The 128,598-nt window shown below is 45.1% G+C and overlaps 1 protein-coding gene and 1 long non-coding RNA gene across 2 annotated transcripts; one reads left to right on the forward strand and one right to left on the reverse strand.

The window, feature by feature from the left end:
- The first annotated feature begins 363 nt into the window (after window positions 1-363).
- On the forward strand, window positions 364-57,517 carry LOC122939470 (solute carrier family 40 member 1-like). The gene is made up of 8 exons (XM_044295542.1): window positions 364-460; window positions 28,014-28,081; window positions 30,891-31,050; window positions 34,335-34,450; window positions 41,772-41,898; window positions 46,661-46,915; window positions 47,442-48,155; window positions 57,246-57,517. The coding sequence occupies exons 1-8, from the start codon at window positions 364-366 to the stop codon at window positions 57,515-57,517; spliced, it is 1,809 nt and encodes a 602-aa protein (XP_044151477.1).
- Window positions 57,518-62,074: 4,557 nt separating this feature from the next.
- On the reverse strand, window positions 62,075-68,209 carry LOC122938236. The gene is made up of 5 exons (XR_006389994.1): window positions 68,150-68,209; window positions 66,179-66,270; window positions 64,215-64,258; window positions 63,085-63,174; window positions 62,075-62,451 (listed from the first exon to the last, which is right to left on the reverse strand). It is a non-coding gene; the product is annotated as an uncharacterized LOC122938236 (long non-coding RNA).
- Window positions 68,210-128,598: the final 60,389 nt, after the last annotated feature.

Here is a 128,598-nt window from a genome sequence, read left to right on the forward strand (position 1 = left end):
ATAGTACAATATTTGAGCACTGGTAATTTGGTACTAATTGCTTGTTTATACCTATCTATAATTTACATTTTTATAGCGCTTAGTATTACTGTTTATAATTGTTTTATCTTTGACTGCCTAGTTTAGATTAAAGATTACACAAGAGGCATAACTGATGATTTTTTAGGTATATATTTTTTTATAAGAATATACTATTTGTCATGTTGCCTTAATGATAACTACTGTGCACAGTCCATCATTTAGTAACAAATCCAGATGCAAGCAATTGTGTTGGTAGTTTTTATGTTTCACGATTTAAAGTTTGCATGGTTGCCAGTGCATGTAAATTGAAATGGCTGCTTCCTTTGTATGTAGTAATCTGCAATGCTGGAAGAATTAGAAGAATTTGAGGGTCCTGGAAATGAAAGGGCAGAAGCACAGCCTCCTAGTACACAAGAGAAGGGCAAGAAGAAATTACTTGGTAAAAATTTTGCTCATATCTGTTTTTCTATTTTGTGGAAAAGCTGGGAAAAAATTGTAGCTTTAAAATACATTTATGCTGTTGTCTTTGAAGTACCACTACTGGCTATATATTTAGAGATGAGTGAATTTCTTCAAAAAAATTCTGTCCGATTAGTCTAATTTTTGAAAAAGTTTAATTCAGGTACCAGTCGATTCTACCCAAATCCCATATGCTCCAATTGCTCTGAAAGTAAGTATAGGACATTCTCTGGTCTCCTAGGATTTATATTTTTTCTGGGACGAAGGGAAGAGCCGACGGTTTCTGGGCAAGATATTCAAATTAGCTTTCCTAATCCTATTTAATGCCAGCAGACGTAAGATAATTTTCATATATACTAGAAACCCAGAGGAGCATTGACTGGCTCACAATGCTACTCATGCATGCTCAGCTTTATTGCTCCATAAGGAGAAATAAAACTCCAACCAAGGCCTATTAGGCAGCCAAGCAAATTTTCTTTGCTCAGCTATGCTAAAAGGTAGTTACCCAGAAAGAGCTGGGTTTCTGGTATGAGACACTCAATTTTCTTTTCCTTTTGGAAAGGAGACTAGCTTACATGTCTTTTTTCCAGAGAAGCATTATGTGGGGACAGAAACACAGTAATAGATAAAAATTATCATTATAAAAATGCACTAACTGAACAGTTTGAGGATATCACTAGGGGAAAATCATAAAATGATAAAGCAGTTTGGGGCTACCACTAAAAACTTGGAAAATAAAATAGGGGAAAATTGACCTATAAAGCACAAGGAGATATGTATAAATATACAAACTAGATAAGAGTCTATCAATTTGAATTAATGCAGAATTTTTTTAAAAAAAATATTGGATTCTAAAAACCAAAATATTTTGCAATTCATTCCACACAATTCAGCTTTTTTTCAAAAAGGATTACACAAGCTGAGTTTTTAACAACTACAGCATTGCCATCATTGCTCTGCCTTTTAAACAGACTTATAAAGCATAACTAGGAGAATAGCTAAGCCCACCTCATATCTACAACTAGCTCTTTCGGGACAAAAGCCCCTTATCAGAGGAAAGCAGATAAAAGTTCTAGTTGAGAGACCTGGGAGGACCTCTGGGTGGATATTATTCCTATTATGGAGACCAGTTAATATACGTGTTGACTATTGTAGGCCAAGCAACACTCCTCTTGGTTTCTAGGAAAATATATGCAAATTATCATATCTGACATCAGCTGGCAGCAGAAATAATTACCATCTCTACCATTTCTTTCCCCAAAAGCCCAAAAATATGCAAATTAGCTTTCCTGATGAAAAAGATAAAGTAATTATTTCTAATGCCAGCTTATGTTAGACATACTACTTTGCATATATTTCCTATAAACCAAGAGGAGCATCACTCCGCTTACAATAGTCATCACATACTAAGTGGACTCCATAATAGAAATGGTATCCATCGCAGAGGTCCCCCAAGGCCTCTCGGCTAGTAAAGCCAATTCTGTTTGCTTTGCTCTGATAAAAGTCTTTTGTTCTGGAGTGGCTATTATCCTAGTTGTGCTAGGAAGTCAGTTTAAATGGGTGAGCAATGATTGGAAGGTTATGCTGTAGTTATGAAAGCTTTTTTTTTTATCCTTTCAGAAAAACTGCGGAATTGCATGTTTTTCCCCATACTGTCTTGGTTTGCCTGAAATGAGTTGCAAAATCTTTGAATTTGTTAGATTTCTTTTCTTTTTTTTTTTTTTATCTCATCCTGAATTCTAAATTGATAAAATTGATTTGCTCATCTCTAGTATGTATTTTTATATATACCTCCTTGTGCTTCAAAGATCAATTTCCCCTTTCGTGTTCCAATAGGTTTTTGGTGATAGCCTTAAACTGTTCAATCAGTGCTTTTTCATAATACGATTTTCCCCCAGTAGTAGCCTCGAACTTTTCAATCAGTGCTTTTTCATAACAAGATTTTTTATCTTTTCCCTGCTTGTGCTTCATAGATCATTAATTTATTTTTTATCCAATAAGTCTTTGGTGGTAGCTTTTCCTGTAGTGATAGACTTTTTTTTAATCTATTGCTGTGCTTGAGTCCCCACTCAATGTTTCTCTGGAAAAGAGGCATGCAAGCTAGTCTCCTTTTAAAAGGAAAGGAAAACTGAGTGTTTCGAACCCAGCCTTTTCTGGGTAACTGCCATTTAATGGAGATGAGCAAAGAAAATTTGGTTGGCTGTCTGAGAGGCCTTGGTTGGGGTACTATTTCTTCTTATGGAGAGCTGAGTATGCATGTGGAGTATCAAATGCCAGTCAACGCTCCTTTGGTTTCTGGGAAAAATATATGAAAATTAGCACATCTTACATCTGCTGGCATCAGATATTTCTTAGGAAAGCTAATTGGATATCTTTCTCAGAAACCCAGAGGGGCGTTACCTGGCCTGCAATACTCCGCACATGTTCTATGCACACTAGGCATTCTCTGTAATGAGGACTACTCCCTAGACAATACATATATTACACAGAAACCCAGAGTAGCATACTAGACTCTCCCTCTCGCACTTTTTCATATTTCAAACCCACCCTGCTGACAATGTCCCCAAGTGTCCAGTGACTGGCCTCAGCTGTCAAGTGTCCCCAAGGGACATGTCAATGCTGAGGATAGTTCCATCCAGAACTCTACAGTGTGGGGACTGGAAGCAGCCAATGACTGGTTTCAGCTGTGAGGTGTCCCCAAGCGGCATGTCATTATTTAGTCATGTGCCATCTGGGGACACTTGACCACAAGGAGGAGTTTTTGGAATCAAATGTGAATGCAGTGATGATATATGTAAGTGATTACAATATCGGAGAGAAAGGATATGTTTATTGGGTAAAGCTGTACAATTAAAAGGAGGCTATAGTACCCTGTCGGACCACTTTTAGCCTGGATCCAAGATGAGATACAGTTGGGCATGGAGGCATACAGGTTCTGTATGGTTCTGCTGCACATTTGCACAAAGATGTCGTAGCTGGGCCTGTAGATTCTGAAAACTTGTAGGTTGCTGAAGATCGAGTCCCAGCTGGTCCCATAAATGCCTGATCGGGAATAAATCTGACAGGGCAAGGAAGTATTGCAATCTGGTGAAGACATTCCTCGATAACCCTTGCTGTTGATAAGGATAACATTATCCTGCTGAAAAATGCCAGTTGGAAGCCCTACCTTGAGAGGCAACACATGGGGCTGCAGAATGTCCTGTACATACACTGACAAGCAAAAGGATAACAATTTTGACTTTCAGGCTCCATATCTCACCATTCACTACAGCTTCGAATGTGAGACTACCATAATTTTATAGACAATCATCATGGCGATCTCAAACATAAATTGGACTTGCAACTATTTAGCATATGATTAGTTATGCAGATTCTTGTCATGTAACTTCTGGGCATACTCTCGATCAGATTAAAGCATATCTCAACCGAAATCTGTTCCCAGGTCTCTTCTACACTATCCCAATGTTAGCGCATACTGGTCGACTCACTTGGGTATGAATACAGCTTTTTCTTCAACTCTACCCACAAGTGTTCGATCGAATTGAGGTCTGGGGAGTGTGGGGGCCAATCCAGCACCTCATCTTCATTGTCATTGAACCATTTCCTTGCCAATATCGACATATGCTTTGGGTCGTTGTCCTACTGGAACACTATGTCGTCCTTTTTATACCCATAGTACTCAAGTGTATGAACTAACTCGTCTTGTAGGATACTCACATATAACTCAGCATTGAGACCACCATTGATCCTGGTAGAGTGTCCAATGCCTTTGACTGTGAAACAACTCCATTTCATCAGACTTTCTCCACCAAACTTGACAGTTCCTTCAATTTCTTGATCCATTAGTCCTTTTCCCTTTGTTTCGTCCAACCTAATAACACACTGAGGTATTAGGGAATATGAGAACAAGTTGTAATTTGTAGTATACCACTAGGAGCAAAACAGTAGCAATGCAGTTACATGACAAGAATCTGCATAACTAATCATATGCTAAATAGTTGCAAGTCAATTTATGTATGAGATAGCCAAGATGAATGTCTATGAAATGATGGTAGTCTCACGATCAAAGCTGTAGTGGATGGTGTAGTGGAAGAGATATATAGCCTGAAATTCAAAAGTTGAAAACATTGTTACCCTTTTGCTCATCAGTGTATCTCTGAGCAGTTCGTGACCAAATGTCGTATGCAATGGCTCCCTAGATCATCATACCAGCAAATGGGGTGTTGTGTTACCCAAAAGCAAAGGCTGAATTGAAGAGCTCACCACAAGGCCTCTATACTGGAACCCAACCATCATCGGATCGCAAACAGAATCTTGACTCAACAGTAAGGCCCCTTTCACACGGGCGAGTTTTCAGAGCGGGTGCAATGCGTGAGGTGAACGCATTGCACCCGCACTGAATCCGGACCCATTCACTTCAATGGGCTGTGCAGATGAGTGGTGATTTTCACGCATCACTTGTGCGTTGCGTGAAAATCGCAGCATGTTCTATATTCTGCGTTTTTCACGCAACGCAGGCCCTATAGAAATTAATGGGGCTGCGTGAAATTCGCAAGCATCCGCAAGCAAGTACGTATGCGGTGCGATTTTTACGCATGGTTGCTAGGAGATGATAGGGATGAGCAACCCCGGACCCCATTAAAGTAAATTCATTGTATTATTTTCCCTTATAACATGGTTACAAGGGAAAATAATAGCATTCTTAATACAGAATGCTTACTAAAATGTCGATTGAGGGGTTAAAAAATATAAAAAATGAACTAACCTTATCCACTTGATCGCGCAGCCGGCACTGTCTTCTTTCTTCTTCTTTCAGGACCTGCAAAAGGACCTTTGATGACATAATCGCGCTCGTGGTGGGCGTGGTGACGTCAGCGCAGGTCCTGCTGAATGAAGATAGAAGGCTCTTCGATCTTAATTCAGCAGGACCTGCGCTGACGTCACTGCCCTCACAACGTGGTGAGCGAGATTACGTCATCAAAGGTCCTTTTGCGGGTCCTGAAAGAAGAAGAAAGAAGACGATACCGGCTGCGACCATGTTATAAGGGAAAATAATAAAATCTACAGAACACCTAACCCAAACCCGAACTTCAGTGGAGAAGTCCGGGTTCGGGTCTGGGTACCACATTCAGTTTTTTATCACGCGCGTGCAAAACGCATTGCACCCACGCGATAAAAACTAAACAACGCAATGCAATCGCAGTCAAAACTGACCGAAATTGCGTGCGCACTCGCAGGGGTTTCCCGCAATGCACACGTGACGCATCTGGAGCACATCTGGGATGCCTGTGTGAAAGAGGCCTAAAGCCTTTTTATAGGGCAGCAGGGGACTACTTTGACCTCTTGTGGTAGGACTCAGTGCCTAATCAGACCACACCTGAATCATTTATATAGCTGCCTGATACATAACTGCATGCTGAGGTTTGCAGCAATCCAACATTTCTATCTGGGTGCGTAATATCAATATATGCTTTTCCTTTATTGTAGGTTATTTCAATGTAATGGCTGTCTCTTCTATTATTTATGGGAATGGCTATTAGTGGCATTTCTACTATAAATATTTCAAACATTCAATAAGTCATGTTCTGTATTTTTCACAGGTCATCATATTTCTATTATACACAGAACAGAAATGGGTCAGTTTATTGTTTATGCTGTTTCTTGGAACTCATGAACACTTTTCACATCTGGCTGTGGGGTTCACATTCGGGGCAGTTTTCTATATTAAGGCAATAAATGCACTGCTGCAAGGCCCAGTTGGCCTACTTACATAGAAGATATTTTTTATTTGAAGGCCTTCATATATTATATAAGGAATATAAAAAGGGTATGAATATGGCATTAATAACTTGAATACATGAATTTGTTATTATTAGTGTCTCCAACCTGTGGCTCTACCAATATTGCAGAATCACAATTTCTGCAGCCTTCAGGGTATGCTACAAGTTGTAGTTCTGAAGTTCTGCATATAGATCCAGATTCTGGGAGTTGCTGGGTATTTTCAGGTTCCCAGTTATTAGGCATATTTGTATTAGTATGTTTATGGTCATTAACTAACAATCTTTTTCTGACCAAGCAGACCTTTAGTGGAAAGGATGCGGGCAAAATCCATTCCAGAGGGTGTCTATTACACTGGTTAGGAAATTACAGTGGTAGAGTTGTCCATTGATTTCCTAAATTATGTAACTGCAAAATCCATTCAGCAGCTTTTAGATATTACCATCACAGGAATTCTAAACAAAAGCCATAGAAATCACTGGATCTCAGCTTAAAAGTGTTGTGTCTGAGATGTACATACACCTGACAAGAAAGAGTAGGTATGGAAATGCCTACGATGGGTAATAATAGATATGACAATACCTATGATAGGTAAGAGTAGGTATGGCACTGCCTATGATAAGTAAGAGTAGATATGACAATGCCTACAATAGGTAAGAGTAGTATGACAATGCCGACCATAGGTAAGAGTAGATATGACAATGTCTATGATAGGTAAGGGTAGGTATGACAATTCCTACGATAGGTAATAATAGGTATGACAAGATCTACGCTAGGTAAGAGTAGATAAGACAATGCCTACAGACGTGGACAAAATTGTTGGTACCCTTTGGTCAATGAAAGAAAAAGTCACAATGGTCACAGAAATAACTTTAATCTGACAAAAGTAATAATAAATTAAAATTCTATAAATGTTAACCAATGAAAGTCAGACATTGTTTTTCAACCATGCTTCAACAGAATTATGTAAAAAAATAAACTCATGAAACAGGCATGGACAAAAATGATGGTACCCCTAGAAAACACAGAACATAATGTGACCAAAGGGACATGTTAATTCAAGGTGTGTCCACTAATTAGCATCACAGGTGTCTACAACCTTGTAATCAGCCATTGGGCCTATATATATGGCTCCAGGTAATCACTGTGTTGTTTGGTGATATGGTGTGTACCACACTCGACATGGACCAGAGGAAGCAAAGGAAAGAGCTGTCTCAAGAGATCAGAAAGAAAATTATAGACAAGCATGTTAAAGGTAAAGGCTATAAGACCATCTCCAAGCAACTAGATGTTCCTGTGAGTACAGTTGCACATATTATTCATAAGTTTAAGATCCATGGGACTGTAGCCAACCTCCCTGGACGTGGCCGCAGGAGGAAAATTGATGACAAATCTAAGAGACGGATAATCCGAATGGTAACAAAAGAGCCTAGAAAGACTTCTAAAGAGATTCAAGGTGAACTTCATGCTCAAGGAACATCAGTGTCAGATCGCACCATCCGTCGTTGTTTGAGCCAAAGTGGACTACATGGGAGACGACCAAGGAGGACACCATTGTTGAAAACGAATCATAAAAAAGCAAGACTGGAATATGCCAAACTACATGTTGACAAGCCACAAAGCTTCTGGGAGAATGTCCTGTGGACAGATGAGACAAAAATCGAAGTTTTTGCCAAGGCACATCAGCTGTATGTTCACAGACGAAAAAATGAAGCATATCAAGAAAAGAACACTGTCCCTACTGTGAAACATGGAGGAGGCTCTGTTATGTTCTGGGGCTGCTTTGCTGCGTCTGGCACAGGGTGTCTTGAATCTGTGCAGGGTACAATGAAATCTCAAGACTATCAAGGAATTCTAGAGAGAAATGTACTAGCCAGTGTCAGAAAGCTTGGTCTCAGTCGCAGGTCATGGGTCTTGCAACAGGACAATGACCCAAAACACACCGCTAAAAACACCCAAGAATGGCTAAGAGGAAAAAATTGGACTATTCTAAAGTGGCCTTCTATGAGCCCTGACCTCAATCCTATTGAGCATCTTTGGAAGGAGCTGAAACATGCAGTCTGGAAAAGGCACCCTTCAAACCGGACACAACTGGAGCAGTTTGCTCATGAGGAGTGGGCCAAAATACCTGCTGAGAGGTGCAGATGTCTCATTGACAGTTACAGGAAGCGTTTGATTGCAGTGATTGCCTCAAAAGGTTGCGCAACAAAATATTAAGTTAGGGGTACCATCATTTTTGTCCATGCCTGTTTCATGAGTTTATTTTTTTACATAATTCTGTTGAAGCATGGTTGAAAAACAATGTCTGACTTTCATTGGTTAACATTTATAGAATTTTAATTTATTATTACTTTTGTCAGATTAAAGTTATTTCTGTGACCATTGTGACTTTTTCTTTCATTGACCAAAGGGTACCAACAATTTTGTCCACGTCTGTATGATAGGTAAGAGTAGATAAGACAATGCCTATGATAGGTAAGAGAAGGTATGACAATGCCTACGATAGGTAAGAGTAGATACAACAATGCCTATGATAGGTAAGTGTAGGTATGACGATGACTATGATAGGTAAGAGTAGATATGACAATGTCTTCTCTAGGTAAGAATAGGTAAGACAATACCTACAATAGGTAAGAGTAGGTATGAGAATATCTATGATGGGTAAACCTATGATAGGCTGTGGAGATGAGTGAATTTTTCTAAAATTCAATTTGCCAATCACTGAATTTTTTTGAAAAAACTTGATTCAAACCGAATATATTTGCGCCAAATTTCGTTAAGAAACGGCTATTTCCTGGCTGCAGAGAGCCTTTATGGTGGTGTAGAACACTGTGCCTTGCAGTAACACGCATAGGTAGTCTGCTTTGGTAGTGAAATAATACTGTGAGTCCATATGACTTGCAGATGACAGCTCTTAGAATCACTGCACAATTCACTTATTTGGGCAGTCACGGGGCTAAAACTGACCAAATAACTCAAGTATGAACTCAGCCTTACAGGTCGATTTTAGCTCCAAGAAGAAGCACACGCCTTTTACACTGTCGTCAGCTGATTCCACATAGATGTCTACAGAACCTGTTCCATTAAAAGCTTATTCAAGTAGAGCCCCCGACAGAGTGGAGAGGGTGTCAGCAGAAAGTTTGTATTGATGTCACTGATTATTTTGCCCTTCCTCTGATCCATCAGAACAATAACCCACAAAAAACGGATCCTGTCTGTGGAGCATCCGCCTTCACTCGGACAGCATTGGTCAGTAATCTATCAGTATTGCTAATGCCCCAAAAAACAGGAGTGGATCCAAAACAGAGATGACACGTGAATTGAATATTTGCATGTTTTCTGTGTTTTGTATCCACTCCTGCTTTTGGCTACCAAATCATAAGCCAATTCTAATAGGACCATGCAGGCCTTACAGCTGCTACACAGAGAGGATCCGTTGTGCGTCTCATTTTTCCTTCCTTCTGACAGATCAGAAGAAGGGTCAAATAAATGATGATGTCAGCCAAGCCAAAAAGGTAGAATAGTCATAAAGTGGGGAAGGTGGGAACAGCATGAGAAGTCCACAGAGTGGCCCTATGACATAGTGGTGAGGTGGAAGCAGCATGAGGAGACCACAGAGTGGCCCAATGACAGAGTCTGGAGGTGGTGCCAGCATCAGGAGGCCACAGAGTGGCAAGGTGACATATTGTGGAGGTAACAGCAGTATCTCCTGTCTGCTTGGATCATCAAGAAATCGTTGATGGCCTTTCTCTGTTCGTATAGTCGGTCTAACATATAGAGGGTGGAATTCCAACAGGTGGAAACGTCGCATGTCAGCCTATGTTGTGGGATGCTGTTCTGCTGCTGCAGCTCATGGAGGGGTGTGCCTTGCAGTGTACGAGTGTCTGCAGTGCATGCAAAGTTTCCTGGCCATGGATGTCTTGCAGATGGGTGGAAGACTTCAGGAACCGCTTGACACCCAGATTGAACACGTGTGCCATGCAGGGTGCTTGGCTCAGCCCTCCTTGACGCAGCACCGACACCATGTTCTTCCCGTTGTCGGTCACCATGGTACCGATTTTAAGTTGTTGCGAGAAAGCCAGGATTCGATTTCTTGCCGAAGGACACGGAGCAGTTCCTACCCTGGGTGACTCCGTTCGCCCAGGCAAACCAGGTGCCGAACAGTGTGAGAGTGATGAGAGGGGTCAAACATGGCTTGCATACACTACATGCCTCCAACATAATTCTTGGATCTCTACATGAAAATAATGTATTTGCTGTAAATCGCGAGAGGGGTATAGTTAGAGACATGGACTTCACAAGAGATACAGCGCAGCGGAGTTCCACCACCTCTATTTGCTTCCCGCTGTTTACTGCTCCTGAATTAAAATTGCGGCAACCAGCTTCAGCTTCCTTTGATGTGCATGCCTACGGAGTTATTTTGTTATGGCTTTGCACAGGGAGCAAGAATGTTACGCACAATTCTGATGGAACTCCTGATTCTAAGAAACTGGACGTGGACTCCAAAGCAGAGGCTCTTCCGTCATGTCTTGTGTGCTGTGGAGATTGATGCAGACGGAGCAGATAAAAACACATGAATATTTTCAACTTACTGAAGCTGCTTGATTTAATTGTGGATAGATGGTAAAGACAAAGTCTGCTGGTGTGTTGTCATCAGCATCTTCATTATGTTTACTGCAGGACCCACGACGACATAATTCGGTCCATACAGCAAAAGGAGGTCTACAATCACCAATCAATTTTCCCCAAAAAAGCCTGTTTCACACAAAAAATTTCACCACTACGTAATTCGGTCCATACAGCAAAAGGATGTCTACAATCACCCATCAATTTCCCCCCCCAAAAAGCCTGTTTCACATAAAAAATTTCACCACTACGTAATTCGGTCCATACCGCAAAAAGGGCTTTACCACATATAACTGCACCGCTGAACGGCCCTTATTTTTTTCCACTTTTACACTACACAAGGCTTTTCAACATATAAGTGCAACTCTGAACGGCAAATATATTTTTCTTTTGCCACTTATACAAGGCAAACACGGTTTTAGAATATATAACTGCACCACTGAACGTCAGTTAGGACCTAATTTTTTTCTACTTTTACACTACACAAAAGGCGAATATATTTTTCTTTTGCCACTAATACAGGGCAAAAAGAGCTTTACAACAGATAACTGCACCACTGAGCGGCAAATATATTTTTTATTTTTCCACTAATACACGCAAAAAAATACTTTAGAACAGATAACTGCACCACTGAGCAGCAAATATATTTTTTCATTTTCTACTAGTGCACGCCACAAAAGGCTGTACAACAGATAACTGCACCGCTGAGCGGCAAATATATTTTACTTTTGCCACTAATACACGACAAAAAGGGCAGTAATTTTAGCACTACACACAACAGCGAATAAACCCTTTTTTCCCCACTAATATAAGCCAAAAAATGCTTTAGAACATATAACTGCACCGCTCAAGGGCAAATAAGACATATAAATATTTCCTTGTAATAACCACTGTTAATGGCTGTAACAATCAGCACTTGCACCCTAATAAGAACAGTTTGCTGGAATTACAGAGCTGTATAATGGCAATTTGAATCCACAGTCAGTGCTGCAAGGTGTAATAGGAATGTTCCTATTACCCAGGCTGTACACTTCCCCTACTGAACCCTTTTCAACATAAAAGCTGTGGAATGATTCCTTCCTATCCTTTTCGTACACCTTGAATAATCTTTCCCTGCACTTGTAAATAGTTTTTTTTAGCTCAATAAAGTTTTTTCTAACACTGTCACTAGCACCTGCAGACATCTCTCCCTCCACTAAGTACACTGGTAAATGGCAGAATCCAAGATGGCTGCCGCTATTTATAGGGCTGCGACATCACAGGACTGGCTGGCTGCTGATTGGCTGCATGCATGGCATTATGGGTGATTCCGCCTTCCCAGAGATCCTTTCTCCATGTCCTAACACGTGTAGCAGCCATTTTAGGAAAAAATGTGATTCGTTACAACGAAGCGCGAGTAAATTCGGCTTTAGTGCGAATCAAATTTTTCCTGAAATTCGGATCGAATTCCACATTGTCAGCTTCGATTCGCTCATCTCTAATAGGCTGTTAGATTAAACAGAAGCTTCTGTAACTATGGCGTGGAAATACCAAGGTATACTGAGGCTCTGTTCACATAATTGTAATAGAAGCAGGTACCGTATATCAAACAACCAGTCCTATTGACTTACAGAATAATGGGTTCCATTGTGGTTTTTGTTGCTTTGACCGCAATGATAGCACTACTTGCAATGCTATTCAAAACTACCAGAACTGTCAGTGGAGGTTCTGAACAGAGCCCTTGGCTGATGCAGATGTGAACATAGCCTGAAGGGGTTGTGCAAGAATGAGGGAGTTTTTGGCAACATTTTGTGAATGGGTTGTGTCTAATATAGACTTTTAGTCCCATTCAACTAGATGAGGCTGAACTACGCATTAATAGAGTCACCCATTTAACTCAGTTAATAAGTCCATGTGGTGAATACTCTCTATAACCACCGCATAATGTTTTCTCTTGTGTTTTATTTTTCTCGTTTAGTTTAATGCATGGTCAATGCAGATTTTTGGGGGGCTTTTTTCTAAGGTGGCACATGGACAGTTATGGAAGCCAGTTAGATTGTTTAGATTTTTACACTCATCATCTAGGCCTGTGATGGCTAACCTCCGGCACTCCAGCTGTGGTAAAACTACAACTCCCAAGATGCACACAGGCTTGGCTGTTCTCAGAACACCATAGAAATGAATATAGCATGCTGGGAGTCGTAGTTTCACCACAGCTGGACTGCCAGAGGTTAGCCATCATTGATCTAGCCTTTCACCTCTGATGTAACACAAGTAATTTTATTCCATGCATGTCCCAGATAGCTGTTGAGTAAAGGCTCATGCACACAAAAGTATTTTCTTTCCGCTTCCGCTCCGGGTTTTTTTGGGGACCGTATGCAGAACCATTCACTTTAATGGGTCCGCAAAAACAACGGAAGGTACTCCGTGTGCATTCCGTTTCCGTATTTCCGTTCTGCAAAAAAGTAGTGCATGTCCTATTATTGTCCGCAAATCACAGTCCGAGTCCCCTATCAAGTCAATGGGTCCGCATCCGTATTTTATCCATATATTGTGGATCCATACTGTAGAAATGCTATGCCCAGCCCATATTGCTTATGTCTTTGGTGATTAATAAGTTTCTGTTTCCGTTTCCGATCCACAAAAAACTGATTGCATACGGAAACCATACGGATATTTTTTGTGGAATAACAGAATGGAAGAGAACTTAAATCAGAGAGAAAAAAACTCAGATACGGAACAACGGATCCTTGAAAAATGGACCGCAAAAAAACAACTGTCGTGTGAGTCTTTAGTCTGCAATTAATATTACACACTGGAGCTGACTGGCACACTAGGCAAAGTTCACCAGCCAAGCTTTTATTGTGGGAACAGATCCCAGAGTGCAAAGACAGATAAAGGAAAGCTTTGTCCTTCACACTCACTGGGAAATATTCCCATAAAAAAAAAAAAAAAAAGAAACGTAAGATGGAATTTTGTAAAAAAATGTTAAAAAAGATTGAACAAATAAATAAAATAAAATAAAATAAATTGAACTTATTGTGCCAAATTTCTGTCAACAGTCATTTAAAGACGTCGCTTATACATACTGTCACGGAGAGAGAGTTTTAACCCCCTTCCCCCCACCCTTTGGTGTTTTTCCTGTTTTGTTGCATTACAATCTGGAATTATGTAACGGATGTGACAAAATTAAAAGTTGTGAGTGAATATTTATACACTCCCCTTTGTTATGAAACAACTAAATAAGGCCCGGACTAACTAACTAACTTCAAAAGACACAAACTTAGTGGAGTAAGGTCCCTCTGTGTGCAAAGTGTCACATGACCTGTCACATGATGTGAGTGTAAGTGCACCTGTTCCAAAAGGTCCCTGAGCCTGCAACACTACTCTTCAAGCAACATGGAGACCAAGGAGCTCTCCAAACTGGTCAGAGACAAAGTTGCCTATAAAAAAAAGAAAAAAGATCCCAAACTTTAAACGTTCCACGGAGCGCCACTAAACCCATTGTAACAAAATGGAAAGAACTTGTCAAGAGAGGGCTGGACATCAAAACTGCCAGACAGCAGAGACAATACTGAAGGACCTCCAGAGATTCACAGCAGAGATGGATTATCTGCTGGAGGATGCGCCTAATTTATGATGAGGCCTGCGCCTCGTCATAAATGTGGTGGATCATCCGACAGTGCAGGAGATATAAAGACCAGCAATGAAACTCACCCATAGTTGCTATTTACATAGCATTCACTATGAAGCATATTCTATAAGTACTGTATGGAAGTTTTACATGGGCACTGTAGAGCTGTACATTAAGCAGTATTATGAATAAGTATTAAAGGGGTTGTCCAGGAATTTGATATTTGTGTCCAGGGGTGGATTGGCCAAAGACCTGCAGAAAAATTTTCCGGTGGGCCACTGCCCACCTCACGGCCGGCCAGTGGAAGTTTTTGGGGATGTATTTTGTGCTGCTGGCGGCAGTATTTGGTAATGGACTGTGGCATTTGTCACTCTAGTACTACATAGGAAGCTTGTCAGTGGTCGGACTTGGAATACTTCTGTGTCCATGTGGAAAAAAATAACCACGCCACTCAAATTGTCATGCAATAATTCAGCTTATTTTATTGGTATTTCCAGCAATCACACATGGAGGCCGACACTAGTGTTTTGGTCTATCATAGACCTTGGTCATGGCCTAAATAGACACATGAAAATGATAGTACAGGAAATAAGTAAAGCAAAAATATAACATATATATAACAAAATATATAAAAAAATATAATGATGCTGGAAACACACATACAGTGATATAAAATAAAGAAATAACATTAGAAAGTACAGAAGAATCAAGGAAACATTTTTTCTGTCTGGTATTTCTTTGCTACAGATCCCACTATTGATCTCACAGGAACGAGGTGACTCTATAGGACACCACACTTACAGTTGCAAGAAAAAGTATGTGAACCCTTTGGAATGATATGGATTTCTGCACAAATTGGTCATAAAATGTGATCTGATCGTCATCTAAGTCCCAACAATAGACAATCACAGTCTGCTTAAACTAATAACACACAAATAAATAAATGTTACCATGTTTTTATTGAACACACCATGTAAACATTCACAGTGCAGGTGGAAAAGGTATGTGAACCCTTTGGAATGATATGGATTTCTGCACAAATTGGTCATAAAATATGATCTGATCTTCATCTAAGTCACAACAATAGACAATCGCAGCCTGCTTAAACTAATAACACACAAAGAATTAAATGTTACCATGTTTTTATTGAACACACCATGTAAACATTCACAGTGCAGGTGGAAAAAGTATGTGAACCCCTAGACTAATGACATTTCTAAGAGCTAATTGCAGTGAGGTGTCAGCCAACTGAAGTCCAATCAATGAGATGAGATTGAAGGTGTTGGTTACAACTGCCCTGACCTCTAAAAAACACACACCAGTTCTGGGTTTGTTTTTCACAAGAAGCATTGCCTGATGTGACTGATGCCTCACACAAAAGAGCTCTCAGAAGACCTACGATTAAGAATTGTCGACTTGCATAAAGCTGGAAAGGGTTATAAAAGTATCTCCAAAGGCCTTAGGCCTCTTTCACACGGGCGTCAGTTTTTTTGCCTGGATAAGAGGTGGGTGCGTTGCGGGAAAATGCGCGATTTTTCCGTGCGAGTGCAAAACATTGTCATGCTTTGCACTCGCGTGAGAAAAATCGCGCATGTTTGGTACCCAAACCCGAACTTCTTCACAGAAGTTCGGGCTTGGGATTAATGTTCTGAAGATTGTATTATTTTCCCTTATAACATGGTTATAAGGGAAAATAATAGAATTCTGAATACAGAATGCATAGTAAAACATCGCTAGAGGGGTTAAAACATTTTTTTTAACTCACCTTAGTCCACTTGATCGTGAAGCCCGGCATCTCCTTGTGTCTCCTCTGCTGAACAGGACCTGGGGTGAGCTGCTGCATTAAATAGAGGTTAAGGACCTTTGATGACGTCACTCCGGTCAGCACATGGTACGTCACATGATCTTTTACCATGGTGATTCACCATGGTAAAAGACCATGTGATGACCGGAGTGACGTCATCAAAGGTCCTTAACCCCTATTTAATGCAGCAGCTCACCCCAGGTCCTGTTCAGCAGAGGAGACACAAGGAGATGCCGGGCTTCGCAATCAAGTGGACTAAGGTGAGTTAAATTATTTTTATTTTTTTTAACCCCTCTAGCGCTGTTTTACTATGCATTCTGTATTCAGAATGCTATTATATTCCCTTATAACCATGTTATAAGGGAAAATAATAATGATTGGGTCTCCATCCCGATCGTCTCCTAGCAACCGTGCGTGAAAATTGCACCGCATCCGTACTTGCTTGCGGATGCTATGCGATTTTCACGCTTCCCATTCACTTCTATGGGGACTGCGTCGCGTGAAAATCGGACAATATAGAGCATGCTGCGATTTTCACTCAATGCACAAGTGATGCGTGAAAATCACCGCTCATGTGCACAGCCCCATAGAAATGAATGGGTCAGGATTCAGTGCGGGTGCAATACGTTCACCGCACGCATCGCACCCGCACGGAAAACTCGCCCGTGTGAAAGGGGCCTTACTGTTCATCAGTCCACGGTAAGACAAATTGTCTGGGAATGGAGAAAGTTCAGCACTGCTGCTACTCTCCCTAGGAGTGGCCGTCCTGTAAAGATGACTGCAAGAGCACAGCTCAGATTGCTCAATGAGGTGAAGAAGAATCCTAGAGTTCAGCTAAAGACTTACAAAAGTCTCTGGCATATGCTAACATCCCTGTTAGCGAATCTACGATACGTAAAACACTAAACAAGAATGGATTTCATGGGAGAATACCACAGAGGAAGCCACTGCTGTCCCAAAAAAAATACATTGCTGCACGTTTACAGTTTGCACAAGAGCACCTGGATGTTCCACAGCAGTACTGGCAAAATATTCTGTGGACAGACAAAACCAAAGTCGAGTTGTTTGGAAGAAACACACAACACTATATGTGGAGAAAAAAAGGCACAGCACACCAACATCAAAACCTCATCCTAACTGTGAAGTATGGTGGTGGGGGCATCATGGTTTGGGGCTGCTTTGCTGCGTCAGAGCCTGGACGAATTGCTATCATCAAAGGAAAAATGAATTCCCAAGTTTATCAAGACATTTTCCAGGAGAACTTAAGGCCATCTGTCCACCAGCTGAAGCTTAACAGAAGATGGGTGTTGCAACAGGACAACAACAGAAAAGAATAGAAGTAAATCAACAACAGAATGTCTTAAACAGAAGAAAATACACCTTCTGGAGTGGCCCAGTCAGAGTCCTGACCTCAACCCGATTGAGATGCTGTGGCATGACCTCAAGAAAGCGATTCACACCAGACATCCGAAGAATATTGCTGAACTGAAACAGTTCAAAGAGGTGTAAAGAGGAATGGTCACGAATTACTCCTGACCGTTGTGCATGTCTGATCTGCAACTACAGGAAACGTTTGGTTGAAGTTATTGCTGCCAAAGGAGGTTTAACCAGTTATTAAATCCAAGGGTTCACATACTTTTTCCACCTGCATTGTGAATGTTTACATGGTGTGTTCAATAAAAACATGATAACATTTAATTCTTTGTGTGTTTTTAGTTTAAGCAGACTGTGATTGTCTATTGTTGTGACTTAGATGAAGATCAGATCACATTTTATGATCAATTTGTGCAGAAATTCATATAATTCCAAAGGGTTCACATACGTTTTCTTGCAACTGTATTATTATATGTGGACTTTATCTATGTTTCACTTGTCCCCTTGAGGCTTCTGTACGTAATTTGGTTATTTCTTTATTTTGTTGTCGCATACTTCCCAACAGTCCTGGATCAGGCGGGACAGGCCGAGATTTCTGTGGCCATCCTGCGGTCCTCGGAGGGCAGAGTTATGTCCCGCTCTCATCTTCACAGAGACCGTTGATTGCAATAGTGAAGCAGGGAGCTGTCAGAGACAATGCAGTTACACATCACGCTGCTGGTCTGTGTAGAAGGAAGGAGGAGTGTGCAGGCCCAGGAATCAGCCTGCGTTCCTTTTACACAGAGCAACGTGTCTGTGACCACATCATGCCTGCTGGGAAGCACAGGATGTTCTCAGATCAAGGGAACGCCTAGGTTAATTTTATTAATAGAAGTGGCACTACTGAAATGGCAGCATAACTACTGTGGGGGCACAGTGTGGGCATATCTACAGTAAAAGAGGCACAATGTGGGCATAACTACTGTGAGGGGGCACAATGTAAGTATAACGTCTGTGTGGAGGCAGTAAGGGGACTGGGCACGTTTGGGTGTGTATAAATAGGTATTGGGCAGAGTTAGACCAAAGCCCTGACTACCAGTATGAACAAACCCCAAAGGTAGGTGAGTTCATACACAGGAATATCTAAATTGCTATCTAACCCTAACGGACCCTGGTACTAGTGACAGGAATGAGAGAACCTGTTCCTCCAAAAGGAAGGATGAACAGGAGTTACCCATAGGTCTAATACAAAACAACTAGTGATGAGTGGCAGGGGCAATATTCAAATTCGTGATATTTCGCGAATTCGAGAAATCGTTATATCCAGTCATTCTGTTTTTGATTGCGGAAATCGGCAATTGAAAAATTTGCAATAAAAATTCGCAACCAACACTACTCCTAGTCAAAGATATTGCAGCCTTCTCATTTGCCCACAAGCTAGAAGCAGGGAGGGATCATGTGTACTGATTAAAATAAATCTTAAATAATCGAAATTGCGAATACGTATCACTATATTCTAAATATTCTCAAAATGCCGATATTCGCGATAAAAATTCGAATATTCGTGATCAACGCTAAAAACAACAAGGAAATGCAACACTCAGAAAAGTCCAAATAAAATACAAAAGGGAAAGGTAACACTTAACTTCCAAGAAGCTAGGGCAGCACCAGGAACTCAGCCGAGATCCAAACACTAGCTATCCACAGGTCCAACTGAAGCTATAAACCGCACAGCATTATGGGAGAAACTATAAATAGGGAAAGGTAAATGACCACAAAAGCAACACCTGGAAGTTAAGGGTGTGGTCAGTACCAAAAACAACACAGACGGCTATTGATCCACAAAGTAAACATGTCAAATCAAACCATGTGTTGCCAGTCTCACAGATCTCCTGCCACTCACTGTCGCGGGGACATCCGTATGTCTCGGTACGTCCATGACAGTACCCCCCTTCTACGGGTGACCTCCGGGCACCCAGGACTGACCTTATCTGGGTGAGACCTGTGCAAGGCTTTCACCAAACGACTGGCATTCACGTCAGATGCTGGTACCCACATCCTCTCCTCAGGTCCATAACCCTTCCAGGGAACGATATACTGAAGAGATCTATGGAGAGCTCGAGAGTCAATTATCTTGGCGATCTGGAATTCCAAACTACCGTCCACCATGACAGGAGAGGGTGGCAAGAAAGACGGCTCCAAAGGTTCAACATATATCTTCAACAAAGATTTATGAAACACATTATGTATTTTCAGAACCTACGGAAGTTCAAGATGAAAAGCTACAGGATTAATAATGGCAGTTTATTATGGACCAATAAACCTTGAACCCAACTTCCAAGACGGTACCTTCAACTTAATGTTTCTTGTGGACAACCACACCAAAGCGCCCACTCTTAGGTCCGGACCCTTCATACGTTTCCTGTCAGCCACACGTTTATTCTTGTTGCCCATATTCATCAAGTTATTTACAATTTTCCACCATATAGATGATATTGATGACGAAAAACGTTCCTCCTCAGGAATACCAGAAGTATCTGAACCAGAAAATGTGCCAAACTGCGGATGAAACCCATATGCCCCAAACAACGGCGACTTACCAGTGGACTCCTGTATACGATTATTTATGGCAAACTCTGCCAAAGACAAAAACGAGGACCACTCCTCCTGGTTCTCAGAGACAAAACATCTTAATGGGGTTCTCCGGGAATTAAGAAAATGAAAATACGTAAATATTATTTTATTATAAATATATTCCCAAATACCTTTCATTAGTTATAATAGCTCATTTTGTCTACGGAGCAATGATTAGGAGAAACAAAATGGCCGCCGTCCTATTAGCACACACAAAACCTGTCCTAATCACACAGGAGAACAAGTTAACTTAACAACACTGAGGTAAAAAGCTTCCTCATCCTCCTCTCTTACTTGTCAGGGATTATGATCCTGAATACAGTTTAATATGATATTCAGCTGAATCTTTGTGGGAATGGAGTTCATGAGGAGACATGAAGTACAGAGAGGACGAACAGGACAGACAGTAGTAATGAAGATTTCATACAAGTGCTGCTGCTCATTAGCTACATCTGCTCATGAACTCAATTCCAATAGAGATTCAGCTAAAGATCTTATCTGTATTCAGATCATAATCCCAGACAAGCAGAGAGGGAGGATGAGGCAGGTCTTTATCTCAGTGTTGTGAAGTAACTTGTTCTGCTGTGTGATTAGGAAAGGTTTTGTGTGTACTAATAGGACAGCGGCCATATTGTTTCTCCTAATGATTTCTCCCCTGACAAAATGAGTTATTATAACTGTTAGGTATTTGGGAATATATTTATAATGAAGTAATATTTAAGTATTTTCATTTTCTTAATTCCCGGAGAACCCCTTTAAGTAAGTCTCCAGGCTCTGATTAGTGCCCTCTGTCCGTTCGTCCAGAATCTACGAGAGATGAGGTCAGCAGTAGATCTGCTCCCAGGGTGTCCCGTAAGAACTGTACAATGATTTTCTTCAAACACCTTGTGACGCAATTTCGATGGCACAAACAATTTCCCAGAGGGACAAGAATCCTGTGAGTTTTCCTGGGCCTCTAACACCTTCGCCTCTACGTCAGGGTATAGAGCAGATATCACCACCCCTTCCGACAGAATAGGACTCGGATTTTCAAATTCACCACCTCCAGGAAAACTAAGTGACAAGGCATCTGCCTTGACATTCTTAACCCCAGGACGATAAGTGACAGTGAAATTGAATCTGGTTAAAAACAAAGACCATCTGGCCTGCCTCGGGTTCAGTCGTTTAGCCGACTCCAGGTAAACCAGGTTTTTGTGATCTGTGAACACCGTGATCGGATGAATCGCCCCTTCCAACCGATGACGCCATTCCTCGAAAGCCAACTTAATAGCCAATAACTCTCTATTACCCACATTGTAATTTCTCTCTGCGGAAGAGAGTTTTTTTTAGAGAAAAAGGCACATGGACGCCATTTACCAGGTGACGGGTCCTGCGATAAAACTGCTCCTACTCCCAATGAAAGGTTGTGATAAAAGAGAAGCACTCCTTAACCGCAGAAAAGGCTCGCAACGCCGAATCAGATCACACTGTCAGTTAAGGGTTTCACCACTGTCGAATAGTTCTTAATGCATTTTCGGTAGTAATTGGTGAACCCCAATAACCACATAAGAGTCTTCAGATTTTCAGAACGATTCGAGTCCAATACAGCACAGACTTTCTCCGGATCCATTCGAAAACCCGAAGGCAACAACAGGTATCATAAAAATTGCACCTTGTGTACAGCAAAAACACACTTCTCTAATTTTGCATACAATTTATTATCCCTTAGGATCTGCAACACCTGTCTAACATGATCCTGATGTATCTCAACGTCTGGAGAATAAATAAGTATGTCATCCAAATACGCAGCTACAAACCTCCCTACAAGGTGATGAAAAAAAGTTATTCACAAAATGCTGGAAAACTGCAGGAGCATAGTCAACCTAAAACACAGGAGTTTCATGAAAGGCCAAAGCGTCCTTCAGCCTCCCTGATAACCCCTGACAAAACTGGCTACGGATCTTTCCACTCAGTATCCGAAGCCCACCTCCTAAACTAAGAGCAATAAATCTCAGCAGAATGATCTCCCTGACAAAAGCAAAGCCGCTTGGTTTTGGCCCGGGATGTCCCATCAGGGTCATCATAAATAAGACCCAAAGCTTCGAAAAATTCATCCACCGACCGGAGAGACTGTGATCCGGTCGGCAGAGAAAAAGCCCAATACTGCGCATCCCCCTTAAGCAATGAAATAACCACACAGACTTTCTGTTTCTCATCCCCAGATGAGTGTGGACACACCTTCTCATTCAAAGAGTTTTCTTTATTTTCATGACTATGAAAATTGTAGATTCACACAGAAGGTATCAAAACTATGAATTAACACATGTGGAATTATATACATAACAAAAAAGTGTGAAACAACTGAAAATATGTCATAGTCTAGGTTCTTCAAAGTAGCCAACTTTTGCTTTGATTACTGCTTTGCACACTCTTGGCATTCTCTTGATGAGCTTCAAGAGGTAGTCACCTGAAATGGTCTTCCAACAGTCTTGAAGGAGTTCCCAGAGATGCTTAGCGTTTGTTGGCCCTTTTGCCTTCACTCTGCGGTCCAGCTCACCCCCAAACCATCTCGATTGGGTTCAGGTCCGGTGACTGTGGAGGCCAGGTCATCTAGGGCAGCACCCCATCACTCTCCTTCATGGTCAAATAGACCTTACACAGACTGGAGGTGTGTTTGGGGTCATTGTCCTGTTGAAAAATAAATAATGGTCCAACTAAACGCAAACCGGATGGAATAGCATGCCGCTGCAAGATGCTGTGGTAGCCATGCTGGTTCAGTATGCCTTCAATTTTGAATAAATACCCAACAGTGTCACCAGCAAAGCACCCCCACACCATCACACCTCCTCCTCCATGCTTCACGGTGGGAACCAGGCACGTAGAGTCCATCCGTTCACCTTTTCTGCGTTGCACAAAGACATGGTGGTTGGAACCAAAGATCTCAAATTTGGACTCATCAGACCAAAGCACAGATTTCCACTTGTCTAATGTCCATTCCTTGTGTTCTTTAGCCCAAACAAGTCTCTTCTGCTTGTTGCCTGTCCTTAGCAGTGGTTTCCTAGCAGATAATCTACCATGAAGGCCTGATTCACACAGTCTCCTCTTAACAGTTGTTCTAGAGATGTGTCTGCTGCTTGAACTCTGTGTGGCATTGACCTGGTCTCTAATCTGAGCTGCTGTTAACCTGCGATTTCTGAGGCTGGTGACTCGGATGAACTTATCTTCCGCAGCAGAGGTGACTCTTGGTCTTCCTTTCCTGGGGCGGACCGCATGTGAGCCAGTTTCTTTGTAGTGCTTGATGGTTTTTGTGGCTGCACTTGGGGGCACTTTCAAAGTTTTCCCAATTGTTCGGACTGATTGACCTTCATTTCTTAAAGTAATGATGGCCACTCGTTTTTCTTTACTTAGCTGCTTTTTTCTTGCCATAGTACAAATTCTAACAGTCTATTCAGTAGGACTATCAGCTGTGTATCCACCTGACTTCTCCACAACGCAACTGATGGTCCCAACCCCATTTATAAGGCAAGAAATCCCACTTATTAAACCTGACAGGGCACACCTGTTGTAACGCACCTAGTTGATCAGTTAGGATCTCAAATGCGGAAGCAAGGGACATCCACTATTATCCCACCACCCTTGTGTTTGGCTGTGGGATTCGCGGTTACTCAGTATGTACCCCAGGCGTCACTCTCAGTCTTAGGCGGAGAGTTTGGGGTAACAAAATCATTTACCGCTATCCATCTAATTAGTTTTACTGATGGTAAGGAGGGACTCTCAGAATTACAGGAGTCACGAGTTAGTATAAGCTTGTGCAACGTTCAGAGTTAGCATCTAGTATGCAATAGCTTCAGAGGTAGTATATAGCATGTCCTCAGTTTAGTATATAGTATGCCATAGGTTCAAGGTTAGTATATAGCATGTCCTCAGTTTAGTATATAGTATGCCATAGGTTCAGAGTTTATATAGCATGTCCATAGTTTAGTATACACTATGCAGTAGGTTCAGAGTTAGTATAGCATGTCCACAGTTTGATATATACTATGCAGTAGGTTCAGAGTTTTTATAGCATGTCCACAGTTTGATATATACTATGCAGTAGGTTCAGAGTTAGTATAGCATGTCCACAGTTTGATATATACTATGCAGTAGGTTCAGAGTTAGTATAGCATGTCCACAGTTTGATATATACTATGCAGTAGGTTCAGAGTTTGTATAGCATGTCCACAGTTTGGTATATGCTATGCAGTAGGTTCACTCTGAGTTCCAGGACATTAATCAGAGCAGGTAACAGGCATATACTTGCGGTTAGTTGGTCCTGGCTAGAAAGCCAGTGGCAAGAAGGTAGACAGTCCTTCACGATGTAGTTAGGCATCCAGGTTTGGATATGTGGACAGAGTTTTCAGATACCATGGAGCTAGCAGGGTGCGCACTCCATTAGTGGAACACCCTGCTTAGCACCTGTCTTCAATTTAAGGGCTGAATGGTAAGTGGACGGAGTCACAGAAGGCCCGGCGGCCACTGCATTCCACGCTGGAGCGCAAGCCATCGTAACAACACAGGCGGTCGCTGCGTTCCACGCTGGAACTCAAGCCAGCGTATCATCGCAGACGGCCGGTGCGTTCCACGCTGGAGCGCAAGCCAGCGTATCGTCACAGGGAGCCGCTGCGGTCCAGGCTGTATTGTTACACCTGTGAAGTGAAAACCATTTCAGGTGACTACCTCTTGAAGCTCATCAAGAGAATGCCAAGAGTGTGCAAAGCAGTAATCAAAGCAAAATGTGGCTCCTTTGAAGAACCTAGAATATGACATATTTTCAGTTGTTTCACACTTTTTTGTTATGTATATAATTCCACATGTGCTAATTCATAGTTTTGATGCCTTCATGGTGAATCTACAATTTTCATAGTCATGAAAATAAAGAAAACTCTTTGAATGAGAAGGTGAGTCCAAACTTTTGGTCTGTACTGTAGTCTAAAATACAGTTTGCACACCTCCCTAAACAAAATAAAATTATCATGGCCCCCAGAGAATCTGTCGAGGAGGGCAACTTTAGGCTCCAGATAGGTCTGGTCTCCACCACCACTAGGACCAACAGCCTGTGGTCTCTGAATCTGTGGGATAGTCGTGCGGAGGTCGGCTACTTCTAAAGACGGCCCTTGCTGCCAGTGCAGCAATTGGATCCATGGCTGCACTCAAACAAACAAGAAAAAAATAAAATAATGGTTTTGACGGTTTATAATGTCACGTTCTAATGTGGGAGGGGAATCACACACTAAACATAGGAGGGAAAGGGGAAAGGAAATAAGGCCTGAAAACTAGACAAGGAAGATGGACACCTCCTAGTGAAAACCCTAACCAAAGCCCTAACTGACTACCAGTATGATTAGACCCCAAAGGTAGGTGAGTTCATACACAGGAATACCTAAAGTCCTATTTAACCCTAAAGGACCCTGGTACTAATGACAGGAATGCTCCTCCAAAAGGAAGGATGCATGTGAGTCTCCCATAGGCATAATACAAAAGGGAAAGGTAACACTTAACTTCCAAGAAGCTATGGCAGCACCAGGAACTCAGCCGAGATCCAAATGCAAGCTATCCACAGGTCCAATTGAAGCTATAAGCCGCACAGCATTGTGGGAGAAACAACTATAAATAGGGAAATTTAAATGACCATAATAGCAACACCTGGAAGTTAAGGGTGTGGCCAGTACCAAAAACAACACAGACGCCTATTGATCCACAAGGTAAACATGTCACATCAAACCGCGTGTTGCCAGTCTCACAGATCTCCTGCCACTCACTGTCGTGGGGACGTCCGTATGCCTCGGTACATCCTTGACAGTTGCTCAGTATTAAAAAAGTTGTCCAAGTGTGCATACTCATGGTGATTTTTAAAAAACATCATTGTGTTTTGTAATATATTTTGTTATACCAGAAATCATTATCGAGAAACTGGGCACTCTCAAGATATTAGAACCATACAGAAGTTTATTGATCTTAAAAACACCAATAAAATGGATATAACTCACGTGTTAGAATAACATAATTATACAAAAGTGAATAACTTACAATAAATGGATGAATGGTGGTCTGCAGGTAGGATAGCGTACCAGTGCTAAAACCTAGATGGCATATAAATAACTAAAACCACTAAGTAATTTGCATCGATTAATGATTGAATAAATAATCGCATAAATATTCGAATTGGAATAAATCGTATTGAATCTTCCCAGGGAATACAGTAGCTACAACTGTCCTTTAGCTCTCTCCCTTCTAACACAAATTGGTCCCAGAATAAAATACTGCCAACAATGTTCATACTGTCCTGAAACCAGTAAAATAGTGATTGGGGGCAACGTTGATTATTTCTTGTCCCACCCCAGCAAGGTGTAGCGGCGTCTCGCTATATATTCAAACCAGCGGCGTCCCACTGGGATATTTAGCATAAAAGTTCTAGTGAATATTCTGCTGGTAAAGTTCGAGAATAATTCGAATATAATCTTACCGTATGTCTTTCCTTACCGTTACAAAATCGCTCTGCTGATTCTTTCTTTGTGTTAGTAACCAGTTATTCGAGCGATAGTAGTATTCACCTCCCACGTTGGTAAATGTTTGACACGTGCAGTCCGATCGTTGCTGTAGACTGAGGTCTTTTAGAGATTCTTTCTCCTTTACCCTTTCCGCGGTGATGAAAAAATGTTGTGAGGATTCGGCAATGTCTTTCAATCTCCAGTATTTAGAGGTTCGGGGTCCTGTATAGGCTAGACGGGTTTCGGGGCATTTGATCGCCCCTTCCTCAGTAGGAAGGGGCGATCAAATGCCCCGAAACGCGTCTAGCCTATACAGGACCCCGAACCTCTAAATACTGGAGATTGAAAGACATTGCCGAATCCCCCCAACATTTTTTCATCACAGCGGAAAGGGTAAAGGAGAAAGTGCCCAGTTTCTCTATAACAATTTCTGGTATTAAGTTGAGTGGATAGGGTGAGTCCACTTTTACTGAGTGCACCTCATTTTGGCCAGCGTGGGATTCTGTGCGCCACATTCATATTGCTTAATATTTTGTTATACGTCATATATTTTTTTCCTGTAATTTTTCTACCGTTTTCATGTGTCTATTTAAGCCATGACCAAGGTGCAAGACGGATCGAAACACTAGTGCCTGCATGTGAAATTGCTGGAAATACCAATAATATAGGCTAAAATAAAGCCTGAGAATTTAAGTGCAGCAGTTCCTTGATTTGATATTGATGTCTTATCCCGAGGATCTGCCATCAACATCAAAATCCTGAACAAGCCTTTTAAGATCAAGCACATGAAGGCACGGTATTCTATATTCTCCCCCCAGCAAGCAGTGTTCTGCTATGCTATCTTTCTATATACCTGTAATGGGCAAATACAGTATCACAATACTTTCTAAGTAATACCCGTAGCCTAAAAACCAATGTTCAATCCAATCAAAATCTGAATCCAATCAAAATAAATATTTCTAAACATCTTAAATGAATTATGAGTTGTTTTCTTCAATATTACATTTTTAGCTGTTTTTGATATTTTGCAGCTCTTTGTATTTCCATGAATACATTAATAGGTTTTGCAGATTATCCTGAGAATTTAGAATATTTTGGAAATCCATGAAATAAAATTTATTTTCCATTAGTCATTCACTCTTTTACATTCGTACTTTATTATAGCAAAACATGCTCAGTGTCTTATATACCAAATAACTATATTGTTTTTTATCAGGCCCAGCTGTCAACTACCTCATGGGACCAAGATTTCTTGTCTATGTAAGCTGTGCACTTTCAATATGGGTAAGTTCAGAGTGCATTTTTTGTATAATCCACGGTGTAACCTAGGCAGAAAGCGAATGTCATAATCAGTTTTCATACCTCACAAGTAAAGGTCCGGATATCCAGATTTCTAGACCGCCTCAAACGCTCCCCACCCCACCGCTCTGGACTGAGTTCCAAGTGTGTTTCTGTCGTGGTTAGTTCCTGCATATATGAAAACTATTGTCATAATGCTTTTATGAAGAACTAATCAGCTGGAACCAGTCATATACAGTGGATATAAAAAGTCTACACACCCCTGTTAAAATGTCAGGTTTCTGTGATGTAAAAAAATGAGACAAAGATAAATCATTTCAGAACTTTTCCCACCTTTTAATGTGACCTATAAACTGTACAACGCAATTGAAAAGCAAACAAATATTTTAGGTGGAGGGAAGAGAAAATATAAAAATAAAATAATTTGGTGGAATAAGTGAGCACACCCTTAAACTAATACTTTGTTGAGGCACCTTTTGATTTTATTACAGCACTCAGTCTTTTTGGGTATGAGTCTATCAGCATGGCACATTTTGACTTGGCACTCTTATTTGCAAAAACACTCCAAATCTGTCAGATTGCGAGGGCATCTCCTGTGCACAGCCCTCTTCAGATCACCCCACAGATTTTCAATCGGATTCAGGTCTGGGCTCTGGCTGGGCAATTCCAAAACGTTCATCTTCTTCTGGTGAAGCCAGTCCTTTGTTGATTTGGATGTATGCTTTGGGTCGTTGTCATGCTGAAAGATGAAGTTCCCCTTCATATTCAGCTTTCTAGCAGAAGCCTGAAGGTTTTGTGCCAATATTGACTGGTATTTGGAACTGTTCATAATTCCCTCTAGCTTAACTAAGGCCCCAGTGCCAGCTGAAGAAAAACAGTCCCTTGGCATGATGCTGCCACTACCATGCTTCACTGTGGGTACGGTGTTCTTTTGGTGATGTGCAGTGTTGTTTTTGGGCCAAACATATCTTTTGGAATTATGGCCTCAAAGTTCAACCTTGGTTTCATCAGACCATAACACCTTTTACCACATTCTTTTGGGAGACTTAATTTGTGTTTTTGCTAAATGTAGCCTGGCTTGGATGTTTTTCTTCATAAGAAAGGGCTTTCGTCTTGCCACTCTACCCCATAGCCCAGACATATGAAGAATACGGGAGATTGTTGTCACATGTACCACACAGCCACTACTTGCCAGATATTCCTGCAGCTCCTTTAATGTTGCTGTAGACCTCTTGGTAGCCTCCCAGACCAGTTTTTTCTCGTCTTTTCATCAATTTTGAAGGGACGTCCAGTTCTTGGTAATGTCACTGTTGTGCCATATTTTCTCCACTTGATGATGACTGTCTTCACTGTGTTCCATGGTATATCTAATGCCATGGAAATTCTTTTGTACCCTTCTCCTGACTGATACCTTTTAACAATGAGATCCCTCTGATGCTTTGGAAGCTCTCTGTGGACCATGGATTTTGCTGCATCCCCAGTTATAAGAGGGTGTGCACACTTATGCAACCACATTATTATTATTTTTTCTGTTTTCTTCCCTCCACCTAAAAGATTTCAGTTTGTTTTTCAATTGAGTTCTGAAATGATTTATCTTTGTATATTTTTTTTACATCACAGAAACCTGACATTTTAACAGGGGTGTGTAGACTTTTTATATCCACTGTATATTTATGGATAGCTTGACAGTTGCTTTAACTATTAAAGGAGTTCTGTCATCAGACATATCACAATACAACCATCCCACCTGAGACATGTGCGCTTGACAGTTGAACATCATGGTCTTGGTCCCATCTTTCTAGGTGCCTGTATTCTTGAGAAAATTGATGTTTTATAATATGCAAATTTGCAGTTGCTCTGAGAGGCTCCGCTCACTGCCCTTCATGCAGCACCCCCACCACTGGCTGACAGGGCAGGCAGTGAAGACATACTCATGGCTGACATCGAAGTCTTGCGGGAGCTCATTCAGCACGAGAGCTGTACAAGGAGAGAGGCGCTCTGGTAGCAGCAATATGCACTGGCACCACCCTTGTTGCTCCTAGGTGTTCATTTGCATATAGTAAAACATCTAATTTTTCAAGAATGCAAGAACCTACCATGGTCTAGAGCTCCGTGGTTACAATACGGAAGCATGTCCTATTTTAGTCCGTGTTTATGGATCCATCCCGCTCATTATTGTCTATGGGTCCGTAATAAAACGCGGTCAGATCATGGATCGCACCTGTGTTTCACAGATCATTGCTAGGAGATGCTCTTGAAATTAATTTTCAAAGGAGCAGTGTCCATGGAATACGGATGACACACGGAGGGCAAAAAACACATGGACCGAACACAAATTCTTCACGGACATATTCACGGATGAACCAAGGACCATCTTGTCTCAAGAGTCTCAAGAATGTGCTGAATTTATTAAAGGGCTTGACCAGTTTCCTTTATTGATGGCCTATCCCCAGGATTGGTCATCAATATCAGATCGGCAGGGGTCAGGCACCCGACACTTCCGCGTGCAATGTCATCAGCGAGCAGGAGTAATTGGAGCTCCTCCGTCCCATTCACGTCAATGTGAAGGAGCAGACCGAGTGTTTCTGCCATATATTCTTGTGAATTTGTTGTGTTCTGTGTCCGCCCTTCCTGCCAAGCTCTGCCCTTTTTTTGAAGTGATGAGAAAATTCTCAAATGATAGCGCAAATTGGCTTATGATATATATTTTTATGCCATAAAAATTAAGTAAATTCTTTGATAAATCTGCCTCTATATGTATTATTACTGAATGTGTCCTCATTCTTCTTTTCAGGGGGACCGCATGTGGCATTTTGCCATTTCTGTATTCCTCATTGAACTCTATGGGCACAACCTGCTGCTAACAGCTGTTTTTGGCTTAGTGGTAGCCGGTTCTGTACTGGTGTTCGGAGCCATCATTGGTGACTGGATTGACAGAAAACCCAGAAATAAAGGTGTGATTTATGCTTTTTATTTGATTCCTTATATGAATTTTACATACAAGCAATGAACGCACCCCCAATATGGTCATCGACACTCTGACTACTACGAGAGCTACGAACACCTGTAGCATTCTTTGCACATTTGCATTAATATAAATTGGAAACATTTCAATTACAAAACTGCACGGTGGCTCAGTGGTTAGCACTGGGGTCCTAGGTTCTCATCTATCCAAGGAAAACATTCTTGGATTCATGTCCCCACCTATCCCTTGGTTGAACTTGAGGGACCTATGTCTTTTTTATACCGTATTAACTATGTAACATCTGTATGGAGTTTGTATGTTCTTCCCGTGTTTGCCTGGGTTTCCTCCCACACTCCACAGACATACCGTGCTGATGGGGACCTTAGATGTGAGCCCCATTGGGGACAGCTTGATGCTAATGTCTGTAAAGCGCTGCGGAATATGTCAGCGCTATATAAGTGCGTAAGATAACAGGTACAAAGCTGTGACAGTAAGTTATGATTTTAAGTCGTCCAGCGCCACCTTCAGGCACATTGCTTATGTGTCAAGGGGAATAATCTACAAAATGTGGAGATTCTGGCCTGGGGACATTTTTTATGGTTTAGAAATAGTAATAATATTTTGAAAGGGGAATGACAGTTTAATAGAATTTTTTTTATTTATTCTTTGCATTGCCATAGTCTAACCCCCATAACTTATATTTATAACATACTTATAACATATATGTACGTGTATGGAGCTGTGTGAGGGCACATTTATTTGTGGGGTGATTTGTAGTTTTTATTGATACCATTTTGAAGTGTTATGACTTTTTGATCACTTCTTATTCAAATTTTGAACATTAAATATTTTTTTTTTTCGTTAAAGCGCTCACGGGAAAAATATGTTTATATTTTAATAATTCAAGCATTATTTTTTTATTATTATTGTTTATTTTTATCATGGGAAAATTCAAATTTTAATTCTTTTTAATAATTCTTTATTTTTTTCTAAACCTTTTAGACCTTAGGGGTCTTGAACATGCAATCTTTAGATTGCATTTCTTATATTCTACTGTGATTTTACATGGTAGATTATGATTAATTCAGTCTTCAGCTCTAATACCATTGGTTTCTTCAGAGAGACCCAGGGTATTAGAAATAACGGCATCCCCAATCGCCACATGGGGAAACCTTTCTGTAACCCGCCTGAGATGCCATGGTCACAGTTGGGGTTAAATGTTTGTGATTGGCATTAACGTCGATCACAGATATTATCCCTGGGTGTCTTCTGTGTGAAATAGCAGGCACCCAGCGGCTATGGTGCCTGCTCTGCCCCCAGAGCAGGCACCATTTTTAAAGATCCGACATCTGGCATACATATACAGTGGATGTTGGGAAGGAGTTAACAACAGGAACCACTCATACACTTTATCATTTTAAGAAATCAATGAATTTGTCCTCAGCAAAACTGTGCATAGAACCATGTGCAAGTGTAAATGGGAATAAAAGAAACATGTAAACAATGCAGCTGCTATATTCTGCCATAAAAAGTTTGTCGGGGAATAATTTTCACAGGTGCTGCCATGAAATATTCATAATTACCTGCTATCCACAGCTCCGGTCCTGCTCGCTGGCTCCCGTGTGTCTACCGTAATTAATTTACTCCCTCTCCGGAATGGGAATGACCATCTGCTTCACAGCAGCCAATAAATGGATTCAGTGGTGACGTGTCTACAAGAAACACATCTCCGCTGAAGCCAGTTATTAGCTGCAGAGGAGCAGATGATCATGCCTGTGCTGGGGACAAGTTAGACAAGCAACGGACTGATAGATGGACACATGGGAGCTAGCATGCAGGACCAGAGCAGAGGGAGTGGGTAAATATGATTCTTTACATAGCAGAGGCAGGCTGTGGGTACTTTCGAAAAGTTACTTATTCCCAAACAACCCCTTTAATGCTGTCTTCTGAGATGGCTGCAAGCATGACCAGTAGTGAGCTTTCTCCTCTGGTCTTCACCACTGAGCATGTGCAGCACAGATTCAGGCATTGTAACTAAGGGACTTGGAGCAGCATGAAGATACCTAGTATAAGGGATAGGAGAGGTGAGAACTGATTCTCTATCACCACTAGAACCCCCTTCTTATTACTGTTTATAGTATAAGGACAGGAGAGGTGAGAACTGATTTTCTATCACCACTAGAACCCCCTGCTTATCACTGGTTATAGTATAAGGACAGGAGAGGTGAGAACTGATTGTCTATCACCACTAGAACACTCTGCTTATCACTGTTTATAGTATTAGGACAGGAGAGGTGAGAACTGATTGTCTATCACCACTAGAACCCCCTGCTTATCAGTGTGTCTACTATAATAAGAAATGGCCAAAAGAAGAGAAAGGCGCCCACAGGGTGAGTGTGTAGGAGCAAAACAGTGTCCTCCAAATAAAGGTGGGTAAATTATGCTTACCTGTTTCGGTTGCACCGGATAGGGTGCAACCGCAATGAAGGCAAACTGGGGAAACAGCAAGTTTCTGGTTGGTTCCGCCGAGTGTGTCCGAGACAACACCTTAGGCGGGGGCCAAGCCGCCGTTCAGGTGAACACAGGAACTAGTATTGGGGCTCCTCTGGACTTTAGCGGTCTAATGAGTGTGTGGACACGAGGCGCATATCACAACCAGATGTTTAGTACAATCAGATTTATTGTAGGACAACGCGTTTCGGGGTTCAAAGGACCCCTTTTTCAAGTCTAAAGCGCTGCAGCAGGAGAATAAGCTGGACCACACCACACCGCCAATCGTATGCGCCACGTGCAGGGACCAGGCGGCAGCGCTCCAGCTTATTCTCCTGCTGCAGCGCTTCAGACTTGAAAAAGGGGTCCTTTGAACCCGAAACGCGTTGTCCTACAATAAATCTGATTGTACTAAACATCTGGTTGTGATATGCGCCTCGTGTCCACAAGCTTACTAGATCGCTAAAGTCCAGAGGAGCCCCAATACTAGTTTATACTATAATGACAGGAAAGGTGAGGACTGATTATATATCTACTTTCTCAAATGAACAATTTGCAATGGTTAAAAGCTACTTGTAAAAATAACTGGTCCTCCCTGTAAGTGTATCAGTGTTGGAGCTCATGCTAGATGTAACCTATAAAGCAACATGACACATCTCTAAAATAAGCTGTACCTCTAATATAATTTCAGCAGGATACTATTTTCTCTTCTGACTATGAAGGTGCACTTGTAAATCCTCTTAGTGCAAGTTTTATGTTAATGACACCTTTTTGCTTTCTCAGTTGCTCATGCATCACTATTCATTCAGAATTCGTCTGTCACCGCTTGCTGTATAGTCCTGATGTTGGTATTCTCCTATAAAAATGAAATAGAACAAATATGGCATGGCTGGCTTACAGTAAGTCTGGATGGTGTGTGATTTTCCAGCCTTAATTTACAGTCTAGGGATACCTGCACACAATGCAGATTAGGTTAGTTTCTTTTCTACACTGAGTTTCATGCAGAAAAACCGCAGCATAATACAGTACCATTAATGAGATCTGCCAAATCTCATGTATATTTTGGGCATTTTTTATGTGTGGAAATTGACTTGCCGTGTAGATTTTAAGGTCTGCAGCATGTCAACTGTTTCTGCGATTATGCACCTTATACCGTATATAGTGATTTTCCACATAGACTTCAATTGGGGTGTAAAAAAAATATGGAAAATCCAAAGCAAATAAAAATGAACAGAAAACACACCAAAACTGTGATAAATAGTGTGGATTTATGTGTGTGTTTTTACATGGTTTTGGTGCGGATTTCATGCAGATTTTCTGCATACAAATATGCAACATGTGCAGGTAGCCTAGAGGGATTTTCAAGATTAGAAAATTACAGCGGCTTTCTTAGTACCACACCTGTCCATAGGTTGGGTCTGCGGCTAAGGGCTCATTCACACGAACGTTTGTATTTTGCGGTCCACAAAACAAGGATGAGGTCAGTGTGACGTCCGTATTGCATCAGTTTTTTTTTTTTTTTTTTGCAGAGCCATTGTAACAATGCCTATCCTTGTGCACAAAATGGATAAGGATAGGACATGTTCTATCTTTTTTTACGGAACGGCCTTGTGGAAATATGGAGAAACGGAATGCACACAGATTCATTCCTGCTTTTTTGTGGACCATGAAAAAAACGGTACGGACACGGAAAATAAAAATACATTTGTGTGCATGCGGGACTATTTATCCCATCAATGAAACTGACGCAATCTGATCATAAGTGATGCTAAAAAAAAGGTGGATCTGTTATTTTAAGTGCAAACTGATGCTAACTGCGCATGTTCAAAATAAAGGATTTTTTTTCAGTTTTTCTGACAGACCAGAAGAACGGAAAGCTAAATGGTAATGTGAACCTGGCCTTAGCTCCAGTGTAGTAAATGGAGCTGAGATGCAGTACCACACACAACCTGTGCATACCTTCCAACCTACCTGGATCTGGCGGCCGTGCCGCAGTCCTGGGACGGTTGTGGCTTGTCCAAATTTCTACTGTATCTGTGTCCTGAGTTGGAAGAATGCCTATGGACAAATGTGGCACTGTTTTTAGAAAAGGGCAGCCAGGATATTCCCTTTAATTTCTGTGAATGTCTACCTTTAAAGTATGTGTCTTTAGGTTCGACATCATTTTTTATATATCCATATAAAAGTTGAAGCCCAGTTTTTGCGATACAGAGCGCTCTACACTCATAGAATTAAAGAATAGAGGAGGAAGTGCTAGGAGTAGCTCAATGCATTCATTTTTTACTTCAATTTATAAATTGTATTTATTGATTCTTGATCAATGACTGCAGGATTAAATCCTATGATTTTTTTAAAGGCTCCCCGCTGTGTCAAATAATAAAATGAAGCCAATACTTACCAATCACTCTCTGCTCCTGTTCCATTGCTTCCTGGTCTCCTGCCAGTTTTTCCTCCTGATCCCCATTGATACAAAGGAAATGATTGCTCATCAGATCACTGACCCCAGTTTTGGTTATTTCCAGAGTGTTGATAATAACTAGGAAGAAGAGAGAATAAAAAATAAATGGTCGCATACCCCTTTATTGCCATGGCTAGGCTGACACCTTTGCTTTGCAGAAAACTCATAGCATTACTCAGTGGCGTATCTAGAAATGACTGGGCCCCACAGCAAATTTTTTAATGCCCCCCCAGAAACTTATTTGCACCCCCTCTTTCCATGCAACCCCAATTCCCGTCACTATTCAAGATCGCTCTCTCAGGCCTGGCAGCTGCTCCGTCCGTTTCCTACACATACAGGGAGTGCAGAATTATTAGGCAAGTTGTATTTTTGAGGATTAATTTTATTATTGAACAACAACCATGTTCTCAATGAACCCAAAAAACTCATTAATATCAAAGCTGAATATTTTTGGAAGTAGTTTTTAGTTTGTTTTTAGTTTTAGCTATTTTAGGGGGATATCTGTGTGTGCAGGTGACTATTACTGTACATAATTATTAGGCAACTTAACAAAAAACAAATATATACCCATTTCAATTATTTATTTTTACCAGTGAAACCAATATAACATCTCAACATTCACAAATATACATTTCTGACATTCAAAAACAAAACAAAAACAAATCAGTGACCAATATAGCCACCTTTCTTTGCAAGGACACTCAAAAGCCTGCCATCCATGGATTCTGTCAGTGTTTTGATCTGTTCACCATCAACATTGCGTGCAGCAGCAACCACAGCCTCCCAGACACTGTTCAGAGAGGTGTACTGTTTTCCCTCCTTGTAAATCTCACATTTGATGATGGACCACAGGTTCTCAATGGGGTTCAGATCAGGTGAACAAGGAGGCCATGTCATTAGATTTTCTTCTTTTATACCCTTTCTTGCCAGCCACGTTGTGGAGTACTTGGACGCGTGTGATGGAGCATTGTCCTGCATGAAAATCATGTTTTTCTTACCTTGCAGACTTCTTCCTGTACCACTGCTTGAAGAAGGTGTCTTCCAGAAACTGGCAGTAGGACTGGGAGTTGAGCTTGACTCCATCCTCAACCCAAAAAGGCCCCACAAGCTCATCTTTGATGATACCAGCCCAAACCAGAACTCCACCTCCACCTTGCTGGCGTCTGAGTCGGACTGGAGCTCTCTGCCCTTTACCAATCCAGCCATCTGGCCCATCAAGACTCACTCTCATTTCATCAGTCCATAAAACCTTAGAAAAATCAGTCTTGAGATATTTCTTGGCCCAGTCTTGACGTTTCAGCTTGTGTGTCTTGTTCAGTGGTGGTCGTCTTTCAGCCTTTCTTACCTTGGCCATGTCTCTGAGTATTGCACACCTTGTGCTTTTGGGCACTCCAGTGATGTTGCAGCTCTAAAATATGGCCAAACTGGTGGCAAGTGGCATCTTGGCAGCTGCACGCTTGACTTTTCTCAGTTCATGGGCAGTTATTTTGCGCCTTGGTTTTTCCACACGCTTCTTGCGACCCTGTTGACTATTTTGAATGAAACGCTTGATTGTTCGATGATCACGCTTCAGAAGCTTTGCAATTTTAAGAGTGCTGCATCCCTCTGCAAGATATCTCACTATTTTTGACTTTTCTGAGCCTGTCAAGTCCTTCTTTTGACCCATTTTGCCAAAGGAAAGGAAGTTGCCTAATAATTATGCACACCTGATATAGGGTGTTGATGTCATTAGACCACACCCCTTCTCATTACAGAGATGCACATCACCTAATATGCTTAATTGGTAGTAGGCTTTCGAGCCTATACAGCTTGGAGTAAGACAACATGCATAAAGAGGATGATGTGGTCAAAATACTCATTTGCCTAATAATTCTGCACGTAGTGTATATACTTTGTCATTTCACTGTATATACGGTTACTGTATATAATGTCATTGTACAATACTGTTGAGGGGCCCTGACAATGAAATCCTTTAGTCCTCCTCCTGGGTGGGCCCCTTCTGAGGTCGGCCCCAAAGCAGCTGCTTCCTCTGCTACCCCTATAGCTACGCCCCTGGCATTACTTTGCTTCAGTGTTTCCCTGTGGGAATGGGTTTTGATGACTAAAAGGGAATGTGTTATCAGAAAATGGTCTATTGTTTAAATCACATTTTTATTTTAAATATATTTTGAAAGAATTTTTGGCAAGGTTTTGTTTTTCAAATTCCCGTGTCATTATCTATATTTTAAAAAATGGTATATAATCCTGCAATTTTCACACTGGCCACTAGATCTAATAATAGGTCATGATTTCCTATTCTGTACAGGTAAATTTTCATTAGCCATTATGATTAACACCACAAGCAGAATTACAACACAAGCAGAATTACAATGACAAGTAACACCTCTGTACAGATAAGACTACGTTCAAACAGTTGTCAAAGAAATCCAGAGTCCTCCTTCCAGAGTCCTCCTTATCCGATGTACCTGGATAGTGTTGTGTGCCCGCTGGACCCCATTGACTATGATAGGATGTGGCGGGGATCCAGCTGTTCCCCAGTATATCACCTGGGGTTCAGCCAGCCAAAAATTGCTGCATGCAGTGGTTTTTGTCTGGTCGAATCCTGGCATATATACTAGGGAGTGGCCGTATCCCCGCCACATCCTATCATAGTCAATGGGGTCCAGCAGGCATGCAGCACTATCTGGCTATGCTGAATCAAAAGAACCCTGGAAGGCTGTCCTCTGCCGGATTCCTTTGATGCATGTGTGAATCTAGCCTAAGACAGAATCCATTCACAATAGGCAATATCACAGCTTATCTGCTCCCTCCTGACCTTTGTACAGGTCACAGAGCATGCCTGGAAAGCTCTCCTGTATAAGTCAATAGGGTCCCTCCTGTCCATTGTGTCTATGGCTCATGTAGCTTCTCTCAAAGTGCAGGAAGTCTTGACAAGAGTGTGCAAAGCAGTAATCAAAGCAAAAGGTGGCTACTTTGAAGAACCTAGAATATGACATATTTTCAGTTGTTTCACACTTTTTTGTTATGTATATAATTCCACATGTGTTAATTCATAGTGTTGATGCCTTCAGTGTGATTCTACAATTTTCATAGTCATGAAAATAAAGAAAACTCTTTGAATGAGAAGGTGTGTCCAAACTTTTGGTCTGTACTGTAGATACTGACATGGAAAAATGTAAAATAAATCACGAAAAATTATAACCCTCCCCCCCCCCCAAAAAAAACATGCCTAACATAAAACCATGATCTAAACTAGAGGTGAGTGAATTTTAAAAAAATTTGATTCGTCCGGTTCGCGATAAAAACGGCTATTTCCGGGCTGCATAGAGCCTTTATATGGGTGTAGAACACTGAGCCTTGCAGTAACACGCATAGGGAGTCTGCTGGGGTAGTGAAATAATACTGTGAGTCCGTATGACATACAGATAACAGGTGTCACTATTAGAATCACTGCACACTTCACTTATTTGGGCAGTCACAGGGCCAAAGTATTAACTCAGCCTTACAGGTCCATGTTAGCACCAAGAAGAAGCGCACTCCTTTTAAACTGTCGCCAGCTGATTCCACATAGATGTCTACAGAACCTGTTTTATTAAACGCCTATAGAATTAGAGCCCCCCGACAGAGTCCTTCCTCTGATCCGTCAGTAACCCACAAAAAAACTGATCCTCTCTGTGGAGAATACGCCTTCACTCAGTCAGCATTTGCTCAATAATCCATGAGTATTCGTAATGCCAAAAAAAACAGAGGTGGATCTAAAACAGAGATGACACGTGAAGGTAATATTTGCATGTCTTCTGTGTTTTGTACCCACTGCTGCTTTTAGCTACCAAATCATAAGCCAATTCTGATGCGACCATACAGGCCTTACAGCTGCTACACAGAGGATCCGTTGTGCGTCTCATTTTTCCATTCTTCTGACCGATCAGAAGAAAGTTCTAATAAATGGTGATTTCAAGAAGGCCAAACAAGGACAATAATGACCCCGTCATAGAGTGGGGAGGTTGGTAACAGCATGAGAAGTCTACAGAGTGGCCCTATGACATAGTGGTAAGGTGGAAGCAGCATGAGAAGACCACCAAGTGGCACAATGACAGAGTCTGGAGGTGGCGGCAGCATCAGGAGGCCACAGAGTGGCACAATGACAAAGTGTGGAGGTGACAGCAGCAGTATGATTAGGCCACAAAGTGGCACAGTGACATAGTGTGGAGATGGCAGCAACAGCAGCAGCATGATACCACAGAGTGGCATGGTGACATAGTGTGGACATGGCTGCATCAGGAGGCCACAGAGTGGCAAGGTGACATAGTGTGGAGATGGCAGCAACAGCAGCATGATACCACAGAGTGGCAAGGTGACATAGTGTGGACATAGCAGCATCAGGAGGTCACAAAGTGACACAGTGACATTGTGTGGAGATGGCAGCATCAGGAGGCCACAGAGTGGCATGGTGACATAGTGTGGACATGGCAGAAACAGCAGCATGATACCACAGAGTGGCACGGTGACATAGTGTGGAGATGGATGATCTAATCTGATGCATCAGGCATTGGTGGGTGGAAATCCTGGCTGATCCACGCCTGATTCATCTTGACAGAAGTAAGTCTCTACACATTTTGGGTGGACAGGCGAGTTCTTCTTGGGGTAAATATGGCCCCCACCGCACTAAACACCCGCTCTGATGCCACTCTTCTGGCCGGGCAGGACAGCTTTTCCAGGGCAAACTCGGCCAGTTGCGACCACAAATCCAGTTTGGCTGTCCAGTACTCCGGCGGATCTTCAATGACGGCGTGCAGGGTGCTGTCAAGGTATGCCACCACCTGCTGCTTCAGGTCCTGCTCCAGGTCTACCTGCTGCTGCTGGTGAAGAAAGCTGTTCATCAGCGACTCTAGACTCAGGCTGCTGGTGCTGCTGTCACTTGCGACGAAGTTGAAGATCCAGTCAACCAATTATGAACCACTGGGTTGCTGGTCAAGACACGACCGCTTGCTGACATGTGGACCTGAGGCCTCAGGAAGAAACCCCTGCTGCCACACCCCCTTACTCTGCTGCGACCTGTGCCTGCGCCAGAATGATTTACCCCTGTGCAGGGCCTGCCACTTCTCTGTCTGACATACTTTTAGCTGAACTAAATAAATTAAAAGCAAATTAAAACACCCCTAAAAGCGCCAAATATATTAAAAAAATTTTTTTGAAATTGTCAACGAAACGATTTCAGCGTAAATAACAGCAAAAGTGAACTGCATATATATTTCTCGTATTCGAATAAAATAGGCCGCTAAACAATTTCTAAGTAAATAACAGAAAAAGTGAACTGCGAATATTTTTCTCTTTTTCTCTAGAAATATGACAATAAACGCTTTTAACGCAAATGACACCAAATGTGAACTGTGTCTATTTTTCTCGTATTGTAGTGAAATATGACAAGAAACGCTTTTAGCGCAAATAACAGCAAATATGAACTTAGTCTATGGATATGCTATAAATCTCCAGATAGGACAGCCTCCCGAAACAAGACGGAGTTCAAAGGTAGACATTCACTTTAATTAGCACGTGGCTTTCTGGTTGCCAGAACAAATCCAACCAAACCTTGGATTTTAAGATTTCATAAGACAGCAAAATATAAGGGTGCAGAAAGGACCGATTTCTCAAATCTTTAGCGTTGGCTACTTCATTGTGTGTGGTGCTGTGATTTAGGGGTCCTGTGTGAGCAATGCAATTTAAACATTTCTGTAATCCTACTGTTAATTTTCTCTTCACAGATATTCTGCTATGGAGTGGTTATTATTTTAGCAGATCTGGCAAATCTTGCAAGCACTGCGCTAACCATAACCATTCAGAAAGATTGGATCGTAGTTATTACAGGAGATAACAGAAGCCAACTGGCTGGTGAGACTTGTATTATACAGCATTCAAGAATTCAGTGTTTCTTCATGACTGTAACATTGAGGGGGAAAAAATTCCGCCTTCTCTACCGTGTACACCGTAGTTTTATGTTTTTATGGTGCTGCTGCAAAAAAGCCTCTTAATAAAGCTGCAGCAAAAAGCACATATAGGTGTTCATTAAGGGGTTAAAGAGGTTTTTCAGAACGTAAAGGGGTTCTCCAGGAATGGTTTGAAATGGCCGCCAGCAATCTGATTGCCTCCACTTGCAGAGCTGCCTAGAGGGATGGGTCAGGATCTCACTACGCATTATTCTCTGGCTCTTACACATACTAGATATTAGTGAGTTTTCCTGTCAGTCTGCTCAGACATGATGGCATGATGTAGGCAGGATCACATCATGGTAATTATTATCTACTATTGTAGAGCAGTGTAGTGAGGCCACGTCCCTTACCCCTCTAGACAGCTCTGCAAGTGGTGGCAACCAGTCCTCCTCACATTCTAGGACTGGATGCTGACGGCCATTTTAAATAATTCCCAGAGATTCCCTTTAAACATTGATGGTCTATCCTCAGTATAGTACCTCAATGTTTGGTCGGAGGGGTCAAATCTCTGGGACCGCTGTTGATCAATACAATGATAAGATTGTGGCCCTCCTGGTAGAGCTGCATCCCCTTCCTTGTTTGCCCAGGCACATTGGCTCATCTGTATAGATAACTGTGCCTGCTATTGCAGCTCTTCCCATTACTTGTAGCACCAGGCACAACCACCAGAATGGACAAGTCATTAGGTCTGTGAAAATGATGCAAGCAACATGGCAAGACTGCCGTTATTGTGCAGATTGTTGGAGGACCCAGAGGTTAGAAGCCCACTGTCCTTACGATAGGCCAAGGATGGCCAACCTGTGGCTCTCCAGCTGTTAAAAAACTACAATTCCCACCATGCCCTGCTGTAGGCTGATAGCTGTAGTTGTAGTTTTGCAACAGCTGGAGAGCCACAGGTTGGCCATCCCGGCGATAGGCTATCATCAAGTCTTAGCAAACCCCTTTAATTGTGATACGCTATGGAAGATACATGTTACTGGCTGATCAGAAAGTGAGGGCCACTATGCATCAACTTTACCGTGTCATAGGAGAAGAAGAATGAAAATTACAGGAGTTCTGGATCCATCATATGAGGCACGGACAGCGCTCAATGGCCCAAACTGAGTATATATTGATGCTGCATAAACCATCACACAGTAGCAACACAAATGTTAAATAGCAGTGTTCAGATCCATTGTAAGGGCTCATGCACACGCAAATCGCAGATCCGCAAAATACGGACACGTCAGTGTTGCATGCATCTGCATTTTTTACAGACACAAGGGGGGAGATTAATCAAAACTGGTGTACAGGCAAACTGGCTCAGTTGCCCATGGCAACCAATCAGATTCCACTTTTCATTTTCAAAAGGAGCGTTTACTTACCATGTAATAACTCTGCAATTCCACTTTGTCCACTGAGAACTGTCAAACTGTCAATAAAAAAAGATTTGTTATAAAAAAATAAAAAATGAAACGTGGACTCTAATTGGTGGCTATGGGCAACAAATTTAGTTTTCCTGTACACCAGTTTTGATAAATCTCCCCCATTGACTTGGGCTTGCATTTTTGGGTTCTTCAGAAAATGCGGATGCAACACGGACGGAATCCGTATTTTGTGGATCCACGATTTGCAGACCACCAAAATACATACGGTTATGCGCATAAGCCCTAAATGGTATAGGATAGAAACGGTTGTAGTTTAAAACCACTGGAGAGCCACCCGTCTGCTGTCCCCCGCACTACAGTGACAACTGGAGAAAACTCGTGTGCGGAGCATCGATGTCCTCTAAATGTCCTGGGAAAGAATGTCACATTTATTACTAAATCACTGAAACAGCATTATTCATTTGTTCTTGCTTTTGTTACGTTCGCTTTGATGCATCGGCCATGCTGCAGGACGTATGAATGTGGATGATTTTGTTTCCTTTGAGCTTTTTTAATTAGTATAGCCTTAGATGTGAGTTTTCTTGGTCTTTTAGTAATTGCCATTTAATAGTTCTTTGTACAGACACCAAGTATATGAAAAATAATTCACTGCATACAAAGCTTTAATAACCGCATAATGCATGGCAGTGGAAAGTTTCTATTAATGATCATGCAGTTGCAAGAAAAAAGTAAGTGAACCCTTTGGAATTGCCAGAATTTTTACTTTTTTTTATATATTCATAAATTGTGGTCTGAAGACTTATTTCCTGATTTTATCCCTATTGGATTGTCCAAAAACATTTGGTTTCCTCAACATTTTGTAAATCTTCTTTGCAGATACAGGAAATGTTTGGTGGAGGTGATTGCTGCTAACATTTATAGTGTCATGGCTTCACTTATTTTTCCCCCCTGTACTGTGGATATTTACGTATGTATGTATCTGTATTATCACTACCTTCTGACATTAGAACATATACAATATACAATGTACTGCTGCCAGAACAATCACTTGGATATTTTTGGCCACCTGCGCTTTTTGCCATTTTCTGTGACATTTCTGGGTGTATTTTTGCCCACTAGGGTTTTCTTCATGGCACTTTTCTCCTATAGAGAAGGTGATCTGAAAATCCTTGGAAAACTGGCAAAAGCTACAGCAGGCTGTGTTTTTTAAAAGAATCCATAAAGACTAAAAACGCCACCTATTTAACAAAAACACCAGTACAAAAAAGTGCTTATACGTCATTTCATATTTCCCATGGATCTTCAGCGACCATCTGGCGGAACCCGCAGAAAAAGTATAATGGAAAGGATTGCACCTCTTCTGTGTTTTTACCCACTGGTTTTGACTTACAAAGGCCTCATGCACACGACCGTTATTAGTGTCCGCATCCGAGCCACTGTTTTTGCGGCTCGGATGCGGACCCATTCACTTCAATGGGGCCGCAAAAGATGCGAACAGCACTCTGTGTGAATTGGCATTTCTACAATGGGCTGCCCGTTCCGTAAATTGCAGAAGACACACAGGTGGCTTCTGTTTTTTGCGGATCCGCGGTTTGCGGACCCCAAAAAAACGGAACGGTCGTGTGCATGAGGCCAAATACTGATGAAAAATACTGACCAAATACTGACCATGTGAAAGTAGCCTTAGGCTCCAGTCACACGTCCGTGGTGTGTTGTGTACCCGCAAATTGCGGATCCGCAACACACCCGCCCGGCACCCCTATAGAAATTGCCTATTTTTGTCCACAGCTGCGGACAAGAATAGGACATGTTCTATCTTTTGCGGAGCTGTGGACCCGAAGATTGGGTGTGCTGTCTGCAAAATTGCGGAACGGATGCGGACCCATTTGCAGACGTGTGAATAGACCCTTACTGTTTTATGTGTGATTGACACAAAACCTCTTCTCTTCTTGAAGCTACATTTACACAACAATATGTAATTTTGTGGGCTGCAATACGCCGATCCGCAAAATATGGATGACATACGTGTGATGCCCATGTTGCATCAGGTGCCACAGGTGCCCTCCTGAATTCAACTGCATTGCCGTCCTGAGGACGATGGTACAGTTTCATACTTTGGCGTGGGTGGCAGTATTTTGTGCTGCACTGTAGCATCTGGTTCTGCTGGGGCAGTATATTGTTCTACACTGTGGTATATAGTTCTGCTGGGGTAGTATATTGTGCTGCACTGTGGTATCTGGTTCTGCTGGGCAGTACATTGTTCTACACTGTGGTACATAGTTCTGCTGGGCAGTACATTGTTCTACACTGTGGTATCTGGTTCTGCTGGGCAGTACATTGTTCTACACTGTGGTACATAGTTCTGCTGGGCAGTACATTGTTCTACACTGTGGTATCTGGTTCTGCTGGGCAGTACATTGTTCTACACTGTGGTATATAGTTCTGCTGGGGTAGTATATTGTGCTGCACTGTGGTATCTGGTTCTGCTGGGCAGTACATTGTTCTACACTGTGGTATATAGTTCTGCTGGGGCAGTATATTGTGCTGCACTGTGGTATCTGGTTCTGCTGGGCAGTACATTGTTCTACACTGTGGTATATAGTTCTGCTGGGCAGTACATTGTGCTGCACTGTGGTATCTGGTTCTGCTGGGCAGTACATTGTTCTACACTGTGGTATATAGTTCTGCTGGGCAGTACATTGTTCTACACTGTGGTATATAGTTCTGCTGGGCAGTACATTGTTCTACACTGTGGTATCTGGTTCTGCTGGGCAGTACATTGTTCTACACTGTGGTACATAGTTCTGCTGGGGCAGTATATTGTGCTGCACTGTGGTATCTGGTTCTGCTGGGCAGTACATTGTTCTACACTGTGGTATATAGTTCTGCTGGGGCAGTATATTGTGTTGCACTGTGGTATATGGTTCTGCTGGGGCAGTATATTGTGCTGCACTGTGGTATTTGGTTCTGCTGGGTAGGTATTTTGTTCTGCACTACAGTATTCCTGGCCACACCCACTTCAGGTAGCCCCGCCTTCTATCCGTTTTGACCCACCAACAACATAGGGCCACTTTTAGTTTTTTTCCAGGGCCACTTTAAGTTCCCAGTCTGACCCTCACCATTGCAAAAAATCCAGCATGATCACTTGTGACTTTTTTTTCCCCATAATAAAACATTGAAGTTGGAATGTGGTCAGCGTGGTCAGTGCCATGTTGCGGTGGAACCCCAACCTTACAATGGTAACTATATGTAAATAATTTCATAATTTTTTATTTATGATCTCTCTCTGAATTCTAGGGATGAATGCGACTGTGAGAAGGATGGATCAAGTAATTAATATCTTTGCCCCATTATCTGTGGGTCAGGTCATGACTTGGGCCTCCAATGTGGTTGGCTGCGGTTTCATTCTTGGTTGGAATCTGGTTTCGCTGCTCGTGGAATTTATTTTCCTCTCCAGAGTTTATAAAATGGTTCCTCAGCTGGCTGTAAAACCACAGCAATCCATCGGAGGGCATTACATCGAGCGCCAGCTGGAGCTTATAAATGTGCAAGGTGCGATATGTTATTGAAACAAGGTTTAACACAGTTTTATAATAACTTGTATGACATAAAAAAAAGGGTGGAGAATTATCAATACTAGTGTAAAGGAAAATGGCTTAGTTGCCCATAGCAACCAATCAGATTCCACCTTTCATTCTTCAGAGCGCGGTGGAATCTGATTGGTTGCATTGGAAGGATTTGCTCTAGTATATCTCTGACATAAGGCTGTGACATATACCATATATACAACTGTAGAGTCATAGAATGGCACACATCGGCCATAAAGAAAACCTATACCATGTGGTGTCCACAGGGGCGCACCACAAATTAGGCGGGGTGAGGTGAGGCAAAACCCCGGAGATAAGTGGGGGCAGCAGCAGGGCTGTGGGCAATAAGTGCTTCGTCTCTCTATATTCAACTGTATCACCGACCTCAGAACGCTGCGGTGGGACACGGGAAATTCCGTTCTTATATACATTCTGTCTGCAGCAACTTAACTCACTAACTGTTTACTCATAAGTACCTTCTATTTCCACAGGTGACCTGCCAATCTGCGCAGTCATAAGTGACTTCATTAGTACTCCAACAATTCCTAGTGTATCAGATAAAGAGGAGCCCCGAACTCCAGAGCCCACAGCAGAGGGCACTTCGGCACTTCCAGGTTGCTTCCAAGATGTCCGCAGGATGCTACGCACCTGTACAGACGGATGGAAATCCTACTACAGACAATCTGTCTTTTTAGCAGGTTTAGGATTGGCCTTCTTGTACACCACAGTACTGGGCTTTGATTGTATTACTACAGGTTATGCCTACACTCAGGGGATAAGTGGCTCTCTGCTCAGCATACTTATGGCCGTGTCTGCCATCTCAGGGTTAATGGGCACGTTTCTGTTTACCAAGCTCAGAAGACATTATGGCTTGGTGGTCACAGGAATTATATCCAGCTGCCTCCATGTTAGTTGTTTAATGCTTTGCGTATTTTCAGTCTTCGCCCCTGGAAGCCCATTCGACTTGGGCATTTTCTCTGTCATTATCGGTATGAATTCTTCTTCAAACACCGAGAAACTGCATCAGAACCAACTCCATATTTATCCATCTCAAGGGAATATCAACCAGCCCATCCTCTCCGACCGCTCCTCAATCCACTGGACTAACAATACTGTGTTGTTTGAGAGCGTCCGTGCCGGTGATCTTCCGGACTCCTACATCTCAATCATACTGCTGTTTTCAGGAGTAATATTGGCGAGAGTGGGTAAGTTCACTCTGGCTGGAAGGCCCACAGTTCTTCCCAAATTTACAATAGGGCGCATTTCTGAATAGGGTTCTAAGTAGTGTTGAGCGAACTTGTGTTTTGAAGTTCGGCGTACAAGGTTCGGGTTATCTAAGTCTGTTATGGATTCATAAGGGACTTATTAGATAACCTGGACCTTGTACACCGAACTTCAAAACACAAGTTTGCCCAACACTAATAATAATACATAGACATATACTTCATACACTCGTCCCTAATTATTATGTGTGTGTGTGTGTATATATATATATATATATATATATATATGTATATATATACACACACACATGCTACCAATGACAAAATCTGCATGTACTTTTATGGGGGGGGGGGGGGATTCTGAGTTTTGCTATGGGGCCCCAGGATTTCTATGTACTCCCCTGGTCCCACCACTCAGACCCAGGCCCCTTCTCGCGTCACTGCAATTCACTTCTATGGGACTTCCAAAAATAAGTGAGCACTTTACATGGAGAACAAATCTTACTGCATACAGTACAGACCAAAAGTTTGGACACATCTTCTCATTCAAAGAGTTTTCTTTATTTTCATGACTATGAAAATTGTAGATTCACACTGAAGGCATCAAAACTATGAATTAACACATGTGGAATTATATACATAACAAAAAAGTGTGAAACAACTGAAAATATGTCATATTCTAGGTTCTTCAAAGTAGCCACCTTTTGGTTTGATTACTGCTTTGCACACTCTTGGCATTCTCTTGATGAGCTTCAAGAGGTAGTCACCTGAAATGGTCTTCCAACAGTCTTGAAGGAGTTCCCAGTGATGCTTAGCACTTGTTGGCCCTTTTGCCTTCACTCTGCGGTCCAGCTCACCCCAAACCATCTCGATTGGGTTCAGGTCCGGTGACTGTGGAGGCCAGGTCATCTGGCGCAGCGCCCCATCACTCTCCTTCATGGTCAAATAGCCCTTACACAGCCTGGAGGTGTGTTTGGGGTCATTGCCCTGTTGAAAAATAAATGATGGTCCAACTAAACGCAAACCGGATGGAATATCATGCCGCTGCAAGATGCTGTGGTAGCCATGCTGGTTCAGTATGCCTTCAATTTTGAATAAATCCCCAACAGTGTCACCAGCAAAGCACCCCCACACCATCACACCTCCTCCTCCATGCTTTACGGTGGGAACCAGGCATGTAGAGTCCATCCGTTCACCTTTTCTGCGTTGCACAAAGACACGGTGGTTGGAACCAAAGATCTCAAATTTGGACTCATCAGACCAAAGCACAGATTTCCACTGGTCTAATGTCCATTCCTTGTGTTCTTTAGCCCAAACAAGTCTCTTCTGCTTGTTGCCTGTCCTTAGCAGTGGTTTCCTAGCAGATAATCTACCATGAAGGCCTGATTCACACAGTCTCCTCTTAACAGTTGTTCTAGAGATGTGTCTGCTGCTAGAACTCTGTGTGGCATTGACCTGGTCTCTAATCTGAGCTGCTGTTAACCTGCGATTTCTGAGGCTGGTGACTCGGATGAATTTATCCTCCGCAGCAGAGGTGACTCTTGGTCTTCCTTTCCTGGGGCGGTCCGCATATAAGCCAGTTTCTTTGTAGTGCTTGATGGTTTTTGTGACTGCACTTGGGGACACTTTCAAAGTTTTCCCAATTTTTCGGACTGACTGACCTTCATTTCTTAAAGTAATGAGGGCCACTCGTTTTTCTTTACTTAGCTGCTTTTTTCTTGCCATAATAGTCTATTCAGTAGGACTATCAGCTGTGTATCCACCTGACTTCTCCACAACGCAACTGATGGTCCCAACCCCATTTATATGGCAAGAAATCCCACTTATTAAACCTGACAGGGCACACCTGTGAAGTGAAAACCATTTCAGATGACTACCTCTTGAAGCTCATCAAGAGAATGCCAAGAGTGTGCAAAGCAGTAATCAAAGCAAAAGGTGGCTACTTTGAAGAATCTAGAATATGACATATTTTCAGTTGTTTCACACTTTTTTTGTTATGTATATAATTCCACATGTGTTAATTCATAGTTTTGATGCCTTCAGTGTGAATCTACAATTTTCATAGTTATGAAAATAAAGAAAACTCTTTGAATGAGAATGTGTGTCCAAACTTTTGGTCTGTACTGTACATCTTATCCGTACATCTCGTCTTATCCATGATAAATTTTGCTCAACCACTGTTTACATAGGTTCCTGGCTCTCCTTAAAGGGCTTCTGTCACCCCATTAAACCGTTTTTTTTTTTTTTTCTTTACTAATAATCCCTAAACTGCGATCTCATCATACATAAGCTAATTAATGATTTTCGTTCAGTAGAATTTGTTAAAAATCGATTTTTGAAATATGTAAATTACCTTGCTACCAGCAAGTAGGGCGGCTACTTGCTGGTAGCAGCCGCATCCTCCGATGGTAATGACGCCCCCTCTGCTTGTTGATTGACAGGGCCAGCGGACGGGATCTTTCTCTGCTGGCCCTGCCTGTTTTGATTCAATATCTGGCGCCTGCGCCGCAGCCGTACCTCTCTTCAATCTGCGCAGGCGCACTGAGAGGCGGCCACTCGCTCGGCCGCTCCATCCTCAATGCGCCTGCGCCGATGACGTCACATCTACACCCGGCGCAGGCGCATTGAGGAGCGAGCGGCCAGCAGAGAAAGATCCCGTCCGCTGGCCCTGTCAATCAACAAGCAGAGGGGGCGTCATTACCATCGGAGGATGCGGCTGCTACCAGCAAGTAGCCGCCCTACTTGCTGGTAGCAAGGTAATTTACATATTTCAAAAATCGATTTTTAACAAATTCTACTGAACGAAAATCATTAATTAGCTTATGTATGATGAGATCGCAGTGTAGGGATTATTAGTAAAGAAAGAAAAAAAAACGGTTTAATGGGGTGACAGAAGCCCTTTAAAGAGACCAGCTCTCTATGGAGACTTACTGGAAGTGCTCCATGGTATGGAGATCTATTGGCAGCGCTCCAATGGAAAACAATATGCGAAGAGGTATCTGATGAATATTTGGCTTGGCTATTTTCCCTTGTTATGTCCCAAATTTTGTTAAAAAGTCAGATTTTAACTCATTGATAGCAACTTGCACAAGGTGGCACTAGTGAGATAATGCTGAAGCACTGTGAATTGCTTAAAGATCTGTCACAGAAATAGCAAAACATGGTTGCAAATGGCACGTCTTTCTTGTGACGCACATTGACCCACATTTGCCAATGCAAGTGCATCATAAGTTGTGCCAAAATGTTGTGCAATTTGGCGCATCTAGGTTTACAGAAATGATCTGCGCTTAGTCTGAGAGGGGTTTGGCTTACAAAAAGGGGTGTACAATTCAACATTGTGCACTAAAATTGCACCACAATTCTGGCTTAAATTCTATCTCAAAGTACGCCAACCAATAGCTGGTATAGTGTCTGTCCCTGCCCCAGATTTATCATCCAGCCTGAGCCCCAGTGATAGATATGGTGCAGGTCTAGACGGCCTGTCTAAAGGTCCCTTAATACGGGACGATGATCTAGCACAGGCATCCTCAAACTGCGGCCCTCCAGCTGTTGCAAAACGACAACTCCCAGCATGCCCGAACAGCCTACAGGTATCAGCCTACAGCAGGGCATTGTGGGAGTTGTAGTTTTACAACAGCTGGAGGGACGCAGTTTGAGGATGCCTGATCTTGCAGATTGCCTAGAAGGAACAATCTGCTGATCGCTAGCAGAGGAGACCAGTGCATTTACATGCAGTGATCTCCTCCAGAGTATAGGGAAGAGCGATCATCACTAATGCCATTGCTCGTCCCCATACTGTTTTAAACAGCACAATCTGTCTCTGGGTAACAATTATCTTTTGTGATGCACAAAAGATCCAATTACCCGGGTAATCGGTGGTGCATTTACACCGCAAGATCATCGCTAACGAGCATTACTGATGCATTTTATTTTTATTTATCCCATTTTGTTGGGCTACTGCAATGGAAAAGCAGAGCTGTTCCCATAACAAACAATTAGAGTTCAGCTTTTACTTTTCTAAGGCCCTTTAACAAATTCAAGCAGTGGCCTGCCTGGTGGCTATGGACAACTCTTAGGCCTCTTTCACACGGGTGAGATTTCCGCGCGGGTGCAATGCGTGAGGTGAACTCATTGCACCCGCACTGAATCCAGACCCATTCATTTCTATGGGGCTGTGCACACGAGCTGTGATTTTCACGCATCACTTGTGCGTTGCGTTAAATTGCAGCATGTTCTATATTCTGCGTTTTTCACGCAACGCAGGCCCCATAGAAGTGAATGGGGCTGCACGGTTGCTAGGAGACAATCGGGATGGGGACCCGATCATTATTATTTTCCCTTATAACATGGTTATAAGGGAAAATAATAGCATTCTGAATACAGAATGCTAAGTAAAATAGGGCTGGAGGGGTTAAAAAAAGATAAAAAATAATTTAACTCACCTTAATCCACTTGTTCACGCAGCCGGCATCTCTTCTGTCTTCATCTGTGAGGAATAGGACCTTTGATGACGTCACTATGCTCATCGCATGGTCCATCACATGATCTATTACCATGGTGATGGATCATGTGATAGACCATGTGATGAACGCAGTGACATAATCAAAGGTCCTATTGCTCACAGAAGAGATGCCGGCTGCGCAAACAACGTGATTAAGGTGATTTAAATTATATATTTTTTTTTTAACCCCTCCAGCCCTATTTTACTTAGCATTCTGTATTCAGAATGCTATTATTTCCCCTTATAACCATGTTATAAGGGAAAATAAAACAATCTACACAACCTTGAACCCAAACCTGAATTTCTGTGAAGAAGTTCGGGTCTGGGTACCACAGTCAGTTTTTTATCACGCGCGTGCAAAACGCATTGCACCCGCGCGATAAAAACTGAACAACGGAACACAATCGCAGTCAAAACTGACTGCAATTGGGTACCTACTCGCGCGGGTTTGCCGCAACGCATCCAGACTTTATCCGGACACGCTCGTGTGAAAGAGGCCTTACACTTTTCCTTTGCAATGGGGTTTATCATAACATTACCTATTTTTTTATTTATTTTTTTTACGTTGAACAGATTTTTTTTAGGATTTTTGGTGATGTTTTCCATCTCACTAGCTATAGTTAAAAAAAAAAAAAAGTGAGGTTTTCGCACTGATCACTAGGCCTAATAATGGCTGATGATTTCTTGTCCTGTACAGATCACTTTTTAAGCAGTCATGTCATTATCCTTATAGGCAGAATTACAATGAAAGATATCACCTAAATATACTACTACTCACATGAGCGTATTTGCAATCCAGATTTTATGTCCTGGAATCCGCTGCTAATGTTAATGAATAGGTCTATTCACATGGGCATTTAATTTCCGTCAATATTTGAAATCTGCAGAATGTCTGAGTTTTGTGAGTACGTGTTTACAAATATGTCTGTGAAGGTTCTCATCTATCCAGGTCATGGTATATCTGTAAAGAATAAATCAAGGCAACTGGACTTACTGTAGATTTCTTGAAAACGTTTCACTCGTTCCTCCAACGAGCTTTCTCAATTCTGAGAATTGAGAAAGCTCGTTGGAAGAACGAGTGAAACGTTTTCAAGAAATCTACAGTACGTCCAGTTGCCCTGATTTATTCTTTACAGATATGTGTTTACAAATACACCCATTACAGTCTATGGGAGTGCATCAAGAATGCAGGGAGGAAGGAAGATTAATGTAAACCCTGATGAAATACTGAAGCCATACTGATGACAATACTGATGGAATCCATACCTAATCCGGAGCCAGAATACAGACGGATTTCAATACGCTCATGTAAAAGCGGTCTTTGTGGAGTTTTTATCATCAGGAGTAGTGAGAATATGAACTTTTATTCTCCCTGATTCTTAAAGGAGTTGGCCTATATTGGTGACCGATCCTTAGGATAGGTCATCAATATTAGATTGGCAGGGGTCCAACTCCCAGCAACCCCACCCATCAGCTGTTGGAAGAGAACCCAGCGCTGTATTCTCTTAACTGTTTACCTGTTCACCATCTACATTGCAGTGGCGAGCAGGTGTAGTCACAGCTCCTCCGTCCCCATTCACTTCAATGGGAAGGTACAATCCGGTTGTAACTGCACCTTCCCATTGAAGTGAATGAGACAGAGAGCTGCAATTACACCTGCTCGTCGCTGTGTCTATGGCGAGCAGGTAAACAGTATAGAGAATACAGCGCTCAGACGACAGATGATTGGTGGGGGTACTGGGAGTCGGAATCCCGCCGATCTGATATTGATGACCTATCTTGAGAATAGGGCATCAATATGGGAAACTGGCCAACCCCTTTGAGTGCACTGGAGGTGGAGCATCACTGTAGTGAACTACTTTACAGCCCCCCCCCCCCCCCCCCCCCCCCCCCCCTGCTCTGAGTGACAGTTCTAGTGATCTCCTGGTTGGATGTTACAGCTGTCACTCAGAGCAGAGGGGAGGGGCTGTGAAGTAGTTCACTGCTGAGAGCACTTCAAAGTGAAGCTCCCCCCATTGCACTTGAGGAGCAGAATTGTGCATGTTTGTTCAGCTCTCCCCTGCTTAAAAGTGCTTAAAGGCTCCCTTTAATAAATATTGCATTGGCATATCTTCATATACGCCAGGCCATTAATGTTATTGAAGTGCCCAGTACCTAATACCAATGCAGACTTGGAGGATCTGAGCATGCATTTTCATAGGGATGCTTGTTCGGCCTACAGCTATTGACTATTTGGGCAGCTTTAGGTCATCCTGTACATGGAAAGTGATTTTATTTGTTTCCTGAAACCCTAGGTTTATGATACTATTGCAGTAAATGAAGCTACTGCTCTGCCCTTTCAATGCAGTATCCGACACTCTGCTGTCCAGGCGCGCACTGTGAACTTAGGCTACATGCACACGACAGTGAAAAAAAACGGACATTCTTAACGGACGTTTATTTCACTGATGCCTTTCTGAGAAACGGACCCATTCAATTGTATAGGGGCAGTCTGTCAGTGAAAAACAGACAAGATAGAACATGTTCTGTTTTTTTACGTCCGTTTTTCACTGACAGTCAAAAAAACTGCCATGTGAATAACCCCATAGACTACCATTGGTCTTACAAAAATGTACATCACATGTCGTGTGCATGTACCCTTAAAGTGGCCCTGGAAAAAAACTAAAAGTGGCCCCATGTTAGGCGAGCAACACAAGTAGGTGGGAACACAAAGAGGTAGGCAGGGCCAGCAGTATCTTAGTGCAGCTCAAAATACCGCCCCTTCAGAATCAAATACCACAGTGCAGCACAAAATACTACCGCTCCCGTTGCAGTATTCAACTGTGTCACTGACCTGAAGACCGCCATACAGTGGAAATCAGGAGGGCCGTTGGCCAGGTGCATAAGCCGGCATCCCAAATCCCGCGCAGGCACAGTGCCGTCAGTCGTCTTATCATAGCGCAGGCAATCGCCGGCACTGCGTCTGCGCGGGATTTGGGATGCCGGAGAGAGGAGGATCAGGGTGTTTGCATCAGAGCACTTAGCCGCGCCTCTGGGAGGCGATTTAGATGAACTTGGAGGCGTTATTAGTTTTCAAATTTAGGCGGGCACGGCACTTCAGAGGGGCGTTCCTGGGCACCGTGGAGAAAGAATAACGCCCCTCTGGGCTCCTTACAGCGTCATTTGCATATCATAAGAATCGAGTTTTTGAAGAAATTACAAGTCTCACAATAAAAAGAACAAGACAGATGGAAAAAAGGTACTTTATTAAACATGGATTCATGAAAAAAAAAATGGGGTAAATTGCTAGTGACAGATTCCCTTTAAATAATAATGAGATCATCAGATGGTTATGTACCTGTCCGACAGACGTGAGAAGGGCTCAGGAGGCCCCTCTGAGCATCAGCCCACTGAAAAATTTCCCTGTAGGGTCTATGACCAGTCCACCCCTGCTGCTGTCGTTATCCATACCGCCAGGCCTGGCATTGCAGAGTTGTCAGTAGTCGTATGTTTTCCTGTGAGAGAGCAACATAGGGCTGAGGGCTCTAAATATACAGGGTGGGCCATTTATATGGATACACCTTGATAAAATGGGAATGGTTGGTGATATTAACTTCCTGTTTGTGGCACATTAGTATATGTGAGGGGGGAAACTTTTCAAGATGGGTGGTGATCATGGCGGCCATTTTGAAGTCGGCCATTTTGAATCCAACTTTTGTTTTTTTCAATAGGAAGAGGGTCATGTGACACATCAAACTTATTGGGAGTTTCACAAGAAAAACAATGGTGTGCTTGGTTTTAACGTAACTTTATTAATAAAGGGGGGCCCAAGATGAACTCTTGCACCAGGGCCTGTGAGCCTTTAGCTATGCCCCTGGATATATAATTCCAATGGAAAGACCAGCGTTGCTATAATGCAGTGTAAATTCAGCCTGAGGTATCATGCACACTACCGTATCCGCAGATTGCTGATCTGCAAAACACAGATACCAGCCGTGTGCATTCCGCACGTCCCGCTCCATGTTAAAAATACCCCAAAATGGACATGTTCTATTTTGTTTGCAGGACGGCCGAATGGACATCCATAGGCAGATAGCACATGGTGTGCTGTTCACACTTTTTGCGGCCCCCATTCAAATGAACGGGTTTGCACCCAATGTTCAAAAAATGGGTTTCAAATGCAGACCAAAAATACGGTCGTGTGTATGGGTGTCAGGCTGCTCCCGTCAGTGTTCACTGCCCATTCTGAGATCGTATAGCACCCAGACTAGACCCAGAAATGAGTATATTCACATGAATGTTTTTTCTGCAATCAGTCCCTGCAGAAAAATATCACAGCATGTTCTATCTTTCTCCGATTTTCCCACAAGACTTAATACAATCAATGGATCAAATAAATGGGTCTGCAGGACAAACAGACCGCCTACAGACTCCATCCATGCGTGGTCTATTAAAAACTGAGCTATTTTTCCGACTGGAACATGGTCTAGTTTCCTATCGCTCGTCTGACACTGGTCTAAGCCGTTTACAGTGACCTTATTTTACTTTTTTCACTTATGTTGACCGTAATAATATATTTGTATCTCCTGTAGGTCTCTGGTCCTTTGATTTAACTGTGACTCAGCTTCTCCAGGAGAACATCCCGGAATCAGAACGTGGAGTAGTCAATGGAGTGCAAAGCTCGATGAATTACCTGATGGATCTGGTACATTTCATCATGGTCATTCTTGCTCCGCAGCCTCAACAGTTTGGGCTCCTGGTTATCATCTCGATTCTGTTTGTGATCGCTGGACACACCATGTATTTTTTTTATACCAAAAAATATAAAAGCAAAGAGAGGGAATCACCAAATACTCCTGCCTGATAGTCTTGTGAGGAACCATTTTTAAATAGCTAGTGCTCTTTGTAGTATGAGTTTTACCATGAAGTGTTGGATAACTCTAGCAGACCTGTCCAATGTTCACCTAATCTGTTCCATTTCTTTTTATATTTTTATTTTGTACATGAACCACCATATTCCATATATAAATTCTATTCACTTCACTGGAAATAAACAAAATACACTACTAATACAATCTATGCTCATGTCTATGATGATTGTTGTAATCCTATCTGAACATATGGTTGGTCTGTTGAGGTGGACCATGATAGTTAGATCTGCCAAACTACAATTATAGACAGTTTTTTTTTTTTTTTCTTTATTTCAGAAAGGCTTTTGGCCTAGGCAGCTATAACTCCCACCATCACTTGTGGCAGAAATAACCCCATTAAAAGGGTTGTCCGGGCTCATAGCTGAACCCAGACATATTCCCCTCCCTCCCCCCACTCACCTCTGACATGAGTATTGAAGCATGTCATGCTCCGATGCTCTACCATGCCCTGCGCTAAATCGCACTGGCAAGAGCTTTTTATGGAGATCCGGTGATTTACCGGGCTGTCCATGGGTAAGCTAGGCAGAGGCTTCCACCTAACAGTGAGCCCAGTGACATAACCACCACTAATGGGCAGGCTTTAGCGCTGCCCTAGCCGGTAAAACTGCAAGAGCAGAGCTAAAGCCCGCCCATCAGTGCCAGTGACGTCACTGGGAACACTGCTAGGCGAAAGCCTCCTCCTAGCGGTGTAAATATATAAACAAAAAAACTGATGCTCAGGTTAGAGGGGCTGAGTGGGGGAAGAAGGGGATATGTCCGGGTTCAGCTTTGAACAAGGACAACCCCTTTAAGTCATCAGCCTCACCACTTCTGTATTTCGGATCAATATTAGTACCTCAAAACACAGATGTTGTTAGCGGCCTTTTTGTGCAGTTTTAGTGGTGTTTTCTGCACCTACAGTGTTGGGTACATTTTTTGTGACAAAAAACGTAATTAGAAATTACCAGTAATTCAGTTTCCTTGAATCCATCATGACAGCCACAATGAGAGATGACCCTTGAACTCTGTAGGGGCAGGAATATACAGAAAGAGTTCAAATTGCCCCCACCCCTCCTCCCTCTGTGCTTTAACAAATTACCAAGGAAGGTGAGCAATTGTGTGTGTCCCTTGAGTATTACCTCTTACCCAACTAGAAGATAGAGTATACTAATTTAAGTATATATATTGTGCTGGTTGGCTCTTATCCGGGGGTCTCACACAGATTTTGCTACGGACACCAGATTGAAGTCCAAACAATGCTTTATTTTTCAAGCACAAAACAGCAACCAAAACAAATCAAAAACATAAATCTTCAGCCGCCTGGCCACTGACTAAACAGTCTTTCCCTCTCTATCGGGATCTGGGTCTACCACCCAGCTCCCCAAAACGCATTACCAGTGCTTACCCCACACAGGGTTAGAGGGTCCCGGCTCCCACAGGCCTCGACACAGCCTGCTCCTTTCCCAGACTGGGAGCCACACCCAAGTCCAGCAACAGGATTAAAAGGGAACCTGTCACCGGGATTTTGTGTCTAGAGCTGAGGACATGGGTTGCTAGATGGCCGCTAGCACATCTGCAATACCCAGTCCCTATAGCTCGGTGTGCTTTTATTGTGTAAAACAAACAATTTAATACATATGCAAATTAACCTGAGATGAGTCCTGTCCCTGACTCATCTCACATACAGGACTCATCTCAGGTTAATTTGTATATGTATCAAATTGTTTCTTTTTTACACAATAAAAGCACACAGAGCTATGGGGACTGGGTATTGCGGATGTGCTAGCAGCCATCTAGCAACCCATGTCCTCCGCTCTATACACAACATCCCGGTGACAGGTTCCCTTTAAGGCTGAATGCACACGGCCGTGTTCCGCGGCCGAGAGCGGTCCGTGGTATGCCGCGCTGGATTCCTGTTCAGAGCAGGAGCGCTTGGCGTCATTGGTTGCTATGACACCGTGTGCTTCATGTCGCCACTGCACTACAGTAATACACTATACGATTGTATTACTGTAGTGCAGCGGCGGCATGAAGCGCACGGCGTCATAGCAACCAATGACGCCGTACGCTCCTGCTCTGAACAGGAATCCAGCCCAGCATACCACGGACCGCTCTCGGCCACAGAACACGGCCATGTGCATTCGGCCTAAATAGCATCCCTGGACATATTCCAAAATCCGGGACTGGAGCATGGGGAACAGGCACCCACCCAACACATTGCCTGTTCCTAGTAAAAGCCCGCCATAGACTAGCTGGAGCCAGCTAAGCTAACTATCTTGGTGTCCACCTATATCTAGTGCCTATACTTCACCAAGGCCGGGCCCCTTGGTGACACGCTCCTGGTGCAAACGACCCTTTTTCACCAAATTTCCTATCTAAAAAAATTAGCATATTTCATCCAACCAATAAAAGTAGTGTTTAATACAAAAAAAGTCAACCTTCAAATAATTATGTTCAGTTATGCACTCAATATTTGGTCAGGAATCCTTTTGCAGAAATGACTGCTTCAATGCGGTGTGGCATGGAGGCAATCAGCCTGTGGCACTGCTGAGGTGTTATGGAGGCCCAGGATGCTTTGATAGCGGCCTTAAGCTCATCCAGAGTGTTGGTTCTTGCGTCTCTCAACTTTCTCTTCCCAATATCCCACAGATTCTCTATGGGGTTCAGGTCAGGAGAGTTGGCAGGCCAATTGAGCACAGTAATACCATGGTCAGTAAACCATTTACCAGTGGTTTTGGCACTGTGAGCAGGTGCCAGGTCGTGCTGAAAAATGAAATCTTCATCTCCATAAAGCTTTTCAGCAGATGGAAGCATGAAGTGCTCCAAAATCTCCTGATAGCTAGCTGCATTGACCCTGCCCTTGATAAAACACAGTGGACCAACACCAGCAGCTGACATGGCAGCCCAGACCATCACTGACTGTGGGGACTTGACACTGGACTTCAGGCATTTTGGCATTTCCCTCTCCCCAGTCTTCCTCCAGACTCTGGCACCTTGATTTCCAAATGACATGCAAAATTTGCATTCATCCAAAAAAAGTACTTTGGACCACTGAGTAACAGTCCAGTGCTGCTTCTCTGTAGCCCAGGTCAGGTAAGTGCTGCTGTCTGAGTGAGCTGTTACAAAGAACATCCCTGTGTCCGTCCAAGTCCTGCACCAGACTGAGGACAGGCAGTCTGAAAGCTGGACTGTCCTGCCTAAAACTGGACCTCTAGCCACCCTAGGGGCAGGCTGCTGTGGAGGTCAGCATTAAGTGGCAGATTGCTGTAGAGGCCACTGTTAAGGGGACGGGTGTTGTGGAAATCACTGTTAAGGAAATTGGGTACTGTGGAGGTCACTGTTATTGTGGACACTGTTGATATCTTAACACAAACATAGGGGAACTCACGGGAGGTGCAGCCGGAGTGGGATCAGAGCCCTCTTGATGGGATGCTGACAGTGAGGAGATGCTATGCCGAGCCACACGAGCGCCACATTTCAAGTTGCTCCTGGAGTCTGACGTCATACAGGAGCGTCTTCCTGATGTGGCGTGGCCCCACTGGCCGGCCCATAGAATCAGAGGCGCTGCGCTACACAGCCATCACGCACATCCCACATGGGTCCGGCTTCAGCAGTCTGCTTCCTACATCCGTGTTAGGAAGACTGCTATAGAAGGAGCACAGGCCCCGGCATGAGCCAGGACGAGCGTCCACGTTGCCCCTGCTGCAGGAAGGCAGCGGGGGATGGTGTAGGTACATTTCTGCTAATCTTCACCTTCCCGCAGGGAGGACTCTGCATGCTAACCCCGTAGGGAAAGGAAAAAAATGGAGGGAGGAGGGGTGAGGGCAATTTAAACTCTGTATATTTCTGAACTTAGAGGTCAAGGGTCATCTCTCATTGTGGCAGTCATGGTGGATGGAATGGAGAGCACTAGTTCCAGATGTTAGCTGAAAGTCTATGGGAAATATGAAACACAGGCTACACACTTTATTATTTCAACTGGTACTCTGGTGGGCCAGTCTTGACACTGGAGATGCATTTGTCTAGAGTTGGCCAGTTTTTTATATTGATGACCTATACTCAGGGTAGGTCATCAACCATCAGATTGGGGCCGATCAGCCTTTTGAAGAATTCAGCGTTTGTGGGAGCACTGCATTCTCTCCACCGTTTACCTTCTCGCCATCAGCAGGTGTAATTATAGGAGCAGATGGAGTGTGGGGACAGAGGGGCTGTAATTACATCTGATTGCCACTGCAATGTTGAGCAGGTAATCCATGAAAAGGATGCTCGCACTGTTTTCTTCAAACAGCTGATGTGATATTGATGACCTATTCTGAGGGTAGGTCATCAATATAGGAAACTGGCCAATACTATTAAGGTAATGTATTTAGGATTTTCCCTTTTTAAAGTCCATAATTGTTCCCAATGATAGATTCGGGTAACATTATGGAAACTCATTACGCACATATGCAATTTTAAATGGTTCTAAAATGAAATACTAATATGGGAAACAAAACAATACTAAATATGGATTTTGTTTTATAATGTTTATTAGAACAGTTATAAAGATCAGTTTTTGCTCCGGCGGCTTGCAATATACAAATCACTGAACAGTCAACTTTGAAATCAACGGTCATCCATCATTTTAGCCGATAACTATTGTCGTCCAGAGCCAAAAGCAGACGTCGTGGTCCTGCACCTGGAGCCATGCCATGTTGGCTGAACATAAAATGCAAGAAATTGTCTAAAGAAGTTTTCTGCTCTTAAATCATTTTTAATAATTCTTGAACAAGGCAAAAAAACAATTGAAACAATTAGAGCTTTGAGTATCATTCTGCTTCAGTACAGGTAGGCGGCTGGCAGACCATTATACTGCGGTCATCCACTTCCTTGACCTCTCCTGGTTACCCTACCAAAAAAATAATTAACCACAGTAAATCGTCTGCTGTATATGGTTAGTTATTATTCCTCTGTGTAATATTAGTTAGGAATAAGACTTGATCTGGTAAAGTCACAGGGTCGTGCCCTTAATGTTCACCTGTGGAGGATAAAGTCACAGGTAACCACAGATTTTTGCATTTGTTGCATGACTTCTCCCCATAAGGAAACACCACAGCAGGGATCGGCAACCTCTGGCACTCAATGTTCTGAATCTACAACTCCCAGAATGCCCCAGTCACTTCTATGGGAGTTGTGAGAACAGCTGAGCATGTTTGCATGCTGGGAGTTGTAGTTTCACAGCAGCTGGAGTGCTGAAGGCTGCCTATCTGTGCACTAGAGCATATATGTAGCCTCAAATAAATCCTTTAACGCAGGGATACTCAACCTGCAGTGCTCCAGCTGTTGTAGAACTACAACTCCCACGATGCCCTTCTGTAGGATGATAGCTGTAGTTTGTCAGGGAATGATGGGAGTTGTAGTTGGAGGGCCGCAGGTTGAGCATGCCTGCTTTAACGCATCAGATTTCCTCCTGTCAGGAGTACAAGCATCAATGGCCATAAGAGTAACAGCATGCACTACACAGCAGACAAAGCAGTCTTACCGGTATTAAACACGTGGACGTATTCATACAGGACGCCAATGTTAAGCCTATGCCAGGTACAGCTCAAACTTTAGCAGTGAACATAATGTGCTAAAAACAAAACACAGAATTAAAACAGATTAAAAAAATAAAAAATAAGACAAATAAGTGCCTCCACCCCCACCCTGAACACCTGGCAACTTTATAAAGACAAAGACTCATGCCCCAGGTATTATTGTTGAGGCATAAGGTCGGGCTGGGGTTCCTTGGGCCACCAGAGGACATTATTCTTGGGGCCCAACCCTATATCAATAAAGTCTAATAGATTTTGAGTTAAAGAAATAGATCGACCCTATTGTAAGTTATTGTCTTGAAAGGCAGCGCCCAATTTTTCTTCTGGACCTATGGGGCCCCCTATAGTATCAGAAACGGAGCTCCCCAGAGGATCCACTGGTACTCTGGTGGGCAAGTCTGATGCTGGGGCGCAGAGTTTCAATTCTAGGGAATGTAACACCCAATTAAAACCAGATGGTGACGCGCATTTCTTTTTTGTAACATGTTTTTATCTTCCGATTGTAAATTTGTTTGCACTTTTTGGTACATAATTATGGGGGCAGCTATTTTGATGTCAAGGTTTAGAGATTTGCTTTACAGCAGACACGTGGAACACAGGCCACAATAGAAAGGATATGACTTCTATGGAAGAGGATTTTGGACCTGCTCTGCAACCTGTGCAGAGGTCATTGTACAGGGATGGGGAGTAGATAAAATGTGAACATCACCTATTGTGAAAGTTGGATCCTGTGTTATCCATACAGAGGCATCATCATTATTGTACCCCGTTTGCGATAATGGAGTTGACTGCTGAGAACTGATCTCTACAGAACAGGAAGTGGCAGCATATGACTAGGTTCGGTGACCAGTGTGAGAACTGCAGAATTTTAGGGTCTTTTTAACTATACATAGGGAAATATGTTTGACTTGATTTTGTGAGGACATTCCCTTTAATGTTATCCTTATCCCTTTATGTAGCCTCAGGTAAATCCTTAAACGCATCAGTTAGAGAATTTCCATTCAGGAGTACAAGGCTCATCATTGGCTACATATTCACTCTGCATAATTAGATTTAAATGGGTGTAGGGGCAACTTACCTTTCTGCATGTGGTCATCGCTTCCCACAATTCCTGATGGGGGACTGGAGTGGTGGAAAAAAAAAAAAAAAAAAACACATGAGCATATTTTCAACGCATTGTCCTTTACCATGTGCTGCAAAAGCTCTAACATCAAGTATAAGATATTACAAGTAGAACGCCATCTGCCCAGTGAACATAAACCATGTTTCTGGGGGTGGTGTTCAGGTGATGTGCATAGTCTCAGGTAAATCCTTTTGAACATCAAGGACAGTATGATCAGGGAGTACAGATCTCATCATCGACTACGCACATCTACAAAGGGCATCCTACAATAATAGTCACTGGACAAAAATTATAGACGACTGTTACACTGGTCTAAAGGGAACATCATTCAGCTATTTCTTAAAGGGATTGTCCCATGACAAAAAACATATCCCCTACCCAGTGTGATTTGCGGGGCCCCCCGTCGATCACTAGAATGGAGGCTTGTGTTCCCCCGCATGTCCACTGCTCCATTCAACTGTATTGGACTCATACTCTCCCATCTCTGGTGGCCCCATAGAGTTGAGTAGAGCATTGAACACGTGCATCTGCCGGAGCGGTTCAACCAGGGGAACACAAGCCCCCATTGTAGTGATCAGACACCTCTGCTGTGGATAAGGAACAAGTAGGTTGTCATGGGGCAACCCCTTTAAGAAGGAAGTCCACCCTAAGTCTGATAGTTCTATTTACACATATATTGGATTTTGTTCTGTTATATTGTAAAGGGACACCAAGAAATGCAACCACTTCCAACAGGGCTGCTCCCGCTACAAAACTGAAAAAGCCCTACATCTGTGGGTAGGTGAAACATAACTGGAAACAAAGGGATTTTCTTGGAGTGAAATACTGATGGCCTGTTCAGGATAGGCCAATATAAGGCATTCGGAAAGTCTTCAGACCCTTTCACTTTGTCATGTTGCTCAGTCTGCACTCAATACCCCATAATGAGAAAGTGAAAGAAAGTTTCAGAAATTTTTGCTAATTTATACCAAAAGCGCAGTGCCCGCCACAATTCTTAAATGGAAGAACTTTTTCTTAGAGCTGGCCACCCCACCAAGAAACCTTTTCCCGAAGTCTGTTTTGGTCCCAGGAAAAGGTTTTTAACAGTAGAAATAAATTTTTTAAGTTACCTGAAGTCTCATGAGACTTCACGAAGAAATAACTTCGGCTCACCTGAGCCAATACATTCTAATACTGTACGGCGTGCTCACTTCGTACAGTATTCAAAATGAAGTTTTATGCAAATCAACTTTGGATCGAAGTCGATTCACTCATCCCTACAGCGAAGCATGCTGGTGACTAGGACAGGGATACTGGTCATGGTTGAAGGAAAGCCAAATCGAGCAAGGTACAGAGATATTCTTAATGAAAACCTGCTCCAGAATGCTCTGGACCTCAGACTAGGCTGAAGGTGTACCTTCCAACAAGACAATGACCCCAAGTACACAGCCAAGACAACTCAGGAGTGGCTTAGGGACAACTCTGAATGACCTTGAGTGGCCCAGCTAGGCCCTGACTTGAACCACACTGAAAATATCTGGAGAAACCTGAAAATTGTTGTCCACCAAGAGTCCCCATCGAACTTGACAGAGCTTCAGAAGATCTACAGGGAAGAATGGCAGAAAATCCCCAAATTCTGAACATTATTTTCACTTTGTCATTACGGCGTGTTGATCTGTAATAATGGACAAAATAGAGTGCTTCCGCGTGGTCACTATAGACCCATGGTCCATAGAAGACCACTGATGCGTGAATACACACAATGCCAATGGGTACATGTGCTGTCCATGGAGTCCAGACAGCACATGTCAGCGATTCATTGGGGTATGAAAGAGGCCTTACTAATATATGGGCAGTCTGTATGTGGTGCCAATGCGATTCAAGATTTCATAATTTTTGGTCAAACTGCATTTACATTTGCACTTGATAGATTATTTTACCTCCACATCAGGTACCTTCAGGAGGTAACCAGAGTGTCCGTGTACCAGCTTGCAGCACTGAGAATGGGTGAGAAACGGGCATGTTTGGGAAGCTGAAAGAATAAATGAAGCAAAAAAAATATACAGAATGAGACATTGATGCTGATCTGGAAACCTAATACAAGTCATGAAAATTATGCAGGGTATGAAAATCTGTGAATACGTCCTAGCAATACATCACGCTCTATGTCAGGTTATGAAATACTGCCACTGTAATCAATAGAAGGTGAATACAGAACAGCCCCCTCTAGTGGCAGCCATCAGCCACTCCGATCTTTGCATTGCTGCACTTAGGGCAACATGGGACCAGAGCTTCATAAAAGAAAACCACTGTTTGCTGAAAGCAAGTTGGACATTACATTAAAAAGTAAAGCCGCCTCTTTGGAGGGCGCCCACAAATGCTGGGGCCTAACTGCGATAATTGCACACGGACCAGCACTAATTCCCTGCACTTGCTGTGCTTTCACCTAATTATCAATTAAAGGAAACCCACATGTGGTTACCTCGGCCATGATGGATATGGTCACCTTTAGCGACTGGTGGGGATCCCAGCAGGTCAGTGGTTACGGAGTATACTACTGGTATGCAGTAGAAAAGCAACATTTATCTTATAAAACCCAGGAATCTTCTATCCTGTGTAGGAAAAACTGTCTGATCAGTACTTAGCATATCTGTCTGCAGGCACTTCCACAAGTCTTCCTTATGCAGGATAGAAGATGCTGGGATTTTATGAAAATCCTGGAAAACCCCTTTAAGGGTCCAGCCACACGTGGTGGGTCAGCTGCAGGTTTATCCGCAGCCGACAGATGAGATTTCTGAAATCTCCTCCACTTCACTGAGGCAATATTTTAGCATAAGGGTGCAATTTAAAAAAACACACACACACGGCTACTTTCACACTGGCGTTTCAAGGTCCGCTTGTGAGATCTGTTTCAGGGCTCTCACAAGCGGCCCAAAACAGATCAGTTTAGCCCCAATGCATTAATGCATTCTGAATGGCTAAGGATCCGTTCAGAAGGCATCAGTTTACCTCCGTTCAGCCTCCATTCCGCTCTGGAGGGGGACACCATAACGCCACTTGCAGCATTTTGATGTCCACCTGACGATGCGGAGCCAAACAGATCAGTCCTGACTTACAATGCAAGTCAATAGGGACGGATCCGTTTTCACTGACATGATATGGTGCAATTGAAAATGGATCCACCTCCCGTTGACTTTCAGTGCAAGTCAAAACAGATCAGTTTGCTTTATCATGAACAAAATTTTTTGGGGTTCATGGTAATGCAAACGGATCCGTTCTGAACAGATACAAGCACTTGCATATCCATCTGTGCAGATACCAGACGGATCCGCACGTAACGCAGGTGGGAAAGTAGCCTCACACAGGATTCTGCCAAAGGAATTCATTTCAACGGTTTAAAGCCATTCTTGGTGCGGTGCCCAGACAGACGCCATTGGTAGCCGCAGACGATTTGTTCACAGTTTACGCCATTCAATGCAGCTAAACTAGGAGCAGGACTGAGGCAAAGTGAAACCCACATCAGAAACCGTGAAGGCTTCAGCTACAGAATGTGGCGGATGTGAACATACCCTTATGCTGTTTATTACAGAAAATATATTATAGCATTTGATCTGTGAATTTTTTTTAAATAAAATATACATCATAGCAATCTATCCCCCCCTCCCCAATATCATTCAATCTAAACGTACTGTATATTATAGCATTACATCTACTCCCCTACCCCCTTATACTACAGCATTACATATAAAGACCCTAATACATGAGATATAACAGAGTCCACCCCAGGACTGGCCCAACACGTGGTCGAACCCTCAGCACAGGTAGCGGTAGGTACAGATGACTACTTCTACATTATGCAGTATTAGACACCACGCGATCTACATAATCCGGTCCTAGCACCGAGCACCTACCTCTCCGTGGTCACCACGCCGACTGAGGAAGGGTGTAGCCCCAGAAGGCTTCTTAAAACCATAGGCCCACCCACCCGCAGGGGCTGTCGGTCAATATCCGGAAGCTTGTAATCACTTAGAAACACTCCACCAGCGACTTATTATCCACACCATGCGACTCACAACATCGCGTCTTGTAGAAAAAGTCGCGTCTAAAGAAACTTGGAAAAGTTTTTGTCACGTTGTCCAGTGGCTGTTCTTCCGCTCGTGTCCAGCAGAGGTCGCTAGTGCGTTAGTAATACAATGTACTGAGAGCTGCCGCTTCCCATCTGCTTGTATAGAGAAAAAAGATCGACTCCTCTGTTTATAATGTTATTACATTAATGCTGCACTATTTTTATGTTATGCTTTATGTGCTGTCAGGATTAGTGCTGAGCGAATCAGAGCAAGTTTAGGAAAAATGACATTCAACACGAATCCAAATTTCCTCAGGCTTAATGGAAATCAGGCTCGGACAGGGGTACAGGTGAATCCCGTGGGCCCCTGAGCAAGGTGGGCCCCTAGTCTCCCACTCCCTGCACAAGTGACACATAAGTGACACATAACACAGGAGACTTACTGCACTACATACATTAAGTGTACAGCACCTCCACCAACCTATGTTCATATAGGTTATTATTATTATTATTATTAAGAAACTCCCCAGTTTATTATTATAGATAGGGATGAGCAAATCTACTTCCGATGCTTCATCCGAAGTCGATTTGCATAAAACGTCGTTGTAATACTGTACAGTTACCACTCGGAACCGAACCAGAGTTCTGTATCAAGGTTTTTTACAGTATTAACAATTCACAGTTATTACACAAAGTCTCGTGGGACTTCGCAAAGTAATAACTTCGGCTCATCTGAGCCAATACATTCTAGGACCATGGCGGTAAGCAGGAAATCATCAGCGTACAGAAGCCGCTGTTACAGTACTCCCCCCCCCCCCCCCTTGCGCCCCCTCTTCTTGAGTCCATGGCGGGACAAAAACCTCTTTAACAAGTCCAGCACATGGATATTCTCTTCTGGCCCCCAAGACCTCTCCTCAGGACCAAAACCCTTCCAGTCCACCAGATAGTAGGTCTTCTTGCCCCTCTTCTTGAAGTCCAAGATGTCCTTGAGCTCGAATGTCCCCTCCGAATCTTCAGATATCGTAATAGGAGTGGACGGAGCCGTCGAGAAGCGGTTACAGAAGAGGACTACAGGTTTAAGCAAGGACACGTGGAAGACATTGCGGATACGTAGAAAGAGCGGTAGCCATAACTTATAAGTCACTTCATTGATCCTCATCAAAACTACAAAGGGTCCAAGGAACCTAGGGGCGAACTAGGAACCCTTAAACGGATGTTTTTGGAGGATAGCCATACCTTGTCTCCAGACTAGAACTGAGGCGGTTTTCTTCTTTTCGTGTCTGGATTCATTTTCATGTGGGTCACCGCTTTACTGAAGCAGACCTTGGTATCACGACAAATCCCTTAAAGAAGAATCCGCCGCTGTTACCCCAGAAGTTATAGGAACAGGAAGAGGCGTACGATGATGTTGTCCAAAAATGACAAAGAAAGGAGAGGATCCAGTCAGGGGCCGGGGGGCAGGCAGGCAATTGCCCCCCAGGCCACCCATCTTTAACAAAAATGATTTATATTTTTTATTCTTCAGGGCCGCACCGCCGATCACCACAGGCGGCGCGGCCCTGGATATAATTGCGGCGGCGGCGGGGTGGTTCTGTGTGCTGTGGGGTAGGGGAGGGACTCAGGGAGAGGTGTGTCCCTCCCCTGTTCTTCTGATAGGCCGCAGGCACTAATGCCTGTGGCCTATCAGAGGCCGGCTCAGGCAGCGCGATGACGTCATTATCATTGCGCCGCCTGAGTCGGGCGGCACACAGCAGGGACACAGGCCGGAAGAGGCCTGCATCGCTGCTGATGGAGGTAAGTATTAGTGTTTTTTTTTATGTGGGGGGGGGGGGGGATCTGGCACTATAGGGGGGGCTTGCACTATAAGAGGGCTGGCACTATTGGGGGGGATCTGGCACTATTGGGGGGGATCTGGCACTATAGGGGGGGCTGGCACTATAGGGGGACTGTCACTATAGGGGGGCTGGCACTATAGGGGAGCTAGCACTATGGGGGGGCTGGCACTATAAGGGGGCTGACACTATGGGGGAATCTGGCACTATTGGGGGGGATCTGGCACTATGGGGGGCTTGCACTATAGGGGGGCTGGCACTATGGGGGAGCTAGCACTTTAGGGGGGGCTGGCACTATAAGGGGGCTGACACTATGGGGGGATCTGGCACTATTGGGGGGGATCTGGCACTATGGGGGGCTTGCACTATGGGGGAGCTAGCACTATGGGGGGCCTACACTATGAGGGGAGCTGGCACTATTGTAGGAGCTGGCACTATGGGGGCATTTCTTACTGGCACATTATGGGGGGGCACCATGGGGAGAGGAGCACTATGGGGGTATCTTGGGGCTCTAAAGTGGCTTTTTTAAATTTTTGGCACATTCTGGGGGGCACTATGGGGCATCTGGTGTTACTATAGGGGCATTATTTGGGGGCACTTTGGGGAAGTGGGGGCTCTAAAGGGGCCTTTTGTATTGGAACATTATGGGGGCATTATGGCATTTGGTGGCACTAAGGGGGCATTTTTTACTGGCACGTTATGGGAGGCACTATAGGGGAGAGCGGCACTATGGGGCATTATTTGGGGGCACTATGGGGGAGTGGAGCACTATTGGGGCATATGGTGGCACTAAGAAGGGGCATTTATTTACTGGCACATTGTGGGGGAGAGGAGCACTATAGGGGCATCTGCTGGGGCACTAAGAAGGGGCATTTTTTACTGGCATATTATGGGGGACACTATCTATGGGGAAGGGGAGAGTAGCACTATGAGGGCATTTACTGGGGCACTATATAGGGGTATTTTATACTGGCATACATTATGGAGACATTAGCTCAACTGCGGGCACTAAGCAGGAGTATTTCATGTACTGTCATATTATAGGGAGAATTAGTACTACTAGGGGGTATTATGGGGAGCTTTACTACTACTGGGGGGCTATGAGGAACATGATTACTAGGGCACTAAAGGGGCATTATTACTACTAAGTGTGCTCTGGCAGAGAATTATTTCTATTGGTGGGATTTTGGGGAGCACTGTTACTTTGGGGAGCACCCTGGCATAGTATCAGCTTAGCACAATTATTTTTGGGGGACATTATCTTTATACTATTAGTGTCCGGGCGCAGTTATTTTTTAGAGCACTGTGTGACAATAATTGTTTAAGGGGGCACTATCTGTGTGGTAGTAGTATTCCCAGGGGTACTGTTTCTGCAGTATAGTATTGGGGGCACAGCGGGCACAGTATTGGGGGCACTATCTGTGTGGTAGTAGTATTTCCAAGGGGACTGCTTCTGCAGTATAGTATTGGGGGTGGCAGGAAACTAATGTCTGTTTCTCAATCTCTGCAGAGATGGGAGATGGCAGAAAAATCATCATGGCGGTCTGGTCAGGCCGCAACTATAGAATGTCAGCGGTACAGTGTTTGTTGGGAGTGGCCTATTATATGTAGGAGGGGCTTTAATAATGGGCGGGGCTAAAATGGGCCACTTGACTGGATTTGCCCCCCAGGACTAAGGCTGCCAGCCCTCCCCTGGATCCAGTAGACTCACTAGTGTGATTATTATAGGAGAACTTTGCCCAAGGTAGTAATTGTAACCAGTTGTTGTGTTGAGCTGACATAAAATGCCAGAGATAGTTCTCCAATATCTGATTGATCAGCTCAACCTGCCCGTTGGTCTGGGAATGATAACCGGAAGAGAAGTCCAGGTTGATCTCTAGCAGTCGGCAGAGGGCTCTCCAGAGCTTAGAGGTAAACTGGACTCCGCGGTCAGAAACAATATGTCTAGGTAAACCATGCAAACGGAATATATGTTTCAGCCGAGGGCAATCCAGTCAAAGGAACGAAGTGTGCCATCTTAGAGAAGCGGTCCACGACCACCCAAATAGCTGTCCATCCGGCAGAAGAGGGCAGAGCTGTAATGAAGTCCATGCAATGTGTTGCCAAGGAGCATCAGGAACAGGTAGAGGTAGCAACAACCTGGGTGGTTTGATCCTGGAGACTTTATTTTGAGCACAGATGGTGCAGGCAGAGACATAATCACGCACATCCTTGGACAATGTAGTAGTGGCGAGACACAAGTTCTGTGGTTTTGCGGATCCCTGGGTGAGCGGCCAGTTTGGAATTGTGCCCCCAAGCTAAAATACGTCTCATCTTGGCAGATGGCATGAATGTCTTCCCGGGAGGGATGTCTTTTATCAAGACAGGAGCCACTGTGATCAATCGGGCAGGATCTACGATGTACTGAGGCTCCTCCTGCTGGTCAGAGAAGTCAAATGACCTAGACAGCGCATCTGCCTTCATGTTCTTCTCAGCTGGGCGACAGTACAGCTCAAAATCAAAACAGGAGAAGAAGAGAGCCCACCTGGCTTGACGAGGGTTTAGACGCTGGGTAGTCTGCAGATATGTGAGGTTCTTGTGATCGGTGAAGATTATCACTGGATGTTGGGCCCCCTCTAATAGACAACGCCACTCCTCCAAGGCAAGTTTTATAGCCAGAAGTTTTCTGTCTCCTATACAGTTATTCCTCTCAGCAGGGAAGAAGAGCTTGGAGGAGAATCCACATGTAAACATCTTGCCCTTGGAACCGTTTTGTAGCAAAACGGCACTGATTTCTATGGAGGAGGCGTCCACTTCTAAACAGAATTGGCAGGAGACATGCAAGGGATGCAAAGGACCTTTTTAATTGGACGAAGGCGGCCTCTGCCTCAGGAGTCCAGTCTTTGGTATTCACCCCTTTTTTAGTAAGAGTGGAGATCGGGGAAGTAAAGGATGAAAAATTTGTGATGAACTGACGGTACAAATTAGTGAATCCAGAAAGCGCTGTATAGCACGAAGTCCCTGTGGATGGGGCCAGTCCATTACTGCGTTAAATTTTTCAGGATCCATCTGCAACCCGGCATCCGAGATGATGTATCCGAGGAACGGTACAGTAGATTTTTCAAGAATGCTTTTCTCGAGTTTGGCATAAAGTCGATTCTTTCTCAACTGCTGTAAAATTAAACGTACATGCTTCAGGTGAGTGGTCAAATCTGGAGCGTAGATGAGTATATCGTCCAGGTACACTATCACGCAGACATAGAGCAGATCTCGGAAGATATTGTTTACCAACTCCTAGGATACCGCAGGATTATTGCACAGGCATGACGAGATACTGGTAGTGTCCATCACAAGTGTTGAAAGCAGTCTTCCATCCATTTATCTCCCTTTTGAATGCGGATAAGGTTGTATGCGTCATGCAGGTCGAGTTTAGTCAAGACCTTAACCCCCCCGGATCCTATCAAAGAGTTCGGAGATTAGCGGAAGAGAGTATCGATTCTTGACTGTGACCTTATTCAGACCTCGGTAGTCGATACAAGGACGTAAGGATCCATATTTTTCCTGCACAATGAAAAACCTGGCATCGGCTGGAGAAGTAGATTTCTGAATAAATCCCCTCTCGAGATTCTCCTTGATGTACTCAGACATCGCTTTGGTCTCTGGTAGTGAGAGTGGGTAGACTCGACCACGAGGAGGAGTGGCACCAGGCAGAAAGTCGATCAGACAATCATACGGACGATGAGGAGGTAGGGTCTCAGCCTCTTTCTTGCCGAAGATATCTGCAAAACTGGCATATTGCTGCAGGAGTCCAGGCAGGTACAGTAGTCGAAAGAAGCAGGTCGGGCCTCAGATAAGCTGATGGAGTGACAGGATGATCCCCAACACAGAATCTAACCGGAGTGCCAGTCCACAACTGGAGTGTGCTGCCGCAGCCAGGGGAGATCTAGGATAACCAGATTCACGGAGGCTGGCAGCACATAAAAGGAGATCATCTCAGAATGCAGAACACCAATTTGCAGCTTAAGGGGCATAGTGACAGAAAGTACTGGTTCCGGAGTGGTAATGTATTTACGGAAGCCACTGACAGAGGCTTTTCTAGACAGATGGTAGGAAGCCAGTACTGAGGAACCAGAGCTTGCTGAATAAAATTACCGGCTGACCCAGAGTCTAGGAATGCAGGCACAGACAGTGTGACTCCCTGGTGCTAGAGAGTCACCAGAACAGAAAGTTTTGGAGAGGACTTTTCCTTGTCTAGGACCACCTCTCCAACTGATCCTAGACATTGGCGTTTCCCGACTTCTGTGGGCACTTACGCACAAAGTGGCAATGGCATCCACAACACAGACACAGCTTCTGTGCTTTGTGGTGTAAACGTTCCTGGTCAGACAATTAATTTGCATAGGCTCTTCAGATGGGGTGGATGCTAGAGGAAGGACCGGCCTCTGAAAGGATGGACCCAAACGAGATGGTCTTCTGGTGTATGCGACCTCCTTAGTACGTTCCCTGAAATGCATATCTATTCTTGTGGCCAAGGTGATCAGGTCATTCAGAGTAGATGGACGATCGCGACCAGCTAATTCATCCTTAATCCAGTCAAAAAGGCCCTTCCAGAACACGGCCAGTTGAGCCTCATTGTTCCATGCAAGTTCTGCAGCCAGGGTATGAAACTGGATGGCGTACTGACTCACAGACAAGGAACCCTGTTGTAGATGCAGCAGAGCTGATGCAGTGGATGATGTGTGGCCGGGCTCTTTAACCACTTCAGCCCCGCTAGCTGAAACCCCCTTCATGACCAGAGCACTTTTTACACTTCGGCACTACACTACTTTCACCGTTTATTGCTCGGTCATGCAACTTACCACCCAAATGAATTTTACCTCCTTTTCTTCTCACTAATAGAGCTTTCATTTGGTGGTATTTTATTGCTGCTGACATTTTTACTTTTTTTGTTATTAATCAAAATGTAACGATTTTTTTGCAAAAAAATGACATTTTTCACTTTCAGCTGTAACATTTTGCAAAAAAAACGACATCCATATATACATTTTTCGCCAAATTTATTGTTCTACATGTCTTTGATAAAAAAAAAATGTTTGGGCAAAAAAATAAATGGTTTGGGTAAAAGTTATAGCGTTTACACACTATGGTACAAAAATGTGAATTTCCGCTTTTTGAAACAGCTCTGACTTTCTGAGCACCTGTCATGATTCCTGAGGTTCTACAATGCCCAAACAGTAGAAAAACCCCACAAATGACCCCATTTCGGAAAGTAGACACCCTAAGGTATTCGCTGATGAGCATAGTGAGTTCATAGAACTTTTTATTTTTTGTCACAAGTTAGCGGAAAATGATGATTTTTTTATTTATTTATTTTTCCTTACAAAGTCTCATATTCCACTAACTTGCGACAAAAAATTAAAAATTCTAGGAACTCGCCATGCCCCTCACGGAATACCTTGGGGTGTCTTCTTTCCAAAATGGGGTCACTTGTGGCGTAGTTATACTGCCCTGGCAATTTAGGGGCCCATATGTGTGAGAAGTACTTTGCAATCAAAATGTGTAAAAAATGACCGGTGAAATCCGAAAGGTGCACTTTGGAATATGTGCCCCTTTGCCCACCTTGGCTGCAAAAAAGTGTCACACATCTGGTATCGCTGTACTCAGGAGAAGTTGGGGAATGTGTTTTGGGGTGTCATTTTACATATACCCATACTGGGTGAGAGAAATATCTTGGCAAAAGACAACTTTTCCCGTTTTTTTATACAAAGTTGGCATTTGACCAAGATATTTTTCTCACCCAGCATGGGTATATGTAAAATGACACCCCAAAACACATTCCCCAGCTTCTCCTGAGTACGGCGATACCAGATGTGTGACACTTTTGCGCATCTAGGCTGCAAAAGTGCCCAAATTCCTTTTAGGAGGGCATTTTTAGACATTTGGATCCCAGACTTCTTCTCACGCTTTAGGGCCCCTAAAAAGCCAGGGCAGTATAAATACCCCACATGTGACCCCACTTTGGAAAGAAGACACCCCAAGGTATTCAATGAGGTGCATGGCGAGTTCATAGAAATGTATTTTTTTGGCATAAGTTAGCGGAAATTGATTTTTTTTTTTTCTCACAAAGTCTCACTTTCTGCTAACTTAGGACAAAAATTTAAATCTTTCATGGACTCAATATGCCCCTCAGCGAATACCTTGGGGTGTCTTCTTTCCAAAATGGGGTCAGTTGTGGGGTGTTTGTACTGCCCTGGCATTTGAGGGTCTCCGCAATCATTACATGTATGGCCAGCATTAGGAGTTTCTGCTATTCTCCTTATATTGAGCATACAGGTAATGAGATTTTTTTTTTCCGTTCAGCCTCTGGGCTGAAAGAAAAAAATGAACGGCACAGATTTCTTCATTCGCATCGATCAATGTGGATGAAAAAATCTCTGCCCAAAAAAAAAAAAAGGAGGGGAAAGGCGTCTGCCAGGACATAGGAGCTCCGCCCAACATCCATACCCACTTAGCTTGTATGCCCTGGCAAACCAGATTTCTCCATTCACATCAATCGATGTGGATGAATAAATCATTGCCGGGATTTTTTATTAATTTTTTTACATACAAAGTGTTTGCCAAAGCATAGGAACGCCGCCTCCTCCTCAGCTCGTATGCCTCGGCAAACGTATCTGTTACTGCAGAGTAGAAATCTCGTCTTGCAGCGCCGCATACACCGACTTGCGTGTAATCTGACAGCAGCGCAATGCTTCTGTGAGAATGCACATCAGTGCTGCAGCTAGTCGATCGGTTGGTCCACCTGGAAGGTAAAAAAAGAAAAAAGAAAAAAAGAAAAAACCAGGCCGCAACGCAATAATTTTATTAACTTTGGAACAGAACATATAAACTTTAACTTTTTAAACTAAACATTAACCTGTTTGCTTACTGGTGTTTTTTTTTTTTTTACCTTTATAGAACAAACCTCTCCTTCCCCATGGGTCAATGTGCAAAGCGCAAATCGCCCAAAGATGTGGCGAAGTGCGTTATGCACTTTGTCCTAGGTGAAAGGAGACGTTTGCAGCAGCTGTGTGAGTGAATGGGCCCTAATAGCCCTGTGTGCCTGTCCTGGTGAGATGATCCCTATGCTTGGTGTACCTGTGTGTGGTACTTCCGGAAACTCTCCCCTAAGCATAGGGCAGGGTGGTCAGGACAGTCAGGACAGAAATAGCGGGTGTCACGCCTTATTCCACTCCTGCTACAGACACAACATCTTTTTCGGGGTGACGGTTGGGTTGAGGTACCGGCAACGACATTGGGAAAATGTCGCTCGTGCTGACGGCTAACTACACTGGTGGATGGGGCCACGGAACCTCCTGGGTACAGGAGGTTCGCGATGATCTCTTCCTGAAATTTGAGGAAGGATCCAGTTCTCCCAGCCTTACTGTAGAGAACAAAACTATAATACAGAGCCAATTGAATTAAATATACAGACACCTTCTTATACCAGCGTCTGGTTCTGCAGGAAACTAAATACGGAGACAACATCTGGTCATTGAAGTCGACCCCTCCCATGTGGAGGTTATAGTCGTGGACTGAGAGGGGCTTTTCAATGACACGGGTTGCTCGCTCAATTTGTATTGTCGTGTCTGCGTGAATGGAGGAGAGCATGTAAACGTCACGCTTGTCTCTCCATTTCACCGCGAGCAGTTCTTCGTTACACAGTGCGGCCCTCTGCCCCCTTGCAAGACGGGTGCTAACGAGCCGTTGGGGGAAGCCCGCGCGACTAGTTCGCGCGGTACTACAGGCGCCAATCCGTTCTAGAAACAAATGCCTAAAGAGGGCCACACTTGTGTAGAAATTGTCCACATAAAGATGGTACCCCTTGCCGAAAAAGGGTGACACCAAGTCCCAGACTATCTTCCCACTGCTCCCCAGGTAGTCAGGGCAACCGACCAGCTCCAGGGTCTGATCTTTTCCCTCATAGACACGAAATTTGTGGGTATAGCCTGTGGCCCTTTCACAGAGCTTATACAATTTGACCCCATACCGGGCGCGCTTGCTTGGGATGTATTGTTTGAAGCCAAGGCGCCCGGTAAAATGTATCAGGGACTCGTCTACGCAGATGTTTTGCTCTGGGGTAGGCCTCTTTCACACTACAGTATGTTGAATTCTGTGTTTTGCGTTCCGTTTTTCATGGATCCGTGTTCAATTTTTTGCTTCCGTTATGGTTCCGTTTCCGTTCCGTTGTTCCGTTCCGTTTTTCCGTATGGCATATACAGTATACAGTAATTACATAGAAAAAATTGGGCTGGGCATAACATTTTCAATAGATGGTTCCGCAAAAAACGGAACGGATACGGAAGACATACGGATGCATTTCCGTATGTGTTTCGTTTTTTTTGCGGACCCATTGACTTGAATGGAGCCACGGACCGTGATTTGCGGCCAAATATAGGACATGTTCTATCTTTTCAACGGAACGGAAAAACGGAAATACGGAAACGGAATGCATAAGGAACACATTCCGGTTTTTTTGCGGAACCATTGAAATGAATGGTTCCGTATACGGACCGTATACGGAACGCAAAAAACGGACCGCAAAACGGAAAAAAAAACCGGTAGTGTGAAAGAGGCCGTATACATATCTGCAAATTTCAGGTTGAAATGGTCTATGAGTGGCCGAATTTTGTGGAGCCGGTCAAAAGCAGGGTGGCCTCTGGGACGGGAGGTGCTGTTATCACTAAAGTGCAGGAAACGCAGGATGGTCTCAAATCGTGTCCTGGACATAGCAGCAGAGAACATGGGCATGTGATGAATTGGGTTCGTGGACCAATATGACCGCAATTCATGCTTTTTAGTTAGACCCATGTTGAGGAGAAGGCCCAAAAAAGTTTTAATTTCAGAAACTTGGACTGGTTTCCACCGGAAAGGCTGGGCATAAAAGCTTCCCGGGTTAGCGGTTATAAATTGTGTGGCATACCGGTTTGTCTCTGCCACAACTAAGTCTAAGAGCTCCGCAGTCAAGAACAGCTCAAAAAATCCCAGGGCCGAACCGATCTGAGCTGTCTCAACCCGAACTCCAGACTGGGCGGTGAAAGGGGGAACTACAGGTGTGGCTGAAGTTGGGGACTGCCAATCAGGGTTTGCCAGCACCTCAGGGATTCTAGGGGCTCTACGGGCACGTCTTTGCGGTGGCTGCGACGGGGTCACTACTGCACGTGCCACCGTACCAGCTTCAACTGCCCTTCTGGTGCTCGCTACTTCACCATGTTCTACGGCAGTGCTGGTACTAGGTCCAGGAAGGGCTCGGCTGCTGGTGTATGCCTCACCACGTAATACGACAGCGCCAGCCCCACTCTGCTGCTCTTGAAGCGGATCCTGCGCAACCTGCGGTCTAGCGACATGGGGCCGGGTACGCCTGGTGCTATCAGGGACCTCAGCCTCCTCGTCCGAACTTTGGGTCAGAGAGCCACTGCTTTCTACAGGTTCGTATTCTGACCCGCTAGATTCATCAGATGAGGGTTCCCATTCCTCATCCGACTGGGTCAGAAGCCTGTAGGCCTCTTCAGAAGAATACCCCCTGTTTGACATGTGGGCAACTAAATTTAGGGGTATTCCCTGAGACTACCCAAGAAAAAAAAAGCAAGCCTGTCTTACAAATGGGAGGCTAGCGAAGTACCGGAGGCCACTGCGGTTGATAAAAAATATCAAAACTGATTTTTTTTATCGCCGCAGCGCGTGTAAAGTGAATGTGCAGTGATCAAAAAAAACATTTTTTTGTCACTGCGGTGGGGCGGGCGTGGGTGAACGCACCTGTGGGCGACCGATCAGGCCTGATCGGGCAAACACTGCGTTTTGGGTGGAGGGCGAACCTAAAGTGACACTAATACGATTATAGATCTGACCGGGATCAGTTTTGATCACTTCCAGATACTATAAAAGTACAAATGCTGATTAGCGATACGCTAATCAGCGAATCAGTGACTGCGGTGCGGTGGGCTGGGCGCTAACTGATCCCTAAACTACCTAACCAAGGGGCCTAAACTATACCTAAAACCTAACGGTCAATACCAGTGAAAAAAAAAAAGTGACAGTTTGCACTGATCACTTTTTTCCTTTCACTAGTGATTGACAGGGGCGATCAAAGGGGTGATCAAAGGGTTAATAGGGGTTCAGGGGGGTGATCTGGGGCTAGTATGAGGTGTTTGGTGTACTCACTGTGTAGCCTGCTCCTCTGCTGGATCCAACCGACGAAAAGAACCAGCAGAGGAGCAGGCCAGCCATATAACAGATCATATTTACAAATATGATCTGATATGTGGCCTCTGATTGTTTTTTTTTAAAATCAGCAACCTGCCAGCCGCGATCATTGGCCGGCAGGTTGCTGACGAAATACTTCTCGACGAAATGCCGGCCCGCGATGCGCATGCGCGGGCCGGCTGTGACGAAATCTCGCGTCTCGCGAGATGACGCGCCGATGCGTCCAGGAGGAGTAAATCAACCACCTCCCGGACGCATCGGTGCGTTAGGCGGTCGGGAGGTGGTTAAAGACCAGCAGGAAGGTAGCCAGGAAAGACTGCAGATTGGTGGTCTCTGGACCTCTATGTTCTCAAATAGGATTTGCCCAAGCAAGGGCCTCATCAGACAGCAGGGACACAATGAAGGCAACCTTGGACCCCGCAGTGGGAAACTTCTGCCCATGCAACTCAAAATGGATCAGACACTGGTTCAGGAATCCAGGACAGGTTTTTGGATCTCCACCATAGCGGGATGGCAGAGGGAGTTGCACACCAGTGGCACACAAACCCGTGTGTAGATATTGCAGGGGTAGCAGCGGCTGGCAACCCTGGAGTAGCTGGAGAAGAGATGGCATCCAGACAAGCCCCAACATTTTGCATGAACTGCATTATGAGATCCTGACATTCGCTCTGACGTCTCACTTCATGTAACAATTCCTGAACGACAGGCTTGGGGTGACCAGCGGGACCCATGGTATCAGCATACTCTCACGAACCAGCGGGTGTGAACCCACTGTACCACGTGTCTCGCCTCCTCTAAGAGCGTTGTCTAAGTGTACCCATCGATTCTTCACAGTACCCCTGATGGTGGAAATAGACTTTCCTGAGGGGAACACCAGGTTGCTACCTCTTTAGGAGGGAAGGCACATAAGGCAGCTGGTCCAGGTGGACCAGGAGATACCTGGGTAGGTACCAAAAGTACAAGCGTAGTCAGGTAGGCGGGGTCGTTACCAGGATCAACAGAGCAGAACCGAAGGATAAGGCAGAGGCGTAGTCAGACAGGCAAAAGGTCAGGGCAGACAGCCAGGAACAGGCCAGGCAATCCAGCTCGGCAACAGGAGAGTCAAGGCAAGCTGGCAGGGATCAGACGAGTAGCAGAGTCCAGGAACAAAGTATAAGTCAGGGGCACACGTGAGTATCAGGAATTTAGCAAACACAAGGACCTTGACACTGAGGCATCTGGGAAGGGGCTGAGCCACTTAAGTACCTGCAGGAGAGCCTAGTTTGGTTAGAGAGGTCACATGCCCCAAACCATGCAGCCCAGGAAATGATGCGCACTGCCCCTAGGGCAGTGTAACACAAAACCTGCAGCAAGCATGCTGTGGCCAGGGCTGAGTGGAACCTGTGGAGCAGAATCCTCAGCACCACAGCACGTACAGCGACAGAGCCCAGGACTGTAGCGGTGGATGGAAGGATCACCGCTGAGCACGGCGCCCAGGACCACGGCGGTAAGCGGGGGAACAGCGGCGTACAGCAGCCGCTATTACAATCTGCTTACAAACAGAGGCAAATTGCTGGTCTTGATGCTGTCGGCCACAAGGATATCGCCATTTTTGAAGCAGGTGGTCAGCCAGTGCACCCTGTTCCCGTCGTAGTGGATTTGTACAGCCTTCTTTAGCACACTGTACCCTGGAAAGAGGATAGCAGCGGTGGACTGCAGGACATCAAAGTCCCCAAACTGATTCTGCAGGAGATCCTGGGCCTTGGTAATGATGTCATCGTCCAGCATGCCATCCTGGCCACTGCTCTTCAGGAGGTATAAGTGTTCTGGAGACAAGCTGTTCTGTGCTCTCCAGGTATAGGCCATCTCCACTTGTGGTGTTCCCAGCTTCGGCCTTCCTACATCTTTGGTAGATGGCGTGGACATGTTTTCTGCCGCAGCTCTTTTGGCTGGTGGAAATGTCCCGGACTGGCTGTCATTGGAGGTTGGTGCTTTTCTTTTAACCTTCACAAATTCATCATTGTGATGTCATCTAGTGACATCTTAGCTGTAGGCCCAGTTCTAGAACATTCTATGCAAATGTGGTGACATCACAATACTCTGCCATGATGAAGGCCAGATTATTTTAACCACTTAATGGCCAGAGCATCTAATATGTTAATAAAATAACAGAATTTGAGATGCAGATGCTGCAGAACTTCTTTTCTGAGCAGTAAAGGAAGAGATTCCTACCGTTGATTACTTGGATAAGGCCTCGTCCTTCTCATAAGAGGGTCTGCAGTATATGAGATGGTTATTTTTGTGCTGTGCCCAAACTGGTGATTACGAAGGGGATGTCTACATTGTATAGTCCATTTAATTTCAGCCACTTATTGACACCAGAGTAATATGTAAGTGGTCCGCAGCCATAATACAGCCCTCAAAGTAGTCTATGGGGCCTTACTATACACCCCAAGCAACTTCCCCAAAATTCTCCTCCCACAGCGAGTCAGGAGGAGGAGTCAAGAATTGACTAATCATTGGCTGATTAAAGCACCTCCCAGGACCCTCCTCCTTATTAATGACCCTCCCCTCCATCTACATGCAGCAGCTTCCAGATAGTCCTCTTCTCTCTGAGGGTTTGGGTCCATGTAGTTTATAATCTTCTGTCCTTAACTAACCTAATCATCTCTCCACATACTGATCTTCCACTTACACACAGCAGTAAAATTGAACAGGCAGTCCCGCAGTGTAAAGCATGAGGGAGATACAGAACAGCAGACCAAGTTTATATGGAGTCAGGACCTCCTATACACAATACAGCTAAGCTGCAGTCACTGATCATAATGAATCAGTTTTTCCTAAAATGGTAGCTGCACGTGTTTCAAAGTTAAAGTAAAAAGCTCGGGAACGCGACATCACCCATAATGCTGTGCAGCCAGCAAATCCACTGGTAGCCATCCCCTGTCACAGCCCTATAAAATCTATAAAACCCTCATCCCCCATGGTCTCCGCCATTGTCCTGTGAGCTGAGCGTAGGAAGAGATGTGACAAGTGCTCATGCGCTAGGGATAGGGAACCTGTATATGGAGGAAGTAGAAAGGAAAGCCCTGACCACTTTCAAGGGAATTTCACTGAGTCATTGGTTCAGATATGTGGATGACACTTGGGTTAAAATTCATAAACAAGAGTTACAGGCTTTCACCGACCACATCAACTCAGTGGATCATAACATCAATTTCACGCGGGAAGATATGCAGAACAACAAACTGGCGTTTCTGGACTGTCTTATAATAGTGGAAGAGGGAAGGAAGTTGGGAATAGAGGTCTATCGAAAACCAACACACACAGACCAGTACCTGCTATTTTATTCCCACCATCCTCTAGACCACAAACTGGGAATCATCCAGACTCTACACCACCGGGCAGAGAAAATCCCCACCAGCACAGAGGCCAAGGAGCTCAAACACCTCAGAGGGGCACTTAAAACTTGTGGGTATCCAGTTTGGGCCTTTGTCAAAACAGCAGGAAGGAGAAGAAAGAGCACCAAGACTACCAGTGAGGGCGAGAAGCATGACAGACGCAAGAATATGGTTATCCCATATGTAGCTGGGGTGTCTGAGAAACTCAAAAGGATTTTTTAATAAACATCACATCCCTGTCTGCTTTAAACCCAGCAACACACTAAGGCAACAACTGGTTCACCCCAAAGACCCAACGCCTAAACACAAGATGGACAACATTGTGTACGCAGTCCAGTGCAATGAGGAATGCTCAGAACTGTATATCGGTGAAACAAAACAACAACTGCATCAGTGTATGGCTCAGCATAGAAGAGCCAAAACCTCTGGTCAAGATTCAGCCGTGTACTTACAACTAAAAGGAACAGGTCACACCTTTGAAGACAGTCAAGTACGTGTTTTGGATAAGGAGGTCGATTTGTACAAACGAGGCGTGAAAGAGGCCATCTACGTAAAAATGGAGAAGCCAATCTTGAATAGAGGCGGGGGGTTAGACATCTATTGTCTGCCACATACAATGCTGTCTTGACACCTTTTTCTGGGAAGTCTTTATCACCTACTGACTCCAATTAGGATAATGAATCAACACCTTTGACACAATGCTGGGTATAATTACCAGATGTGGATTCAGTTACACATTTCTTCCCAGAATTTTTGTACAGTCACTCAGAATTGAGAAAGCTCGTTGGAAAAACGAGTGAAACGTTTTCAAGAAATCTACAGTACGTCCAGTTGCCTTGATTTATTCTTTACAGATATCCCCTGTATATATATATATATATATATATATATATATATTTGTGGTCAAGGCTCCGGGTGGAGTGTGGAACGAAGGAGGAGAAACTGGACATGGTGGGACCTAACTGGCTAGTGGTGTGCCTTTAGCCATGTAACGCGGGTAGCCAAAAGGGGGCTAACCCGGGGAGTCTGAGTTAAGAGTGAGACGGGAAATGAGGGAGGGTAGGGTGGGACACTGCGCGATGCCTCGATGCCAACACCTGGGAGGAGAGCGTGGGGCCGGCTAAATACCCTATGCCCCTCCCACAAATGCAGGCTGGGAATCCAGCCTGCCATACTTGTGGTCAAGGCTCCGGGGGGAGTGTGGAACGAAGGAGGAGAAACTGGACGTGGTGGGACCTAACTGGCTAGTGGTGTGCCTTTAGCCATGTAACGCGGGTAGCCAAAAAAGGGGGCAAAACATGGATTTAGGCAGTTTATTATTTGAGAATTTACAAGACCAAACTGGAAAAAGCTTTGGCGATCTCGACCCGTGGATGTGGGATGTAACGGGAAAAACATGAGGATTGCCATCGTCCCATCTTTCGTATGACGTGAGCGGGAACGCCATGTTTGGAAGCTGCGGATGCGGCCCCTATCCGGAAAGAGTGTCCGGAGATGGAGGCAGCGTGGAACCCCAGACCTGAAACTATGGAACGAATGTGCCTGATGAACTGCGTGGATGTCAGTGAAAGCACGGGGAAAGGCAGTAAGGGGCTGTCGGGAGTTCTCTCGTGGAGAGTGGAGAGTAGCTGACTGAACACTGACACTGGGCACCAAGGATTGGACGAATTGAAATACTCGATCTGTACCGGTGGACCGACTTGGGAGGTTTTGGAGGAAAGTAGAGAGAAGGTGAAGTGGTCTGAACTACGACGGAGCTGACTGATTGCCGGCCCTGGGTTCTGGGCTGAGGTGCAGCAGAATTCCCCAGGCCTGAGGAACCCATAGAAGCTGAGATAGAGGGCAGCTTTGAGGATCAGACTTCGGAAAGGGCCAAAAGGACTGCCATCTAGGGCGGCAGAAATTTTTGGGAATAAATCCCCTGTGACTGGTTGTCTGGAGGGAGTGGAAGGAGAAGAGAGCTTCTGGATGCCTCTCAAGGTCGCCTTGACCGCCTGGGAGGAAAAGAAAGAGGTATGACTGGGATGACTGATCATGTGGTGGTGCTGGATGCCCGCTAGGTAAAGTCTGATGGTGTTGTGGGACAATCGGAGCTCCTTGTGGCAGTATGCCAGGAAGGCCAGGATGAAAGAGACTCTGTCCCTGTCCCCCCTGGGATGAAGGTGTGCAAACCGCCTGAAGGTGTTCCACCCCGTTAGATAGTTGCGGGCTGAATTGACCGAGAGTGACCTGCGGATGAGACCGTGGGCTGCGGAAATGTACTCCTCTAGTCCATGATCAGGGCTTCGAACCCTGGTGGGTTGATCCCGACTCTCTGTGCTCCCGGCATGACCTGAAAAAACAAATTGAAGTTTAAACGGGACAGAGCATCGGCTGCGGTATTTTTCTTGCCCTCTATGTGCCTGCAGGTGACATGGAAATTATTCTGGAGAGACAGCCAGGTGAGCTTACGGACCAGACGCATGACCTTTGGTGAGCTGGACCTACCCCTGGCGAGGATGTCGACGACTGCCTGGTTGTCGGTCATGAAGCACACCGGCCTGTTACTCCATGACTGCCCCCAGATGAGAGCGGCTGCGACTATGGGGTAGACCTCGAGCAGGGGAGAGGACCTGGCAGCCTCCTGGTCCGAAGAGACCTGCGTGGGCCAAGGACCCGCAAACCATTGGTCCCCGCAGATGGCCCCGAAACCGAGGGAAGCAGCAGCATCGGAGAAAACCAAGGGGGAGGCATCGTCCCACTGAGGAACGAAGAGGGAGATGCCATTCCAACTGGACAAAAATAGGGACCACATGGCCAGATCTGCCAACGCATCGCGTCCGAGGTGGATGAGGGCATGCTGATCAGAGGCTGTTGGGAGGAGTCTGAGCAGGCGGGCGGTGAATAATCTGCCCTGCGGCATGATCCTGGCGGCAAAGTTGAAGGACCCCAATAGAGACTGGAGTTCCAACTTTGACACCGTGCGGGTACCCACAAGCCTGGCCACTGAGTCCTTTAGCCTGCTTAATTTGTCCAGGGGAAGGCTGGCCTCCATTTTGACTGTGTCCAGGGTGATGCCCAGAAAGGTGATTACCCTGGAGGGGCCTTCCACCTTTGCTGGGGCCACTGGAACTTTCAGGCGACCGAACAGGCTGAGGAGGCTGTCCAGCCTGTCCGGGGCATGCTCGGGCTGCTCGATGAGCAAGAAGTCGTCCAGATAATGGATGACCCTCGGGCAGTGGACGTGATTGACCAGGACCCAGTGAAGTGCTTGGGCGAACTGGTCAAAGAGCCAAGGACTGCTCTTTGACCCGAACGTCAAGCGGGTGGCAAAATAATATTTTGCCCTCCATTTGATGCCGTAGAACTTTCACAGGTGAGGCAGGATAGGCAGCAACTTGAAGGCATCGGAGATGTCCACTTTTGACAACCAAGCTCCTGCCCCGACCTGTAAGATAAGTTCCACGGCCTCGTCCAGTGAAGAGTACTGCATGGAGAATTCGTCCGACGGGACCAGGGAATTTAGGCTGGGGGTGCTGGATGCATGAGGAGCGGACAGGTCATAGATCAATCTCTTTTTATTGGAGGATTTTTTGGTCACCAAACCTATGGGGCTGACTCGGTACACGGGGAAAGGGGATTCAGCAAATGGACCGATCATGAAGCCCTTCTGTAACTCCGCCTCCAACAGTTCGTCCACCGCCCCGGGATCCGCCAGAGAAGAGAGAAGGTTGGGGCACTCATGAGTGGTCTGTGGAAGGGTGACTAGCCCTGTATGAAACCCCTCCGCAAAACCCTGTTTGAGGAACAGGACAAAACTGGGGTCATGATGTTGCTGGAGGAGGGAGAGTAACAGGTCAATGTTGACCCCGCCTAGTCATGGGCGTTTGGCCGTGCGTTGGGAACAAGAGGACTGAGGATGGGCCCTAAAACAGATGGAGCAGATGTGCAAGGCTTTGCACTTATCGAAACTGCAGAAACCCAGGTTAAAGTTATTGCAAATCTGATTCTTCCCTAGAAAGGTGATGGGACGACCTAGTTTGTCCGTGGCGGGGTTGGGTTTCTGCGCTCCGGAGCTAAACATTGGCCTGGCAGGGGATGGGTTAGGGACATGGGGGCACCAGTCAGAAGAATGGAGAACTGACTGGCAACCGGCACAGGCTGGGGATTTCAGCCCGGCGAAATGCCTGCAAAAAATCTCCATGTCCAAAACCGCCCAGTTGGTGACATGCTGGTTCTGGAGGAACGCTGCTGCCGCTTTGGCGGAGAAGGACCGGTGATACTCATAAAAAGCGGAACCGCCATATTTGTATCCTAACTCGGTGACCTTGTACATGTATGTGTCCAGTTCCTCCCTGCGGTGGGGATGAATGGAACACACGATGTCCCGGTACAGGCTGAAGGTCAGCATGAATTCGGGGATGGTCAGCTTCTTATTGAGGCGGACGTCTTTGGACCTCAGTACCACTGACACATCACCGCAGGCGATTGTCCGGTTTTCGACCGTGTCATGGGTGGAGATCAGGATGGCGGCCAAATTGATGTCCTTCCCTGCCAGGATATCCCGCCTGATGCTCTCTGGTATGAAGAAAGCGGGGGCGATGTCGGGCGAAGCAAGGCTTGTACCTGGGGTGTTAGCGTGGGAAGTTGAAGGAACAGCTTCGGGCTCTGCGGGAGGAGGAGGCGGCGTGGCAATCGTGTTCTCGACGGCCTGGAGCCTGGAGTCGATGTGTGATATTGAAGACGCCAGGTTGTTGATGGTTGCGTGGAGTTGGGTCAAGGAGAGCTGAATAGTTGACATGGAGACCAGGTCTTCGGAGGCTCCGGGTGGTTCGGGAGCCCTGGGTGACTGGGGAAAGAGCAGGCAATACAATTCCGCCTTTCGTGCTGATGCCGAGTGGCGGATCCCTTTCCTTTTGACCTCGGCGACCAGCCTGGGGATGGTCCAGTGTCTGTAGGACGCGCGGCTGGCTGCCTCGGAGACCGCTGATTCTGGGATGGACATTGAGTCCTCAATGTCCGATACGTGAGACATGATATCGGGGATAGGGCACGCCGTTTGAGTCAGACCCTGTTGGGAGGATCTGAATTGAAAAGACAAACTCATGCAAAAGAACCCCCAAAAAAAGGGGGAAAAAATAAAATAAAAAATTTCCTTACCTTGAGCCAAGCGGAATTTTGGGGTGGAAAAAGGGAAACCTGGGAACGAGCAAAAACCCGGGAAGGTCCACGGAGAGGGTGAGACTTTGCACCTCGTAACCTGGGATTTGTGAGTGAGGTGGAAATTTAACAGGTACCTGCGTGGAGAGGTACACCAACAACATTTCTGAAAACGGAACTTACGCGGATGACGATCAGGAAAAGAACGAGACCTGAATGAGGGAAGAAAGAAATGACAACCTGAGCGGGTCAGGAATTAAACGAGAGTGATGGAACGTGCCGGATGATCGGACTGAAGACCCCATGGTGTGCCGGGAGATGGTTGCTGGAGAAGAAGAAGACGGTGCCATGGCCGAGTGGCCCTTATGAAGCCGTGATGGCAAGATGAAAAACGAGAATGGAGGTAGGTGAAGGACAAAACATAAAAAACAAAAAGGCCTGAGCGCGTGAGGAAATGAAGAAGCATGAGCTGCTTGACAGGTAACTGGAAAGAGTTGGGTCCTGTGAAACAAGACCGAAGGCCGAGATGCCTCTGGTGACGAGGCCTCAACTGGACGCCAAAGTGGAATCCTACCAGAGTGACGGCCAGTGAGGCGACATGACCCGCGCACGACAGCAACGGAGAGCCAAACGGGACCCGAGTGTGAGAGGTGAAGAGCTTGACCTGACCGTGATAGGTACACATGAAGCAGAAAAGAAGGCGTAACAGGACGGTGAGAGATGAGTTGAAACGTGGGTGAAACAAAGACAGGTGAAGGCCCTTGACGGGGATGGCCATGAAACTGAGTGAGTGTGGGAGTGTCAGGCAACCGGCCCTGAAAATCCGTGCGTGATGGGAAGGAGACAAGAACGGGGCCTGACAGGGCAGGCGGACATGAAAAACCTGAACGTACCAGGTGAACAGGACATGAAGAGTGACAGAAAACGAAAAGAACCCGAACGTATCAGGTGACAGGACACAAAGTGAAAACCGAACGTAACAGGAGACAGGACATGAAGCGAACCTGAACGTATCAGGTGGCAGGACGTGAGGAGTAACAGGACATGAAGGGAACCTGAATTCAAGGTGACTGGACAAGAGGAAAACCTGAACGTGTCAGGTGACAGTACATGAAAACGAACCTGAACGTATCAGGTGACGGGACATGAAAACGAGCCTGAACGTATCTGTTGACGAAAAACGAAGAGAACCTGACATATCAGGTGACCAGACACGAAACGAACCTGAACGTATCAGGTGACCAGACACGAAACGAACCTGAACGTATCAGGTGACAAAACAAGAAACGAACCTGAACGTATCAGGTGACAAAACAAGAAACAAACCTGAACGTATCAGGTGACAAGACAAGAAACGAACCTGAACGTATCAGGTGACAAGACAAGAAACGAACCTGAACGTATCAGGTGACAGGACGTGAAGAGTAATGGGACATGACGAGAACTTACTCAGGTGACGGGACACGAAAAAGAAACCTGAACGTATCAGGGGACAAGACACAGATATTTTTGCGCGCCCAGGAACGGAGCCCGGCTGCACACCCCCACAAGGCCGGGGAGCGTCACTCAGGGGAATGCATCCGGGCTCCCAGCAAGGTGATCCCGGGCGTCAGACGCGCAGTCAGTCCCCCAGGAAGGGAATGGCGAGGCAGGGGTTAATGTGGCGGAGACAGTGTGCCTCCTGACAAATGGCTCAGAGACGCCCAGCAGTCTGAATGTCTGCACCGGTCAGCGGGTGATCTGGACGGAGGCACCCGTGCTATGGCGGGATCCCATGCAGGATGGATCCTTCACCTGGACAAATTGGGGACTCAGGTGCGTCTCTGCTTCCGCACCCACTAACCACAACAGACACCCAGACTGCCCTGACACGTATCCCAGAGACCGGACCCCCATGCCCCAGCGGGGAGAGTGATGAGGAGACCGGTCCCATAAACGGCGCAGGAGCAGGCGGGAGATGGGCGGGAGAGGAGGCGTGTCGTCCCGGCCGGGGTGGGATTCGAGGCAGTGGGCGGTCATGCGCAGATGCGGGCGATGGTGAGCGGCGAACTTCTCAAGCCCGGAGGAAGGCGTGGAGGCGCGCGGCAGACGGCGGCCGCGCAAGAACCCGACCTGCAAGAAGACGAAGGCACCGTGCCTACTTACCGACGCCGCAGAGGAGATCGACGGAGTCGGGAGACGCAGTCGCCGCTACACGCTGGAGCTGGGAGCCGGAAATGGAAGTCGCACAGGTAAGACGTCACACTGCGCGATGCCTCGATGCCGACACCTGGGAGGAGAGCGTGGGGCCGGCTAAATACCCTATGCCCCTCCCACAAATGCAGGCTGGGAATCCAGCCTGCCATACATATATATATACATACATGTGGCAAAACCAACCTCGCCGCTGGGTTTTGGAGGGGCCTGTTTACCAGCCTCTTGCCTCAGTATTATGGCCCATACTAACCTTAAAGGAGAAGACAGACCGGCCGCACAGCTTAAATCTGTCTTTGGAATTGTATTTTATGTTATGTGAGGCTACCCAGATAGCTCATTTTATTGTATTCGTGTAGTCTGAGTGCCATTCACCTAATAATATGCACTCAGACTTGAGCTATCTGGGGATGTGTTAAATGTCTGTGTTTACTGTAAGGGTGTGACATTGTATGTTTAAATGATGATTTCTGTCCTGTTGTCTCCACATGTGTATTGGCGATTTCCCTTTGTCCTGAGAGATAATTGAATTGCTCCTCGGGTGTCTCCAGGGCAGAGAGGAGGAAACCATGATGCATTGTGGGGATGTAGTGTGTCTGTGTATCCTGAATTGCTGCATATTTGTCCTGTGTCACAGTCTTCCTTCTGGTCCCCTGGGGGCGTGTCCACCAGCTGGGGACCTGCATAAATACAGGCGGGTAGCCGTCAATAAAGAGTGCCTGTTTTATCCTTCATCATGTTGAGGCTGGTGTTTGGGTAACTGATCAACACTGGGGGATTGCTATACGCTGAAGATTTGCTATACTCCCCTGGCATAACTACTAGCTCTTGTAAGAGCTGTTCCTGCTCTCTGGATGTAGGAGAGGTTCACCCACTGGAAGCTGAAGCCCGGTCTTGGGTCCAGCGTGGGTGGAGGACGGTGAGACCCCAACCAAGCTGCGGCGGTTCGTCGGGTCTGCAGTGCGTACGGTGTCAAGTGGAGTGCTTGGAGTCCTCGGAAAGCACCAGGAGCATCTATCGACGGAGGTACCTGGTCGGGGTGCTAGGAGATCCGTTACATTTGGTGGCAAGCAGTGGGATGGCGTTCTAGTGAGAGGAGAAGCAGCTCGGAGAAACCGTTCATGGATTTACTAAATTGAGGGCAACGCTAGTATCCGTACAGCGCCCCTGGCTACAGCAGGATGGAATCGGCTAGTCTTCAGACAGCGTTCTATGACGAGGGGGAGGAGGCAGCCGCAGACTACAGGGATGCAGACAGAAAGGAAGTCTGGTATGATGCCCTGGAAAATGCCCAGCGGCGGCGAGGCGAGAGTCTCCCCAGTTATGAGCAGCGGCTACAGAAGCGTGTGGCGATGCGGATGGGTCTCTTGGGAGAGCAGCCCCTGGATGACTGGGTAACAGAGCTCCAGAACCTGGTATGTAAGGAGCTTTGGCTAGAGGACGCTTACCAGGCCCTAAGATGGCATGTCATTCAACATTCCCCCTGGATGGCTGAGCACGACAGACCCGAGGGTGAGGATTATGATGGACCTGGGTTACTATGGGATGCCTTGGAGGAGGACATTGATCTTGGCAGCACGGAGGAGTCTAGCTTTTGGGATATCTACGACTACCGGATGGGCATGCATGTTTATGCTGACGGAAGGGAGGTGAGCAAAGACATGACCCACCTGGTAACAAGGAGTGAGAGCTGGAGCAGACCTACCCGCACCTGCTCAGCTCCGTTCATCCCCAACCTACTCGACAAGTAGAGCCAGATCTGCCCTCCTACAACTGGGAAGACTTGCCGGCGATACCCCCTGCTTCCCTACCAACTCCCAAAGTAGGGAACTTCATCGACTGGTTCTGGAAAGACCTCCCGACGGCAGGTAGAGATGGGACCGAAGTCTCTCCACCGGCCCTACAGGGATGCTGGGTAGCCGGCCCTGATCCCCAACTACAGCCAGCGTTACCCGGAGTCCAGACAGTCGGTCTGACTCCCCATCGGCAGCTTAACTTACAGGGAGAGATGACAACTGTTCTCTCCCCCCAGTGGCAGACAGGATCACAGGGAGAGGAGATTGTCAGTCCCCTGTCCCTGCAGCAACCAGCATTACTAGGAGTGGAGATGGTCGCACCCACTACCCAGCACCAGGCAGCATTACAGAGAGTTGAGACAGTCGGTCTGACCACCCAGCAGCAGTGTGTTGTAAAGAGAGAAGAGACAACCGGTCTCTATCCCCAACTACAGGGGGACAGCACCCCTAACTTCGATGGTGCAGATGGGACCACGGTCTCTGCACCAGGCCTACCGGGATGCTGGACGGCCGGTTCAGATCCCCCACCAACCCTGCAGGAATGCCAGGAGGAGGAGGTAAGAGATTCCTCCTCTCCACAGCCGATCTGCAACAAGGTCCTAGGGATAGGATTCCCTGACGACATCCCAGCAGAAGAGCTGGCATCTGGGCAGAGCGCAGTCAGCCTCTGCCCTACCCGATCCTCTTTTCCAGAGGCTGACTCCACACAGGCTTCCCCAGCGGAAGAGCTGGCATCGGGGCAGAACACAGTTGGCCTCTGCCCTCCTCTATCCTCTTCTCCAGAGGCTGACTTTCCACAGGCTACCCCAGCTGAAGCGCTGGCATCTGGGCAGAGCGCAGTCGGCCTCTGCCCCCCCCATCCTCTTCTTCAGAGCCGGACTTCCCACAGGCTACCCCAGCGGAAGAGCTGGCATCTGGGCAGAGCGCAGTCGGCCTCTGCCCATCAAGTACCTACAGCTCCAAGCTAGAGAACCACAAGGAAACAAGGAGTCGCAGATGCCCACTCAACAGCTGGGGACATACAGAACAGAGCCAGGCCCCAAAATTAAACAGGTCCAGTATTGGGTTGTGGTTGGACTGCCAGACTAACTCAGGTACTGACCGTGAGGTCAGGTATCTGGTTAGTCTTCCCTGGGAGGGGGAGATGTGTGGCGAAACCAACCTTGCCACTGGGTTTTGGAGGGGCCTGTTTACCAGCCTCTTGCCTCAGGATTATGGCCCATACTAACTTTAAAGGAGAAGACAGACCGGACGCACAGCTTAAATCTGTCTTTGGAATTGTATTTTATGTTATGTGAGGCTACCCAGATAGCTCATTTTATTGTATTCGTGTAGTCTGAGTGCCATTCACCTAATAATATGCACTCAGACTTGAGCTATCCGGGGATGTGTTAAATGTCTGTGTTTACTGTAAGGGTGTGACATTGTATGTTTAAATGGTGATTTCTGTCCTGTTGTCTCCACATGTGTATTGGCGATTTCCCTTTGTCCTGAGAGATAATTGAATTGCTCCTCGGTTGTCTCCAGGGCAGAGAGGAGGAAACCATGATGCATTGTGGGGATGTATTGTGTCTGTGTATCCTGAATTGCTGCATATCTGTCCTGTGTCACAGTCTTCCTTCTGGTCCCCTAGAGGCGTGTCCACCAGATGGGGACCTGCATAAATATGGGCGGGTAGCCCTCAATAAAGAGTGCCTGTTTTATCCTTCATCATGTTGAGGCTGGTGTTTGGGTAACTGATCAACACTGGGGGATTGCTATACGCTGAAGATTTGCTATACTCCCCTGGCATAACTACTAGCTCTTGTAAGAGCTGTTCCTGCTCTCTGGATGTAGGAGAGGTTCACCCACTGGAAGCTGAAGCCCGGTCTTGGGTCCAGCGTGGGTGGAGGACGGTGAGACCCCAACCAAGCTGCGGCAGTTCGTGGGGTCTGCAGTGGGTACGGTGTCAAGTGGAGTGCTTGGAGTCCTCAGAAAGCACCAGGAGCATCTATCGACGGAGGTACCTGGCCGGGGTGCCAGGAGATCTGTTACAATTCACAACTGCATATGGGTTTGAGCACTTCCTGCCTGTTTAACACCATGCTATTCTTGTTAGTTTGCCAAAATAAGAATTGCAGCTTCAATATCCTGGGTCTCTTTATTGGCCGCAGAGGATGCTGTGGAGACATGTGCTATCTTAAAGGGGTTATCTCATGAAAAATATTCTAGTTTTCAAACCATAGAAATAGATAGAATTCAGACTCCTGTACTCCACTTTGTTTTCAAGATCAATGCTTTTATTATAAATTAAAGGGCGGTTCCAGTCAAAAACGTTTTTTGGCGTATAGCCTTCTTCAGTACAACCGGTTTGAGCCGCATAGGTGAAAAGAAAAAAGCATAAAGATGGAGGACCCTCAGTGGGTGGCAGGACGCTGCAGTGGTCAGGGGCTCTATGGCCCTGTATGGCAAGCGCTGTGGTAAGGCGGTGGCCTAAGAAGAGAGGTTTTCAAACCAGCATCTGGATCAGAATTTTTTGGTGTTTTCATGTGATAAAAAAATTTGCATAGCCACTGGGTTATTCAATAAAAGGTATCTATATAGCGCCACCTGCTGTTTGTGTTTCTTATTTCTTTATCTGAACCACTGAGAAGGCCGTAAATGCTCAGTTCCATCCTTCAACTGCATGCTGGGCTGTGACAGGGAGAGAGATGCAAGAGAATGGACATACCCCCAAGCTGCAGCAGAAAGACCACTCCCCTTGAGCTGCCAGCTGGATATAAATCTAGCAGAGCAATTAATGGGGAAATATCTGGATCCATGTCAGGTACAGGGCTGTTTCTAGGTTTTTTAGAAAGAGATTGTCATGTGCTGTATGATGTCTGATTTTATTTTTTTACATTAGTCATGGGATAACCCCTTTACTGGAAAAGGTTCTAGTATGATTACACTGGTCAACATTGTATAGATAGGTGTCAGTACTTCCAGCCAGGGATATAAGTTAAGCCCATATGTCAGCAATGGATTCAGTCTATAATTCCCATTTGCAATGTACAATAACCATTTCTATACAGGGGTGTAACTACAGGACGTGCAGAGACAGCAGCCATACCCACGCCTTGGTGCCGGAGGGAGGCCAAAGTCATCTATGTCAAAATATTAAGTGGCACATAGCAGGTATATGGCCCTGGGACAGATTTTTTATTGGAGTCCAAGGTTTTTTCCATCCTGATTCGGTGCCAAAAACCATGCTGAATCTGTGCTGCAACCGCCTGCCGTTGTTTTCAAAGTTCCCAGTCCGCCCCTGCACGGTCACCAAACGGACACCACAGGAAGCTACGCCAGCAATGGAGCTAAACCATAATTAAAAATGAAAACCCATGGCAGAAACCACAGCAGTTTCTGGAGTGGGACACACCGCGCATTATGACGTGGTCAAATCTCTTGTGGGAACCCCCCAAGAGCTTCAAGTTACATTTTTCCAGTGTAAATATGTAAAAATATCACATTAAAAGAGAAAACTATCATAGTAAAATAGTTTATAAGGCTGAAAAAAGACATCTGTCCATCCAGTTCAGCCTGTTATCCTGCAAGTTGATTAATGCTGGCAGCAACATTTACAGTACATATAACTGCCTAGCAGGACAGGGCAAGCTCCCTTGGTGCCCACAGCAGGGCTTCAGGATGTGCCTACCTCAGTCCCTGAACACCTACACCTGGCACCTACAGCATTAACAGCAGCTCAGGCCGTCCAGAGTATTGTTGGATTTTGTAGTCCATGAATTGGGTCCCCCTTCTCACTGGGGCCCTAGACCAGTTTGTACACCTGCTCCGGCTTTTGCCTCCCTGACTGGAGTACCTTGTAATTTACCTCTCCAACTTTCTTGAGTACCTTGTAGGGCCCCTGCCACCTAGCTAGGAACTTCCTGTCTATGGTTGGTACCAGAACCAAAACCCGATCTCCCGGGTTAAAGATCCGGACCCGAGCCTGTCGATTATAGACCCTACTCTGGGCTTGCTGCGCTGCCTCCATATCCTCCCTGACCAGAGGCAACACCTTCTCCATCCGTCCTTGCATCTGGGTGACATACTCAATAACACTGTTGTTGTTCCCATGCTTCTTTGGCTATGTCCAACAGACCGTGAGGGTGTCTGCCATATAGCAGTTCGAAGGGCGAGAACCCAGTAGAGGCCTGGGGCACCTCTGGCACTGTGAACATGAGATATGGCAGAAGAAGGTCCCAATCCCTCCCATTCTTAGACACCACTCTTTTTAACATGTTTTTTAATGTTTGATTAAATCTTTTTACCAGGCCATCCGTTTGCGGATGATACACGGACGTGCGTAGCTGTTTTATGTGGAGCAACTTACAGAGTTCCCTCATGACCTTCGACATAAAAGGGGTCCCTTGGTCAGTCAGAACCTCTTTAGGTAGTCCCACTCGGGAAAACATCTCCATTAACTCCTTAGCTATGAGATTGGCTGATGTATGTCACAGTGGCACCGTCTCCGGGTACCGAGTGGCGTAGTCGAGGACGACGAAGATGTGCTGGTGCCCTCTAGTGGACTTCGGTACTGGGCCTATAAGATCTATAGTGATTCGCTCGATCGGGACCTCGATAATCGGGAGAGGTACCAGGGGACTCCAGAAACGTGGCTGTGTGCTATTTATCTGGCAGGTTGGGCAAGATTTACAAAACTCTTCTACCTCTCTGAACACGCCAGTAAAACTGCTGTAGTATCCGGTCCTGCGTTTTATGCCATCCCAAGTGACCCCCAAGAACATGTTGGTGGGCAAGCTCCAATATGAGCTTGCGATACGTTTTGGGCACCACCAGCTGTTCAACATGCTCACCCCGTAGTTGGTTTACCTGATACAGCATTTCCTGGTGAGCGACAAAACGGGGAAACATCGACTCGGCCCCAGGTTTTTGTGGTTCACCATCAATTATTACAACATTCTCCCAGGCCCTGCCCTGGATAAGGTTGGGTCCTGGTGTTGTGTGGTTCAGAAATTTTCACCGGAGACATTGAGGTCTGCCAATTCAGGAACCAATGGCATGTCCTCAATGTCTCCTAACAACATCTCATCGGGGTTGTCTACCCATCTTCCACCGAAGTGCCGATCACCCCTACTGCGGGCACTTCGGCCTAGGGTTCCCAGGGTTCTTGCCTATCTCCCGAGCCAGGCCACTCTGCTGGAGTTACCCCTGACTCAGGGGCATCAACAACTCTCACAGCATGGAAAGTCCTGGCAACAGCCACTTCGTGGATCCACCTGCCGCTTCCCGTGGATAGAGACACCAGGGCAGTGGGATAGTCCTTTAAATCTCCATGTATGCACACAACCCCGATTTTTCGGCCAGTATACTCGTCGGGCCGCACCAGGGTAGATCTTACCAGGGACACCAGACTCCCTGAGTACAACAAAGCCACTTCCATAGTATCTCCCACTTCTACCTTGCACAGGGGGTTATTGTCTATAGTCTCTGGGATACCTGATGCACACAGCTTCCTGGCGTACACGAGTTGCGGTATCCATAGTTAGTCTCCATGGGTTTGCCCCTGATGGGGACAGTCGGCCCTTGCGACTGACACCGCCAGCATGCTATTGGAGCCGGGTCTATGGGGGGGGGGTACACCCCGGGCAAGCTTGGTTGGCACAAGTCTCTGGGTCTGTGATGGAGATTTCTGGGGCTGCCCCCTTCCAAACGAACCCCCTTTTTCAAATTCCTGGTAGCCTCATAGCATTCCACTAGGTCCACCATCTCAAGGGCATTACCAGGAGACACCTGGCCAATCCAGTGCTGGAGGGGGTACGGCAAAGCCCTCCAGAACACATCAGCCAACAGACAGTCCAACATAGCAGTGGGACTCTTCACATCAGGTTACAGCCATTTTTGCAACAGGTGTGATAGGGTATAATACGGGGGCCTGTGATAGGCCGGGTTAAACTCCCACTGATGAACCCTCTGGGCCCGGACTAATACATTCACCATGCCAGGATCTCGCCAGGATCTCACCCTTTACTGTCGGGTAATCAGCCGCTTGATCGTCCAGTAAGTCAAAATACACCTGCTGGGGTCCAGATGCCAGGAACGGAGCGACGACCTCAGCCCATTGCTCCCGGGATAGCTTCTCTCTCAAAGCTACCTTCTCGAAGATCGTCAAATAGGATCGCCGCACTGACTGCTTTACGGGCATCATGGACACTCTGGGATGCTCCTGCTGCTTGTAAAGCCATTACATGTTGTAACAGCAGTTGGTTTGTTTCCTGGTGATGCTTTTTAGCCTCCCGCTGTTGCAGGTTAGCCTCCACGAGGGCTTTCACGACAGCTTCCATTTTGTCAAGGGACACGGGTTGTAATCTCGCTGGTTTGATGTAAGAGATACAACCGTGCCCGGAACAACTAAAATATTTCGGTCTTCATACCAACCTCACTGCGATGCCCGCATCCTCCACCAATTGTGGGGATTCGCTCTGGTAGACAGGACAAGCGGACGCAGTATAGAGGCAAAGACCAGTTTGTAATTCAAAAACCTTCAGTGTTTTATTCACACTTATGGCAACAAAACAGTACGACAGTCCATTTGCAGTTCTGGTGTTTGTTTACACCTAGACAGTTTATACAGCAACACAGTCACCTGTTATCCTAGGTGTTAGTTCAAACCCGATCGGCATTACTCAGGACACAGCAGACCTCCCAAACTCAGGCCTCCAGCCTAGCACACGGCTCAGATTCCAATCCAGCGATTGCCAGAGCTCCTCTGTCAGAAAGAGGTAATCACACCCAGCTGACACTGCCGGCTGGGTTTTTTGTAGGTCAGTCAAGACCCGGCTTGGAACCTGGGGAGTAGTCACCCACCCAGCACTTTGACTAGTTCCAGTAAGAGCCGTCCCGGATCAGCTATACAGCTATACTAACTAGCTAGGTGTCAAACAGCAACTGCTGCTGACACATGAAAACTGTCTCTTACTCCACCGAGGCCAGGAACCTCGGTGACAGATACCTTCCGTCATCGACCGACCCTTGCGCCTTCCTACAATGGTCACTAACTTTTCAAAAAACTTGTGCTATCTCATATATACATATCAAAAGTTAAGATTGGTGGGGGTCAGAGTGCTGAGACCCTCACTAATCCCTAGAACAAAGGGAGAGAAGAGCATGCATATCACACGCTGGATGATGTTGAGATGTGCCCATAGACTTATATGGAGCCTGTCTCATGCAGCAAGGAGAGAGTGTGATATGCAAGCACTTCTCTCCCCTCGTTCTAGAGACAGGTGGTGGCCCCAGTGATCAGACCCCCAAAGATCTAAACTTTTCATATGTCTCTATAATACATCAAAAGTTTTTTGAAAAGTTAGTGACCCTTTAAACAAACTTTTAACCAAGTTCCTGCAAATCTAAATCCAACTGCCACTCTCCTTAACCAAGAGGCTGCAGAGCATGTTTCTGCAGAGCAGGGAGAACTTCCTGTCCACCGCTGATATAAATGACATTTATCATTCTTTCCAAAAACAGAGCTGAGTATTATGCTGTGCTTGGTAAGCTGCGAGGAGGCCAGGTCGCTCACTGGAGCACCGAGGCCTCTTCAAACAACTAATTAGTGGGGGCGCCAGGAGACAGACACCCACCGATCTTAAACTGATAACCTACCCTGAACATAAATCATCAGTATAAAACACTTGTAAAACCCCTTTAAGTCAACCTTGACCACCTATGCTGTTAGATCGGTAGGGAAGGTACAGATTTCTAGGAAAGGGAGATGTTCCTGAGTTGTGGGCACGCATGTGTACTCCTGCTCCATACAAATCTATGGGAGATGTGGAAACAAAAACCAAGCAGATAGGTGGATGTTAAAAAAGGTTATTATTATTATTATTTATTATTAAAGCGCCAATCATTCCATAGCGCTGTGCATATGAAAAGGGGTTAACATACATAATACAGACAATTGAACTAAGCATGAACAAGACAAATTACAAACTGGTACAGAAGGAGAGGGGGCCCTGCCCGTGAGGGCTTACAATCTACATGGTATAGGAGAAGAACACAGTAGGAGAGGGTAAAGTTGGTCATGGCGGTATAGAGGCAGCAGGGTCACTGGTTGTAGGCTTGTCTGAAGAGGTGGGTTTTTAGGTTTCTTTTGAAGGATTTCACTGTAGGTGAGAGTCTGATATGTTGGGGTAGCGAGTTCCAGAGTGTCGAGGATGTACAGGAGAAATCTTGGAGGTGATTGTGGGAAGAGGTGATAAGAGGAGAGGAGAGAATAAGGTCTTGTGAGGATCAGAGATTGCGTGTGGGGATGTATCGGGAAAGTAGCTCAGAGATGTAGAGAGGGGACAAGTTGTAGACAACCTTGCATGTATTTGTTAGTATTTTGAACTGAATTTGCTGGGCAATGGGGGGCCAGTGAAGGGATTGGCAGAGGGGAAAGGCAGAGGAGTAACAGGGTGAGAGATGGATTAGTCTGGCAGCAGAGTTGAGGATAGATTGGAGGGGTGCGAGACTGCTAGATGTAAGGCCACAGAGGAGGATGTTTCAGTAGTCTAGGTGGAAGATGATAAGGGCGTGTACAAGCATTTTCGCAGACTCAAAGTTGAGGAAATCGCGGAGATGCAGGAGATGTTTTTGAGTTGAAGGCGGCAGGTGGTGGAAAGGGCTTGGATGGATCATGTGCAGTCGGAAGCAGAGGGCAGAATCCAAGGTCACTCCAAGGCAGCAGACTTGGTTGACCGGGGAGAGTGTGCAGCTATTGATCGTGATAGATAGGTCTGTTTGGGGAATTTAGCAAGATGGGAGAAAGATTATGAATTCTGTTTTATCCATGTTAAGCTTTAGAAAGCGAGAGGGAAAGAAGGAGGATATGGAAGATAGGCATTGTGGGATTCTGGATAGTAAGGTGGTGATGTCTGCACCAGAGAGGTAGATTTGTGTGTCGTAAGTATAAAAGTGATAGTGAAAGCCATGGGACTCTATGAGCTGTCCCAGGCCGAAAGTGTAGATATAGAAGAGCAGAGGTCCTAGGACAGAGCCTTGCGTGACACCAACAGAGAGGGGATGAAACGAGGAGGTGGTGTGAGAGTGGGAGACGCTAAATGTCTGCTCTGTGAGGTATGATGTGATCCAGGAGAGGGCCAGGTCAGTGATGCCAAGAGATGAGAAAGTTTGTAACAGAAGGGAGTGGTCGACAGTGTCAAAGTCAGAGGACAGGTCAAGGAGAAGGAGGACAGAGTAATTTTTTTGGGTTTTGGCTGTTAGTACGGTAGGTCCCATATTGCTGTTTCCACAATGAGACAAGACTAAGCGCCTACCTCAGGTTGCCAAGTTTACAGAAGCGGCTGAGTAGGTGCTTGGTTGTTTCTGTAACTCCCATTAAAGTGAATGGGAGCGACGCAAATAGCATAGCACAGCAAGGCAGTTTCTGTAAGGGCTACTGAACACGACCGTTGACTGTTATGCGTAATGCAGATTGCGGATCTGCAAAACACAAATACCGGCCGTGTGCATTCCGCATTATGCGGAACAAAACTTCTAGTTCATAATAGAACATTACTATCATTGACCATAATGCGGACAATAATAAGACATGTTCTATATCTTTGCAGATGTCACGGAATGGACATATGGATGTGGACCAAAATACATTGATTACACTTACTGGTAATTGTTTTCCATGAGCCCATGACAGCACCTGTGAGAGATCCTCCCCCTAACGGACATGAAACAGGAACTTCCCATATCTTTAAAAGGGCTCTCCACACTTCATTCCTCAGTTTGTGACAAGATCCATAGGACTGCAAATTTCTATATACAGTGAAACCTTAACATCTCATTATACAAAAGCACCTTAAATATATGTCTACAAGCATATTTCTTCTTTAAGATTACTTTTCCATATACACGCTTTTTTTTAAACATATATATATATATATATATATATATATATGTATATATATAGGGTGGGGAATAACGTAGGTGCTGTCATGGACTCATGGAAAACGGATTAACGGTAAGAGTAATCAATGTATTTCCATTACGCCCCATGACAGCACCTGTGAGAGATTAGACTAGATAAATCTTAGGGTGGGACCACCTCCTGCAAGACTTTCCTCTCGAAGGCCAAGTTTTGAGCAGATGATAGCTCCAATCTGTAATGTTTGTAAAAGGTGTTTGGAGAGCTCCAGGTAGCAGCTCTACAAATTTGGTCAATGGTGGCACAGCCTTTGTCTGCCCAGGAAGAAGCTACAGCCCTGGTGGAATGGGCTGTGAACCCCGTAGGAACCTGAACACCTGCCGAAGAATAGGCTAAACCTATTGTTCTCATTATCCATCTAGCTATAGTACGACTTGTAACTTTTAGTCTCCTCTTAGACAACTGAGGGGCTTTCCTCCATTCCTTGGTTGATTCTAAGTACCTACACACACTTCTCCTTACATCTAGTGTAGGGAATCTTTCCTCCCCTTCATTTTGGGGATTTTGGCAGAAGGAGGGCAAAATGATTTCCTGAGATCTATCAAAATCGGAGACCAGCTCTGGAAGAAAAGCAGGATCCGGTCTAAATACAATCCTGTCTTCCAAAACCGAGGTATAAGGGGGGAGGCAGACAAGGCAGAAATATCCCCTACCCGCCTGGCTGTCGTAATGGCCACCAGGAATCTGAAAGAGACAGCTTCCTTAACCAAGTAAACCATACTCTTTTCGGCCATTAGGGAGCTATTAGAATTACCGTTGCCTCCTCCCTCCTGATTTTCTGGGCAATAGACTGAGAGGCAGAAATGCGTAAACCAGATCCTTGCCCCAAGGTTGAGACAGAGCATCTATCCTCTAGGACTGATCCCCTGGGCTGAGAGAAAAAAAACTCCTGCTTTTCCTGGAAGCAAAAAGGTCTATTGGTGGAGTTTCCCATAGACATACTATCTGGTCGAATACTTCCTGGCAAAGGCATAATTCCCCCTGACTGATCTTGTGCCTGCTTAGGAAGTCTGCTTGACAGTTTTTTTAGCCTTTTAGGTGCACCACTGAAAGAGAAAGCACTCTCCCTTCTAGTAATTGGAAAATCTCGAACGTCAGACCCAGTAAGGCTACTTTCACACTAGCGGCAGCCTTGTCCGGCAGGTGAACAGCCTGCCGGATCCGTGCTGCCGCTAATGCACACGTGCCACTGGAGTTCCGCTCCAGCCCCATTGACTATAATTGGGGCCGGCTGGAGTTCCGGCGGTAGCACAGCAAAACATGCAGAAAGGCGGCCGGAATACAACTATGACATGTCACCTGCCGGAACAGCCTTCCGGAGAAGGCTGCCGCTAGTGTGAAACTAGCCTAACTGAGGTGATCTTGTGCCCCCTGTCTGTTGACATAGGCTACTGCTGTTGCACTGTCTGACAGAATCCTAACATGTCGGTCTATTAGGGAGGGAAGGTATTCATTTAAAACACAATCTATCACCCTTAACTCCCTGTAATTTTGGGACTATTGGCCTTATAACACTGACCACTGACTTTGGGAAAACCCCACAACTGAGTGAGCCCCCCACCCCTGTGGACTGGCATCTGTTGTGATTATTAAAGGATTGTTCTTTATCCATTACACTCCCTGACTCAGGTTCTCGGTCTTTGTCCACCACAAAAGAAAATTCCTTACTAACTTGGGAATTGGACATTTGTAATCTAGGGATGACACCTCCTTGTTCAGATGTGATAGAATGTGCATCTGAAGACTCCTGGACCTGAACTGCGCCCATTTTACCGCCGGTATACATGATGTCATAAATCCTAGAACTGACATGGCCTCCCTTAGAGTAGTCACCCTGGTTTTGCTGAATTCCTTTTCTGTACTGAAAGGCCCTTCCCCTCTTGGAGATAGGACCTTTAGGATAAGGAATCTAGCTGAATTCCTAGGAAGGTACAGTGGTAACTCGGCGTTAGACACGATTTTTCTAGTTTACGAACCAACCCAAGCCCATCAATATTTTTAACACTTCCTGAATTTGGGCTGAAAGGGAACTTGGAGACTGTCCTACTACAAGAAGGTCGTCTAGATACGATATAATTATAATGTCCGATCTCCTTATTTGTGCCATCACCTTTGCCATCAGCTTCGTAAAGATTCTCCGTGCCTGAGCTATTCCAAAGGGGAGAGCTCTGAACTGTAGGTGAAGAACTGACTCCTTTACTCGCACTGCTACCCTGGGAAATGTTTGAGATGAGGGATGTATAGGCACATGGTAATAGGCATCCTTGATATCTATTGAAGCCATGACGCAATTGGGAAATAGATGAAGAATCGATTATTTCGATTCCATCCGAAGTTTCTGATAAGTTTCTGGAGGTCCTTCAAGTTTATTATTGTCCGATAGGACCCATCCGGCTTGGGGACAAGAAAGAGGCTTGAATAAAACCCTTCTCCTATTTCTTCTGTAGGAACTGGGACTAGAACTGACTTATCCAGGAGATGTCTTTTTTCTCCTTATAACACTGACTGTTTTGAACAGTGTTGATCTAAAGCCTTAATTTTTAATCTTCTTGGTGGAGGTCTTTTGAAATCTAAACGGTATCCTTCCGTTAGATATTTTACCAAGCTTGAAAGAACAAAGACAGTCAACCCCCCACCTAAAACCTGGCGTCATTGCTGAAAAACCCTGAAAGACTGGGGCTTGGACTTAAACAAAAGGCCCTTTGATTTATGTCTTCTCCATTGATTGCCTTTCTTTTGGACTCTAGTATCCTCCTTTTTATTTCTAAACTGAAATGGCTTTCTCTGTTTAGGAAAGGATGGCACAGGGAACCCCTTTTTCCTATCAGATACCTTGTCCAATATATCATCTAGTGCCGGGCCAAATAAAAAATTTCCCTGGCATGGAAGGCCACATAATTTGGATTTTGAGGCAAGATCTCCCTTCAGCCAAAGGGATCTTCTGGCCGAGTTAGACAATGCTGCTGCTCTGGCCGATAAACTTAGAGCGACAGCTGACGCATCCGAAATAAAGTCTACTGCTTTTAGCATTGTAGGTATTGCTCTCTCTGGGTTCTGTTAGCAATGTGTAATTATAATTCCCCTAACCAGAATTTGCCACCGATGTTGTAGCAATATTAGGCTTAAAGGAGGAGGTAGACGCTTCCCAATTTTTTCTAAGATAGGTGTCAGCTCTTTTATCCATCGGGTCTTTAAGGGAACCCAGATATTCAAAAGGGAGCGCTGATTTTTTATAAACTTTTGCAACTGGAGCGTCTACCCTAGGAACATCCTGCCAGGCCGAGACATCCTAATCATTAAACGGTTATTTCCTTTTGACTGATCTAGGAATAAAAAACTTTTTATCAGGCTTGTTCCATTCTTGCTTTATCAACTTCTTAACACAGTCCTGATTAGGGAACACTCTCGCCTTTCTTGGCCTCAGACTTTAAAACATCAGTTCCTGTCTTGATCTAGTCTCTTTTTCTTATTCTACATCCATGGTGGACCTCACCGCCTTCCCGTAAGATCTACAGAGGAAGAATCTGAACTTTCTATTACTCCCTCCTTCTCCGAATCTGGCTCCATCTCCGAAAGTGAAGTCTGATTCTATCACTTGAGCCTTCCTCTGCTTAGAAGAACTAGGAAGGGACTTCTTAAACTATTCCACCGAGGAATGAACTTCCATTTTGACCAGGTTCTGTAGATTCTGGAACAAGGATGGGGATTCTTCCGCTACCACTCTATCCAGGCAGGCCTGACAACAGGTTTTGGGGTAAGATCGACTTTCTGCAAATCCCACACTCTCTGCCTTTCGTCTTGTGGGCAGCTTTCCTTGGGGCCTCCTTAACATGTATCAATACATAGCCCACAATAAATCACCAGGAAAATAGATAAAATAATCTCCCATGTCGGAGACCGTGGGGTAGAACCCATCTTACCCTCCAGGATTACCATGCTGGGTTTGGAGTGTTGCTCCTATCTTTCACTGCGCTGTGGTGTCTCCCCTTTCATCTGCATGTTGATAGTGCACAAAAAGAGAATCCGGAAGGAAAATTGGCTGTTCTCCCGAACTTGCCACACTGCTGCTTTTTTCCCTCCATGATGGCTGGCCAGCGTCCCCTTTTTATGGGGCGTAATGGAAAATATGTTTGTGTGCATGAGCCCTAACTTGGGAGTTATGGAGGCAGCAAAGCTTGTTCTGCTATGTGGTTTACATAGCTCTCATTCACTCCAATGGGAGTTACAGAAAGAACCGAGCACTTTCCCAGCAGTTTCCATAGCCCGGCCTCTTGGGACCAGCACTTAGTCCCATCCTGCCATACAGCGATATGTAACAACCCCTTTAAAGGCTGAAACATCCTCTTAAAGGGATATTCCCATCTTCCCTGGATGCTTTCCTTATGACTGTAACAGAGAAACTAAGGACACTACATATATATGAGCAGGGAGTGAATAATCTCACCCGGGGCGAATCTGAGGCCTTAGAACTGTTACAGAATGACAAAAAGATCATTATAAAACCCTCAGACAAAGGAGGAAATGTAGTAGTCCTAGCAAGGGAAGCATAAAGGGAAATGTGCCTACGCATCTTAAATGATAGATCATGTTATGCCAAACTTCATTCTAACCCTACTGATGCCCTCAAAATCAAATTGGCAGAGATGCTAAGTGAGGCTAAAAGACAAGGCTTGGTTAATATGACCGAATATACCTACCTGCTACCCGATACCCCATCACACCTATGTTTTATGCTCTGCCTAAAATACATAAAGGGGTGAACCCCTTAAAGGCAGACCTATAGTGTCTGGGGTCGGAAGCCTCACGGAAAAGATCAGCAATTACTTTGATGTGATCCCACGCCCTTTCGTGTTGTGTTTACCTTCGTATGTAAGGGACTTGATGGATGTGCTCAGACATCTCAATGATGTGGTATATGATAATTGCACACTCCTTGCCAACCTAGATGTGGAAGCCTTCTACAGCTCCAACCCACACAAAAGAGGATGTGAGGCTGTGAGGGTATTTCTGGCAGAAAGGGGGGCACATCTGAGATCACACAATGAGTTTGTCATCAAGTTGCTGAACTTTATCCTGAAGAACAACATATTCGTGTTTGATAGGCAGATCTTCCACCAGCTCAGGGGAGTCGCGATGGGCAGTCCTTGTGCCCCGACATTCGTGAACCTCTACCTGGGCTGGTGGGAGAGAGAGGTTGTCTTTGGAGAGAGCATGAGTCGATGGACCTCGTCCATTATGTTGTGGCTGAGGTTCATCGAAAACATGTTTATATTGTATGATAACACTACCTCTGCCTTTAAGGATTTTGTGTCCGCCCGTAACCAGAACGATCTAGGCCTGTACTTTACCAGTGAGATCCATGACACCAAACTGACATTCCTTAACCTATCCATTAAGATTGGTCCGGACAGGACAATCACAACCAATATGTACAGGAAAGCTACGGCCACCAACACACTACTTAAATGGGAGGGTAGTCATCCACTCCCATTGAAGCGTGGTATCCCTAAAGGTCAATATCTGTGGGCGAGGCGGAATTGTTCAGAATGGGCCGATTTTAAGATTGCTGCAAATGATTTGAGGACCAGATTTAGTCGGAGGGGCTATCCAGCAGAACCACTCAGAAAGGCATATCACCATGCGGCCGCATGTAACAGAGAGAGTCTTTTACATCCAAAAACTACCGTTACTGATGATTCCAAAGCAAGAATCATTGGCACGTTTGATGTAGCGAATAGGGAGATACGGAAGGTTCTAAAAGACAGCTCGGGCCTCTTGCAGTCAGACCCGGTAGTGGGACACCTAGTGGGATATTATCCACTCATCACATTCTGTAGAGGTGGTAATCTTCAAAAAAATGAACAGAACTGGTGGGTAACCTCAAATAATACTTAACTTTTAATACATCATTAAAAATACCCAAAAAGAGGCGAAAAGGTCGCTTGCCACAGTACAAGACACTTATTACAAATCACTAATTGGTGAAAAAGTACAAAATTGCTATAAGTAGTGCCAACAAACCTGAACAGGAGCAAGGGAGTGGGAGGGGAAGGGAGATTGGGTTTCTTTCTCCTATTGATCCCTCCCTATATGTTTACACCTCCTTAGTTATCCCTAGGTCTCCCTACGCTGCACCATGTGACTGCCCAGTTTCGTCAGAGAAGAGAGAAAGAGAGGGAACTATGTTGGCACACTAAGGGATATACTATAAATGAGCCCACAATAGCAAGCAAAATACAGCTATATCCCAAAAACACACTGCCCGCCGCGTTTCATTGGCCTAGGGCCAATTTCTTTAGGGGACTTGAATAGATGAAGTACAGCAATACAAAGTAGTCAATATATGAAGTGCACAAAGCAAAATAGTCAAAAGATAAAGTGCAAACAGCAGCCAATACTTAGCTTAGCATCAGCGGCAGAGGCTCCATCTGATCAAACTAATGGAGTGTTTTGTCCTCATAAAACAGCCCTCTAGTTTCTTTGGCGCTGATAGTCATCCAGGCAGGGATGTACACAGTGCTTTTTCCACTCCAGCACTGGGTACTTGGTTACCTAACAGACCACCGGGCACTTTTAACTGCAGTGGACGTGTGGCATGTACAGTCATAAAGAAGTGGAAGATAGTGGTAAGCACGACTATGAAAAGGAGAAATGTGATCCAGTCCTTCATTAATTGTAGAATGGTTGGAGTGGTATATGTGGCAACATGCGTATGTAATCTGCAGTATGTGGGCAAAATAAAACGTGAGTTCAGACGCCGTATCGGTGAACACCTGGGGGATATTTCCAATGAAGCCGATACACCAATTGCCCAGCATGTTTTGAAACATCAACCTGATGAGATCGACTGTATCAGATTCCAGAGAATTGAGCACATCAGATCATCTGCGCGAGGAGACGATGTGGATGATCTCCTCCTCCGTAAAGAGGCTCAATGGACTTTCACCCTACAGACCGTCAAGCCCTATGGACTAAATTAATTTATTTCATATACAGTACTAGTTATATTTAGTGATATGAATTATGGGCCATATCTCCTAATAGCCTTTAGAGTACTCTATGCATATAAATACTATCCTCCTCTGTTGACGATTTCTGCTATCCCCATGACTATGACATCATGGTCCCAGTATCTATTGCTTTGACCTGAGTGTATCTGTGGCCTCCGCGAGGTCATAATTGCCGCTGCCCGTATTTCTGCATGTCATTTACAATGGGTCTGTTAATTTATGTCACAGTTAGTGACATTTATATACCCCCATTGGGCATCCGTTTCATCTTCGCCACATCAGTGTGTGGATATTTGGTCTGTATGTATTTTCTGGGACTACAGGGCACACACACTGGGTGCCCATCCTGTGTATCTAGTGGGCGATGGCATGTCTTGGATTCAATGGACCGCTTGAGATTCACTCCTATATACCATACTTACCTCCTATGCCTTCTCCAGCGATGTTAATAGGCGGGGCAGGAACGCGCTGACACGGCAGTGCCCCTGATCCATTGGCTCCCGCACTGCTAATGCCAGCCTAGGGGGAGTGGCTTTGTCTTATTTAGAAGCAGCGCTGGGCGGCCGCTCTAAATCGCTCCTGATGATTTGGTTGCATAACAAATAGCAGCCAAAGAAACGCATCGAGCAACGTTGTCTATCCTTAAGAGATAGGGGAAAGCCTTAATGAAAGAAACGACGGATATCTGGGCAGCAGATCAATATAGACACATTGTATCTGGTTGACTTGTTGTACGTTGGGGGAATATAGGTGGGGGAGCGCTTATTGCTACATGTCCACCCCCCTAACCTCCAGCTACCTATCTCCTCCCTTTGTATATACACAGCCCTAGGCTTTGGTCTGAGTGGTTGACAATATACTCACACCTAGTGATTACGCTACTTAGGACGGTTTATGTTTTTATCTACAATTAAGTTGAAAATACCCACATTTTTTAGCTTTCTGAATAAAAGTTATTTTTTATCGACAGCACTCTAATAGTTAAACATATTCCCATCTCAGACAATGGGGGTGTATTGCTAGGATATGACCCTATTGTCTGATAGGTGGGGGTCCCAGAGGTCGGACCCACACCTATCTCTTAAACCGAGTGAAGGAGGGCGCATGCGAGGCTACCCTTCATATATATCTATGGGACCACCGAAAATTGCCGAGCGCTAGCTCGGCCTTTTCTGTCGGGCCCATAGAAATGAATGGGGGTGCACCACGCTTGCGCGGCCAGTAAGCAATATGCCCCCATTGTCTGAGATGGGAATACCCCTTTAACTCTAGGATTCCCATGTATCAAGCTCCATGCCCTACTTCTTCAGGGTATTAATTTGTGGAAATCATGATGTTTGTTAAAGGGGTCGTGTACTCACCAATAAAAAAAGCGTCAATGTTTCTATAGGCTGAATTGCAGCATCTCGCCCATAGCGGTCTGTTTTACATATTGTGTATGAGCATCGCTCTCTCTGAGTTATAGAAAAATGTGGACAAATTCTGGGACATTATTAACATTATGAAAGCACCCCATTGCTTCCAGCCTTCCTCCATTCTTTGTTTATCCAGCTGCAGCGGTGACATGCCTGTATACACAAATGACCGCTGCAGCCAGTCACTGGTCTCAGCGGACTCATGTCATATGCTGCTGAGAACAGCGATTAGTTACGGTCATGTGTGTATACGGTCGGTCACCACTGCAGCAAGGTAAACAAAGTGACAGTGGTCCAATGGGTGAATACTAATTCTTTTATTATGATTTTACAATCCCTGCCATTGCCCACATCTTCCATACATCGGACAATCCCTCTAAATAGTTATTAAAAGGGTTTTCCGGAAGTAGAATATTGATGACCTATCCTAGGGACAGATCGTCAATGTCTGATAGTGGGGTCAGACAAATCAGCCTTTAGAAGAGGCTGCAGCTCCCTCACAACATGCCAAGCACAGTGCGCCTAGGGCCGTGCAGTGACTGAAAGGCGCACCCTTTCTTTCCCAGGGGGAGAACTCTGGTATTAGGGCTCCTACCTGGTGGTAGTTGGTGAACAGTTAGCAGGGTGCAAGACGGAAAAGCAGATGCAGTGGCCAGCGGATGGATGGTGGAGTCAATAACCAGGACAAATCGTTGTAATGAATACAATCTTCTGGCCAATTGTGACCTCAGCATCTAAGCGTCTAATTACTAGGAGCACTGCACTCCTGGTGACCAAATGGCTCCCTCATAACGTGATCACAGGAACCATTTGGTTGCTATGGCAGCCTTAGTCCTTCTGAAGAATACGAGGCTTGTCATATTGAGGTTCCTATCAAGCCCTTGGCACGGCTCCATAAGGACATGGGGGGGTCATTAACTATCCAGAAATATGCCTATATTGGGCTTATTTCTTGCACAGATTGCAGAGGGTGTGAACGGGGATGTGGACGGGCCGGCAGGTACTTCTCATTCATCATTTTCTATATTTGATTTAGGCATAGAAAATGGTCTAAAACAGAAAATGGGGCGTCTACATAACTCTGGCGGATCCACCGCCAGCTCCAGGGGTTATTAAGACTTTTTAAGTTTTTAAAAATATAAAAAGATATACAAAAATTCCTATCACTCCCTTCCCTCAAAATGAAAAAATAAAATAAAAAAATGACTTGGCGCGAGTGTGGAAATGGCGCAGATTGTGTCGCAAAGGACCTTAGCGCCGCAATCAACGCCAGAAATACACCTGAAGCTATAGTGCTCCTTCATCTCTTCACATTGACCGTATGATTTAGTTGTTTCTGTGTTCCATTTTATATTTTTCTGAATTGACTGAATATGACATTGGTGCAGTACTAGAGAATTTGGGACCCCAATTTAAATTTTGCCCAGGGCCACATTTTGTCTAAAACCGGCCCTGCTTGCACCCAGGGGAGAGATACCACCACCCCTGGACGGTGGCCCAGTATTAAACAGTCCTCTTCATCGATAAACTGGATGAACCCTCATTATGCATTCACAGTAGTGTTGAGCGAACTTGTGTTTTAAGTTTGGCGTCTAAAGTTCGGGTCCGGGTTATCGAAGAATCGCGTTGTGGATTCCGCTACCACAGACCATAACGGAATTTAGAATCCATAACGCGATTCTTCGATAACCCGAACTTTAGACGCCAAACTTAACCCCATTGGGACACAGCCTTATTTCACCTTAAGGACCAGGCCATTTTTTGCAAATCTGACCACTGTCACTTTAAGTGCTGATAACTTTAAAACGCTTTGACTTATCCAGGCTGTTCTGAGATTGTTTTTCCGTCACATATTGTACTTCTTGACACTGGTAAAATGAAGTAAAACATTATTATTTTTTTTTGCACAAAATAATACCTAATTTACCCAAAGATTTAAAAAATTTGCAGATTTCAAAGTTTCAGTTTCTCTACTTCTGTAATACATAATAATACCCCCAAAAATGTTGATGACTTTACATTCCCCATATGTCTACTTCATGTTTGAATTATTTTGGGAATGATATTTTATTTTTTGGGGATGTTACAAGGCTTAAACGTTTAGAAGCAAATCTTTACATTTTTCTGAATTTTACAAAAAAAAAAAATTTTTAGGGACCAGTTCAGGTCTGAAGTCACTTTGTGAGGCTTACATAATAGAAACCACCCAAAAATGACCCCATCTAACAAAGTACACCCCTCAAGGTATTCAAAACTGATTTTACATACGTTGTTAACCCTTTAGGTGTTGCACAAGAGTTATTGGGAAATCGGGATGAAATGGGGATGAAATGACAAAAAGTCATATTCAGTGAAACCCACTGTGGAAATCTGGATTCCTGATTGGTCTACAAAATCAGGAATCATGGGCTTGTATCGCTCTGGGCTACACCAGACAAGTTCATCGGCAGGGTGCTCCGGTGGATTTAACTGGTGGGCCGGGAAACCAGTACGAGCCCCAGAGCTGCTTGTACTAGGCTGGGCCACAGGGTCCCTAACATGGCGGTCCCCTTGCTCCGCCGCCTTGGGGGCTCATCATCATGGCTAGTTGATGCGGAGGACGCGGATGACAACTGGAATGTGGGGTCATCCTCATCCTCACTGGGACTCTCGGAGTCGGAGGCAAGCTGGGCGTATGCCTCCTCGGCCGAGAACGTCCGGCGGGCCATAGGGGAGTGTGTGTCTGCGTGTGTATGTGCGTGTGTGGAAATCTTTATTTTGTGTGCATGTGTGTGGGGGCACGGGTGTTCACGAACTCACCCTAAAACTAACAGAAAAAATAAAATAAAATAACTAAAAAAAAGGCCAAAAAATGTGAAAAAATAAAAATAAAAATAAAAACCGCTGGTTAACCGTCCGAAGTTGATCAGCGGTGGGGTGTGCGATGCGCTAACAGTGGCCGGACGCTAAGAGTGCCGGCCACAGTCAGCGAACTCAAAAAAATAATAATAATCCTGCACCACAAAAAAGCAGCAGCACCCCTGGGGGGTCTAGAGTCACACAGCTGTGCTGTGGACCCCAGACACCCTAACTTAGGGTGATGCAATAAAAAGTTCAGAAACTAACTTTCCCTTTTTTCCCCCTGCCTAACCCAAACGTTCCCTATGCTGTCCCTATGTACCTGATGGGGTGCTAGGGCACAGATCGGGTCCTGGGGGCACAGATCGCGGTGCTGGCAGCAATGGTGGACACACGTGCAGGCAGCTCCTCTCTCCTCCGGCTCCGGAACACAAAAGGAGGAGGAGAGGAGCGCCTGCCTCTTTTGAATCTGCCGCCGGACCGCCCACAGACCAATCAGAAGCGATCCTGAGTGGTGATGTCACCATCACCACTCAGGATCGCTGGATGGTGATTGGTGGGATGAAATCACACCACTATCACCATCCTGTTCCGGGTTATCGGGACTTCAGAGACCCGAATAACCTGGAAACGCAGAAAACCGCAGGTCTGAATTGACCTGCGGTTTTTTGCGATCGCCGACATAGGGGGGTCACAGGACCCCCCGGCACATTTAGCCTAGGTGCTGGTGCCTGCTCAATGAATTGAGCAGGCACCGGGTTCCGATCACCGGCGGCAGTGATCGGAACCATACATGACGTACCGGTACATCATGTGTCCTTAAGTACCACGACATAAGGGCGTACCATGTGTCCTTAAGAGGTTAAAACACAAGATTGCTCAACACTAATTCACAGGGGTGCACCTAGCCTTTCTGCTGCCTGAGGCGAAAACTGAATGGCGTTCCCCCATGCATATTTCTTAACCTAACCTTTGCCACAATGTGAAAGTGCTTATTGCCCATGGCCCTTCCGCTGCCCCCCTCTTGCCCCTATCAGGTGCTGCCTGAGAGGATCGCCTCATTGGTGGTGCGCCTCTGTGCATTCAGTAAAATATCATGGAAATAACTATTTATTATCGCTTCAATACACTCTCCATTACAAAGCAAATAATCACAACCTTCAAGGATATGACTGCAGAACACGGCTGGACAGGCGGCATGAACTTTCTAGCCGAAGCGCAAGGTGGCGCTGTAGAACCGAAGCATCGGGCGGCGCACTGTGGTCCTCCTAGCCGCGGCTCGTCTGCTCGTGCAGCGCTTCCGCTCCGGCCGCTTCCTTCCGGTTGTCGCTCGCGTCCTCTGCAGCCATGCCTGAGCTTAGCAAAGAAGCCAAACAGCGCCTGCAAAAGCTGTTCAAGTGCGGGCAGTTCACGATCCGCTGGGGATTCGTACCCCTCGTCCTGTATTTAGGTTAGTAGCCCCCCCCCCCCCCCACCCTCTGTAATGCCCTAATTCTCCAGCCTTTCTACTTAAAATGTCGCATCAGTGCGTTATTGAGTTCACCTTCCCAGCCTAGTGCAGAGAGACGTTTACCATACAGCCACAATTTTTGGCCCTGACAGTTGTGGCGGTGTAGCCTGGGTGCAATGGAAATGAGTGCGGTCGCAGTGCGCCTCAGATTTTTGCGACATGCAAGTTGCAAAAAAATTAAGCAGTTTTAGATTTATTTTGCAATTCGTGTGTTGTCACACTGCGGCCCCATTGATTCCTATGGTAGCCCTGCTTTGGGTGCGCGACACATGTCCAGCCTAAAATCGCCCTATAAACGTACTGTAAAGTTACCGCACACCATGTGGATTATTACGCGGAAAAGCTGATGTAAGGACGCGCTTTGTCCCCCGCAACTTTGGCTTTTACATGTTTTCAACGTTACAAAATGTTTAAAAAAACCTTCAATGAAAATTGTAGCCGTGCACACGCATATAACACGCAGTTATTAGCGTAGATTCTTGTCCGGCAAAAAACCGCAGCGTATTGTCTCATTCACACGTCAGTGATTCCCGGACACGTGCCCATTCATTTATTGTGTGTACTCACACATCCGTGTTTTAGCGCGGAAGCTTTTTCTTCTGTGTGGAAGTTGAACTGCCAGTGCAGTTTTTTAGGTGTGGATTTCACCCTTTTCAAAGCAAGTGTGAGCTTCAGTGAAACCGCATTAGGCTACTTTCACACTTGCGTTCGGGGTTCCGTTTGAAGGCTCTCGCAAGCGGCCCCGAATTCATCCGTACGGCCCCAATGCATTCTGAGTGGATGCGGATCCGCTCAGAATGCATCAGTCTGGCAGCGTTTGGCCTCCGTTCCACTCAGCAGGCGGACACCCGAACTCAGCTTGCAGCGTTCGGGTGTCCGCCTAGCTGTGCGGAGCCAAACGGATCCGTCCAGACTTACAATGCAAGTCAATGGGGACGGATGTTTGACGTTGACACAATATGGTGCAATTGCAAACGGATCAGTCCCCCATTGACTTTCAATGTAAAGTCAGGAGTCCCTATTAATGTACCATCGGATCTGAGTTTTCTCCAATCCGATGGTATATTTTAACTTGAAGCGTCCCCATCACCATGGGAACGCCTCTGTTAGAATATACAATCGGATTTGAGTTAGATCGTGAAACTCAGATCCGACCATATATTCTAACACAAAGGCATTCCCATAGTGATGGGGACGCTTCAAGTTAGAATATACTGAGAACTGTGTAATAACTGGCCCCTGCTGGTCCCTGGCAGCACCCGATCTCTTACAGGGGGCTGTGATCCGCACAATTAACCCCTCAGTTGACGCACCAGGGGGGCCAGACCCCTCTCCCTCCCCAGTTTTTAATTCATTGGTGGCCAGTGCGTCCCCCCCCCCCCAATCCGCAGTATTATATTCATTGGTGGCCAGTGCGGCCCCCCTCCCTCCCTTCCCAAGTATTATATTCATTGGGGCCAGTGCGGCCTCCCTTCCTTCCCAAGTATTATATTCATTGGTGGCCAGTGCGGCCCCCCTCCCTCCCTTCCCAAGTATTATATTCATTGGTGGCCAATGCGGCCCCCCCTCTCTCCCTCCCTAGTATTATATTCATTGGTGGCCAGTGCGGTATTGGTCCCCAAAATGTAGAACGAAATTGCGGACATGTGAATGGGGCATTAGTAGCATACAGACTGACTTTGGGTCCACACTGTAGGATTTGGGGCATCATGTCACGTAATAGCGGACTGGAATACAATGCTTAAAGGGAGTCTGTCACCTCCATATGGCCATATACAGTGCTTACATTGCCCTATCGCACACCTATACATGAATGTTATGGTACCTTTGTCTTTAGACTTGCAGAACCTGTGAAAACGAACTTTGATGGATATGCAAATGAGCACTCGCAAGTGCCCAGGGGCGGCGTTCACTGTATTGGTGCCCAGGCTGCCCTGCCTTTTTTCATTGTTCCCCAGCCTCTGCATATGCCTGCTCGGGCGAACGGCTGGTTTTGCGCCGTTCGCCGGAGCATTCACAGTGGTTAAAGCGAAGCCGTGCCAACAATGGGCATCTCAGTGCGCATGCTCCGGCCCGGTGAGGCAGTGCGCAGGCGCGGGATCTCGGCCGGACCTTAGGATAATGCAAGGGAATAGGAGGGCGGGCAGAGGCTGGGGCGGGGGAACAATGAAAAAAGGCAGGGCAGCCTGGGCACCAACACAGTGAACGCCGCCCCTGGGCACTTGCGAGTACTCATTTGCATATCAATCAAAGTTCGTTTTTCCAGCTTCTGCAAATATAAAAACAAAGGTACCATTAAATTCATGGATAGGTGTGCGATAGGGCAATGTAAGCACTGTATATGGCCATGAGGAGGTGACAGGCTCCCTTTAAAGAAGTCCACTCGCCACTCCTGACATGTCTGTTTTAACCCCTTCTACCCTGGGCCAGTTTTCGCCCTTCTGCCCAGGCCATTTTTTGCAAATCCGACATGTCACTTTGTGGTAATAACTTTGGAACACTTTTACTTATCCAAGCCATTCCGAGATTGTTTCTCGTGACACATTGTACTTCATGATAGTCATAAATTTAAGTCAATATATTTCACCTTTATTTATGAAAAAATCCCAAATTTACCCCAAATTGTGAAAATTCCAATTTCTCTGCTTTTAAAACAGAAAGTGATATATATATATATATATATATATATATATATTTTAGGACGTTAGAAGGCTTAGAATTTGAGACAATTCTTAATTGTTCCTCTTTCAGGTTTAGAGGTGACGTCATCGGCGCAGGCGCACTGAGGGAGTGCTGAGGAAGCGAGCGTCCTTCTCTCAGAGCGCCTGCGCCGAATGAAGACACGTAAGGCGCAGGCGCGGGATTTGAATTGCAGACAGGGCCAGCCGGAGAAGGAGAGCGCTCGCTGGCCCTGTCAATCAACTGGAGGAGGGGGCGTTTTTTTTAAAAGGAGGATGCGGCGGCTACCAGCAAGTAGACGCCCTACTTGCTGGTAGTGAAGTCATTTGCATATTTTAAAAGCTCGATTTTTATTTTTTAAATTTTATTTTATTTTATGAAACGAAGCCACAGAACAAGGTAAGAGCCCTATATAGGGAATAGTCGTACAATAGGTATTTTAATATGCCCAAAAATGAGTTTTTTTGGGGGGGGGGACAGAAGCCTTTTTAAGAACATTTCTAAAACCCACTTTTTAAGGACCATTTCAGGTCTTAAGTCACTTTTTGGGGCTTACATAATAGAAATTCCCCATAAATGACCTCATTGTAGAAACTACACCCCTCAAGTTACTCAAAACTGATTTTACAAATTTCGAAATTTCACTTTTTTAGCAGGTTTTCCATTTTAATCAATTTTTTTCTTTAATACATCAAGGGTTAACAGCCAAACAAAACTCAATATTTATTACCCTGATTCTGAGGTTTACAGAAACACCCCACATGTGGCCGCAAACTGATGTAAGGGCGCAGAAGAAAAGGAACGCCATATGGTTTTTGGATGGCAGACTTTGCTGGACTAGTTTTTAGTTGCCATGTCCCATTTGAAGCCCCCTGATGCACTCTTACAGTAGAAACTCCCCAAAAGTGACCCCATTTTAGAAACTAGGGGATAAGGTGCCAGTTTTGTTGGTACCATTTTTGGGTACATATAATTTTTTGATCATTCACTATTACACTTTATGGGGCAAGGTTACCAAAAAATGAGGGGTATGGTGAGCTCATGTGAGATTTAATTTTTTGTCACAAGTTAGTGAAATATGAGACTTTGTAAGAAAAAAATAAATAAATTCTGCTAACTTGTGCCAAAAAAAATGAACTCACCATGCCCCTCAAAAGTGATCTTTATAGCGCCGCAGCAATTTTACGGTGTTTTTGCAGTGATCAGAAAAAAAAATTCTGTCACTGCGGTGGGGCGGACTGAACGCAAGTGTGCGCACAAGATCAGGTCTGATCGGGCGAACACTGCTTTTTTTGTAGAGGCATTTTCTATATCAGGCATGCTCAACCTGCGGCCCTCCAGCTGTTGCAAAACTACAACTCCCACCATGCCCTTCTGTAGGCTGATAGCTGTAGGTTGTCTGGGAATTATGGGAGTTGTAGTTTTGAAAACAGATGGAGGGCTGCAGGTTGAGCATGCCTGTTCTATATAGTTCTGGCAATGTACGGATCCGCAAAACACATACGGACGTCTGAATGGAGCCTTACAGGGGGGTGATCAATGACGGGGTGATCAGGGGTTAATAAGTGATGGGGGGGGGGGGGTGGTGTAGTGTGTGGTGATTGGTGCTACTTACAGAGCTGCCTGTGTCCTCTGGTGGTCGATCCAAGCAAAAGGGACCACCAGAGGACCAGGTAGCAGGTATATTAGACGCTGTTAACAAAACAGCATCTAATATACCTTTTTGGGGTTAAAAAAAATCACATCTACAGCCTGCCAGCGAATAATCGCCGCTGGCAGGCTGTAGATCAACTCGTTTACCTTGCGATCCTGTGAGCGCGCGTTCACAGGAAATCTCACGTCTCGCGAGATGGCGCGTCAAGGAGGAACAGACCGACCGCCCGCCCGTCCGCAGGACGCATCCCTGCATTAGGCGGTTGGGAGCTGGTTAATTCAACAGCATATCATACAGTAAGACTAGTATCACACTGGTGTTTCAGAGCTCTGCTATGCGGTTCCCTGCCGGAGCTCCCTGTGTCCGGCATTGCTGGATACTACTGTACTACTACTTTCAGTCTGCCTTTCCGGCATGTGATTGTTCAGTAGTGTCTTGTTTAAACTGTAAACTCCCAGCACACCCAAGACTAGGGCTGAAACGATTACTTGTATTAGCGCCGGCTACATACAGAGTGTGGTCCTCAGAGTGCCTGATGAAGGGCGATTATTAAGCCTGAAACGTTGCAACTGACATACCACCCATTCCGGCTGAAATAACATGAAATAAAATCAATATTTTTTCACTATCTAAGGAGTGCTGTCCTAAATACTTGTGAAATTGATTAACTAGACACACAAACATCCTCGATGCAAAAAATTTTCATTTGTGCCATGTAACCACAGAGTGTGAGTGAAGAGCTTGCTATTGCTCGTGCTCTGTGGTAACCCGCCTGCCCGCACATTGCTGCACTGGATCCCTACACACATCGTCAGTACATAGTGCGCATAAGCGCAAACTACGACCTGATGCTGTGTGACGTCAAGTCCCAGTGCAGCGCATGAAGAAGAGGGTGGAAAGGTATGTATTTTCCCCTACAGGAAAGGTACCGTAAGTATTTTAGTTCACTGCGGCTGGGCACTGATGGCTAGGAGGGTGTGGGGGGGGACTGATGGCAGGGGGGGCAGCAGGTGGATTTGGGGGAGCAGCTGGTGGCATTGGAAGGGGAACTGGTGGCACTGCTGGAGGAACTAATTGCATTGGAGGAGAATCTGGAGGGGGCAACTGATGACACTGGGGGAGGAACTAATGGCACTGGATGGGAAGGGGAGCTGATGGCACTGGGGAAGGAACTAATGGCACTGGATGGGAAGGGGAGCTGATGGCACTGGGGGAGGAACTAAAGGCACTGGATGGGAAGGGGAGCTGATGGCACTGGGGAAGGGGGGGGGGACTGAGGAGTTTTTATAGGAAACTTTATTTTAATTAGTTATTTCTTATTTGAGTACTCGATTAATCGGTAGAATACTTGATTACTAAAATAATCGATAGCTGCAGTCCTACCCAAGACAATGTTAAAGAGTTGTCAAGACGTATTATTCTGGAAAGGGGGTTACAAAGTTTATTTATTACGCTTATTACGCACGAATGTATTCCGCAGCACTTTAAAACAGAACTGCTGTTTATTTTTTATTTATTTTTTGCTAATGTGTAGGGACCGTAACGGGGAACATTTTTGTAATATACTTTATTTAGGAAAAACGTTTATTTTTAGTAGAAAACTGGGGCTGAAATGTCCCTTGTGAATGAGAAGCCAGGTCAGACGAGGGTTCGATAGTCAAAGTTCAGTTTATAGTAGAACTGTGAAAGTTCTGGGGGTTGGGACTGTCCCTAAATCTTACTCTGTAGGACAGAGTATCGGTTTATTGCCCAGTAAGAGAGTTGCCTGTATCGCTATTTATAAGATGTACTTTACAGACGGATGGGGAACACTTTTCCCGGATTACTTCTTTAATAAAGAAGTATTATGACACCTCAGCAAGTTCATTTCTGGGTATTTCAGTTTTTTTTTTTATTTCGCCACCCAGAACAGGATTTCAGAGGTTTCAGTTTGAAAAGGCGATAATATTCTCAATTTGCCTTTCATTCCTGGCATATGATTGTTCAATATCACCATGTGGAGTGTAACACTTGTTCCCAAAATTAGGCCTTGTTCAAATGGCTGTTCCGTTTACCTCTGCAAAAAAAACGGATGCATGTCAATCCATGTTGACAACCGTATCTTGTCTGCGAGCATGTTTTTTTTTTTCCCCTCATCCATACACTTGACTGAATGATATTTGGATAGAGAACAGACAAGAATAGGGTTCGCTGCTAGGTTCTCTGCACAGTCCAACAGTCTGTGCGGAAAAATGGACGTGCAAATTCAACCATTGACTTTAACCTGCCTGTTGTGCACTCAGAAAATACACAAGTCTGAATCAGGCCCTAATGTAGCGTCTCATGACAGACCAGTCACTTGTTAAAGGGGCTGAACCCGGACATCCCTCCATTTTCACCTAGGCAGCCCCCTAACTTGAGCATCGGAGCAGTTCATGCTCCGATGCTCTCCTTTACCCTGTGCTAGATCGCGCAGGGCAAAGGCATTTTTTGGAGATCCGGTGATGTACTGGGCTCTCCATGGGGCTGCCAGGAAGCCCGGTGACGTCACCGGCACTGATAGGCGGGCTTTAGTGCTGCAATAGATGGGAAAACTGCTAGGGCAGCGCTAAAGCCCACCCATCGGAGCTGGTGACGTCACTAAACACACTACTGGGTGGAAGCTTCCGCCCGGCAGTGTGTGATTGTAAATAAAAGAGCCCGCGCCCTGCGCGATTTAGGCCAGGGCAAAGGGGAGCATGAACTGCTCCGATGCTCAAGTCAGGGGGCCTGCCTGGGTGAAATTATGGGTATGTCCGGGTTCAGCTCTGAATTCGGACAACCCCTTTAAGGTTTTGTCTTTTGCGTAGGCTGGAAACAGGGTGGACCTCTAATAAATATGTTGGAGCAGGCATTGTGACAAGGTAAAGCCTCGTGTTGTGTACAACACGTTTATTATATCATTCTAAAATGTCTGGGCCAATTGGTGACATCAAACTGAATAATAAAATGGTAATGGTTCCCAGAACATCCGGACATGCCTGTTTCAATAGCTTCATGCATTAGCTACAGTGTGGAGCCCCGCTCTGACCTCTGACAGGATCACACAGAATTATCATAATTTATAATGCTGTGTAAACCTGAGTCATGTACTGTGTTACACTGACAGCATTATGTCAGTGTAATCCAGCAGATTTCTGGACTCTGTAAGGGTTGCACACCATTGTAAATCATTATAATGCAGTACGATCCTGTAAGAGGAGGGGAGGTCAGAGCGTGACTTCGCACTGACACGCTGAGAGTTTCACGCACTGAACTCGCTCGTGTGTGTCTGGCCTAAGAGACATAATAAGGTAAATGAAGATCTGTGAGCCCCTAAGACAGCTTTGTAAAATTCCAAGATGGTAATACCGCTGTGTATACAAGTCCTGTCGGCTCCTTGAATACCGGATGCTACTGTGCGCTGCCGAGGTCCCGTCCAGTCCCATTCATTATAATGAAGACCGGTTGAGATCTGGCCACAACCCGGCAAATATGCCGAGGAGCGGCCGGAGAACAAGTAGTTTTTGCCCGGCCGCTCCTCAGAATATTTGCTGGGTTGTGGCTGGATCAGTGTTGGTCCCTATTATAGGGGCCGGACAGAACCTCGGTAGTGCGTAGTTTCCACGGATCTGTAAGGCTTTTCTATACTGGATCTGTTGTAACGCAAATGTGAAACAGACCTACAGTGCTGCCCATAATTATTCATACCCCTGGCAAATTTTGACTTAAAGAGGACCTTTCACCTGGAAAAACAATGTGAATTAAGTATGCTGACATGTAGAGCGGCACCCGGGGATCTCACTGCACTTACTATTATCCCCGGGCGCCGCTCCGTTCTGTAAGTTATAGTAGGCGGTGTCTGCCCTTGTCCTGTGGGCGTCTCCTTCTCCTAGGCTGCAGCGCTGGCCAATCGCAGTGCACAGCTCACAGCCTGGGAGAAAAAAATCTCACAGGCTCTTCACCGGAAGGCCTTCCTTAGACATCGCTCTGCCTTACATGCCATCGGGTCCCCCCTACAGCCGCATCGGGACCCGATGGCACAGCCCGATCGCCGTCGCAAACCGCAGGTCTGAATTGACCTGCGGTTTGCGGCAATCGCCGATACGGAGGAGTCACGTGGCCCCCCCGGCGTTGTGACAGGATGCCCGCTGAATGATTTCAGCCGGCATCCTGTCACAACCCTCGCCGCGCTGCAATGCAAATTTAAACTTAGGACGTATCGGTACACCCTGAGTCCTTAAGGACTCGGGAAACAGGACGTACCGATACGCCCTAAGTCCTTAAAGGGGTTGTCCGGGTTCAGAGCTAAACCCGGACATACCCTTATTTTCACCCCGGCAGCCCTCCTGAGCCTGGCATCGGAGCATCTCATGCTCCGATGCGCTCCTGTGCCCTGCGCTAGATCGCGCAGGGCACAGGCTCTTGTGTTTTCAATAACACACTGCCGGGCGGTAACTTCCGCCCAGCAGTGTGTTCGGTGACGTCACCGGCTCTGAGGGGCGGGCTTTAGCTCTGCCCTAGCCGTTTTACTGGCTAGGGCAGAGCCAAATCCCGCCCATCAGTGCCGGTGACGTCACCGGGCTGCCTGTCAGCCCCATAGAGAGCCCGGTATGTCACCGGAACTCAGAAAAATGCCTTTGCCCTGCGCGATATAGCGCAGGGCAAAGGAGAGCATTTGAGCATGAACTGCTCCGATGCTCATGTCAGGGGGGCTGCCGGGGTGAAAATGGAGGGATGTCCAGGTTCAGCTCTGAACCTGGACAACCCCTTTAAGGGGTTAAGTCAAAAATTGCCAGGGGTATGAATAATTATAGGCAGCACTGTAAATGCTTCATATACTAGATTTTATAGGCTGTAAATATGACTTTAGCGTTCAGACCCTTTATAATCACAGCGATTTGGCTCCTTAGGGCCACTCTATTTTTGGTATGTACTTTTTTCTTTCTTAATTCTGACACCTTTTGAATCCATGTTATACTTTTTATTCCTACCATCTCAGAGTATCTCTGTATTGGTGTTTCATTATATCAGTTTCACTTGGGGCCGAGTAACGGGAATTGAAATGCACTTGGTACATAGAGGTGCAGGGGCTGCCTCCCTTGATGAAGTTCTGACGTTCTGTTGGGAATATTCCACTGACCCGGTTAGGGAGGAACATGTGGTGCCTGAAGGATTGTGTAACACCGTAGGAGACTTCCAGCGCTTTGTGGTTATTAAAAATAGTATATGTCACAATGTTATCCTTTCATCTCTGCTAGCTGGAGAAATCCTTTAAAGGAGGAAATGAGTGTGACTCCGTCCAATTGGTCTTTTTCCTCAAACGGAAGTATGTGTTTTTTTTTAGGTATTTTATACGTCAAAATATACCAATAATCTTTGACATCATTGCCGTTCAAAAGAGGGCCCCTGTCGACCAAAGACGGACACTGACACTAAAAAAAAAAGTACTTTATTTCCCCACAGTGGACAGTTCACACTCTCATGTGGTTGAGGTGTGCTTTCTTAATGATTTCCTTTGGCGTGAATGTGTTCAGTCTTTACAGTACAGGATCCTTCTTTCTTAGAGAGAGTCGTCACTCCCCAATATCAGAAGGCTGATGTTCCTTTACTGTGTATGGACCTTGGGAGTCCTTGATGTTTAGTTAGTCCTCTGAAGAATAGGTTGCAAAATCCAATGTGTAGGGCTATGTTTTCTGCACCATGTTTTTGACTACAAAAACTAAAGTTCCCTCCATAAGGGAGTTCTCCTCCAAGATCTTGTAAGGCAGGAATGCTGGGTAGGGAGGGAGCTTACATCTCGACCAGAATTTCCTCTGCCAGGCATAGACACGCGCACCCCTCACTATGTTTGGTATATCAGCTAGCTTGGGTTGGTAGGTTGTATATTACCCAGGCAGACAAGAACCCTATGGAAAGCTAAAACACTTGAAACACACAGAAAAGTTTATAAGGTCCTAGCAATTAGAAGCTTCCAACATGTTATAGAGGTCGATAGGAAATTCTCCTGCCCCTTTCACAAAGCAAGTTTTCCACGCGGGTGCAATGTGTGACGTAAACGCATAGCACCCGCACTGAATCATGACCCATTCAGTTCAATGGGTCTTTTTTTTTTTTTTCACGCATCAGTTCTGCGTCGCAGACAAAACTGACTGAACTTGCTTGCAAAATGGTGCGAGTTTCCCTGAACACATCCAGGCCTAATCCGTCACGCTCGCGTGAAAGAGGCCTCAGACACCCCATCAACCAGATTTGGGACGCCTTCCTCCTCTATGCACTTAAAATAAATACATTTTTTATGCCATGCTTGCCAAAAAATTGAAAGTGGGAGGATGGAATTGCCTATAACTTAAAGCTCATGCGCATGACCACGAAACATGGATACCACCGCGTGCATTCCGTATTTTACGGAATGGCCAGTCCCTAATATAACAGTATTAAACTGTTATTTATATAACAGGACATGTTCTATTTTTTTTGGCGCAATGGCCATGAAGACATACAGACGCGCTGAGTCATTTCAGTTTTTTTGGCAGCCCCATTAAAGTGAATGATTCAGCAAACGGAATGGACATGGAAAAAAATATGTTCGTGGATATGAGCCCTTAGATAGAATTCTTAATACTAAAGAAGAAAATGGCACAAATTTTGGCTTAGATTTAATATTTTGAGTTTAGGACAGTCCAGAATGCATCAGAATTATTAAAGGGTTTGTCCAGGTTCAGAGCTGAACCCAGACATATCCCTTTCTTCCCGCACTCAGCCCCTCTGACATAAGCATCGGAGCATTTCTTTTTTTGTTTATATTTTTATATATGTTTCTGGTGACGACCCAGGCGCTGATAGGCGGATTTTAGTGCTGCCCTAGCCGTTTTACAGGCTAGGGCAACGCTAAAGCCTTCTCATCAGTGCCTGGGATGTCACTGGAAATACTGCTAGGCGGAAGCCTAGCTTACCCATGGTGAGCCTGGTACGTCACTGGATCTCCAGAAAAAGCTCTTGCCCTAATGGCTAGGGCAGTACTAAAACCCGCCCATCAGTGTCTGGGAAGTCACCGGAAACACTGCTAGGCGAAAGCCTCCGCCTAGCAGTATAAAAATGTAAGCAAGAAAGCCCACAAAAGGCTCCGATGCTCATGTCAGAGGGGAAGAAGGGGATATGTCCGGGTTCAGCTATGAACCCGGACAACCCCTTTAGGATGCGTGTGCCTTTTAATATGTGATGGTTGTAGTGGATGACACTCCTGGTGTGTAGTTATCGGTGCTCAGTGAAGAAGGGAGAAGGTCAGTCAGAATATATATAGAAACCACGGCACTCGATGTATCGTTTTTCAAAGTTAATTCATTTATTTATTGTCCATCCCAAATAGGATCTTTTTTGTTGCAAGTGGCCAACGTTTCGGTCCTAGGACCTTGATCACGGCCTTGATGCAGGAGATCGGAGGCCACTTGCAACAAAAAAAGATCCTATTTGGGATGGACAATAAATAAATGAATTAACTTTGAAAAATGATACATCGAGTGCCGTGGTTTCTATATATATTGTGCCTTTTAATAAACTTGACGCAAATTGCTTTTTTTTTTTTTCTTAGTAACCCCATCACTATATATTTTTTGTCTTTTAGGATTTAAAAGGGGAGCTGACCCTGGAATGCCTGAACCCACCATACTAAGGTAACTGTATTACAGAGAAGTAAATGGTCACATTGCAATATTTGCAAATGCTTTTTCAAAGGTTTCCACATTGACAACGTATAAGATTGCATCCTAACTAATTAAAGAGACTCCATATTGGGAAAACTGAGGTATTCCCATCTCAAGCATTTATACCATATCCACAGAGAACCCCCACCGAGCGAGAACGTGGAGGTCCCCTGACTCCCATTTGTGAGTGCAAATCAGCCAATTGTTGTATCAGACTCGAGAGGAGTACAGCTTTTCCCATTGCTTTCGGAAAAGGCCAAGCAAGCCCTCCATCAATCTCCATTAATCATAGGGATAACAAGCGTCTGTTGATGGCCAAGTTGAATCGGTGAGCAGGATCCCCACCTGTTAGACATTTATGGCATATTCTGGGGAATGCCTTAAGTATTTTACATGGGAATACCCCTTTTAATAACTCAGTAAATTTCCCCTCCATCGAAAATGATCACAGCCAGATAGACTTTCTTCGAAACTTTCTGTTTTAAGAGTCCCGCAGCGTCACGTGACCCCACACAGCCAGTGGGCGCTAGGAGGTCGGGGACTGTAAAATTAGTTCCCTCTTGTTTTCATATTTCTTCCCACATAGTTTTAATGTGAGTAATTTTAGACGTTTATCTGTGTGTTAAATGAAACTCTATACGTAGAACGAAACATATCCTTATGTATCCTATGATTTTTTTTATTATTTTCAGCAATTTGCAGAAGACATTTATTTGCATTTGAAACTTCCTCAATTGCCTTCCCATAGGTTTCCATTGGAGGTTTCCCTGACCGCTTTTTTTTCTTGCTAATTCTACTTCTAACAATAGCTGAACGCTGCGTTCACTTTGTCATTGAGGATGTTACGCAATGCACGTTCAATATAATGTCCCTTTTAAGTGAAAACTCATCTATTTCACAAGATGCTACCAAATGATGGGCAATATGCTAAACATAGTTTACTTCAGATTTTCCATTTACAAGTTTAAG

Source organism: Bufo gargarizans, chromosome 5, assembly GCF_014858855.1.
Source record: "Bufo gargarizans isolate SCDJY-AF-19 chromosome 5, ASM1485885v1, whole genome shotgun sequence".
Lineage (NCBI taxonomy): Eukaryota > Metazoa > Chordata > Amphibia > Anura > Bufonidae > Bufo > Bufo gargarizans.

Excerpts from the sequence above, each read along its gene's own strand:
- LOC122939470 (XM_044295542.1), top strand. The coding sequence starts at position 364 with ATGCTGGAAGAATTAGAAGAATTTGAGGGTCCTGGAAATGAAAGGGCA. Across the intron at positions 31,051-34,334 it reads CAGAAAACCCAGAAATAAAG|TTGCTCATGCATCACTATTC; the intron begins GTGTGATTTATG and ends TTGCTTTCTCAG. Across the intron at positions 46,916-47,441 it reads GGAGCTTATAAATGTGCAAG|GTGACCTGCCAATCTGCGCA; the intron begins GTGCGATATGTT and ends CTATTTCCACAG.